This window comes from Vigna unguiculata, chromosome 8, assembly GCF_037176805.1.
Source record: "Vigna unguiculata cultivar grain cowpea cultivar isolate G323 ecotype 2 chromosome 8, ASM3717680v1, whole genome shotgun sequence".
Classification (NCBI taxonomy): Eukaryota; Viridiplantae; Streptophyta; class Magnoliopsida; order Fabales; family Fabaceae; genus Vigna; species Vigna unguiculata.
Window position 1 is genome coordinate 41927560 of NC_140799.1, and position 121896 is coordinate 42049455.

General features: G+C 34.4%; 20 protein-coding genes, 1 long non-coding RNA gene and 1 pseudogene across 32 annotated transcripts; 7 read left to right on the forward strand and 15 right to left on the reverse strand.

The window, feature by feature from the left end:
- Positions 1–976: 976 nt before the first annotated feature.
- Positions 977–8319, reverse strand: LOC114194437 (portal protein). 2 transcript variants are annotated; one of them, XM_028084636.2, is made up of 21 exons: positions 8127–8319; positions 7266–8020; positions 7079–7144; positions 6802–6942; positions 6594–6715; positions 6226–6390; positions 5947–6052; positions 5525–5630; positions 5323–5433; positions 4738–4901; positions 4489–4606; positions 3924–4148; positions 3597–3805; positions 3228–3395; positions 3040–3145; positions 2581–2718; positions 2288–2446; positions 1907–2113; positions 1622–1816; positions 1462–1533; positions 977–1365 (listed from the first exon to the last, which is right to left on the reverse strand). In XM_028084636.2, the coding sequence occupies exons 1-21, from the start codon at positions 8172–8174 to the stop codon at positions 1207–1209; spliced, it is 3540 nt and encodes a 1179-aa protein (XP_027940437.2). In that variant the 5' UTR covers positions 8175–8319; the 3' UTR covers positions 977–1206. The 2 variants fall into 2 exon arrangements, with proteins under 2 accessions (XP_027940437.2, XP_027940436.2); XM_028084635.2 differs by having other exon boundaries at positions 6802–6945.
- Positions 8320–10291: 1972 nt separating this feature from the next.
- Positions 10292–13063, forward strand: LOC114194438 (phenylalanine ammonia-lyase class 3). 2 transcript variants are annotated; one of them, XM_028084638.2, is made up of 3 exons: positions 10292–10467; positions 10550–10959; positions 11175–13063. In XM_028084638.2, the coding sequence occupies exons 2-3, from the start codon at positions 10574–10576 to the stop codon at positions 12916–12918; spliced, it is 2130 nt and encodes a 709-aa protein (XP_027940439.2). In that variant the 5' UTR covers positions 10292–10467; positions 10550–10573; the 3' UTR covers positions 12919–13063. The 2 variants fall into 2 exon arrangements, with proteins under 2 accessions (XP_027940439.2, XP_027940438.2); XM_028084637.2 differs by having other exon boundaries at positions 10292–10959.
- A 420-nt stretch (positions 13064–13483) lies between these two features.
- Positions 13484–17365, reverse strand: LOC114194439 (transmembrane 9 superfamily member 12-like). Of its 3 annotated transcripts, none has more exons than XM_028084639.2 (2): positions 17248–17365; positions 13484–15916 (listed from the first exon to the last, which is right to left on the reverse strand). In XM_028084639.2, exon 2 carries the CDS (start codon positions 15858–15860, stop codon positions 13875–13877), a length of 1986 nt encoding a protein of 661 aa, XP_027940440.1. In that variant the 5' UTR covers positions 15861–15916; positions 17248–17365; the 3' UTR covers positions 13484–13874. The 3 variants fall into 3 exon arrangements, with proteins under 3 accessions (XP_027940440.1, XP_027940442.1, XP_027940441.1); XM_028084641.2 differs by lacking the exon at positions 17248–17365 and adding an exon at positions 16272–16377; XM_028084640.2 differs by lacking the exon at positions 17248–17365 and adding an exon at positions 16169–16309.
- An 823-nt stretch (positions 17366–18188) lies between these two features.
- Positions 18189–19549, reverse strand: LHCA3 (PSI type III chlorophyll a/b-binding protein). Its single transcript, XM_028085731.2, has 3 exons — positions 19242–19549; positions 19088–19149; positions 18189–19004 (listed from the first exon to the last, which is right to left on the reverse strand). Exons 1-3 carry the CDS (start codon positions 19392–19394, stop codon positions 18389–18391), a joined length of 831 nt encoding a protein of 276 aa, XP_027941532.1. The 5' UTR covers positions 19395–19549; the 3' UTR covers positions 18189–18388.
- Positions 19550–21405: 1856 nt separating this feature from the next.
- Positions 21406–24229, reverse strand: LOC114193344 (Acyl-CoA N-acyltransferases (NAT) superfamily protein). Of its 2 annotated transcripts, none has more exons than XM_028083094.2 (4): positions 24098–24229; positions 23759–23913; positions 22019–22144; positions 21406–21815 (listed from the first exon to the last, which is right to left on the reverse strand). In XM_028083094.2, the coding sequence occupies exons 2-4, from the start codon at positions 23910–23912 to the stop codon at positions 21598–21600; spliced, it is 498 nt and encodes a 165-aa protein (XP_027938895.1). In that variant the 5' UTR covers position 23913; positions 24098–24229; the 3' UTR covers positions 21406–21597. The 2 variants fall into 2 exon arrangements, with proteins under 2 accessions (XP_027938895.1, XP_027938896.1); XM_028083095.2 differs by having other exon boundaries at positions 24051–24140.
- Positions 24230–26607: 2378 nt separating this feature from the next.
- LOC114194137 (oxygen-dependent coproporphyrinogen-III oxidase, chloroplastic) lies at positions 26608–31336 on the forward strand. The gene is made up of 8 exons (XM_028084211.2): positions 26608–27328; positions 27422–27497; positions 27969–28063; positions 28710–28793; positions 30376–30463; positions 30556–30680; positions 30773–30871; positions 30974–31336. The coding sequence occupies exons 1-8, from the start codon at positions 26792–26794 to the stop codon at positions 31040–31042; spliced, it is 1173 nt and encodes a 390-aa protein (XP_027940012.1). The 5' UTR covers positions 26608–26791; the 3' UTR covers positions 31043–31336.
- An 81-nt stretch (positions 31337–31417) lies between these two features.
- Positions 31418–33402, reverse strand: LOC114194135 (AAA-type ATPase family protein). The gene has a single exon (XM_028084210.2). It carries the CDS (start codon positions 33269–33271, stop codon positions 31577–31579), a length of 1695 nt encoding a protein of 564 aa, XP_027940011.2. The 5' UTR covers positions 33272–33402; the 3' UTR covers positions 31418–31576.
- A 919-nt stretch (positions 33403–34321) lies between these two features.
- LOC114193940 (Tetratricopeptide repeat (TPR)-like superfamily protein) lies at positions 34322–37127 on the forward strand. Its single transcript, XM_028083943.2, has one exon. It carries the CDS (start codon positions 34427–34429, stop codon positions 36839–36841), a length of 2415 nt encoding a protein of 804 aa, XP_027939744.2. The 5' UTR covers positions 34322–34426; the 3' UTR covers positions 36842–37127.
- A 696-nt stretch (positions 37128–37823) lies between these two features.
- LOC114193941 (anthocyanidin 3-O-glucosyltransferase 2-like) lies at positions 37824–39562 on the reverse strand. The gene has a single exon (XM_028083944.2). The coding sequence runs from the start codon at positions 39459–39461 to the stop codon at positions 38031–38033; it is 1431 nt and encodes a 476-aa protein (XP_027939745.2). The 5' UTR covers positions 39462–39562; the 3' UTR covers positions 37824–38030.
- Positions 39563–44198: 4636 nt separating this feature from the next.
- Positions 44199–45865, reverse strand: LOC114194400 (anthocyanidin 3-O-glucosyltransferase 2-like). Its single transcript, XM_085665294.1, has one exon. The coding sequence runs from the start codon at positions 45750–45752 to the stop codon at positions 44328–44330; it is 1425 nt and encodes a 474-aa protein (XP_085521420.1). The 5' UTR covers positions 45753–45865; the 3' UTR covers positions 44199–44327.
- A 962-nt stretch (positions 45866–46827) lies between these two features.
- On the reverse strand, positions 46828–48960 carry LOC114194404 (AP-1 complex subunit sigma-1). The gene is made up of 7 exons (XM_028084594.2): positions 48823–48960; positions 48244–48330; positions 47800–47891; positions 47590–47698; positions 47457–47492; positions 47212–47298; positions 46828–47111 (listed from the first exon to the last, which is right to left on the reverse strand). The coding sequence occupies exons 1-7, from the start codon at positions 48823–48825 to the stop codon at positions 47040–47042; spliced, it is 486 nt and encodes a 161-aa protein (XP_027940395.1). The 5' UTR covers positions 48826–48960; the 3' UTR covers positions 46828–47039.
- A 420-nt stretch (positions 48961–49380) lies between these two features.
- LOC114194401 (zinc transporter 3-like) lies at positions 49381–52338 on the reverse strand. The gene is made up of 3 exons (XM_028084591.2): positions 51602–52338; positions 50985–51134; positions 49381–49853 (listed from the first exon to the last, which is right to left on the reverse strand). The coding sequence occupies exons 1-3, from the start codon at positions 52217–52219 to the stop codon at positions 49548–49550; spliced, it is 1074 nt and encodes a 357-aa protein (XP_027940392.2). The 5' UTR covers positions 52220–52338; the 3' UTR covers positions 49381–49547.
- Positions 52339–57566: 5228 nt separating this feature from the next.
- LOC114194402 (choline-phosphate cytidylyltransferase 2-like) lies at positions 57567–61257 on the forward strand. The gene is made up of 8 exons (XM_028084592.2): positions 57567–57814; positions 58050–58163; positions 58255–58350; positions 58469–58511; positions 58615–58770; positions 58927–59007; positions 60456–60566; positions 60673–61257. Exons 1-8 carry the CDS (start codon positions 57678–57680, stop codon positions 60889–60891), a joined length of 957 nt encoding a protein of 318 aa, XP_027940393.2. The 5' UTR covers positions 57567–57677; the 3' UTR covers positions 60892–61257.
- A 966-nt stretch (positions 61258–62223) lies between these two features.
- On the reverse strand, positions 62224–63311 carry LOC114194403 (uncharacterized). Its single transcript, XM_028084593.2, has one exon. The coding sequence runs from the start codon at positions 63190–63192 to the stop codon at positions 62671–62673; it is 522 nt and encodes a 173-aa protein (XP_027940394.1). The 5' UTR covers positions 63193–63311; the 3' UTR covers positions 62224–62670.
- A 3116-nt stretch (positions 63312–66427) lies between these two features.
- LOC114193355 (uncharacterized) lies at positions 66428–73543 on the forward strand. Of its 4 annotated transcripts, none has more exons than XM_028083110.2 (8): positions 66428–66672; positions 67302–67766; positions 67897–68059; positions 68596–68890; positions 71627–71699; positions 72057–72147; positions 72661–72740; positions 72841–73540. In XM_028083110.2, exons 2-8 carry the CDS (start codon positions 67512–67514, stop codon positions 73102–73104), a joined length of 1221 nt encoding a protein of 406 aa, XP_027938911.1. In that variant the 5' UTR covers positions 66428–66672; positions 67302–67511; the 3' UTR covers positions 73105–73540. The 4 variants fall into 4 exon arrangements, with proteins under 4 accessions (XP_027938911.1, XP_027938910.1, XP_027938908.1 ...); XM_028083109.2 differs by having other exon boundaries at positions 66428–66663; positions 72841–73539; XM_028083107.2 differs by lacking the exon at positions 66428–66672 and adding an exon at positions 66722–66971 and having other exon boundaries at positions 67302–67745; positions 72841–73541.
- A 1340-nt stretch (positions 73544–74883) lies between these two features.
- Positions 74884–75862, forward strand: LOC114193363 (protein TIFY 5A-like). Its single transcript, XM_028083126.2, has 3 exons — positions 74884–75024; positions 75154–75241; positions 75560–75862. Exons 1-3 carry the CDS (start codon positions 74966–74968, stop codon positions 75731–75733), a joined length of 321 nt encoding a protein of 106 aa, XP_027938927.1. The 5' UTR covers positions 74884–74965; the 3' UTR covers positions 75734–75862.
- A 159-nt stretch (positions 75863–76021) lies between these two features.
- Positions 76022–78286, reverse strand: LOC114193362 (UDP-Glycosyltransferase superfamily protein). The gene is made up of 2 exons (XM_028083125.2): positions 77721–78286; positions 76022–77140 (listed from the first exon to the last, which is right to left on the reverse strand). The coding sequence occupies exons 1-2, from the start codon at positions 78211–78213 to the stop codon at positions 76212–76214; spliced, it is 1422 nt and encodes a 473-aa protein (XP_027938926.1). The 5' UTR covers positions 78214–78286; the 3' UTR covers positions 76022–76211.
- Positions 78287–83226: 4940 nt separating this feature from the next.
- BSK1 (BR-signaling kinase 1) lies at positions 83227–89909 on the reverse strand. Its single transcript, XM_028083987.2, has 7 exons — positions 89148–89909; positions 88824–89063; positions 88640–88725; positions 87759–87947; positions 84202–84366; positions 84005–84118; positions 83227–83906 (listed from the first exon to the last, which is right to left on the reverse strand). The coding sequence occupies exons 1-7, from the start codon at positions 89671–89673 to the stop codon at positions 83652–83654; spliced, it is 1575 nt and encodes a 524-aa protein (XP_027939788.1). The 5' UTR covers positions 89674–89909; the 3' UTR covers positions 83227–83651.
- Positions 89910–92370: 2461 nt separating this feature from the next.
- Positions 92371–94728, forward strand: LOC146884495 (uncharacterized). The gene is made up of 3 exons (XM_085666000.1): positions 92371–94071; positions 94160–94383; positions 94467–94728. The coding sequence occupies exons 1-3, from the start codon at positions 92371–92373 to the stop codon at positions 94726–94728; spliced, it is 2187 nt and encodes a 728-aa protein (XP_085522126.1).
- A 3131-nt stretch (positions 94729–97859) lies between these two features.
- LOC114193686 (uncharacterized) lies at positions 97860–102902 on the reverse strand (annotated as a pseudogene). Its single transcript, XR_014984187.1, has 4 exons — positions 101550–102902; positions 101273–101463; positions 100798–101021; positions 97860–99251 (listed from the first exon to the last, which is right to left on the reverse strand). The product of XR_014984187.1 is annotated as an uncharacterized LOC114193686 (transcript).
- An 8392-nt stretch (positions 102903–111294) lies between these two features.
- LOC114195632 (uncharacterized) lies at positions 111295–115085 on the reverse strand. 3 transcript variants are annotated; one of them, XR_014983942.1, is made up of 5 exons: positions 114877–115085; positions 114340–114624; positions 112969–113170; positions 112778–112854; positions 111295–111570 (listed from the first exon to the last, which is right to left on the reverse strand). It is a non-coding gene; the product is annotated as an uncharacterized LOC114195632 (long non-coding RNA). The 3 variants fall into 3 exon arrangements; XR_014983941.1 differs by having other exon boundaries at positions 114340–114621; positions 114877–115081; XR_003606517.2 differs by having other exon boundaries at positions 112969–113068; positions 114340–114621; positions 114877–115078.
- Positions 115086–115931: 846 nt separating this feature from the next.
- On the reverse strand, positions 115932–121627 carry LOC114193695 (protein ROOT HAIR SPECIFIC 17-like). Its single transcript, XM_028083586.2, has 10 exons — positions 121234–121627; positions 121046–121123; positions 120856–120946; positions 120640–120716; positions 120274–120362; positions 119957–120140; positions 117653–117834; positions 117336–117438; positions 116915–117246; positions 115932–116604 (listed from the first exon to the last, which is right to left on the reverse strand). The coding sequence occupies exons 1-10, from the start codon at positions 121504–121506 to the stop codon at positions 116154–116156; spliced, it is 1860 nt and encodes a 619-aa protein (XP_027939387.1). The 5' UTR covers positions 121507–121627; the 3' UTR covers positions 115932–116153.
- Between the last annotated feature and the right edge of the window lie 269 nt (positions 121628–121896).

The window sequence follows — 121896 nt, forward strand, 5'->3', positions numbered from 1 at the left end:
AAAATTAAAAAAATTAAAAAAAATAAAAAAAAAGGGAAGAGCCAGCCTGCCAGCCCGTCCTAAGATGGAACGGGTTGTAATATCCAACTCGTTTATTGGTGGTGGGCCTGTTCGGCTTGTCCCGTTTTGCCACCTCTAACTTTAAATTGCTGGTTAAAAAGCAAAGTGACATATATTACTCAATGTCTTGAAAAGTGAAGATGTTAAAAAGCATACCTTCAAGGAGTTTGAAGAGTTTTTATAAGAAAGAGGGTATCAAACATGAATTCACAACAATATCATGTACTTCACAGCAAATGGTTTTTGGTTTGATAAGCTCAATATAGATTAGTTCAATAAAGTCCAATTTCGATTGATAAGTTAGGTTAAATAATGATTTGGTTGATTACTATTGTGACCATTATGCATATGAGACTTTCAAAAGGTGAAAGATTGAAGACAAATTATTGAAATAAATAGGAGGTTCCGAGGACAATAAAAACTAAAGGAAACCCAAGAGGTTAGAAAACGATGATTATAAAAAAACTATGAAAAATAAGAAAAAGGAGATAACTCTAAATATTTTTGGTAGATCAGTATTAATACCTTTTCGTTAAGAGTTTCACACCATAAAAGATAGTTCCATCTCTTGTTATCTCTAAATCAAATAATATTATTATATTTAATGTTTTACTCCAAAGAAACACATAAAATATACTTTTGATGTAAGTTAACACACACAGAGAAAATAATACTGTTTATCTTATTAAAAACTAGACAAATTAACTCATTATTAACGACTAAACTAGTGGCAAAACGGCCAAATACAAAACAAAGAGGCTAAAATGTTCTAAATTTTGAAACAATCCTCGGATTAGTCTCCCAAGTCCAAATGCAAGATCAATGGATTTAAAGCTACCTTTAGTGAGATTATTCTTATTAAAAAAAATCACTTTGTGAGGATTTTCAATAAATAACTACCTTTATGGGATTTTACTTTTACTCCAGCTGTCTCATAGCCAGGTCAAATTGATGGCCAAATATCAGAGGTTGAAGACTGAACAAAAGAGTACATTATTACATTTTACATGCAAAAAGAATAAAATGAATGTAGAGTTCTGAAGCCTGACCTACATATATTACATTTACATGCAAAGAATAACCCCACCTCTCTCAACAATAGCAGGGAAATATGGGAATATATATTTATAACTAAGGCTACATAAATTATATGTAGAAGTAATTAGATGGATCGGTTGCGTTTGCCGTGTCTTTACAAAGAATAGACCGAGCTTCAATCACTGTGCGAGGAGGCTCAATATCTTTGTCTTGCAAAGCATTTCCTCGTAATCGTTGCATTTGAGAAGCAAAGGTATCATCTAGTATCTACGAAGTGAAACAGTCCACACGTCATACAATATACAATATTGCAATCGGCATCATTAGAAGACTGTGCCACATAATCTAATACTATTGACTTACCCCAAGAGCATAGGACGAGCCGTTGTACCATATCCTGTTTTCTTTCCTTCCTTCCAGAAATTTCAAAATAATCTAGCACAAAAATGAATCAAAATAAACGACATCGATGAAAATTCTGAACCAACAATGTAAAACATATATACGAGGTTTAGTTGGATACCTGTCCCATCCTATCCCACAATCCACGACATACTGCTATAAAAATCTGGCTGGTAAAGACCTCATGCAGGTTGGAGACGAAATCAATGAGTTGTGAATTCAACAACTGCATTCTTTCGCGGACTTCTGCTTCTCCATCGGTTTCTGTTGTTTCCTCAAGAATCTTTTTCAGTCTTGTGTTTCGATTAGCTTGCATCTGAACAATTCAATTGCATCAAATGTAAATAAACATTAGAGGCTTCCTTTGCAATAACTTTTAAATCTCAAGGAGTCTGAATGATCTTACATTGTTGACAAGATTCCCTATTATTGCTTGCAAATACGTTTTGTATTTGGTTCTCAGTAGAACAGTTATTCCATTCATTTGCTCCCCAAACAGTGTCTTCTTATCACCCATCACAGGTAGACAGGAGGCCCATGAATTTAGGATGTCTTCCACTCTACAATGTAGGACATCAAGAATCCTCTTGAGGGTATTCAAGAATATTCCTAACTGTGGATAAATCAAAATGTGAAAAAATATTTCAATATATAAACACATTATAGATAGACATCAGTCGTGCATGCTTTCTATTATGCCACCAAAGTTTGTTTGAGCTTAAAATTTTGAGTATTTAATCTTAGCGGATTTGGGATCTGGACAAAAGCAAGAATTCAAAAAACTTACTTGATTAGGAAGCAAATGAACTGTTGTTGATTGTCTTCTAGCTATCTTTTGAACTTGCAAGTGAAGTCTCTTTGGTATGCTATCCTTTAAAGGAGTTAAGGTATCGCTGTATTGTTTCTCGAGGGATTTCACAATTGCCCTTTCAATGTTTGCAACAGCCTTACAGAGAGAAAAAGAGCAAGGACCACAAACTCAAGGATTACTTGCATGCATGAGAACAGAGTAAAACGGTAGAAATAGATATCTTGAATGCTTATGGCTTAAAATAGAAATATATTTAGTTTAGAACTTACATTTTCCAAATAAAGTGAGTATTGAGGCCATCTATTGATTGCTACTTCATACTGGTTAAGGTTGTCTTTGATTTTCTCATACATTTCCTCAGCAAATGGGGAGGTGGAGTGATTTGTGGTTACTCCGGCCCATGGCACCTGTATCATTTGTTTGTATTGGGGAGGTTAACTCATGTACAAGATTTTGTTGTACATAAAACAACTTGTTAAGAAAAGTGAGCTTTTTTTAAAGCCTAACTCAACCCCACAAAACCGACTTGTATGGTCCGTTAGTAGGTGGAACGAAATGTTTAAGAAATCTCGCTAAGATAGACTTTTTAAACAATGGTTCTGATACCATGTTAAAAAGTGAAGTTTAAACCTAACTTAACCCCACAAAACCGACTTGTAAGGTAAGGTTTGAACCCAACATATCTCTAGTCGATGTAAGACTTCCAACACAACTGAAATGACAACTACCTTTTCTGCTTTACATAAATCTAGTAAACCAAGTTGCATATCCTGTATCCACACCATGATATAGTTGTGGAACAAATTTCTGGAGTCTACTCCTCCCTGCACGGGACTACAAAGTGAAGAGTATTGCATGTCAGAAAGTATATTTTAACTTTAGGGAATCTGAAGTATTGTATTTGCATGTTGCAAACCTTATATTCCATGACTCAAAATCCCGTTCAAAATCTGCAGTCGCCACTAGAAGCTCATTTACATGTGCCTGTGGACTCGATGGTGGCAATGCCGAAAGGAAAGCTCTCAGCCTTTTACACAACTCTGTGCTGTAAACTGCCGCTGTTATGTTTGTGAGGTCAATTGAACTGAAAATTGGAAAATAGATCTCAGACAATTCTACGAACCAAAATTAAAATGCTCTGACAAAATAGACATGGTAATATGCGTAATGCTCTCCTATATATAATATATAAATATAATCCCTCGTTGTAATTTTATGCACGAGGAATTGAAAAGCCACTTGTTAGGACAGTTAACATATGAAGCGAGCTGTTCCTGCCAAATACCTAGGAAATATATGCTGACCATGGGTCGTATGCTGATTGTGAATCTTTATGTCTGCCTGGATTTCATTTCTTATAGAAACACAAAGATTCTTCATCTTCAAGTAGGCCGTTGAGATGGTAACGGTATCCATTTGGTAACATTCAGAGGTGCTTGACACAAATTCATCAGTCTCCATCATGTGTTTTCTACACCTTTTTCTTGCTGCAGTCTGTTGACAGTAAACACTTCATTTAGACTCAAAAGGAAAAAAGAGTTTTAGCATTCAAGCTTGAAATTAAGTTGAACAGGGGCACAACATGTCACTTAATGGTGAAAATTTTAATTACCTGAAGATAGTTTCTTAGAATAGTTTGAGCATCTAGAGATAGTATATCATGAAGACTAGTGTAAACTTGAACGGCAGGATCCAAGGCTGGTGCTGCAGACTCAAATGCTGGACCAAAATGATCCGTTAAACCTGATGGCGAGTTTTCATCTAGCGACTTGTAATTCTCAAAAACAGTTGCTAGAAGACTTTCAATTTGAGTTTCACAGTCTGAAAGTATACTTCTCTGTGAGAAATAAATAGAGAAAATTGTTACACCATTATCCATTTCCAAAAATCAGGAACTGCAAATTTGGTTAGACAGAAAAAGCATTAGTTATAAAAAATAACAGATTTCTCAGAGTAAAAGAAATACAAGCAATTGCTCATTATACTTTTACGCATGTTTTCTGTTCATATAATTTTTCTTTTATGAAGTGCAAAGACACGTATAACAAGTATTAATGTGGTCTAAACTCTAAACAAATCCATTAACATAGCATATTAAACTAATGAGAAGCTGGAACAACAGAAGTACATGACTTGGGAAGTTACTGCTGTGGGAAAGAGATCAATATATGACTTACCTCCTGCCTGGTCAAACTCCTCTCACTTTTGGCCTTTATTAGGGGTTCAAGCAATTCTCTCACAAGCTCTAGGCAGTCCTTGGTTGGAGTTGCCACATTCATCACATGTAGTAGATATCTACAAGAAGAACACCGTAGGTAAGTGAGAAAAATGAATTAAGAAAATACACAAATCATATAGAAGCGTAAAGAATATTAAAAACCATTTTAGTCCACATTTTTTAGGGCACCCAAATGAAATTAAAATACCTCAGCTTGGCATATGAATTAGAAACTCCATAATAGTCTGCAAATGCATCTAACAACCATTTCCAGTGTCCATTTATACGCAAGTTTCGGGAGTGAAAATGTTGCGCACTCATGGCACCCTCCAATAATAAATCATAAGCTTGAGTTTCCACAACAGCCGCACTCTGCAGAAATGTAGAAACTGAGTAAATGAAAACACAAATCTATGCTCAGAATGGCACGCACAGCCAGAAATGACACATTGGTGTTTAGTGGTGAAGTCTAAGATAGAATAATAATTTAGTCATGATGAGCCTTTTCTTTAAATAAATAAAACAAATACTTGGTACAATCAAATTAGAATAGGTTTCTCTTTCAATAGCCGCAAATGATAAATTTGATTAAAGACAGTTGATAAGCATGATCCTCGTCATAATTAATCCAAGATAGAATCCAGTTATTAAAAATATTTCATCTACATGTTTTCTTCTTTGCCTTTATCCACAAATGGTAACTTGGAGGATGATCCTACGTCAACTAACTGGAAAATTTCTACTGAAAAAAAAAAAAAACATTTATGAAACTAAATTTTGGTAGAGATAGAACCTTAATATGAGTGTTCTCGTTGCTCGTCATTGTGCTGCCGATAGACAGCTGGATCTTGCCAACACATTCACGTTCATCATGATATACTGGCCACCACCTAATTCGGTCACTCTGCTCATTCAAGATAATTCATTATGTGAATGTGGAAGGTGCAGGGTCGAAAAGTAATATTTATTGGACGATGAAAGGGTAGAATTCATACAGGATTATCACTGAGGGATGAAATTGGAATTCTGGCTTCACCATGGACTGCCTTTTTGGAATCTTGGACTTCTACAATTAAAGCATCCCCTTGGCTCAATGGGAAACTGAAATTACAAAGCAGTTTGAGATTTATATGATTAATATTTCAACAATGGAAGAAATGAAGATGTGTGATTGTAATTTTTAGTTTCTCAAAGAATATACAGTGTAAATTGCCATCGGCTGTGTACCAGCAGAACTTAATGAATAGTGTATGATTTTCAACACTTAAGATTGTCTGCAACTATATCATGCTATAATGCATTTGGAAAACCTTCACTGACTTCAAAGTTTCACTATTTTCTAAGAGCCTGACAGCAGATCAATCAGAAGAGCATCTCCTAGTTCAAACATAAAATTAAAAAAAAAAATAAAACTTACAAATCATGGTAATCTCCACTTCCAGGGCGCAGAAGAATTGCAGAAGATGGCTCCGGTTCATTTTCTTCCGTTGTACTCTTAAGTTGGATCAAACAATGTAGTGGCTCTACAAGAATAAAACAGACATCTTTTATTCATTCATTGTGTAATCACAGGATAGGTGTTAATGAAGAAAAGAGATCTATAAATGTTTCAGTGAGATATTTCCCATATCAAAGTTAAATGGTTTCTAAACTATAAAATGAAAGAGTTCCAAATCCTTCCATCAGATGAACTAACCTTCTGATGCCAGTGAGAATGTGGCCGACTTCATAGAATTTATGCCAGTTTTCACAAGTGATGAAACATGCCGGACATATTCCACCCCAGCATGCATGTAGTGTGATCCCCTCTGTGACTTTGTGATCTTAAGTTTTTGTCTAGGTATAATGCGGAGTTTCCTCACTGCAATTTTCACATAGGATATCATATTACACTATTCTCAAGTCGTTTGAAGGAGATCCAATGTTAATAAACATGATTACAGAAAAGTAAGTATTAAAATATGTCTATTGAAAAACGTCATTTCATACAATAATTTACAATTAAAATCCTATTTAAGTTCATAGTATTTGAAGGATAAAAATCCGTTGAGATTGTAAGATTACCTTCCACTCTTATTTTCCCTACAACTTTCTTAATCTTCAGGGGAACTGTTTGTTCTGAGTTTCTTGTATTTCTTCTTTCAGTTAGCTTTACACCTCGAGGTTGCAACAAGAACTCGTGCAATCTAAGGAAACAGTGCACTTTAAGAAATGACGGAAAGCAATAAATGAAGCCAAAAGAAGTGCGCTTGTTAAACAATACGAAACCCACCCAAAGGCACTTCGGAGAGCCAGACACTCATCTTTTAAAAACTCTGGAGCCTCAGTGCAGCCTCTTGCCCATGCTTGTAGGCATAAACGTATACAGGCGTCATAAGTGATAAGGGTTTGCCAGGCATATTGACTATTGCAGCTGCTGAGATAACATACCATAAAAGAAAGAAGACACTAAAATGTGAATTTCAAAGCGACATTGTGAACTATATTAATTAAACTTAACTATATTAGCAAAGTATTAATGTTGATTCAAAGTCAAAGATTGGGGGCACCTGTTGCGGTAATATTGTAAATGAGGAGTCTGTCTTTCTAAGTCATCTGTAAAAGTATTATCCAGCCTGCAGAGTATAGTATCAAAAGTACACGACAACAGGTTAGGGAAGGATGATTCCGAACAGATAAAAATAGAGAAACATAAATTGAGATCGTTGCAGTGAGTGAAGGTAGAAATGACAACACCTTTCCCCAGGCTCAGTGGTTTTTGTAACAGTGTTGGGTTTTTGTTCAATGGAACTCTCACTCTTTGAGCCATCATAATCCACAGAGTCCCGTGATGGCCAAGATGAACGATCAGTTGGTTCATTCTTGACCGAGCTTTCTGAATCCCTCTCTACTGAAAAATCAGCATCAATGATGGGAGGAGCACTCGGAGTACCCAATCCGACGGCGTCATCAGGGCATTTCACATTGCGAGGGCGAACTTTCTTCTGAAACTGAACAGCGCCACCAACTGGAGTGAGCTTTCTTTGAACACATTTATTGAAACCCACTTCTCCATCCGTGAATCTTCTGACACTGCATGGAACCTGAATGGTTAGGTTTTGATTGGCCAAACCCGTCTTGAGAATTCCACAGCGCCCTTGCCCTTGGGGTTTAGATCCAAACAGTTGTTCCTCGTCGTAATTGTGCGGAATTGGCGAGTCGGAGTAATCAAGGTTGCTGGGGGCAGAGAGTTCTTCGTCGGAGAAGTCATCCTCCATGCTGACGTCGCTGTCGTTGTCGGCATGGTGATCGCCGTAGCCAAATGCGAGGTTGCGCGGCTGTAACAAAGCTGAGTGGAACTTCAATGGAGGCAGAACAGGGGAATTGAGAGCGTTGGCGGAACTCAAAATGGGAGATCTCGGGAATCGGTCGCTTGTGCTGATTTTCTCCGCCAGAGGAGAGCGTATCAGAGAAGGAGGAGGATCTTCAACCTCAAGCTTTGGTTTGGATCCCTGTAGAAAACATTGAAGTTGGAAAAAGGGTCAAAGAATCCCTAAAAAAAGTGACGAAAAAAGAAAGTGAAATAGTGCATCGCACAGAAGAAGAAAGAAGAGATACCTGGTTGATCCATTGGATTGCGCTCTCGTCCAAACCTTCGGTAAACATGGCGAATGTAAGAGAGAGAGAGAAAGAAAGAATGAATGAAAATGAAACAGAGGAAGAGAAAAACGAAAGGAGCGTGATTCAGTGACAGTGATGCAGTGAACGAGAGTGCAGTGTAGAACTAAAACAGGGGAACTCTCGTCCAACGGCTACTTTGAATTTTCAAACCTTTATTGCGTCATAGATCATTCTTTATATATTTGTATAAAAATTATAGCACGTTTCCCTAAATAAACGATTGGTTCCATGCTAAAAATACCATATATATATTTTTTAATTAATTCCAATAATATTTTAAAATAATAAAAAGTCCTTAATTAGTACAAACAAATGATAGTGCAGTTTTCTTAAGTGGTTTAATTAGTAAAAACAAATGATAGCGCAGTTTTCTTAAGTGGTTAATTGACTTAATGGAAATTTTACTGCCAATATAAAAATTCAAATTAAAAAAAAAGCCTCTTGCTGATTAATATATGCTTTTACACAAGTCAATTATTACATAACATTTAATAGTTTATGTATGAGTTCAAATGGATCAAAATCATCTTAAATATTTTGAAAGAAATAAATCATGTGTTTTGGTCAAACACAACTAAATTTATTGTTTATCTGATTGATAATTGGACTTTAATATTGAATCAATTAACTCAATCCATCTATTACATAATATACTTACTTTATTAATTAAATACATTGATAAAAAAAATCAAATACATTAAATTTAACTTTCTTTCTCTTCTCTTAACATATTTTAGAGAAGATTATTCCTTTTTCAACTACTTTATAACTTAATAATTTTACGCACCATTCACTAAATTCATTTAAAATCAACTTTTTATTTTATTTTATTTTATTTTTGTTTTTTAAAGGAAATTTTTTTTTTCAGAAAACGCACAAATTGTTGTGCAATATTTAACTCTGACGATAAATGCCATTAAAATAAAGTTTGAAACATAATTTGAATATCCAATCAAGATGTTTTCATGTCTTTTTACATATGCACATTTTTTTTTTCTAATTTAAGATTTGATGTAGTTTGCTTAAATGTACTATCAACTCAATATATATATATATATATATATATATATATATATATATATATATATATATATATATATATATATATATATTCAAGTGGTTATAAATTTGTAAAACACAATTACAAAATACATGCATTTATCAGAGTATATTAATATTTATTTTTAAGCCATAGTTAATTCTACGAGTTAAGATAAGCCACATTTAATTATATAAAATACAATAAATATTTTCTTTCCATTCGAATTATATAATGTATTTTTTGAAGTTAATAAACCTTTTGAGTTATATCGTAAGGAGGTACAAAAATTTTTCAGACAAATATTGTGGGAATTATCACCGTAATTTAATGTTACGTGTCTAATTTTGAGGATTAAATTTATATATTTTAGAGAGGAAAAAGTCAAATAGATAAACACATGTGTAATGAAACAAATTGTCTGCTTATGTAATACACCAATCACAAGACTCCGTTCTAAATTTTGTAACCATATTTTTTAATACTTTAAAATTTAAAGAAAAAAAACAAAAGGACGCTTTAAAAAAGCATCCTTGATGTGCTAATTTCTTTTTAAAATACAATTATTTATATATAAGTAACTTTCAAAGTTCATTAAAAACCTCTCATCTTTATGAAGAAAAGTTTAATCAATTGTTTACATATGTTTATTAAAATACAATTATTTATATATAAGCAATTTTCAAAGTTTATTAAAAACCTTTCATCTTCATAAAAAAAAGTTTAATCTGTTGTTTACATATGTTTTTATTTGAATTTCAAACTTATAAGTGAGATGTAAATAACGTTCAAACTCGTGGCTTAACTTGGCTTATTACGGATAGAATTAGATTAGATTAAAAAAAAAAACGTTTTTTAAATATTGATTAAACTAAATACAATTCACTTAATTTATAGATTAAACGTTATGTTTTTGTATAATAATACTTAATGAAATATGTTAATTATTTGAGATAACTCAATTTTAATTCAATGTATAACAAGTCAATTCGTATGAATTTCAATAACAACGTATCACAGATGATGACAAAGAAAAATGATCTAATCATTGTCGTTTTGTTTTTGTGCTTGAATTGTTGAAGCATTCAAACGTATTGCAGAATTGGTAACCTCTATTCATTTTCATTTTAGGGTTGTATGCTGCCAAAATGACTGGGTCATCTATAGTGACCAACACTTACGAATTTTGATGCATCAAAGTTCAAAGAGATACCTAACCACCTACCCCAGCACATAGAGGTATTCATTCACCAACCAAGCGCTGCCCTCTACTTAAAGCTTTGAAATTTCTATTCCATGTACAACTTTTGATCTCTCGCAGTGCTAGTTTCAGCAATTTGTAAACATGGCAACCGTTACTCCTCAAAAGGGTAGTATTAGTAGTAGTGAAAGTGACGCAGACCCTCTTAACTGGGGTGAGGCGGCGGAATCACTTAAGGGTAGCCACTTGGAGGAAGTGAAAAGGATGGCGGCGGAGTACCGGAGGGCAGTGATCCATGTGGGTGGAGAGGAGAAGCTCACTGTGTCAATGGTGGCTGCTGTTGCTCACCATTACTTGCAGGCTAAGGTTGACCTTTCAGAGTCTGCAAGGGAAGGGGTTGAAGCTAGCTGCAAGTGGATCATGGATAACATCGACAAAGGCACTCCCATTTATGGTGTTACCACTGGTTTTGGTGCTTCCTCCAACAGGAAAACTCAAGATGGCCTTGCTCTTCAGAAGGAAATGGTTAGGTGACGATCAAAAACTCTGCTTTGCTTCATTCTGAATGTATGTGTGTTAGAAAATCTGTAGCAATTATCCAACTTCCTAGTCAAAGTCAAAACACTGATTATTCTGAGTTTATCACTTTCACCTGATGAAAAAAATCAGACAAAGTTCCATTAGAATTATATAAAGTTCTTCTTTTGGTTTATGTATACATGGATTTACCCCTTTTCCTTCCCAGGTTTTTAAATTGCGCTATATTTGGCTACGAAACAGAGTTGTCTCATACACTGCCAAAATCAGCAACCAGAGCAGCAATGCTTGTGAGGGTTAATACCCTTCTTCAAGGGTATTCGGGTATTAGATTTGAAATCTTAGAAGCTATCACCAAACTCCTGAACAACAATGTCACCCCAATCTTACCCTTACGTGGTACACTTACTGCGTCTGGTGATCTAATTCCTCTGTCATATATTGTTGCATTGCTAACTGGTAGGCGAAACAGTAAAGCTGTTGGACCCTCTGGAGAGTCCCTCAGTGCTAAGGAAGCTTTCCATTTAGCAGGTTTAGAAAGTGGGTTCTTAGAGTTGAAGCCCAAGGAAGGTCTTGCTCTTGTAAATGGCACAGGCGTTGGGTCTGGTGTAGCTTCTGTGGTGCTTTTTGAGGCAAACATTTTAGCTTTGTTGGCAGAAGTTCTATCAGCAGTTTTTGCTGAAGTCATGCAGGGAAAGCCAGAGTTTACACATCACCTTATACATAAGCTGAAGTACCATCCTGGTCAAATTGAAGCTGCTGCTATTATGGAGCACATTCTAGATGGAAGCTCTTATGTCAAGAATGCTAAACTGCAACAGCCAGATCCATTGCAGAAGCCTAAAAAGGAACGTTATGCTCTTGTAACTTCTCCTCAATGGCTTGGTCCACAGATTGAAGTCATCCGATTTTCGACCAAATCAATTGAAAGGGAAATAAACTCGGTAAATGACAATCCCTTGATTGATGTCACAAGTGATAAAGCTCTGAATGGTGGTAATTTCCAAGGCACCCCAATTGGAGTTTCAATGGATAATGCACGTTTAGCTGTTGCTTCAATCGGCAAACTCATCTTTGCGCAATTTACTGAACTAGACAATGATTTGTATAGTAATGGGCTACCATCAAACCTGTCTGCTGGTAGAAATCCAAGTCTGGATTATGGTTTTAAGGCATCTGAAGTTGCCATGGCTGCTTATTGTTCTGAACTTCAATATCTGGCAAATCCAGTAACTAGCCATGTGCAAAGTACTGAGCAGCACAACCAAGATGTGAACTCCTTGGGCTTAATTTCGGCTCTGAAAACTGTCGATGCCATAGAGATATTAAAGCTTATGTCTTCAACTTATCTGGTTGCACTCTGCCAAGCTATTGACTTGAGGCATTTAGAGGAAATTTTCAAGAACACTGTCAAGAGTACTGTAAGCAGAGTTGCACTGAAAACATTAAGTACTGAAGACAAAGAAGAAATTAACCCATTTCGACTCACCGAGGAAGAGTTAGTTAAAGTGGTCGATAGAGAATATGTATTTTCCTACATTGATGATCCCTTAAATGTTCGGTACCCATTGATGCCAAAACTGAAGCAGGTACTTTATGAGCAAGCACACAGCAGTGTCATTAATGACAAGAATGTGAGTTTGTTGACTTTTGAGAAGATTGGAGCTTTTGAAGAAGAATTGAAGTCTCTCTTGCCAAAGGAAATTGAAAGTGCACGGGTGGCTTATGAGAACGGCAATCCAACAATTCCAAACAGAATCAAGGAGTGCAGGTCATATCCACTGTACAAATTTGTGAGGGAAGAGTTAGGGATAAGGTTGCTCACAGGCGAAAAAGCTCTCTCACCAGATGAAGAATTCGAAAAAGTATATACAGCCATGTGTCAAGCAAAGATAATTGACCCAATTCTGGAATGTCTAAGAGATTGGAACGGGGTTCCCATCCCAATATAATGTTCCACAAAAACTAGCCAGGGGGATTTTTCGTGATATGATTTACGCTTTTATTTTGAATAACTATTTGTGAGAAACTAATATGGACTTCTCTTATACGTTTTATCTATACGATTAAATGAAAAATAAATGTCATTACTTTTAATGTGTGACAAATTTATGTGATTATTAACATATAAAATAATTTTGCATGTATATTAAGATAAAGGCGTCGACATTAAAATAAGACTCAGTTATTTGTATAAAATCCATTGAACTTGTTTTGTCTTTAAGAGAATGTAGGCATACATCCAATTCTGTCCAAGAGTCACTAATGGACTAATGTAATGTTCAATGCATTTATAATTTATTTAATATTTTCCACATCCATCGGGAATATGTACGTATGTCCTCGACATCAAGAAGAGGAAATCTTCAAGAAATGTAAAATAGAAATCTTGATGTAATTTATAATACTAAGCTAGATATATAGATAACTAACCAAAAGCTATAGTCTATAGTTAATTAGAAAGTCCCTTTCGCATCCTTGAACACAAACAATTCGAACTACCAAATGCTGTAGAAATCTTGAAGACACCTAGAAGTATCCATTTAATTTTTCTTAATCAGTACTTGTTTGAATGAACAAGGAATGAGACCATCCGTGCAATTACATCTTTCTCAAGCAACTTTACCAAACTAAATCACATGAAACAAAATGATACCAAACACTAACTGAACAAGTAAACCACTTACGGGTGACAGGAAGAAAGGGGAACAAACAGTAGTTCGCATAGCAACATAAGATCGATTGAACACTATTTACTGCAATAATCAGCAAGACATCTGTTTCCCACTCACTATGTTGCAAAGAAATGAAACTACAAAAAAGAATTACACAAAAGTTATACCAATTAAGAAAAATCCCTCTTCCAGCATGCCTTTTGCTTGGTTGGTGAGAGATAGCGAAGCAAACTTCAATCTATCTTTACTGATGAGAACAAGTAGTGCACAAAGTAAAATGACATAAGGAAGCCAATGGTTCCAGTTGACAACATGATTGCAATTGCCATGAGCAGTGAATAGCCAAGATAAAGTATAGCCGAGACAGGTCCACTCAAACTCTGCAGGTCAAAAACCAAGTAGTTAATGGAGTACAAGAAGACATAAAGAGCAACAGAGCCTGAAGCAAAGAACGACTTCCACCACCACCGCCAATCTTCCACACAAAGATGCATATATGTGAGGACCACCGACACTTCAGCACAAACAATAACAAGCAGTAGAAGAACAACCAACAGGAAACCAAATACATAATAGAACCTCCCAAGCCAGATACTGGAAAGGATAAAGAAAAGCTCAATGAAAAGGGTTCCAAATGGAAGAGTTCCTGCACCAAGAACAAGAAGCCATGATGGATATTTGCGTGCAGGAATCTCCCTTGGAATCTGGTTAGTTCGCACAGGATAGTCAATTTGCTGAGCTTTTGTGCCCATAAATCCTCCAATGAGAGTAAGTGGCACTGAAATGCAGAACCAGAGAAAGAACAACTCAAAATACAGATAAATGGGAATAGCACCAGTACTTTTGCTGCCCCAGAGAAGAAAATTCAGTGTCGTGAGAATAATAAAAGCAATCCCAGGGAAAAAGCACGCAGATGACCAGGAAACTGATCTCCACCCTTCTGAAGTTCCCTTAAGGGTCCTCCACAGACGTACACTGACATATCCAGCAGCAATTCCCAAGAAGAGATATAAAATTATCATCCCTGTTAGGAGCATTCCCCTGGAAGCTGGTGACATGAAACCCAGGGCTGCAAAAACAATTGTCACAGCAGCCATTCCGAGAATCTGAACCCCATCCCCAACCATCACACAAAGAAGCTTTGAACCTTCAGGCTCTCTAAAAACATCACCCACAACAAGCTTCCATCCAGAAAGCTCTTCATTCATCTGTGCTTGTGCCTCTTTGTCCAACTCCTCATACCGTGTCAAGTCCCTTCTCACAGTTCTCAAAAAAATGACAAAGACAATACCAGCTAGGAAAAAAATCACCATGAGTGAATTTAGGATAGAGAACCAATGCACCCGGGAACCCTCCATCTTTAAATAAGCATCCCAACGCGATGGCCATCTTATATCACTTTTCACAAAGTCAACTTCATATGTAAATGCTACCCTCTCTTGCTCTTTAATTGGTTGGTACTTGTCTAGCTCAGCTGGGCAGTCTGAAGAAGAGATAATGTCATACATGTGGAGTTTGGTCATGACTTCAGGATCCCTCTTAATACTACAAGGGATAACCTGGAAGCCAACAATTTCATATCCAGATACCTTCTTCTTGTCAGCTTCAGAAATAACACCCATACCTTCCTCCCCAGTCCCAATGATTTCAACACCATTCCCTTCATATTCATGAACCAAGACTTTGAATTTGAGATGATTGATGATGTAATCTGCACTACCATCCGGTGCCGTGTACCCAACAGGGAACCCCGTCCACTGGATTTTAATCCCATTTTGATTGGCAAACCTCATAACAGGCAAATTGTCAAGGATCATATTTACTTGATACAGATCACGAGTCCTTTGTTTCAGTAGCTTTACCTCAACCTCGCTCAAGGGGGGCGTAGTGCAGAGGTAGATTGAATGATTAACATTCATGCTGAAAAGGTAGGGAGAGTTATCGATCTGATCTCCCCTGAGGAGCTCTCCAAGATTCTCAGCACTTTTCTTTATGCCACCAAGCGGCTTGCAGTAAGGGAGACTGTAGTAGCTGTAGGGAAGCTCAGTCTCAATAGAGGTCAATGAATTAACCTTCGCATATATGTGATCTCCAGTCGAGTAAGTGTGCATGTAGCTTCCCGGAAGATAAAATGCATCGCTAATTTGAAGAAAAAAATTGACAATGAAGAAAAGGCAAACACAGTAGATCACTGGTTTTCTCCTGGTTGGTACCTCCATTATCCACCAAATGTCAAAAAATTAACCCAACTCGGACGATGCATTCAACACGAAATCTACATCAGAATAAAACACTTACATGAGATGGCAGATATTTAAACAAGTACGAATAGAATGCAAGCACCCGACATGAACATTCAGAAATCAGATCTATAACATGTGAAGCGTGAGGAAAGGAAACAACAACGCAGATGAGCTTACGAACAAAAAATCAGATGACAAGAATAAACTATAACAGGAAACAACTCCAACGAAAAAGCTAACAAGTAATAACAACACGAGAAGAAAAAACACGAGGAATGCGTAACTAATCGATATGGGAGCAAGAACGAGGAAAAAAGACATCATCAGGAACACATTGCAAACTGAAATGCAGAGATCTGATTAGAGAGGAGAGAGCGTTGAGATTACCATGGATTCTGACAATGGAGATTAGATGCAAAATGGAGTAATTTATAACCGTCTATAATTATTATGGCATTTATATGTCTTTTTTTTTTAACTTTTGGATAACTATTAATATTACATTTACATATATATTTTTACAGTAGAAATAAAATGATCACGTATTCAAAATTTATTTTATTTTTTTAAAATTCATTATATACCCAAAGTAGGATGCATTCAAATTTAATACACCATGAAATCTATTTAAGGATATAATTGGAAATATGGACAACCGACCACGGTTCTGTTTCCATAAGTGAAAATTACGAGAATAGAAAAAACACTAACCGTCACAAAATGATTATTACTTTCTGTAATATTAGGCCCAGTCAGGCCCAACTTCACTCAACAATCCCGTTTTTAGTTATTCATGGACCCTTTAGTTGAGGCTTTTACTTTTTGCACTTCAACAATTTCTTCACGCACCCCCTAACAATTTTTAAAATGACCATTTTGTCATCTGAAAATGCAACTTTCAGATTATATATTCTGAAAATTTTCCACAATTTCCAAAATTTGGAAACATAATTTCCAGAATAAAATTTCAGGAATATAATTAACCTAACTTGGACGATGCATTCAACACGAAATCTACAACAGAATAAAACATTTTAACATGAGATGTCAGAAATTTAAACAAGCAAGAATAAAATGCAAGCACCCGACATGAACATTCCGAAATCAGATCTATTAAATGTGAAGCGTGAGGAAAGAAAACAACAACGCAGATGAACTTACAAACAGAAAATCAGATGAGAAGAATAAACTACAACACGAAACAACTCCAATAAAAAAGCTAACAAGTAACAATAACACGAGAAGAAAACACACGAAGAATGCGTAATATGGGAGCAAGAAAAAGCAAAAAAGGCATCATCAAGAACACATTGGAAAGTGAAATGCAGAGATCTGATTAGAGAGGAGAGAGCGTTGAAGTTACCATGGATTCTGACGATACAGATCTCAATGCTCAACACAACGCAACAGATGCAAATGGTGATTAGATGCAAATGGAGTAATATATAACTATCTATAATTATTATGGATATCCTATTTGCATTTATGTGTCTTTTCATTTTAACTTTTAGATAAATATTGATATTACATTTCCGTGTTTTTTTTTTTTTTTACTTTTGAACAGTAGAAATAAAATGATCGCGTGTTCAAATTTTATTTTATTTTTTTGTAAATTCATTAAAATTACGAGAAACGAGAATAGACAAAACACTAACCGTTTGCTCGCCAAAATGATTATTTCTTACTGTACGATTGGGCCTAGTCAGGCCCAACTTCGGCTCAAAATTCCCGTTTGAAGTTACTCTTGAACCCTTTAGTTAAGGTTTACTTTCTGCACCTCTACAATTTCTTTGCACACCTCTCAAATTTTTAAAATGACATCTTGCTATCCCGAAATGTGATTTCAGATTATACAAACTTTTCAGAATTTCCGAAATAACATTTTCGGAACAAAATTTCCAGAATAAAATTTCTGGAATATGATTTCCAAAACATAATTTGAGGAGTATATGAAATGTATTCTATAATAAATTTTCCAAAACATATTCTTTCCATGCAGCATTATTCAACACTTATTTTTCTTCATTTTGCAACAGCAAAGACGAGTCTTTTTCTCTTATTGGTAGAATGCAGATAATAATTATGCGAGTGAAGGAAGCAATGAATTTCTGGGCCTGCTTTAATAAACTTTGATTTTAACAACTAATCTTTTGTTATTGACATGAATAATTTTTTTTCATGACTAAATTGTTGTGATGTTAAAAGCGAAAGTACTTTCTTAACAAATTACACAACCAAATGTTGATAAAAAAGAGAGGGGAAGGTTGATCTAGCCAGAAAAAAGAGATATCAGAAGCTGTGAAGTGTTTGTAATTGTTTTACATGTCATTTCTTAGAAGTGGCACACCAAGGAACAAAATGTCCATGATGAAGATCATGATGATGATGATACAGTACCAAAGAGCAAAGAGAGGATATAGAAAAGTGATTGAGTTTTGGTAACTGCGTACAACAACAACACCAACAACCGAGACAGTAAAGAATATGTAACAACATATGATACATCAGTGGAACTTGAGACTGGTCAAGATGTTGTTGTGCACAGGGTCAGCAAGATGATCTAGGAGGTTCTGGTATGGACCAACACCTGTGACAGGAGCTTGAATAAAGTAACCCAAGATCGCCAACATAGCCAACCTTCCATTCTTCACCTCCTTCAGCTTCAAATCCTTCAACGATTTCTCATCCTTGCCGAAACCAAGAGGGTTGAACAAAGGTCCTCCGGGGTATGCTGGTTCACCAGAACCTCCGAGACCTTTTTCTAGTCCTAAGAAGTACTGCTTCCCCATAGACCCTGGTTTCGCCCAGTCTTGGAATCTTCTGTGTTCTGCAAAACCCATCAGTGCCATCTCCAACACGAACAGCGTGTACGAGTCTGCCCAGTAGTTGTATGTTCCTGCGGGTGGGAACACACCGGTTCTGAACCATGGCAGTGCTGTCTCCTCAGGGATCAGACCAGCCTTGCCCAGAATTTCAGGTGCTATGGCACCAACTGCGCCCAACATTGCAAAACGACCATTGATGATCTCACCATACGCTAGCCATTTCGGCTCGATGAACCCCCCTGTTCCTTCAGGGTCTGAAAGCCCAAGAGGGTCAAATCCATAGTCACCGGGAAGGCTGCAAAAAACCAAATCTTCTTCTAAATTCCACAACTTTATCAGTAGTTCGTTCAAAAATACGATTTTTTTTTTTTTTTTTACCTGCCATCCAAGTAAGAAAGACTTTGCTTTGATGCAAACCATAAAGGTCTGTCCGCTCCTTGCTGAACTCAAAAAGGAAGAAACTTTGTTAAGTAGAAGAAACTTCAGATGCAGATGAAGAGAAAAAAAGGAGTGAGAGAGGAAGAAAAGAAACCTTGACAGGGGGAGTAGAAGCTGCCTTAACAATGAAGGAGGCTTTTCGGGAGAAGGTAACCGGAGATTGGTGTGATCTTGGTCCGAGACTCTGTCTTGCAGCCTCTGCTGAGAGGACGAGAGATGAAGATGATAGCAGAGCTTGTGCAGGCATGGTGGTTGGTTACTACTACTCCTTTGTTGCGATTGCAATTTGTGCAGCAAAAGAGAGTAATGGAAGTGAAGGTTTATGTGTTTGAACCACTAAAAAGCCAAAGGGGTGGAAGATATGGAGGAAGGTGAACCACTACTACTTTGGCCCGCATGTACGACCAGTATCCAACTCATGGTGGATATTGCATGGCGCAATGCAGTGCAGTGAGGATGAGATTATGATCTTGTTCTCCAACCAAGTGTGTACACGTAATGTCATGAATCCGATAAGGGTTGGATATTATTTCCTGTTTCTTATTTTCTCTGGATAACGTCTTCCCAAATTTTCAAGGATGAATCTTTTCCACATGTCAGAATTTTAACATAGGTAACACCACAGGTCACAAAAATAAAACACCTAGGATGTGTAACATTAAAATGTCGAGATAACTGTTTGTTTCTTTCTTGCTGGTTCAAATTATTTCGATATATTGTATTTATATAATATAATAATTTATACAAATTTTTTTCTCTTTTCTCCCTTACTATGAAATTAATTATGACTTTTTGTATCTTTTTTTTTTATGTTTGTTCTATTATAGATTTAAAAAAAAAAACAATAAACTCATTTGATACACTAGAGACATAAAACTCTGTATCACCAGCAAGGCAGATTTTATTTTCAAAATAAAAAATATTATTATCATATTATATATGAATTTATATATTTTTACGTTAATATATTGGTACTTGACTCATGGTATAAATATATAAATCTCAAAAGTTTGAAAATTTGATATATTTAATAGTAAATTTTAGAAGCTGAGAAGATCAAATGAAAAAGCAATTAGACCAAGTTTTTTAAGGAAAACACGTTTTTTCACAATTTGGTTCAATTTTCATTTCTTATTAATATATAAATTGAACCAAATCATGTATTATATTTATTTTTCTTTTGTATTTCTATATAAAACATGATTATCTTAACCAAAATCACGACTCAGTTTGATAGTCACAATATATAATTTTACGTGTTGGATATTTTTTTGGTTGTATTTCGTTTTGTTTTGTGACTGGAATAGCAGATCAATGTGTCTCTTCATGACATCCATGACTAATTAACATTGGTTTATAATGCAAATGTAATGCACTTCTTATAAATAAAATGTTTGTTGTGTAATCATCATATGTGGTTTGGTTTAACTTCATTGAATATAGTTGATGCAAATGTCGTTTCCAGAAGTTAATCTTTGCTTAAAATTTAATCTTATTAATTATCACATTAAAATTTATTTAGAAATTCAATGGAATAAAAGTTGTGAAAATATAACGTAAATGCAAACGGACATTAATCTATATAAATTAATTAAGAGAAAAAAGCAGAGTATTAAAAAAACAACTCTAAAAATCTAACAATTCGATTGCATTGTTTGATTATTTTTAAAATATTACATTTTTTTTGTAAATATATAAAAATAAATGGCTTGTAACACTAACATTACACTTCTATTATGTATAGAAGGTTTTTGTTTTTACAAAAGACTTAATTTAATCATTTAAACATTATAAAAAATTAAACACATAGATAAACCTAGAAAAACAAAAATCAAGCACATAAACCAAACTATAAAAAAGTAAAGTTAAGTAACATGTTAAGCTTGGTTTGCTAATATTTTTAATTTATAGTTCAGGTTGCTAACACAACTTTACATTTCCTCTTAACAAATTTGAATACTTTTTGTGGGACATTCATTTAAACTATACACTATAAAACTAGACCTTTTTTCCACAACCAAAAACCCACAGTAAAAGATGATAATCCCGACCAAACAGGGCACATGACTCAGTTCAATGGTTATAAAATGCAACTAGGAGCTTAAGTATAAATTTAAATTAGGTTTACAGTGTATTGATGTGTTTTTTTAGTTAATTCTATGCGCCTCCGTTTTAGACTATTGTTTCTAGATATCCTTGTACACCGGATTGTAATTTAATAGTGTTTTTGACGAAAACGACAAGACTGGAGGGTGATGTGAGTAAACGGGATAAATAGCATAGATTGTACCTTAGCAAGAGATCTCCAAGTGCTTCTTTTTTTGAGCTAACTTTACTGTTTAAAATCTAGCATTGGACATGAAAAACTTTAGTGTAATACATTAATGGCAAAACCCATAAAACAATGCAACAATCTCTGATCACTTCCCCTCAAATAACTGGCTAAAATGTTATTTCTTCGCTGTGCTTGCAGCCGTGTACCTTGTGAGAACATAGCAATCTGGCGGTGTAATGTTTGTATAATAGTTCTGGATTGTTTCTGTAATTTCAAACCCAAATTTCTTATAGAAGTTTATGGCATCTTCATTGTTTGTCTGCACATGCAAGTACACCTCAGAAATGTTTTGCTTGGAGCAAAGATCAAGAGCATGATTCAACAACTTTGTCCCTGCATAAACCCCCAAAATCACATCACAAAAACTTGCATAGAGAACGTACATAAAATTAAAATGTTCCCAATATGAAGCTTGCACTTTATGACAAACCATTAATCTGTATTTTACTGAAACAAGTATCCACACCAAGTAGTCCTTGACAAAAAAGATCAAGTTAAGTAGATCACCAGGGGAAGATATTCAGTTTCTTTCTTACCAATACCAAGTCCACGGTAAGGTGCTAAAACGCCTAATGTCATGATGTAAACCCGAACTTGCCCCCCTCCTTCCTTCTTCTCCAGCCGGCACGCAATTGCTCCCACACATATATCACTATAGTATGCTGAAAGACAAAGGAAAAACAATCAATCTTTGGCAAGTTATAGATACATTCTACATGTCCTTTGTATTGTATACCCATCCCTTCTTTGGGTATCACCCATATCATCAAGCACAAACGAAAGAACAGAGATATCAAACAAGCTGGTCCGATTAAGGAAACCCTCTATAAATACAGAAAAAGGGAAAAAAAATCAATTTTCAAAGTGCTCTCTCCAAACCGTCAGCATATCCAATGTTGCCAAATGAAGATCCTAGCTCAGATCAGGGAGGGAGTAAAAATTATATATCCTAGGGTCGTAACATTAATCATGACATCCTACTAAAAATGCAAAATTATATTTACACATATACATGTGCACAGAAAATGACAGATAACAAAAGTAACCTAAATCACAAAATTCAACTAACTAAAATAGAAAATTCATAATCATGAGGTTACATACAACTCATAATAAGTTACACAAGTAATCCTTAATAGCAACCCATAACAGAGCATGGGCAGAAAAATAGAAACTTAAGAGATGTGAGGTACAAAGCTTGAACCTTTAAGGAAAAAGCTTTGAAGGCAGAAACTGAGATGACGGTCAATTGAGGCAAAACAAGGAAATAAAAGAGACCAGAGATAGAATAGAGAATTAGATTAAGGTTATTCGAGTGAGAGTACACATCGGAACAGGGAGGCAAGCCTTTGATCTAATTACTACAAAAGGAAAAACCAAGAGGTCTTATATGTTCAGATGTCCAAGTCAAAACTCTTGAAAAGGAGTTCCATTTGCCCGTTGTTATTGTATTTTTGAATCAACAAAGTTAGAAAGGCATGAAGGAAATTGCACAAGATAGACACTACGAATTCAGAATGTACAAGAAACTCGAATCAATCAAAGAAGTGACAACAGCAGAGCCTTATCTAATTAGGTGAGACAGCTACCTCAAACAGAATCATTCCAGTACGGTTGAAATGTAAATCAAAGGAAAATTGAATTAAACTAATACAAAAAGGTAAAAACCAAACTTTTGCTATTAATGCCAAGAGGGTATGGGTGGTTCAGTCAATAGATACTTTTTAAGATTAAAAAAAGTTATTGCCCAAAAATTAGTAAGTGTAAGCAATGGTTAATTTGCAACACCCAGAATAAAAAAAATCTTCAAATAGAGAAATGGCTAGTAATGGATTATAAGACCTATCCTACAGTGCAATTGGAATATTTAACTTTAATAAGTGAAGGAAGCTAAATTGCTAGAGTGAGCAGAAACTCAAGTACAGTAATAGCTTAAGGAAACCTCAAAGGGAATAGACAAGCCAAGATGACATTGTCAAATTCATGCTCCGGTATCAAACAAAAGGAAAAATCAATGAAGTACATCTTTTGGCAATCCACGAAGCTATTTTTGGAGGTAATAATTGAAACAAGAGTAAGTTTTTTTTCATTTACTTATTCATTCAAATGGGTTCCCCAGCAGGAAGCCTAACATGGTGAATATAAACCCGGTAGAGTAGCCTTTTCAGAAATACACAGGCGAGGAGTAAAAGAAATTAAGAAATATGTAACAGGTGGCAAGAATAAGATAGTGAAATAATGAGAAAAATGCAGGATGAGGTAACAGAGAAAAGAACCTAGTTTGGTGAATTCGCCGGAAGCGAGAGCATCGGCATAGTATTTGTCATTGTAACGAACGGGGAAAAGAGCGAGATTGAGCTTTTTGAGTTGCATAAGGTTCTTGTCCCTCACTCCATCAAGTGAGATAGAGACTTCACGCCCAGCTCCCATTCTACAGAAAGGAATACAAAAAATTGTATTTTGTTAGCAGAAACAGAGAAGGTGGCGTGGCAGGGAAGAGAATCTGCCACCCCAAACCAAAATCCAACTCCAATAGATAGAGAAATTAAAATCAAATGGGAAAACTACTATGGGTCGGAGAGAGAAAGAGAGAGGTGGCTCAGCCTCTGCCTCACCTCGGAAACGTTTGAATCTGAGAGTGAGGGGTGGCGTGGCGGTGGGCGAAAGAGAAAACCTAGAACCCGGGTTTCTTTTGACTTTTTACAATTTTATTTTTCTTTTTCTAGTAATTTAAATTAAGAAAATCCTGTTATATAATATTGTTTTACACTGAAAATTACAAATTTACAAGGAGAGACTGGAAGGTAGGTGAGAAAATTCTTTGAACTAGAAAAACACATGTATTTTCATTTTCATTGTGGAGAGAAAAAAAGGGGAAATTAAAATAAATATTAAGGATGGAAAATAACGAGTAGAAATATGCATTGTTAGATTAATAAGAAAAAAGTGGAAATAATTTATCCTTCCAATTATAATGAATAAAATAATAGTGGAAATAAATTATTTATCACATATTTTAACTTAATTTACAAACTTAATTTTAACCAGAATTTTCTTAATATTTAATTATTTATTATTTTAATCATATATGCATATATAAACTCACTCTTTTTTATTTCATGCTAACCTAGGATTCTTCTTGTGAGATAAGAAAGACTTTTCTTTCTATTCCATGTTTTGAACAATAAAAAAACTAATACTTTTTTTTAATGTTTTTGTCCATTTCATTTTCATGCAAATTAAGAGGCGAATTAAAATTGATTGTTTTGTGATTTTGTATTTAAATACTTCTCACTTTCAGTTTGTTGATGTTTAAAATATTTTTTACTACATTTTGTAATAATTATTTTTTTATATTGTGAAAAGTCATATAGTACTTTCCATTTTAATATTTTCAAATATATTTTATCATGATATTTGAGTTAACATCAAATAATAAATATGTTAAATGGGATAAATGATTCAAATATTATTATGAAATATGTTTTGAAATATAAAATAAATTTAACAAAATCTATTTAAAAGGATCAAAATCACACATTTTAAAAAATAAATGATTAAATTGATTATAATTTTTGAAAAATAACTAATTCTAAATTTTACTAAAATTCATGAGAAAAAAATATATTTAACTTTTTCTTTTTATATTGTCAAAAGCTATCTAATACTTTCCATTTTGAAGTGGAATGAAATACGTGCGAGAGGAAAAAAATAAATGTTTAATGACTCTTTCGGTATAGAATTTATAGCAATTGTTCATTTATTTGTACCTTCTTAGACTTAATATAGTGTTAAGCTCTCTTTTTTCCTTTTCTTCATCTACATTATTCTTTTTTTCGATTTTAAAAATAAATGATTAAATTGATTACACTTTTTTAAAAAATAACTAATTCTAAATTTTATTAAAACTCATGAGAAAAAAATATATTTAACTTTTTCTTTTTATATCGTCAAAAGTCATCTGGTACTTTCCATTTTGAAGTGGAATGAAATACTTGAGAGAGGGAAAAAATAAATGTTTAATGACTCTTTCGGTATAGAATTTACAGCAATTGTTCATTTATTTTTACCTTCATAGACTTAATGTAGTGTTAAACTCTCTTTTTTCCTTTTCTTCGTCTACATTATTCTTCTTTTCGGATTTTGTTTCCTTCGCTTATCTTTTTCTCTCCAAAAAAAGGATTTTTTTTTTCATTATTTTTGGGAAAATGTTTAATCCTTAAATTCCAGGAACTTTGTTTGTATTTCATTTTCGATTGTGCTTTTGAGTATATGAAATTATTTAATAGAAAAAGTGTTGTAAAGGGATTAACCAAACAAATGAACATTACGGGAAACCTTGTGTGTGTTTTCTTTTAATTATCTGTGTTGTGGTGTGATGTTTAATTTTGTTGGAAATAATTTAAATATAAGAAAAAATATTAATAGAATATGCAAAATTAAATATTATATAAAATGAAATACTTGGAATTTCATTATATTATAATTTTCATATATTATAAAATAAAAAATGAAAGAAAAATGGGAATGCATATTAAGAAAAAAGAAAAAGGCTTAAGAGATATAGGTTAGAACTTCTAACAATATTAAATCTCATTTAACATAAAAAAAATTACATTGAATCTTTTCAATAGATATTGGAACTACATTAAGTTTAAAAATGTTAAGAAAAATATTCAAATTTTATTACAAATACCAAAACCGAAGGAATAATTAAGTTTAAAACAAAGTAAGAAAATTGAAAAAAGAAGTCATAATTTAAACGTGATTATTCTAAAACTATACATTTTTAAATGTTGGCATCAAATTCATAATTTTATATCAAGTAATTCTAATTTTTAATAAATATTTTTATTAATTTGATATTAATAGTTTGCCCGTGAATAAAAAGTTGTTAGTTTTCCATCTGACTTTTATTTTTCAATTTTGCAAGTTGTTAGTGCTGAAATACCACAACAAGTATTGAATCGTAGTTTCGAAAACATTTTGAAAAATTTAAAAATAATATAAACCTTTGGTGGTAAATAAAAGGTATTTTTAATGTTAGTATTTTAGTACAACAACGTAAGTAAAATAAATGAAGAAGTTAGATCCAAACCAATGTGAGAGGCTGGTTGGATTTCCATGCTATCTGTGGGCGTGGAAAGGGCACTTAGAAATTCCATTGCAAAATTAAAAAATGGCAAAGTTGGAGTTATTTGATTGAAAGGGTTGGGTCGAGAAACGAAGACCTTATCACAACCCAAGTTCAGAACAGAACCCTCTCTGGTTAGTTTTCTGTGAATCAAATTGAAATCGGAGCCATAACAATGCCTTGTGCCAGCATTGTCTCAGCTCCCTCCTACGTCTTCCCCTTTCGTTCTTCCTCCGCTTCCACTTCTTCAATCTCTCCAACTGCGATTTCGCTCACTAAACGAGCTTGGAGGCCACGAATCGACACCGCAAGCTTCGGAAAATGCGTGGTCAGAGCCACCGTCTCGATAGAGAAGGAGACGCCGGAGGCCGAGCGTCCCGAAACGTTTCTCAGAGGAGTGGACGAGGCCCAATCTTCCACCTCCGTTCGGGCCCGGTTCGAGAAGATGATTAGGGAGGCCCAGGACACTGTGTGCAGTGCCCTTGAGGCCGCTGACGGTGGCGCCCAGTTCAAGGAGGATGTTTGGTCCAGGCCCGGTGGCGGCGGCGGCATTAGCAGGGTTCTTCAAGACGGCGCCGTTTGGGAGAAGGCTGGGGTTAATGTCTCTGTCGTTTATGGCGTTATGCCACCTGATGCTTATCGTGCTGCCAAGGGTGCTCCTACCGATCAGAAACCTGGTCCTGTGCCGTTCTTCGCTGCTGGAATCAGCTCCGTATGTTCCCGCATCTCTTTCCCATGCCTTAATTTTGTTATTTTTAAGTTTTTTTTTGGGTAATTAATCTTCCCTCGTTCTCTTTCTGTTCAGGTTTTACACCCAAAGAATCCGTTTGCTCCTACGCTACATTTCAATTATCGCTATTTTGAAACCGATGCTCCTAAAGGTAAACTACATTATGCTTTACTCTTTCCAAGCTGCTCTATGTATCAATCTAGCGGTATTGGTTTCATCACTTTCTAGTCATTGCAAATGTGATGTGATTTATAAGCTCTTTTTTATACTACTTCTTCCGTGATTTTCTTTTTCCTTGATGTTGTTTGGTCTTTTTTTTTTGTGTGCGTGTGTGCTTGGAACTGTGTAATCTTGTAATCCTTAATAGCAGTTAATCTTTATCTGATCTAATATTTAGCTATCTGGTCAGTATTTCCCCAGCTTGGTTACCCGAGGTCCCAGTTTGATTTTTTTTTTTAAATTTATTTGTTACAGCTGTTTATTCTCAAAATCTTAGGACGGTATTTTATTTTCTAATCAATATGAAAGCAAAGGGGTGTTAACGTGAGACCATAGAGTTGTTGAGTTGAACCCTTTGTTGAGTGTGCTGCTATTGTTGATAGTCATGCTGTTGCTTTTGCAGATGCTCCTGGTGCACCTAGACAATGGTGGTTTGGTGGGGGGACTGACCTGACACCAGCTTATATTTTTGAGGAGGATGTTAAGCACTTCCACTCAGTACGTTGCTTAACGCAAATATCAGTTGATATTGTTTTTATGATTTAGAACCTACAAGACTACAGTGGCGTTTTTTTTTTTGGAAACAAGATAGAAAAAAAAAAAATCACTTTCCTTTGGGTTAAAATGTTTACCATACCTTGATGTATTTTGGGGTGTCGGCTTAACAGATATGCCAAAGAATATAGTGATACCTAGCATGACCTTTTATAAAAATAAAAAACGTTACTATACCTTAATGGTTTTGGTACTTTTAGTGAGTACATTTATATATCTTTATAGTCGTGGGTAGGTTTTTTTAAGTTTAGTTTATGTAAGCTTGGTTATTTTAAAGTGACAGGCATTGAAATGTTGAACGCATAATGACTTTCTCTGTGTTTCCATAAAAGGGTTTCTGCAAATGCTTAAGGACTCTTCGGTCAGGGTCGCATAAAGTCTTTCAAACTTTCTATATTTCCTAGATTAAACCCTGAATTGTAAACATAAATTATCAATTTGATGTAATCTTGATTTTTGTTTTGAAAATTTTTTGTTAGGGAAACATTAAGCTGTAGCTGATCATTCAAGTGATTTTATTATATTTTATTGGATGCATTCTAGAGAAAGTGTTTCACTGAATGTACTTCTATCATACTTTTTTGTGTAGGTTCAAAAACGTGCCTGTGACAAGTTTGAGCCTACATTTTACCCTCGATTCAAGAAATGGTGTGATGATTACTTTTATATCAAGGTATAATTCTTCAACATTTTTCACACAGTGAAGATATTACTGTATTTTTTCAGTATAGCCTTTGGGCCTGTTTCATAAAAGCAAAACCTAACAATCACATGGACTTATGGTTAATTTTGATGAGTTTAATATATGACGACTTGGAGGGTATAATAATTAATAAGCAAGAAACCAATGGTGGTAAATGGGTAACGGACTAACAGTAATGACTGTGGTTGAGAATAAAATGACGGGAATGGAAGAAAATGTGATGCAGGGGGGTATCTAGAAGCCATGAATTTAAATGAAGTGGCTTGGCAATAGTTGGAGGTTTTCTGCATGTGGTTATTGTGTGAGAAATACAGCAAGTGGCAAACACAATTATCACCAAGTATTTCTTAGCATTAACTGAGATAAGTGATTTCTGAGCTACTGATTTTTTGTATGCAAAGTAACAGGTTCATTTGATTTGTAAACCTTAAATTGTGAAAATGAAGGTATGTGGGGTGAAATATGACCTCATTGACAACATTGGGTGGACAATCTTTTTTTTTTTTCATTATCTGTTTATGCTCTGTTTTGAGAAATGTCATTTCTTCTTACTATTCCTCCTAATACCATTTTAGGAAAAATATTAATGAAAAATATATGCATTTAAAGGCTTGTTTAACAGTCAGGCTTCCCAAAGGATACAAGCAAATTAAGTTCCTATATTGTCCTGTGTTTGGTGCATACTGGTAGATAATAATGTAAATTGTATGCAAATGACAAATTTACTATTGTGAAAAAGTATTGGTAGTCATATGGGAATGACATTAACAGCAGAAGTGGTGGTCGTAGTAGCAATTGTGACAATAATGGAAACAATGAAGGGAAGGATAGGAATGATGGCATCAAGGTCTGGTGATGCTACAGCGATGGAGGCAATATATCTTGTGGCAGTGAATATAATAGTTGCAAAAGTGGCAATGGTGTTTGTTACTTTAGCTGTAGTAAGAACAATGGTGATGGCGATGTAGTGAAGATTACCGTGTTGCGCAAAGATGGTATCAACAATAATGGTGGTAGTAGCAATGGTAGTGCTGCTAGTTACAACAATTGTAGTGGTAGTGGTCGTGAAACAAATGAGTTGTGGGTAAATAATGGCAAATTGTATCTGTCATATTGTGTTCATGACCTAAACCTTTTCCTTGTGGTAAACTTCCGGCAAGACTAACATGATAGGATAAGCTTATCCTATCCAATTGACTTACCAAACAATAGCATAACTTATTCTATATTCTTTGTCTTAAATACTAAACGTTGACAAAACAATTGATACTTTTCATGTTGCAAGGAAGAAGTAGGCGTAAGTTTAGAATTATACCTTTTGTTTCAGTCTCTTGTTTGTCAGTTATCATACACAGTGGTCCCATATTGTAGTGCACCAGTTGAGAAAAAGAAAATATAATGTCTAACTAGATGTTCCAAGGATGCCTTCTGCTATATTTGTAAAGGACTACAGTGGATTTATTTGACGTATATTTTTAATTGAACTTTGGTGCATGAGCATATGCTGCTGTTGGTTTGTTTTCATTGATTTTCCTTTTATTTCTCCACTCAGCATCGAGGTGAAAGAAGAGGGCTTGGAGGGATATTTTTTGATGATCTGAACGACTATGATCAGGAGATGCTACTTTCCTTTGCTACTGGTGACTGTTTGCATTATAAGTTTGATGTTTCACACTGGATAGAAATCTAATTGTCACTATCTCATGCTGCTTAAACAATTATTTTCTTGCAGAATGTGCAAATTCTGTTATTCCTGCTTATATACCTATCATAGAGAAAAGGAAGGATTTACCCTTCACAGAACATCAGAAAGCATGGCAACAATTGCGAAGGGGACGATATGTTGAATTCAATTTGGTACGCTTTTTAATCCAACTATAGGCTAAAGTGTACTTCTATACTCTTTTTTATCAGTATCAAATGTCTTATCTAACATTTTTCGGCGACAGGTATATGATAGGGGTACAACATTTGGACTGAAAACTGGGGGCAGGATAGAGAGTATTCTTGTATCTCTCCCACTGACAGCCCGGTGGGAATATGATCATGTATGATTTTGGAATCTTTATTTTAAACAAGTTGATATCAGATACCTCTAATTTTTAACTTACGAAATTGTTACTGAAACGGCGATGACATCTTGTATGCAGAAACCGGAAGAAGGAAGCGAAGAATGGAAACTCTTGGATGCGTGCATCAACCCCAAGGAATGGATCTAATTCCTCTGTTGACCCCCAATCTCAGCTTTTACTAATAATAAGAGAGGTTGTGTATATCGTCACAACTATTAGCATGTTGTAGGTGGATTGTAAATCACGTATTTCGCTTGAGTCATCCGTGTAAAGCTTGAAATGCAGGCAATTGTAATGTTTAGGCTGCATCTGTAGTGTACCCACTGTCAACCGTATTCCATAAGTACCTCCTCATACCAGATAACTTCAATGCCAGTGTACTACACCCCAGACTAGTAATTTAGTATGTTATGTTTACGGGTATAATGTTTTTTGCTGAAATATCTTTGTAATTGAATTTAAGTAAGCATTTAAAATTTCCGGTGTTCATTTGCTTTTAATTTACTCAGAACAATTATTCAATAAAACAATAAAACTCGTCAGAATGATATTTAACTGTGTCAAAATTTACATAATGCATTTCACCCCCATCATCGTTGATGTATTTCTCAGCAATGGTGAAAAAATATACATACGGCAAAACAAAAGATAAAAAATGACACATAACTCCTGATCTTTGATTTAATGCTCTGATCCATCATAAGGAATCCTGTCAGGCCAATCAAGAAACTTGTAGCCTTGAAGTGATGGTGGCAAGTAAGTCTGTGTGGAGGAAGGGTTGTCCGGAGGGTAGATGTATCCCTTCGCATACCCAATTTCCTTCATTAATTTGGTTGGAGCATTCCTCAAATGCAGAGGCACCCCCTCATTCTGTCCCGCAGATTCCCTCACTGCCTTCTGCGCGGCCCCTAAGGCTCGATACACTGCAACAGATTTAGGTGCCAAGGCCAAGTAAGCAACGCACTGTGCAAGAATTACATTGCATTCGGGCATTCCCAAGAAGTGGCAAGCTTGGTAGCAAGAAACAGCCTGATTAAGAGCTAATGGATCAGCTAAACCAACATCCTCACTTGCGAATCGTATGAGTCTGCGTGCAATGTAAAGAGGCTCTTCACCTCCCTCTAACATTCTTGCCAACCAATAAATACCTGCATTCGCATCGCTTCCCCTCATAGACTTGTGCAGCGCGCTGATCAGATTATAGTGCTCTTCCCCTGCTTTATCGTAAGCAAGATGCTTGCACTGAAGTGCTTCCCTTGCATCATCAACACTAACAACAGCAACCTTATAATCCTCGTTTGTATGAAGATCTTCCACCCCTTCTTCTTTTTGTTTACCATGTTGTACCCTCGCTGCTGCAGTAACAGCTGCAATCTCCAGAGCATTGAGGGCCACCCGAGCATCTCCATCGCAATTGTTGCTTATATAATCAACAGCATCCTCTTTAACATCAACTTGAACCCCCGCGCTTTGCACCAACCCTTTGTCAGCGTCACTGACAGCGCGGTTCAGAAGCAAGGCAAGGTGGTGGGGTTGGAGAGGGTTAAGGGTGAGGACACGGCAGCGAGACAAGAGAGGTGTAATCAAATGGAAAGAAGGGTTCTCAGTGGTGGCCCCAACGAATACAATGCTGCCATCTTCAATGACGGGTAAGAAAGAGTCCTGCTGGGACTTGTTGAACCGGTGAACCTCGTCCACGAAGAGAACGGTGGATTGGTTGGATTTAAGTCTGAGTTTTCGAGCCTCGTCAACGGCGTCCCTGACGTCCTTAACGCCACTAGTGACGGCGGATAAGGAGACAAACCGGTAACGTGTTGAGGTTGAAGATTTAACGATGGCTTTGGCGATAGTGGTCTTACCAGTACCAGGTGGACCCCACAGGAGGATGGAGGGGAGGCGGTTGCGTTGGATTGCGGAGCGAAGGAGGGAGTTGGCGGCGAGGAGATGGTCCTGCCCTACGACGTCGTCGAGGGTTCTGGGACGCAAACGCTCGTACAAGGGTTGGTGAATGTGAGTGTTGGCGTTTTTCTTCTCTGCGGTTTTCAAGAAGAAAGGGGGCCAGTTTTGTTGCGGTGGCGGTGGTTGTGGCTGTGGATGCTGCGCAGAATGTGTAGAAGGTCTGGGACGTTTGGAAGGTTCTTCGTCTTCTTCTTCTTCTATTTGTTCCTGTGATTGCGATTGTGGAGGTGTGGGGGATTGAGAAGAATGGAAGAAGCGATCAAGCTTGGGCTGGAATGTGGAGGTGTTGGCGGCGTTGGATTTGTGAGTGAGAATCCATTCGGTGGCTTTGACGGTGGATTTGCCGCCGGTGGCGGCCAGGGCTTGAGCGGCTAACTCATCGGGAAAGCCCATACTGAGGAGTTGTTGCATCTCCATGTTCTGGATTCAGATTATTGTGAGTCTCGATGAAGGTATTGAGTATAATTCTTTCTTTTCCTCGTTATTCCTCCACACCAACGCCTACTTCGTATATTCCAGAAGGAAACTATGCCTAACATGGTTTTCTTTTCTCGGACCCTTAGAATACAAATAGTTTCTTTTTTTTTCTTACATTTTCAAAAATTAGTAATTTTCATTTTTATTTTAAATTGAATTATAATTTTACTATTTTTAATATATCAGTTATATTTTTTTATGATTTAAATCGAGTTTCACTGTATTAAATTATTTGAATAAATCATGGTTCAATATTGACATATTCCGTTTTAAATATTTTTATAAAAAATATAATTTTAATATTAAATTATTAATTTAGTTGAATTCTAATAATTGAATACATCAATTCTTTTAAAATTGTTATACACATATTTTAACTATTTTGATGTACTCAGTACTGTTCCTATCTTTTAAAATAGGAAACATAGTTATTAAATCGACTAACTAGGCTACTGTAAAGGTGGTCTTATAATATTGACCAATTATGTATCAATTTGGTAAACTATTTGATCTAGAACCAGGGCTGGATATAAGAGAGCATTATTTTTCCCATAACTTTGTATAGAAAAGATATTTAGTATTTTCGTATATACATTTTTTGTACACTATTTATCTTTGTAAGTGAAAAACCTATCTCTACGTGTTTGAGTATTTGTTAGATGGATATTCACATTTTTGTAATTTACTAAATATACATGGGTGTCGTCCACTGATTTTTTTTATTTTACAGAGTATATAAATATTTAAATTTATTAGAATATTGTTAATCTATACCTTTTATGTTTTACTAGCTTTTAACTAAAAAAAACAATTTTAAAGCTCACGTTTAAGTAAAATTGCGTCATAAATATTAAAAAAGTGGAAAAAAAATCAGAAGCTTTTATGGGGCAGAGCAGAAAAAAATTAGAAAATTGAAAAAAAAACAAAAAAACATGGAGTTGGTTTAATTAGTTGTGGATTGTAATGGCCTAAAGTTGCTAACTTTATCCATTTTATTGTGATGTTGTGGATAGATGTAAGATATTTTAGTGGTAGGAAGAGGCTAATGGATGAAGAGGTAACAATGAGTGTGAAAACAAGAAGGAAATCAGGGTGATGGCTTCTCCCGTCGTTCCCGTTTCAGTTCCCGTTCCGGTCACCGATCCCGCGGTGGCTCGAAACCCAAACGGCGGCGTCACCATCCGCACTCGCCTAAGCCAGCTATGCCAACAAGGGCAGCCTCAGCTGGCTCGCCATCTTCTGGACAGCCTTCCACGCGCCTCCACCGCCGTGTGGAACACCGTGATCATCGGCTTCATCTGCAACAAGATGCCATTGGAAGCCCTGCAGCTTTACGCGGAGATGAAGTCGAGGCGGAACACGGCTTCCGATGGGTACACCTTCTCTTCCACCCTCAAGGCCTGCGCCCTTACCCAAAACCTCATGGCCGGTAAGGCCCTTCATTCCCATTTTCTTCGCTCCCAATCCAATTCCCGAGTCGTCTACAACTCCCTCTTGAACATGTACTCCGCATGCTTACCCCCTTTCTCCACCCAACCCCAACACGACTACGTCCTCAAACTGTTTGCTGTAATGCGCAAACGAAACGTCGTCGCTTGGAACACCTTGATTTCCTGGTTCGTCAAGACCCACAGGCACCTCCACGCTCTTCGCGCCTTCGCCACCCTCGTCAAAGCCTCTCTCACGCCAACCCCCGTCACTTTCGTCAATGTCTTCCCCGCCGTCACTCACCCAACCACCGCCCTTATGCTTTATGGCCTGCTTCTTAAACACGGGGCTGACTATGTCGATCATGTCTTTGCTGTTAGCTCCGCAATTGTTATGTTTGCTGACCTTGGCTGCTTAGAATATGCGAGGATGGTTTTCGATTGCTGTTCTAACAAAAATACTGAGGTCTGGAACTCCATGATTGGCGGTTATGTTCAAAATAACTGTCCCCTTCAGGGGATCGACGTGTTCGTTCGAGCTTTGGAGTCAGAGGAGGCTGTGTGCGATGACGTCACTTTCCTGTCGGTTATCTCTGCTGTTTCCCAGCTGCAGCAAATAAAATTGGCCCAGCAGATACATGCATTTGTTCTAAAAAGTTTGGCGGTTACTCCCACTATTGTTGTCAATGCAATCATTGTGATGTACTCCAGATGCAGTTCCGTGGATACTTCCTTTAAGGTTTTTGAAAAGATGTCTGAAAGGGATGCTGTATCGTGGAATACGATAATTTCTTCCTTTGCGCAGAATGGTTTGGACGAGGAAGCACTGATGCTTGTGTGTGAGATGCAGAAGCAGAGGTTTACCATCGATTCTGTCACTGTGACGGCGTTACTCTCTGCGGCTTCTAACATGAGGGACTCGTACATTGGAAGGCAAACGCATGCATATCTAATTCGCCATGGGATACAATTTGAGGGTATGGAGAGTTATCTGATTGACATGTATGCTAAATCTGGCTTGATTACGACTTCGGAGTTATTGTTTGAGCAGAATGGCCCAAGTGATAGAGATCTGGCCTCATGGAACGCTATGATTGCTGGTTATACTCAGAATGGGCTCAGTGACAAAGCTATTCTCATTCTTAGAGAGGCATTGGTGCGCAAGGTAATACCTAATGCAGTGACATTGGCTTCGATTCTCCCATCTTGTAGTTCCATGGGAAGCACGGACCTTGCTAGGCAACTTCATGGATTCTCCATACGTCTGTTGTTGGACCAAAATGTTTATGTGGGAACTGCTTTAGTGGACGCTTATTCAAAATCGGGTGCAATCAGTTATGCCGAAAATGTTTTTGTCAGAACACCGGAGAAGAATTCTGTCACGTACACCACAATGATAATGAGCTATGGTCAGCATGGAATGGGTAAGAGAGCCCTTGCCTTGTATGATTCCATGCTGAGATGCGGGATTAAGCCCGATGCAATTACTTTTATTGCCATCCTGTCTGCTTGCAATTACAGTGGTTTGGTTGAAGAAGGTCTTCACATATTTGAGTCGATGGATAAAGTACATAAAATCAAGCCCTCAACGGAACATTATTGTTGTGTTGCAGACATGTTAGGGAGGGTTGGGAGGGTGGTCGAAGCTTATGAGTTTGTTGAGAGACTGGGTGAGGACGGTGATGCAGTAGAAATCTGGGGATCTATTCTTGGAGCCTGCAAAAATCATGGGTACTTTGAACTGGGAAAAGTTATTGCAGAAAAGTTGCTTAATATGGAAAAGGAAAAAAGGATTGCTGGATATCATGTTCTGCTCTCAAATATCTATGCAGAGGAGGGAGAATGGGAAAATGTTGATCGAGTGAGAAATCATATGAAGGAAAAAGGTTTGCAAAAGGAAATTGCATGTAGCTGGGTTGAAATTGCTGGGTGTGTGAACTACTTTGTAGCTAGAGATGAGAAGCACCCTCTAAGCGGTGAGATATATTATATCTTGGACATATTGACTAGGGACATGATGGGTGTTGGTTATAAGCCAGGCTACAATTCAAACTTAAACAGGATCTTGGAATCAAGTGACTGAAATGAATAAATTATGCCAAACTTGAACAAAATTAGGTGCCGGTTAGGTTTGAGTATGACCAACGATACCTGCATAAGTTCATCCAGTGTGCACATGACTAGAGCTGTCATTGGTCATTCACTTGAAACAATTTTTCATTGATGAAAAACATATTCAATTCATGCACAGCACGGTTGTGCAGCTGAATAGTGACAATTTTGATTCTACTTTTTGCTCCTGAATCAAGAAATGCTGTGGTTTTTGTACTACTTCAATGGAGGTATAGTTCTTCGACTCAACCTTTTTTACATGATGTGGCATTTAAATGCAGCATTTGGCTGTGGTGTATCATCAGGGCCCAGTTGATTAAACTGAAACAGAATAATTGAAGACCGAATGAAGTGTTTTGTATGATAGTGGAGATGCTATCTCATGAACAAGTCCTTATGATACATTTATTCGAGATACTTGGGATAGTGGCAAAAGGTCAGGAGCATCTATGTTGAGGCAAACTGCAACTGTTGTTATTATTCAGTCTCACCCCTAGGCATTCCTTTCAATAGAGATAGGTGTTGTCTCAAATAGTTCGATTATATGTTGTAAGCATCGTAAATTGCACTGGTACGTATATATAGGAAGACATGTTTAGGATTTAACTGGTCATATTTGGCTTACAAAACTAGATCAACCAGTTTTCATGTACAAGGCAGTATATGATGGAAAAATATGTAAGAGACAGAAAAAAGAATTGGTGTAAGAAAATGAAAGAGTAAGTGAGTACAACTTTATATTTATTTTCTATTGGTACGCATAAAAACCTAATTATTCTTCTTACTCTGTATGATAGTGCTGATTACCTTTGTAGAATTTTTTTTTTTAGTATATAATACCCACATAAAATGTCATGAAAAAAGAAAGGATGGTGGTAATGAATTGTTATGAGGAAATAGTGAAAATATAGTCTTGAAATATTTGGTTCGCTAGAACAAAAACATTGAGAATATCCACTGCGAATATAAGCTTCATTCTAGATTTTAGGATTGTAATGGGAAATTGGAAAGAGTATCTTTATGGAGTTTACATCACTGCCTTAGTCTTACATATGCAACAGCTGATAAAAAGAAATTATAGCAACTTGATAACGAATACAAGCATTATAAGCATTATTATGCATGCAATATGTATGATCGATTAGATTAGAGTAAGATACCTAAACCTGATTCATAACGTAATCAACGAAACGTCCTAAAGAAGAGTGGGAACATCCACCTTCCAACAATGTCGTCCTACTCTTTTCACTCGCTTCCACCACTCTCTTCCTTCTCTCATCATCAATCTCCACCAAATTCCTTATTCCATTTCCTATCTTCTCCGCACTCAAAACACTGGGAGCTTCACCCATGAAGTCAACCCTGTAATCCAAAGAAATCTCCAAAGCAATCTCCAGCTCACGCACCAGTAAGAACGCGTTCGTCTGTTGTTCGGCGTAGAGCGGCCAGGTCGCAATGGGCACACCAAAATGTATGCTCTCAAGGGTAGAATTCCAGCCGCAGTGGGAAACAAACCCTCCGGTGGCTCGGTGGGCCAGTATTTGGGCCTGAGGGGCCCATCCGATCACCTTTCCAATCCCTGCCGTCCGATCTAAAAAGCCCGCAGGTAAAATCGGAGGCAATTCCGAGGGAGCGTAATCAGAGGGCGGGGTCATGAAAGTAGAGCCCTTCGGTGGAGGTTTCCGCAGGGACCACAGGAAGCGGGCCCCACTGTTTTCAAGAGCCCGTGCGATCTCCCTCACCTGATCCTCACCAAAAGAACCCATGCTCCCAAAGCACAGGAACAAAACGGAGGAAGGAGGTTGCTGGTCAAGCCAATCGAAGATGTCAGCGTTGTCAGCGTGAGCGTTGGCATGGGGCTTGGGCTTTGGGTTCAGAATGGGTCCCACTGCATAAACGGCCTGAGGCCCGTGAAAGAAGGATTGGGCCGCATGGGATTCTAGCTCCTCAAACGAATTTACTATGAAGCCATCAGCTTTCTTGAGGCCCCTCCCGAAGTTCATGAAAACTTCCTCCCACTCCTTCCTCAGCGTTACGGAAGGAAAATTCCGTGCTGGGATCGGCTTCGCGAAACTCGGGATGACCCACTCGGCGTCGAACTCAGTGAACTCGGCGTTCTCCTCTTCCTTGAGGGTGTGGAGATGAAGCATCAAACCAAGGAAAGCAAGACCGGAGGTGAAAAAGACGAGTGAAGGGACGTTGAACTCTTTGGCAACATCGATCATGGTGGTGAAGAACATGTCCACCACGAAGGCCGCGAGTGGGGGTGTAGGGCTGAGGTTGGAGATGGCTTCTCTGACGTGTGGCTTTTGAAGTTCGATTGTTTCGTTCATTAGAGTTGGTTGGGAGTTGGAGGGAGTTTCGGGGAGGTTGATGAGCTGAAAACGTTGGGAGTTAATAAGGGAATGAGTGTAAGCAGCGGTTGTGGTGTCGGATGGTAGTTTGATTACGAGGAGAGTGATGGAGATATGGTGGTGGCGCTCCAACAGAAGGTTCGCGAACTGAATGGCGGAGACGAGATGACCCGCTCCCAGACCAGGGATGAAGACGAGTCGTGCAGCTTTTTCCATGGTGGTGACTCGTTCACTCATCCACTCACTCGTAGTGGTGTGTGTGGAATTATTGAGATGGAAGTGATTGGAAGGACAAGGGAAACTGTTATGGGAAGAAACTTAAGGACAGTAGTGTTTTGTTTTCTAATGATTTTTTGGAAGAGTCAAAGTAACAACTGCCATGCTGGTCCCAAAATTCTACTACCAGTCCTTTTGTATGCTAATGGAATCAATTTTTTTTTTCTTCTTCTTGTTTTACTCTCAAATATTAATAAAATCCAAATAAAATATGACATTTAATAATAATAATTACACATAATAACATTTTTTATTTTTATAAAATGTCAAAAGTAAAAGTATTCCATTAATTGAGTAAACATTAAAAGAGAAGGAAGATTTATAGAATGAAAATTCCTTTGAAACAAAACTAAGAAGTAAAACAAAAGAGATTTTTTTTTTGGAGTTATCTAATAAATTAAAAGTATAAATATTAGAAAATAAAAAAAAAAACTAAATATCTATCTGATAATTAAATTTGATAAAAAAAAATTACCACAAAATAATTTTTTTAAAATGTATACCTAAGACTTCAAAAGAAATGTATATTTAAAATTGTAAATTTGATGAACTGGAAAAAGTAAAATAATTAAAAAAGAAAATAAAATTTTGTATCAGATTTTTTTAAAATAACATAAAATAAAGGAGAAATGGTAATAGTAAAAATAAATCTTTTAAATTGCGGAATATTTTAATTATCACGGAAACAAATACAATAAAGATATACGAACTCCTCCTTTCTTTTTTATTTTTTAGAATTTCTGGTCTGTTTAATTTATCAAAAGCTACGGTGCAGCGCAATTTCTCTCTCTATAATTTTTATTTTTATTTTCTCAATTTTTGTATTTCAAATTATGTAATGTAATATAAATTGTATTTTAAAATATACAATCTAAACTATATTTATATTTAAAATTATACAATTTAAAATATAATTTTTATTTTGTATTTTAAAATATATAATGCGGAATATTAAAACTTATATTCAAGATTGAAATTACGGAGATACGGCAAGAAATGACCCTTTTATTAATTAAACGTCTTTCAAATAAGAAGACCCATTCATGCAATCTTGCCTGAAAAAAAAAAACTATACGTATGAAATTGCCGACCTTAATAAAATTAGGACTGGACAAAACTAATTGAGTTGTACTAAACTGTAAAATAATTACCCTAAATTAAACTAAAATTACTGAACTACATATTAATTAATTGTGAAGTGAAAATAATAGCTGTTTTTGGGACTGAACTGCTTAGGAATGTGACATTTCTTATAGAAGAAGAATTATGCTTCAGAACGTGTTTATTAAAATTAAAATCGGTTAATTGGTATTTTCGTTTGTCTTTTTCCTCTATCTTATTACATAATTTGATTCGAATAATCTAATAAAAAAAGAAATATGATTTGAATTGGAAGGGCAAAGTCAAGAGCCAAACTTTGAGACAAATAAAAGAAGCTACTTGATTTTTCCAAATTCCAATGCCTTTTTTTCTTTGCTTTGAATTTTCAGTTACTTCCAAATTTCAGGGACAGTCTCAATTTTCTTTCTCTCTTTTCTTCTTATTGCATCTCCACACATTAAACGAAGGAAAATTACTTTTTATAAATTTTGATAATTTTTTTTACAAATTCAGTTTATTTTTAAGTGATTTTATATTTTTTCATTTTTTTATTTTCACTATTCTAAAATTATTTAAGAGATGATACCTTATATTATAAAAAAAATTATCAAAATTTAATAGTCAAAATATCATTATTTTTAAATAAATCAGTTTAATATGAAGTTTCTTCACTTAGATGAATGGCTAGCATAAGAGAGGCCACCTTCTTAGTTTCCATTTTTCTCATATGAATTTTCACACCAATTTAATAACATGATATATATATATATATATATATATATATATATATATATATATATATATATATATATATATTATGTATAAATAATGTATATTATTGAAAAATATTACTAAAAGTATTACTCAAAAAGTATAGCAATGTAAACAATAACTATTTTAAGAAAAAAAATATATTACTTTTTTATGTTAAAAATTATTACTAAAAGGTTGGCGTTTATAGATTTGTAAGTTCTTATGATGCTTATTATTAAGTATATATTAAATAATAATAATAATAATATATTCTACTCGTACAAACACTTTAAGACGACTGTGTAATCTATCGAAATATATGTTTTTTTAAGACGACTTAAACAGATAGGATATGTATTGTTGGTAATGTTTTCGTTCAAATTAGATTTTGTATTTATAAACTACTTGTCTAATTCTTCTCAAATTTTAGACAATAAATTTAGGGGATAACTTCCTACAACAAATGACTCTTTCCACTCAAGAGTCATCCTTATAAATATTGTATTAAAATATATTAATATTTTAATTTTGGTATTTTGAAGTATTATTCATGTCATGTTGGTTTTGTTGAGAGATGGATCATCTTCCTTGTCTTCAACATGACTTCTTAAATACAAAACTTGTTCATGTTCTATAGGATCTAATAGTTTCCTAACCAATTTCAAAATATAAAAGGTAGATTATTATTGCATAGTACAACCAATTAGTGTACTTTGGTTAAAAAGTAATTAAGTTCAATTAAAAAATAGTGGAGTTCGGTTCAGAATTCGTACAATTTGATTATAAAATAATATAGTTCAGTTCAAAAATAATGCAATTTGGTTCAAAAATAGTGCAATTAAAAAAAGGTTCAGTTCATATTACAGTGTAATTCAATTTGATTTGTTAGAATACAAAAAACAATTTACTTCAATTTAGTTTATCTAAACTATTTTTATTTCAATTTTGATGATTTCTTTTTTATTTCACTACAACTTTTAACACTGCACTGCAGTTTAGTTCATTTTGGTCGATCCTAGGTATTTATGTCAATTTTTATTGTACCATAGAAAACATAATTAAGGAGAGAAAATAAAAAATTCAACATAACATAAATAAAAACGAGGTTCCATGCCTCAAAATTCCAAATGCCAAATGTATTTTTTGCAATTTTATTTATTTATTTATTGATTTAAAAATTTAATATATTTTATTATAAAATTAAAGCGGTTTGTAATGCAAGTTATTTTTTTCATAGAAGTATAAAAATATTTTCTGTTGCGATAAAACTATGTTGACGAAGAAATCATTCTCGCGTTATCTAAAAAATTTGATTTCAAATGGGAATATTCACCACCTCTACCATGAAGCTTCATTCTAGATTTTAGGAGTGTGATGAGTAATTGGAAAGAGTATCTTTATGGAGTTTACATGAGTATTTGAGAGAGAGTGAATGAATGAGTTTAAGTAAATTTAAGAGTGAATTGTGTGTTGTTTTTTTAAAGGATTTAGAGTTGATTGTAAATAAATTTAGAAATAATTTTTATAAAAGTTTGTGAGAGAATTGATTGATGTGATGAATTAAAAATTATGTTTTAATAGAATTATTTGTGAGATTACCATTTTGCCCGTAATTTAATAAGTAGTATAAATTAATATTTGTATAAGTAAATTTATTTTCATAATTGTTTTTAACCACTAAAAAAAACAGTTTTCAAAACCAAGCCACCCAAGAAATCCTTTTCTTGTATATGGGGATTGAATCCCTCATCCTAAGTTCGATCCAAGATCGAATCCCTCAACAAATAGGATGGAATCCCTCGAGCCATGCCATGCATGTAAGAGAGAAGAGAGGATAAAATTGTCATTCAGTAGCTGAATCCACTTAAATCAGCACAGAAGTGGTGAGATTACAATCATCTTGCATCCTGCCAATCACCCATATGTCTTTCTCTTAAATTTTATCCAATGAACACAAAAAAACCTTCAGAATCCATCTCGCTTTGCCAATTTCCCTCAAATGAACACAATATTAGGCTGCTTGCAACAAATTACTATTAGAAGGGATCTGGCAAGATGAATTTACGAGTAGATAATGTGTTCGAATTTAGTAATTTCTATAGAAAAGAGACCGCTGATTTGTGGGATTAACATATTAATCCATCTCGCTGAAAAGAGGATATTTCAATGTAAAAAACATGATTTTACGCTATTGTCCCATTTTTGTTATTGGTTCTAAATGAATTTGCATAGGATTGGATTTAGTTCTAAAAATATTAGAACCGATCCTTCTTCATACGCTTAAGTATATAAAACAAAAAAAACTACATCACATCGTATAGAACAAAATATTCTTCGTAATTTTTATTTATTTATTACACCTATTAAATTTTTATTTAAAAACTATTCATCAACACTTTTTTAAAATTAATTTAAACTCATCAAATTTTAATTTTATATTATTTTTAATTATAAGAACAAATTTATAATTTTTATTTATTAAAACTTTTTTTTATCTATTATATCTATTAAATTACTAACAAACTTTCATAAATTTTAACTCAACATCTATTCATTTTCACCGCCAAATATCTTAAAAATAAAAAACAAAAAACTTTTACTCTCAAATTCATTTGATTCATCTACTAAGTCTCTGTTAAATGGGTAATGATATTTTGACTACTAAATTTTGATAATTTTCTCTTACAATATGAAGTGTCATTTTCTAAGTGATTTTCAAATATTAAGAATGAAAAAAAGATAAAATAAAAAACCACTTAAAAAATGACACCTCATGTGATAAGAGAAAGTTGTCAAAATTTAGTAGTCAAAATACCGATATCATTTTCCCTGCCTACTCTCGTATGAACAAAGACTTATATCTTACATTTGCAACAGCTGATAAACAAGAAATTATAGCAACTGGTAATGAATACAAGCATTATAAGCATAATTGTGTATGCAAAATATATATGATCGATCAGAGTAAGATACCTAAACCTGATTCATAATGTAATCAATGAAACGTCCTAAAGAAGAGTGGGAACATCCACCTTCCAACAATGTCTTCCTACTCTTTTCACTAGCTTCCACCACTCTCTTCCTTCTCTCATCATCAATCTCCACCAAATTCCTTATTCCATTTTCTATCTTCTCTGCACTCAAAACACCGGGAGCTTCACCCATGAAGTCAACCCTGTAATCCAAAGAAATCTCCAAAGAAATCTCCAGCTCACGCACCAGTAAGAACGCGTTCGTTTGTTGTTCGGCGTAGAGCGGCCAGGTCGCAATGGGCACACCAAAATGTATGCTCTCAAGGCTAGAATTCCAGCCACAGTGGGAAACAAACCCTCCGGTGGCTCGGTGGGCCAGTATTTGGGCCTGAGGGGCCCATCCGATCACCTTTCCAATCCCTGCCGTCCGATCTAAGAAGCCCGCGGGTAAAATCGAAGGCAATTCGGAGGGAGCGTAATCAGAGGGTGGGGTCATGAACTTCGGTGCAGGTTTGCGGAGGGACCACAGGAAGCGGGCCCCACTGTTTTCAAGAGCCCGTGCGATCTCCCTCACCTGATCCTCACCAAAAGAACCCATGCTCCCGAAGCACAGGAACACAACGGAGGAAGGAGGTTGCTGGTCAAGCCAATCGAAGATGTCAGCGTTGTCAGCGTGAGCGTTGGCATGGGGCTTGGGCTTTGGGTTCAGAATGGGTCCCACTGCATAAACGGGCTGAGGCCCGTGAAGGAAGGATTGGGCCGCATGGGGTTCTAGCTCCTCGAATGAATTTACTATGAAGCCATCAGCTTTCTTGAGGCCCCTCCGGTAGTTCACGAAAACTTCCTCCCACTCCTTTCTCAGCGCTATGGAAGGAAAAGTCCGAGTTGGGACTGGGTTCGCGAAACTAGGGATGACCCACTCGACGTCGGACTCGGTGTTGAACTCGGCGTTCTCCTCTTCCGTCAGGGTGTGGAGATGAAGCATCAAACCAAGGAAAGCAAGACCGGAGGTGAAAAAGACGAGTGAAGGGACGTGGAACTCTTTGGCGACATCGATCATGGCGGTGCAGAACATGTCCACCACAAAGGCCGCGAGTGGGGGCGTGGGGCTGAGGTTGGAGACGGCTTCTCTGACGTGCGGCTTTTGAAGTTGAAATATTTCTATCATCGGAGTTGGTGGGGAGGTGGAGGGAGTTTCGGGGAGGTTGATGAGCTGAAAACGTTGGGAGTTAATAAGGGAATGAGTGTAAGCATCGGTTGTGGTGTCGGATGGTAGTTTGATTACGAGGAGAGTGATGGAGATATGGTGGTGGCGCTCCAACAGAAGGTTCGCGAACTGAATGGTGGAGACGAGATGACCCACTCCCGGACCAGGGATGAAGACGAGTCGTGCAGCTTTCTCCATAGTGGTGACTCGTTCACTCATTCAGATGTAAGTGATTGGATTGGAAGGATAAGGGAAGATGTTATGGGAAGAAACTTAAGGACAGTATTGTTTTGTTTTCTGATGATATTTTGGAGTGAACGCAACAACTGCCATGCTGGTACGAAATTCTATTACTAGTTCTTTGCCTATGTAAATTGAATCAGTTCTTTTTTTCTTTTTTTTTCCTCTCAAATATTAATATAATCACAATGAAATATGACATTAAATGATAATTATAGATAATAAATAACATTTATTAATTTTTAAAATGTTAAAAAGTAAAAGCATTCCATTAATTTGATTAAATATTAAAAGACAAGGAAGAGTTATAGAATGGAAGTTCATTTTAAACAAGGAAAATTACCTTTTGACAAACAAAATTTTATCAGACTAAACAAAGTTTCTAAAAATAGAATTAAAGTTGATTAATTTTTTATTTTGTAATTAAAATAAAATAATATTTGTTTTCCTAAATAAGAAAGTTTGTCAAAACTTTGATAAAAATACTTTGTTAACATATCACAGTTCTTTAAACAAAATTAAGAATTTAAAGAAATGAGAAACTAACTTTTTTTAAGTTATCTAATAAATTAAAAGCATAAGTATTAGAAAATAAAAATGATTAAATATGAATCTGGTAAATAAATTGGAAAAAAATAAAATTTATTTTTTACAACACAAGAAAAAAATGTATAAACATTAAAAAAAATGTATAACGAAAACTTTAAAAGATTATGGTGCAGCGCAATTTCTCTCCGCACCTCCATAGTTTTAATTTTTATTTCTTCAAATTTTAGTATTTCAAATTATGTAATATAGATTATTTAAAATATATTTATATTTTAAATTATACCCTTTAAAATGTATTCTTTTATTTTATACTTTAAAATATTCAATGCGAAATATTAAAAATTATATTCAAGATTGTAAATTCCAAAATACAAACATATCAAGATAGAGATTGAAATTGCGGAGGTATGAGAAGAAATTACGCTTTTATAATGTTAAATGTCTTTCAAAATTCAATGTAATTCTTATAAGGGTATAATAAGAAGAGCCATTCACGCAAGCAATCTTGCCTGAAAAAAATGAACTTCATGTATGAAATTGCCAACCTTAGAATTCAGATAAAGAAGATCGTATCTTCCTATTAACACACTTGGTTTATGTCCCTTTCTATTGCACAAAAAAAACACAGAATCAAGGAGAGGAAAACAAACATTCAACATAACAGAAATAAAAACGGGGCTCCATGCCCCAAAATGCCAAATGGAAAATGGGATTTCCTCACTTAGTGGCTTGGGCAATTATATTACTTATTGAACTGGCTTCCTCCTTGGCAGTCTCCACCAATGAATCCTGAAACCCAATTTCATATATATAAAATTGCATCAGACAGAACTCTCGAGGAAGAAACTGCGGAACCAAGTATTTCTGAACCAGAAAGAACATTGCATACCTGTGCAGCTATTAACCGTGCAATAGTTTTCTTGCTTGACTCCTGAAGCTCACCGGCAATTAGAAGTTCATCAAGTATATAATAGGCCTTCCATGATAAAACAAAATCAACAACATATGTCAGAAGAGAAATTAGTTGACCCCAAGAAAATAAGCCAGTTGATATGATCAATTATTAATGCCCATTATTGGAAAAATAATTCATAATGACTTTGGGTATAAATCATGATACGCGGACAAACAAACCTTGTGGAAATTGAATATCAAGTCCAGTTCACAGACCTGCAAATGGTGAAGCGACCATTAATCCTTATATCCTTCCTAGAAAGAATGAAACTATTTTCATAGGTTCCAAAAGTCAGCTTTGAACAGAACTCACACTGCCAAAATACCGATCAAGAATCTCTACAAAATGATGAATTATTTCAAGGACTTCTAATTCGTTGTCCTCTTCATCAATACACATGCAGAAATAAAGACTAGCATACCTGCAGCAGATATTTGTTAGAAAATAGCAAGACAGAAGAGTGTATTGCAAATGAGTAAGTAGTGGTATATGACAAACGGCCATATACACTTGTTAAATTACCTTTTATAAACAATTTTATGTCCCCGCCATTCTACAAAATTACAGAGCTTGGGAGCACGTGTAAGAACCACGCCACTGATCTCACGGATAGCCTTAAAAAATAAATTAGATGTAAAAATGGTGTATCGAGGATGATTCAAGTGGGACACAGACACAGTAAGCAATGATGCACAGGTCCATCAGTGTACTTGCAATACAAAGCTTACAAGTTAAAGAATAATAAGTAGAAGTCAGTCATGAAAATAACAAATACCAAAGGGAACGAGGGGAGCTTGGGAAAATTTCAAGAACTAAATAACTAAGTACATGTTTGCATTTCAGTTAAGAAAACTTTTCTTTTACTCTCAAAAGTTCAATTTCTTCATTCTTCAATTTGCACAGTTGAATTGGCAAAAGTACTTCACTAGTTTTTATCCAAACACAGTAATTAGGGTGTGAGCTTACCTTATTTCTTTCCTTCTGCGAGTAAGGAGAATACCATTTTGTGAGCCTGACCTTCCCTTGACGACTAATGAGTAGCACAAAGTGTATCTACACTTAAGAAGAGGAGGGATAAAGTACGTTGAAATTGGAAATACATAGAGAAAGAATGTGATAGTAAAAGAACAAAAATGGCGCCTGCAAGGTGTAGATCATAAAAACATGGATGAAAAGACGAGTTATTAAGAGTATCCTAATCGCAATGGGGAAAAAGGTCCAATTATCCCAACAATCTAAAACATCGACAAAAGAGGACAAAAAGAACAACCTTCAAGATTGAGTGCCAAAACACGAAAGAGCGTTGGTCTTGAATTGAAACCATGAATCATCATCATCAAGTCCAGATTTTATGGATTTTGCGGCAAGAAAAGTGATTTGTGGGGTGATTGGGTTGGCTTATTGACATGGATAGTTATAATTGTGCTATGATGCAAAATCTAAGAATTGAATCTAGAAAGTAGGAACAAGAAAAAAAATGTCTGAATAGGAATGAGAAAACTGGATCGGAGATATAGCGTACGTAGAATTTGGAAGAAACTTTACCATTTCCCTCGATTCGCTCGCGCCTTCCGCTGCTAGGATCACGCTCCCTTCTCCTTCTCCTTCTCCTTCTCCCAAACCTTCGATTTTTGCCTTAATGTCATTTCCTAAATAAATCAAAATTTTATACTTTCCGTTTATTTTTCCTCTTTCTTTTCGAGTTCTGTTTTTCTGTTTCCACCCCCTACCATTACTACGCGCTACATCATGGGCTCGGCCCATTAAATGAATGAGTTTCATTTTATTGTGGTTAACCTTTATATTTAATTTTATATGATTATTTATCAAAAAATTATTAAATTTGAGGTTAATTTAAGATTATTTTTGGTCTCACACTAATCAATTAATTATTTTTAAAACAAATTCCTATTTTAAAAAATATGAATATATTGTATTCAGTCTAATTTGTTATATAATTGTATAATTTAAGTTTTTTAAAATTTTGTCAGTGTAATATGATTGACGAAGATGAGACAGGATAATAACTATTTTGAATATTTATTTATTTATATACTTAAAAATAATCAACTTAAATTCAGGAATTTATCAAAAGACAAAATAAATCCGAAAAGTTAAGAAACACTTAAAACAAATTACTGTATATGGCAAGAAAATATTGACATGAGAATTAGTGTGTTGTAAAATATGAACACAATCCTTACTATTACAAGAAGAGATTAATGGATGTGATATAGAAGTGGGAAGAAAGGTATATAGAAGAGTGGGCTTTAGGCCCATTTTGCTAGAAGTGACATGCAGCCAGCCCCAATAAGCAAAGACGCGTTAACTCCAATCTGAAGCCTGCTACTTGCTTGGATCTTTGGATTCATTAAATCGGGCGCAAGAAGGTCCACCAGTGACATGTATATTAAGATACCTGCTGATGCTGCATTAAGAATACCTTCCACAATCAGAGCCCTCGAACTCTCTTCATCGTAGCTACCACTGATTATCATACCAATTGCAATCCCCACAGGTGTCGTCAGCGAAAAGAATAATGCCATAACTATAACTGCTCTTCTCTTGAATTTTGCCTGAAAACAAACATCATTATGAGTGATTGAAACAAGAGAAAAATATCACTTAAATTTGTATCAGTATAATTGAGATGTAAAAATTTACGGTAATATCTAATATGAAACAAAATTCTGCCGACACAGTTCTCTGGATGACTCCAATGACAACCTAGTCATGTTACTTTGAATGTTCGGATTCAGTAGAATCTTTACGCAGTGGTGTCACCATATCTATACGCTGGCTAATGCACACCACAAGTCAACTATTTTTGGTGTCTGGTACGTTTTTATTCAAGCCAAGCGATTTGCATCCAATACCATCATCACGTGTCTATGCAGATAAAGCATTGAAAATGAAAGACATTAATTGCTTGCTTCCTAGTACACACTTGTTTCAGTATTGTTTTTGAAAAATTACTGATATAATGGATGTGTTTCTAAGCAGTTAAATCCATTTTCGGTGTTAATCTACTGAGTTTTACTGTCATATATTACTACTGTTTAAGAATGCATGTAGTGAATGAAAGATGAAATGGCTATACGTACAAACACAAACTAAGTCAGGTTTTGTTCCTAAAACAGCAAACGTGTACTTTTAGTTTCTGTATTTTTCTTTTGCTAAAATTATAACACCTATTATAGTTTTGTGCCGATAATTAATGTAATTTTTAATTTTCAAGTTTGAGACTTAAATTCATCGATATAAAATAAATGAACGTTAAATAGTTTTCACGTGTAAAATTAAAAAAAAAATAATATAACCCATTTTTACGCAGCTGACAACGAAAAAAAGTTGAGAAAAACATGCATGGTTCAGACGGAGACACGCGGTATTACTCGTCCATCAACATTGACTTTTCGTCGGAAGTTTTGAAATATTCGAAATAATATATACCCACAATAATTTTTTAACTTTTAATTTACAAGAATCTTTTAAGTTCAAAAACCTATTATTAGGACATTTTTTAAAAGAAGAAAATGTTAAACTCGATATACATATTGAGCTTATGTGCTTTGGTGCTTTATATTAATTTCGAATCTGCATGATTAAGACATGGAAAGAATTCAGTCCCGAAAAACATTAAGAAGGATGAATCTGAAAGGGATTCCAAATGAGTGAGGAAAAGAATAAACGAAATTGCAATATACCTGTGAGATGGAACCACCGAGCCCCATGCCCTCAAAAAATTGGTGGAAAGTTAAAGCTGCAATAAGAGGCCTTATCGTTTTAGGACTTTCAGATGCACCCAGAGAGATCCCTATTATCACAGAATGCACCACAATCCCCAACTCCAGCACCTGCAATGCGATATTTAAACATCAAAACCATAATTATAATACACACACAAAAAAATGGTACAACGTATATAACAGCCAAAGGTGCTCGCTCATATCACTCAGGAAAAGATTCTCGGTAACGTGATGTAAAACAACGATAATTTTTTTTTTTTTTAGTGTCAATGTTATTTTATATTTCTTTCCACATGACAACTTAATTAGCCTACGTCTTTTTATAAAAAATAAAAAATAAAAGGCAATATTATATATTGTATTTGATTTGATAAAAAGAAAAAAAAAAAGGAAATTAACCTTTTGAAAGGTGATTGGACATGCCAAGAATAATAATTAAGGAGAGATAAGGGATTGAAGTAAAAATCGGGTGGCAGATAGTAGGAGAACCCACTTGTTATTTTGATAATGATGTGACGACAAAATATATTGCATTATTGTTATACTGAGAAATAGCACGAAAACTGAATAATGACCTGAGAAATAATACGATGGCGAAGGAGGTTCGTGGAAGGAGAAGACATGGAAGCATGAGAATGCTCATGATGAGTTGTTGCATGGCGATTATGTTCTTCGTCGGCAACTCGATCCATGGCGCTTAGCGTGGATTTTTTAAAATATGCAGTCGCGAGAGAATCAACCATAAGCGTTCCAATGGCGGCCACCATTGCAACAAATCCTGCGAACGGAAAATCGTGCCAGGGATGTTGACAGAGACTCGGAGGTGACAGCTTCTCAAAAGCATCTGGCAAGACATGAATGAAACCGGTTGATAATATGACCCCAGCCGCGAAGGCCTTCACCATGAAGAAGAAGTCCTTCTCCGGATGCAAGGCGGGGAAAATTTTGCTGAGCATTGGAAGCGTGACGCCGATTGCACTTGCGACCAGAATCGAAACAAGAGCTCCGATTTTGTACTTCTTGGCCAAATCCTTGTCAACCTTTTCTCCACCTTCGTCTTCGTCGCTTTTGCATTTACACTGATCGCCATCGCCGTCGCCATCAACCAGACACGGAAGAAGAAGAAGAGTGAGAAGCAGAAAGAGGAAGATCCACGTGATGTCACGTGTACAATGCGGGTGAGTTTTGCTCATTTTTGTGGAGGGAATAAAGAGAGAGAAGGGTTTAACAGAAATTTGTTGGAAGGAAAAAGGAAACCCTATCTCTACAAAAATGCTGGATGGCTATGAATGAGTGAATGAAGAATTACTCCAATAATGTTTTATATACTTAAACTTAGGGCACTTTTTATTTTTATTTTTATTTGTAGGAGACTTTTAAATAGTCTCTCTCAAAGTCAATTCCCATGTCCACACGCGATGACATAAAGCATGTTTTAGAAAACGAAATTGAAGTTACACTCAAGAAAATAAAAATATGGATTCATGTTTTATTTTACTTTAAGACAACACTGTTAAATCTGTGAAATATTGTTGCTATAACATCACTCTGTATCAGTTATCCATCACCACTCAAACGCCCCTAAAGAACCAAATATTATAAACATACAGAAAAAAAAAAGTTGTTTTTTCTTAATATTTTTTTGTTTATTTCAATCATACTTTTAGATTAAATTTTAATAATATTTAAGGGAAAATATCAATAATTACAATGAATTATTTTTTACAAATTTAAAATATAAGTTGCACGTTGAAAATATTTTATTTTATTATGAAATTTAATTATAAAATAGTTTACATATTGAAAAATGATCATATAAATTTAATTTAGTGATACAAAAATAAATACGTATCTTGGACATTCATAAGCAAAAAATCTTTGTCGGGACTAAAATTTATAATAAATAAATATTTTTAAATATATAATTTTTATATCGCAAGTAATTTACAATAGTATACATGCTTGTTTCTAATTATCAACATTTTTTTAAAATTAAGATTCAATTTATAAATAATTATCATTACATGAAAATTACATATTATCTATAGTCAATACCTATTAGTAATAACAAAAATTTGTCGATAAATCATGTTTATCAACACACTACCACATGTATGAATTTATCGATAAACTTTACCGATCGAAAGATACAAACGTTCATCGATAACTATTTATAGTCACAAAAATTGTTGGTAAATATTCATCAATAATATAAGTGATTAGGTATCATTTTCCTCTTATTTTTCCTTTATTTCATCATCTTTTTTGTTTTCGTGATCGATCATTGTGTCACCATCTTACTCCAAATAATTTTCATCATTTAGGATCTCATCCTCCTCGTATCTTTACACCACCACAATCATAGTTATTGACGTCCTCCATGTGCGTGTCACCGACGATCATCGGTGCCACCTCTGCATCACCCTCAGTCACTATTGTCACCTCCAGCTAGGGATGGCAACGGGGCGGGGCGGGGACGGGTTTCACTATCCCATACCCATCCCCGCATAAAAAATTCATCCCCATCCCCATACCCAAACCCAACGGGTATCAAACTTTTTTCCCATCCCCATCCCCACCGGGTAACGGGTATAATCTCGTACCCATACCCGTACCCATGTTCTAACTACTTCAATATTAATTTTTATAAAAGAAAAAAAATTACGGTAAAGAAAACATAATATTATGAAATATTCAATATTATGAGGATTTTCTTCGATGCCAAATACATTAAAATAAATTATAATTGTTTATATTTTATATTAGAATACCAAATAAAATTTCATGTGAACCAAAACATTTATTAAATTTGCAAACTACAACATTAATGAACTTAGTTGATAAAATTAAAAAATATTTCAAAAAAGTATAAAAGGAAAACAAATATTCAAATTAAAATATATTTTAAATGTTTGTTTACTTCAATTTTTTAAATTCTAATGAATCTCTTTTTTATACACTAATAAAAGTTATAATATATCACTTGATCAAAATGACACAAAGAACAAATATTCAAATTAAAATATATTTTAAATATTTGTTTACTTCAATTTTTTAAATTATAATGAATCTCTTTTTTATACACTAATAAAAAGTTATAATACATCACTTGATCAAAATAACACAAAAAACAAATAATAAAATTTTGACATAGATTTTGTATCTTTTGAACTTCAATATATGTTGCATAGTGACAAAAAAATATTCATAGAAATTACATTAAATTTTTATATTGTAGTAAATAAAAGTTATTTATACAATTAAAGTAAAAAAAATTACAGTATGATTAATAGTGAGTTATAAAATAACAAATAATTAGATAGAATATATCGAAATATTTTATTCTACATGATGAAAATAAACAATAAATAAAAATATTAAAAAACTAACAAATATGTGTTTTAGAAATAATTTGAGAGACTATCGAAAGAAATCGCACAAAGGAAATCAAATGTATAATTAAGGTATGATAAAATGAAAAAAACCTTAGAGAACTAATTATTAAATTATGTTTGAAGTGGTTAAAAATAAATAGAAATATCATTAGTGACCAAAAAATTTATCATTAAATTACAAATAAATTAGTAATTAAATTGGTCACTAAATCAAGTACCGATTCGATCATTGAATCAGTCACTAATTTAGACAATAAATCAACTACTACCACCAATGACGAAAAATAGTGACTGATATGAGTTACTGACTAAATCAGTCACCATTTCATTTTTTCTTGTAGTGAATTATCATATACTATTCCTAAATATCATTATATATATATATATATATATATATATATATATATATAATTTTAACCACTTCAAACAGAATTTAAAGTGAAACAATTACATTATGATATATTATTCTACATGATGAAAATAAAAACAATAAATAAAAATATTAAAAAACTAACAAATGTGTGTTTTAGAAATAATTTGAGAGACTATCGAAAAAAATCACACAAAGGAAATCAAATGTATATCTAAAGTATGATAAGACGAAAAATATCTCAGAGAACTAAGAAAACTTTTCAAATATCAACATATATACTTAATGGTTGAAAAATAACGAAAATTACTTTAATGAAACAAAAGAGTTCTTCAAATTAAACAAAAATTAATAATAATAATAATAATAAGTAAAGAATTTTTTTTATATTACCTTAAATTGAGAGTATAAACATTCTCATGTGAAAGGAAAATTTATAATAAATAAAAATATTAAAAAATAATATAAATATTCAAATGTAAGGCATAATTTTTTTTATTAACATACATTATTTTAACATAATTACATAAAGGTTATGATAAGATAAAAAATATATTGGAGATGAGAATGAGTTTAATGACAAATGAAATAATTAAAAGAAATAAAAAATAGAATATATATATATATATATAATATATATATATATATATATATATATATGGGTTACTTGATTAATTGTGAATATTTTGATAATTTAAACGAGAATGAAGATATGGCGGGGACGGGTATTATGGCGGGTATATGTATATCCCCATACCCATCCCCATACCCAACTGAAAAAGTCGGAGATTCCCCATACCCATACCCATACCCAGTCAATGCGGGGATTCCCCGTCAAAACGGGGACGGGTTCGGGCAATACCCACGGGGACGGGTTTATTTGCCATCTCTACCTCCAGCCTCTGTGTGTGTGTCATCCAAAGTGTTGATAGATTTATATATCGATATAGAATGAGATGTTGATAATGAGAATTGTTTATCGACGAACATTTGCAACCACTTGGACCATTGGTAATTATGATGGTAAATTATTGACAAAGATATTCATTGATAATAATAATTGTAATTTATTGACGAACCTTTTTTACGAAACGTGTTTTGAAATGTTAGATAAATTTAATAAAATTTAGTTAAAATAATTAAATTCATACATTTCTAAAGTTTGACACTAAATTAGACCAAAGTTTCAAAGATAAACTAGTTTCATTTGTTCACTACAAGTTAACAGACAAAAACATATTTAATCCTTAAAAATACAATGTGAAAAAATATTTTTAAATTCTAATATTCATGATTTAATTTGTAATTATCTATATTGAGGTAAACTAGTATTTAACATTTTTACTTCAATTCCACGATGAAAAATTAATAAGGTTTAATGAAGTTTTAAGTTGATCCTAAATTTGAATATTTTTTATTTTTTTATTTATTAAATATTTAAAATTTTATATCGAATTTTTATTTCATTTATAGTTTATTTGTCTTCATATGTTGAAAAGATGAGATTGTATAGTTAGTATAAAATATACTATAATTAATATAAAATAAAAAATTATTTTTTCTTCCTATTATTAACAAATATATGAAATAATAAAGTTTTATAGTTGTCATTCAGAATGGAATTTTACTGTTTTAGAAGGGCTTTGATATATATATATATATATATATATATATATATATATATATATATATATATATATATATATATATATATATAGTGAAATAGTAGATATTAAATTTTAATATATATTATACACTTGATACTCCAAAATTTTATATACATTAATGTTTTCACTTAAACATGTATTTATGTTTCAAGATCCTACTTACATAAAACGACAAAGTTTTAATCAGTATAGTCAATGACGTGGAAGTAATTTGAAACCATATGATAACCTCATTATATGTTTTCAAATAAGATAATAAAAATTTGGAATAAATATATTTGTAGTGTGTACAGTTTGACATATTAAAGTTTTGTTATTATATAAAATTTTGATATATTTTAGTTTTTAAATTTAAATATTAATGAATATAAGATTTTTAATTTAATTATTTGAATTTTTTGTTAAGTGTCAAACATGTTTTAGGTTGTTGTTTGAATTATTTAAATGATTTGAAATGTTAATTTAAGATGTGTTTTGACACTAAAAAAATATAATTTAATTAGATTAAAAATAGTATTTTTATTTATTTTTAAATTTGAAAAGCAAAATGAATTAAAATTTAAAACAAATACAAAATTCTAATTTTTTGTATTTTATCCTAAAAATTATTCATCAATTTACATTAAGAACGATGTGATTTGATATTAACAAGATAAACTTGTATTTCTTGAGAATGAATAAAACAAGTCACATAATTCCATCAGTAAAAAATTAAAGGTTGGAAAATATAAAAATTTTAAATATTTATTATAAAATCAATTGAAATTATTTAAATTTTCGAAAAGTCTAAAGTTTAGTTATTTTATGCACGAATGTGAATACAGAGTTATTTTATATTATTAACTTATTAAAAACTATCATTATTGCGGTCTTAAAATCAGACCTTAAAGTTAAGATTTAGAAAACTTATGACTGTTAAATTATCATGTATAAAAATTAAATGATAATGTATATGTAAATTATTTCTTTTCTACCATTAAACATTACAAAAAATAATTTGAGAGGGAAAGAAGTGGTGAGTGATTAATGTTTACAAAACAAAACAACCATTTAGTCCTCGTGATTAGGAAAGAAGAACACTGGAGTCTTTAATAAAAGAAAAAGGAAAAAAAAAAAAAGAAAAAAGGATTTCGGGGAAAATAGTGAAGAAAGAAAATACGCACACGGCGTTTGCGAAATTAGGAAGGAAAAGAGGGGCGGAGCAGAGGAGACAAGGCGAATGGCAGATCACAGCGAACAGTCGAATTCGAAAACGACGTCGCCTCCGGAGGACTGTCCCGTTCGAGTCTACGCCGACGGAATCTACGATCTCTTCCACTTTGGCCACGCTCGCTCCCTCGAGCAAGCCAAAAAATCGTATGCATCATTTCCTCTTATTCATTCCTTTGCATTTCCTACTTCAATCTTAATCACCCTCTTTCGTCCTTTCCCTCCGAGATCTGATTAATCAAAAACACGATTTTGCATTTTATGTCAATCCATTAATAACGATTAATCAGCAAATTAATTGAAGATTGGTAAAAGAAGAAACAAGGAAGAGTTTCCCTACTGTTTCCTTCACAGACACTTTTTGCTTACTCTCGAATTTTAGGTTTCCGAATACATACTTATTGGTCGGGTGTTGCAACGATGAGGTCACCCACAAATACAAAGGCAAGACTGTTATGACAGAGGCGGAACGATACGAATCCCTGCGCCACTGCAAGTATGATATTTTGTTAACAGGGCCTTGTTGCTTCAGCTCTTTTAATTTGACTTTGAATTTGAATTTCGATTTGGTTTCATTTCGAGAGCAGATGGGTGGACGAAGTTATTCCTGATGCCCCTTGGGTTATTAATCAAGAGTTTCTTGACAAGCACAACATTGACTATGTGGCTCATGATTCTCTTCCGTAAGATTAATATTTCAGCATTAACATGTGAATCTGGTAACTTGGATCCATTCATTTCATTGCATATGTATGCATAATGTGATCATCCTTTTTGCATTTCTCAACCCATTGTCCACAGTTATGCTGATGCCAGTGGTGCTGCCAATGATGTTTATGAATTTGTATGTATGACAAAATGTTTTTTTTTTTTTTTAATTATTATTATTATTTCCTGGTCAATTTCCCTTTTCGCTTGTACTATAAGCCGTGAATTTTTGTGTGTAGGTTAAATCTGTTGGGAGGTTTAAGGAAACAAAACGGACTGAAGGAATATCCACGTCAGATGTTATAATGAGGATTGTCAAAGATTATAACCAATATGTGTTGCGGAACTTGGATCGTGGCTACTCAAGAAATGAGCTTGGCGTGAGCTATGTGAAGGCATGATTTGGCATAAATCTCTTTGATATATTCTACTTAAAAATTTAACAGGATACCCCTTTCAGCGAATTTTTGTCCTTATACTGATGTTACTCTTTCTGTTCCTTTGGCGAATACTCTTGTCTCTTGTGGTTTTCATTGCTTTGTCTTAAATAGGAAAAGCGACTTAGGGTGAATAGAAGGTTGAAAACATTGCAAGAGAAAGTGAAAGAACATCAAGAAAAAGTTGGGGAAAAGGTATGTATTGCTATCAGATATCATTTGGTTAATCAAATCAAACTAATATCTGTGTTGGGAAAAAATTATTCGAATTATATGGGTGAAAGTGTTGTAGGATGAAAATGCATGTATATTGTAATGTAATGTAATCATCATTGAAGTAGGAGCTGAGAACGTCACGTAAAGTTACTTGAAAATTTCTTATTTATTCTCGGTTGTGATTCAAATTGGTATGGGACGCTGGACATCTGCTATAGGTTATTTGGATTCAATGGTTTATTTTTTCACAGTTTTGCTGAAGTATTGTATCCGAGGATTTTGGGTGCTTTGTCAAGGAGTAAAACATGATTAAGGAGTAAAATCAACAAAAAAAAATTAGTAATCCTATCTGAATTGACTTGGGTTATCTTGTTTACTCATTCTTTGGAATCATGCAGTATGATTTAATTCAGAAACATATACTCCTAGTATTACCAAATTAATTGAATATACCTTTCCAAATATTGCAGTCCTCTTGTTGTGATACATTTCCTCATATGTCTTTGTTTCCATATCTTCTGTATGTTTTTATTATTAGATATTGTGGCTTCATCACCTCCTGGTTTTTGTTGATGTTTGGTTGCTATTTTAATTGGAGAAGGGGGCCATGGGGGTGGGGAGGCAGGGATGGCAAGCCTTTGAGCACATGCTAAGTTTATATATTTTTATTTTTTTCTGAATATAGCTTTAACTTGTTGCTCTCAATTACCAACTTTTTTTGTCAAACCTTCACAAACGGTTATCCTAAACCACTGTTTGACACTTTCACCGGTAATTAGTGCTTGTATGATTTATTACCATGAAACTAATATCAGTCAGTTGCTTGATTGATTTGGCATAATTCTCTATTTTAAGCTATACTTCTAATTCCAAATGTTACTTGTTTCACCTTTTTTCCATGACTTTACTAAGCTCATCTTAATATTTGGACAACATTATGATTCTTGTGTGCGCATTGAAAATACTAGAGTGAAAAACTATGTACTGGCTTTAAACGTAGTTGTCTTGTATAAGAAAACAGTGAATTGATACTATTTTAATATTTTTGCATCTCTCTCTTACTCTGTGTCTGCTTCTATTTATTATAGTATTTTTTTTTTCAAAAGGAAAAATATCATTAACACCTTAAATGTCAAGGCTAAAATCGAGTATTAGGAAGCATCCTTATCAAATTATTGATCTTGCTGAATGTATATCTGGTCTGAATGATTTGGAAAATTATGTCGGATCGGTCATAGTAATATTTCCTCAAGAAAGGAGCATGTGAAAGCCTACGTTTTTTCTATAGTAAGGCAATACTTGTCCTGCGGACATAAGCATTCTCCTTTCAACATTTATATATGCATAATAGTATCCTACGTTAAAAATCATCTGTTTTTTGTTAATTACGGTAAAGAAAGATGTTTATATTTGTGTGGTTTATCCAGATCCAAATTGTTGCAAAGACTGCTGGTATGCATAGGAATGAGTGGGTGGAAAATGCTGATCGTTGGGTTGCTGGGTTTCTGGAAATGTTTGAAGAAGGTTGCCACAAGATGGTGAGCTAATTTATGTGAAAAAGCTATGTAATTCTTCCTTCTGGTCTACGTAAACTACATGTTTACTTCATCGCGTCTTTTCTTATCACTTGGTTCTACAAAACAGGGAACAGCAATTAGGGATCGTATTCAAGAGAGGTTAAGACGTCAGCAGTCAAGTGATGGCACGCTTCGTCTTGAAAATGGCAAGGACGACAAGGATGATGACGAAGAGGAGTATTATTATGATGAGGAGGACGACAGTGATGACGAATTTTTCGAAGAATATTATGATGATGATGAGCTTAATCCCCAAAATAATGGAAAAGATGAGAACAAAAAGTAGGTATACTTGGATGGATTGTTTGGTTCTCGGCAGAATGTCAATAGCAACTATCCATGCAGTATCTGTACCATCATATGCATTACATCTTGGATAGGAGATTTGGAGTTGCACAAGGGAACTTTCATTTAGCTAGTGTGGTAAAAAATTTTGCGTGTTGAATGCTGGTATACGTGAAAGTGTTGTTTGTGCATATGCTTATTTTAGATGGGAAAAAATACCCTGACCTTTTTATTCACGTAATTTTGGATTGTACATTTTGATTTTCTTGTCACTCGCTTTCTTCCTTAATTATGACTTGAGAGACAGAGACTACTTGTATGTATTATCAAGATTCTGCCCATTTACTTTAGAAAGTGTTGGTAGTAATTCATTCGGCTTACTGTACAATATTAACAATTTAAGGGAGTAAATTTCGTAGGCTTGGCATAAAATGCAATAGCTTCCACAAAAGTTGAAGAGTATGCTATAAAAATTGAATGGATTGTTTGGTACACCACATCGTATGAATTTAAACGCAATTGATATTGTGTTTAAATTAATCTCATTCGTTGACTGATATAAACTAACATGCTTTTTCAAAACATATCAAAATTATTATCGTAGTGCTCAAACAGTGGTATTCTTTTGTTGAATATATAGAAAAATGTGGATACTTATAGGCGGGAATTAAGATACTCACCTACCCGGATCTAGCTAGTGAATTCGTTAAGGCTTGTGGGCTCACAGGTTCTGATTTTATCATAGAATTTTGAAGCGTAACAGTTCAGAGACCAATTCCTATTCAAGGGATTATTAATCTTTCTCCTCCAATATTCTTCCATGCATATTGAATGGAAGTGATCTGAACTTAAAATTCGCTTTAGAAATATTGAAACTCCAATCATAAAGTTGACAGTTGCAGTGCAAGCCGAGTAATTTATCATTTGTTTTATGATAATGTAATTTCTTAAAGTAATAAGAAGAAGGATGTTTTCATATTTTACGTTACCAAAGCCTATGGAGACAAGGAATGCTATGCATATGTAATATAATTTAATGTTAGCTTTACGAAAAAGAGAATGTAAAAAAGTATATGTAGTAAATAGAGGTTTAATATATAGTTGAAACTCCATTCACCCACCTCACTCAACATCAATGATTTCTCTCTACGTATCATCGCCACTTGTGTAAATTAATCTCTTTTATCCCTCACTAAATATAGGTTGCTTAGTGTCCAATAATTATTGTTGTAAGATAAGTAATGTGATAAAAAATAATGAATTGACATAAATTAATACAAAATTGAAAGCATGAATAAGGTTGTGTTAGAGAGATAGAGAGAGAGAGAGAGAAAGGCATAATAAGGAAGCAAGTCAACATACGTAAGAGAGTGTTGGTTGGCAGGCTGTGACAAAGTGACCATATCCAAAACAATTAAACTAAATATTGTGGGACTAAGACTCCCCAAAAAAGAAGCTCCCAATTAACTAAAAATACATAAAAAAAAAAAAAACAAATACAGAGATTTAAACAAAAAGAAACAAACCCTGAAGGAGATATAGAAGAACAGCATGATCATCTTCATCATCGAAATAATAATAATAATAATAAACAAAAAAAAGAAAGAAAAAAAAAGAAGATAGATGGATTATTTGTGGTGCCTACAGCAGAGAAAGAAACGTAAAATTCCATTTCACATTGACACAGATGGAGAGGGTTGGTCAACAAGTTAGCACCTAATTATCCAAAGTTCTGTTCTGCTTTGCAAATGTCGCTCTCAGTCTGAGTGGGAAGAAACTTCTAACCTTCATTCCTATTGGGCAAGAAACGCCTCGCGTGCTCCATCAAAACGCCACCTCCATCATTTGCCGCCGTTGATGCCGTTGCGTTGCTCAGTCTCTGAAACAAACCGTTCTCTCCTCCTTCTGCGTATGCTGTTGGGTAGTGTTGATAAAGCTGTTGCTGCTGCTGCTGCTGAAGAGAGTGAGAAGGGGCCAACATAAGCCCATTAGGGTTGACAGGGAGCGGACGTGTCGGCCCAAACAGATCAGGCGAAGAAGGAGCGCCGGTGAACCGTTGCACCATGGCCCGGAAGTTGGTGGTGTCCGTGTTCAGAAGAGTCGTCGGAGTTCGCCTCGAGGCCCGGTAACGCCGCCTGATGGGCTTCGACACTCGGCCCTCTGGGCTCAACTGGGCCGGCGCCACGGTGGTTGTGACGGCTGTTGCCTCGGAAACGGACGACGGGAGCAGCTCTTGACCGCCGGAGAATTGGGCTTGTTGATAGAAATGGAGCCATTGATCGTTAGGAATAGGACCGGACATGGTAACATGAGTTATCGAAGGAGGGAAACACAATTTGGTTTTTGGTTTTTGGTTTGGTTGGTTTGGTTTGGTTTGGTGAGGAAGGAAGAAAAGTTTGCAATGGTGGGCTATTTATGGTGGTTTCAATTTTCAATGTCCTTCTTAGTCATCATCCTCATACTTACCAACTCAACGGAACATCCTCGCCCTTCATTTAGGAGCCACGTGTTCGTGTCTCCCACAAGGAACAACTATTAACAAAAATATAACCTTTTTTTTTTTCTCAAAAACAAGGTTGCATGGTTTGAGTAGTGCAATGAAGTGAACAATGTTACGATGATGTGATTGATGTAATGAAATTAGTGAGTTTTAAATTGAATTTGTGAAAATGTGTGTTGCAAAATTTGAGGTTGTGTGTGTCGTGAGTCATGCGTGTGTGGTGGTGGAGTTTGATGCAATGCATGATTTTGATTTTGAGGATGCATCGAGGAAGGAGCAACTGCGTTGGGTTGAAATGTGAATATTGAGTGAGTGAATGATTTGAGTGTTGTGGGTGACTTGGACTCTTCCATTGAATTGAATTAAATTAAATTAAATTGAGTTTAGTGAGTTCAAATTCCAATCCAACTTTTGTACAAAAATGAAACTCCCTACTACCTTCCTCTCTTCTTTCTTTTTCCCACATGTTCACTACTACTTTCCACCACCTTTCTCATCGATTAAATATATTTTCTTTTTATTCTCATATTTCTTTTACTCACTTCTCTCTCCATTATCGACCAAACTATCACTATTCATCGCATCAAATCGAATTCATGTTGTAAATCAGTCATCTTAGCGAAACTAATTTTAATTAATTAACTATATTACGTAAATGGATATCAAGCCTCTTTGATTTAAAAATACTAATATATTATATATAAATAGTGCAAATCTCACTTTATAAACAAGTTTAGTATGAATGAATTAGATTTATAATTCAATTTTTATCATAATTTAGTATTTTATTTTTTTACAAATTGTTTAAATTTTTCATTTTCTTTAGTTTAAATTTAAATATGTTATTATTAAAAAATATTAGATCTTTATTTTATATTCTATTTTATTGTATTTCTTCTTCTTTTTTATCGTTTGAGCATCATTTTTAACTCTTTAACTCGATTGATATGTTTTGATTTTAAAGCAAACGAAGTATATAAAAATGCAGTGCAATTTTGAATTTTTTCATGAACTTATAGACCTTGGTTTTTTATGTAACCAAAACATATTCAACTATATGTTTTGGCTGCTAAGAAATTGAAGTTTATAAATTCACAAAAATTTAAAAATTTTTTTTTGTCCTATTTATTATATGTTATCATAGAGGTATAGGTATAGGTTTCGATTTTTATAGAATCAATGTCTATACATCCTATATGTTTCAGTTGCTAAGAAACCGAAACCTATAAATTTACAAAATTTTAAAATTTTTATTTTTTTTAATTATTTTATTTTAGCGTAGAGGTATAAACTTAGATTACTACATAACCGAGATCTATATATCATATATACTTTGATTGTTGCAAAATTAAAACCCTTAAATTTGCAAAAACTCTACAATGGATGTAACACCATACTATGAATCAAATGAGTTACAACTAAAATGTAATTTGTTAACTTCTAAAAGATACATATTCAACACGTTGATAAGGTATAAACACTTAATAGTATAAAAAAAAAAAAATCAAGACAACCTTTTGGACTTGTTATAACATCTAATAGTGTTAAAATCTCCATCCATTACTCTGTCTTTAATATTTCAATTTATGTAACTTAAAAATTGGTTTAAAATGAAAAAGTGCAATAAAGGTTTCTAAAGAATCATTCCAATTTGACACTGAACTTATTTCAACCAACTTCATAAACCAATCTACATAACAAATTTTCAACCCCGCTTTCATATAAATAATTTTTCCAACATAAAAAAATAACAAGTCTCACATATATTAGTTTTCTAATAATATTTTTGATTTGTACAAATACCTTAATTACCTATCATGTTAAACTCTAATCAAATTCATAAAAACCTGTTACGCTGCACTAACATAAATATTAATTACCTATTACTTACAGTCACCTCCTTATAAGCTCATTATAAATTTCATAAAAAAGATCGAGGGACAAATTTGTAAAATTAAGAAAATAGGGGAACAGAAATACAATTAATTTTTTTTTTATTTGGATTGACCATCAGACAAAGTTTGTAATATACGATAAATTTGTCAACAAAATTAATAATACTTATTTAAAAGATGCTATGATGGAGTGATAATATCAAAATCTTAACTCTAAATATTCATGAAAACATTTAACCAATATTGCATTTTCTTTATATTGAGTTAATATTTATTCAAGTAAGAATAAAATGAAGAGTTACGGTCTTAGTGTAAGTAATAACACGTTTTTGATACAAAGGTTAATTTGATAATTTACTTTATAATTAATTAGAAATCATCATTAATACTTTTCTATCATTCATACGTGACTTTAATATTTTAAAGTTATAATAAACATACCGTTCTCCTAATATCTGTAATACTTAAAAAGTAATGGATTGACAATTGACAAAAATGTCAACTTAATTAATAATAACTACTTACAAAAATGTTACGAATTTTTTTATTGCAATTCATGAAAATGTAAGGATTAATAATAACTACTTACAAAAATAGTAAGGATTATAATATCAAAATTTTAACGCTAAAAATTCATGAAAATGAAAATGTAACCAATTTTTCAATTTTTTATTGGGTTAATATTTATTCAAGTAATAATAAGATGAAGAGTTAGATTATCTAATTTAAAGTACGACAACTAATTGTTAAGCACGTTTTGTTTTAATATAAAGTTTGATTTGATAATTTCATTTATAATTAATTATAAATCATCATTAATATTTTTTTTGTCAATCAACTCATTACATATATGACTACACACGCTATTTTAAACTGAACTTTAATATTTTAAACTTATAATAAGCATTCTCATAATATATGCAATATTAGAAGCAATACTTATCTTTATTTAAAACAAACAAATATAAATGAAAATTTATATGAAGAAGTATTACAAACTTTTACCAAATGTTAACTATTATATCTCGTTTAAGATAAAAATTTGTATACAAATAAATAATACAGACATTAACCTCTATAAATATTTCTTACACAAAATTAACGTCAAATACACATTTGATTTTTGATAAAAGTTGTTGAGACGAAGATGAGTTCATCCATGGAACAAAAATGAAGATAGGTGGCGTTTCATTATTTACGTATATTTATTGAGTCTGTGACATGAAAAAAGATGGAAAAAATTGAAAGAGGCGTGTGAGGACTCCAAGAAAAGTGTGAGCAAAGTGCAGAGGAAGGAAAGAGAAAAAACGTAAAATGGAGAATCGTGGGAGAAGTGGAAGGATCATAAAGTTGGCATGTCACGAGTTGCAGTTGGCGGGTAATAATCGTGAGTTAACAACTCCAAAAAAGTGAATAATCTTTAGTTTGGTTAATTAATTAATTATCTGAATCAAAGGAACCCTAACCCCTGTTCCGATCGGTATCATCATTGTCACCTCCTTTTCCTTCCATTATTATAATGCTAATCATAATTAAATCAAAATATAACACACATTATGGCATTTGGGCATTTGATGCGGAGACTGTAACACTTTTGCCAAAGCGTTTCTCTGGATGGAAAAGAAAGGTGACGGTGCTGATGCTGAGCCTCAATTTGACGCTGATTTTGTGCCAGATCCTTCCCAGGTTACTCTAAATATATATATTTGTTTTTTCACAGAAGAAACCCAGGTTTGGGTTTGATCTAAGTGATCGTAATGCGATTACTAACTTAATTGTGCGTTTTATTTTTCATTTCAGATCCTTTTTTATGTATGAGTCTAGGTGTCACAGTGCACAATAATCTGTTTATTTTTTTTTTTTTTTCAATTGATTAGCATTAGATTACCACCAATGTTTTAGCAATTTAGTATGAACTGGATAGGATAAAGTAATAATTAATTATAATACCATGCATCGTAAAAGGAACATAAACAGGTTCAGCTCTGAATTTAGTTTGATGGCATGGCATTGTAGAGTTGTACTGGAAATGAAAAGGGTGACAGGGCCTCCAAGATATCTCAGTCCAGAAGACCCAATCTATCCTCACTGCAAATACCAGCGTGGTCACTAGATATAGCATTATCTACTTTTGCAAAAACCGATGGTCCTTCAGTTTCACGATCAAGTCCTGGTTCTACTAGAGGACTTCCTCCAAGGCCAAATTCAGCCAAAGTCAGGTCTTCAATGAGAACTTTACTTCCTCAGAAGAGCGTCAAGGCAAATACTTGTTCCCAGGATATTGAAAAGACAGGTCTAATAGTTCCTAAAAGTCCTTTATCAGATGCTCCTTATGATAAATCTTCCATTCATTTGTCTCTTAAAAATAAGGTCATCTCCCCTGCAACAAAAGGTGCACACTCATTGCCAGTTACTCCATTTGGAACTTCAGCTTCAGAGAACGCAGATGGAAGACATCTTGTATGTGATTCTGGTTCAAGTGTATGTTTCCACTGTTCATTATTGTCTCAAGACCAAAACAAACTACTTTTACACTGTACTTACTATTTTACCCTTTGTAAGTGAAAAATCACATGTGTTGCTTACTATATGCCTTTTTCTTGTTGTATAGAAAATGGGTGATCAACCTCATATTACCCGATCATTTTCAGTCCCAGTTAAAAGCAGAGCCTCTAATTTAAGGGTTACAGATTCCAGGGGCTTGATTCGTGTAATTTCAGCAAGGCAAACTGTTCGTAGAAAATCAAGTGATGGTGGTTTGGTTCCAGAGATTGGTAATTCCACGCAATATATATGGAATTTACTAAGTTTTCTTATAAATGTCTCTTTTTTCAAACTTCTTGATCAACATTATGCGAAATTTGAGATGTTCTGTCATTTTGACAAGCAACAAGTATTTGATATTGAGTTGAGCCCTAAACCATAAATTGAATGAAGTTAGCAACATTAATATACAGGAAAGGAAATGGAGATTTCCTGGATATATATAATCCAAAAACCCTTTCATTTTATTGCAGTGGACTCTCCAAATTAAAGAAAGAAACAATAATCCTGATGAAGTTTATAATGATGTTAACTTTTAATTTTGATTTTAGGATTTAGTTTATAGATTGGATTGTCTTTTTCTGTGAGTTAGGTTACTTGATATTTAAATAGCAACAGGTTAATAAGGCAGTGGAATTTTTCTTACCATGATTAAATTTTTTTAATCAAGTTTCTATTCTCATTGTTCTCTAGGTATTGTTAACCATATGCTTAAATCTGTCATTGTCCTCCGTTGTGTCTTTTCACTCGGTTCTTTCCTTTTCAGCCATTGAAGATGCCACCGAGGATATTCCAGAAGAACAAGCAGTTTGTAGGATATGTTTGGTGGAGCTCGGGGAAGGAGGGAATACACTTAAGTTGGAATGCAGTTGTAGAGGTGATCTTGCACTTGCTCACCAGGAATGTGCACTGAAGTGGTTTAGTATAAAGGGAAACAGGACCTGTGATGTCTGCAAGCGGGAAGTCCAAAACCTCCCGGTAACACTGTTGAAAATTTGCGATCGTCAAACTTCTTCTAGGCATACATCAAATGTGCCACCACGAGAAGTAACGTATTACAGGTATGATTAATTATGTCTGTTTTTGTCATTTGTGTGTTCAATTAGCACTTAAACTGACGTAGAAGAGACCTAAAGTGTTATTGTCATGTTTATCTGATAGGTCATGTGTTCCAGACTTTGACATCTATTAGAATATACAAGTCTTGAATTGGTTTATCTATGATATTAGGGCCGCTGGGCTGATTATAAGACTATATAAAGTTGTAAATCTTAACTATTTTGGGTTGTTATACTGAAACGCTGCAGCTTGAGTTTACTTGCACACATATGAGTAGGTTGCAGTAAGATATCACTTGTTATTGTTTGACATCCTCTTTTCGTTTTAAGGAAAAGAAAGAATACAAAGGAAAGGATTACAAAGAACAATGCTAACCAACTTACCTCAAGAACTCTTGAGGGAGGTTAATTGAGTTCTTTTAAAAAAGGTTTAGTGCTAAACCTTTGATGTCAAAATATTCAATTTCCAAAAAATAGATGTATAAAGTAAGTCCAAAGTCCTTCATACAATATAACAAAATAAAGCATAAACATAGAAATAAGGAGTCTGGTCAACTATGTCTACATTCGGTCCTTTCTAGTGCATCATCCATCTCCTCTCTAATGGCTTGAGTCCAATGTTCACTTTTCACGACTTCTTGGACTGATGTATGAATTTCTATGGCATCAATGACGATAATAAAGCAACTATGTATATTAGAGAGACTGTCAATGCAAACATATTGAGAAATTCGATATTTAACAAACAATTTTTCCCCTTTCATCTTTAACAAACACTTATCTCTTCATTGTTACCATGAGGGCTCTCACTTGTGAGTCAGACAACTCTTCTTGCTCTAGAGTCAAAGTGGGTTTGATTTTTTTTGCCTAAGAATTTGTCTTCTTCCTCACTGTGGGTTGGTTTGATCCCACTTATGGTGACCTCGTCATAGTTTTGAGCATTCTGCAAATATAGATGGGGTAATGATAGGAAGGGAAACTCCTCTGCTTCAAGTGATTTCCCTTCCTGAAGCGTAGCGTTGACATAAAAGATTTTATTTCATAAAAGATGACATCTATGGTCATAAAAACACGACGACTCTCGAGATGATAACATTTGTACCTTTTTTTATTAGGGGATAATTAATAAAAACACATTCAAGAGCTCTAGGGTCTAATTTACAGTGATTAGGATCATGAGAGTGCACAAAAATATAACATCCAAAGACACGACAGGTAGACTTGACACTAGGCAAGTAGAAGGGAAACAAACTCAATAGGACTAACGTTATTTAAGATGAGTGGGTAACTGTTGACAAGGTTTGTGGTCGTTAACAGAACTTTTCCCCAGTGGGTTTTGGGAATAGACATTTGGAAAAGAATGACTCTAGCTACTTCTAGAAAATTATGATTCTTCCTTTCCATAAATCGGTTTTGTTGTGGAGTGTTACATGTTAATTCATGAACAATACCATTATGAGATAAAAAATTGGAGAATTCATGATTCACATACTCAATATCATCATTAGACCTAATTCTTTTGATGTTTTTTCCAAATTGATTTCGGACAAGATGGAAAAATTAACAAAATATTTGAAAGACCTCAAATTTGCTTTTCATAATATATGTCCATGTGACACAAGTACTATCATCAATATAAGTAACAAACTATCTTGCACCAGAAATAAATTCTAAAACAGGTCACCAAACATCAAACTGAATAAAGTCAAATGGGAAATTACTCTTTTTACTAGAGATGGCGTTAGATACACGGTGATGCTTTGACTGTTAACAAATATCATATTTAAAAGACTCAACAAACTCTTTAGTGGATAAATGACGGAACAAAAGTTTTATAAGGTTGAAGGAGGGATGCCCAAGTCTTTTATGATGCATATTTGGGAACTTGCCAGTTTAATGTTTGAGTTGACAGTTCAATCTTTTGCTTAGCTTTTTCTTTTGTCTTTGCTTTGTGGCTTCTTGTGAGAGTGCTTCAAGTGCTGGTTTTGTCTTCATCAATGTTCACTAGCTGATAATTATTTTTTTAGTTCTGATTCTTCAGCTTACGAGGTTATATCTATATTTACAAATAGATCTCTTCCTTTCACTTAAACAAAGAAAATAACAGAGCTGTCCAATCCCTTTTTGTGTCCATCTAAGAAACTCCTGGGAAGAATCTATGTGCTGAGCTCTAATGAGATGCCATCAGAACAGTCATGTTGTACATCAAGTCGAATTATATTTCCTTGAATATCCATGCATCTGTTCTCTCCTTCCTAAGACACAGATAACAATTTACAAGACATTGCAGCAAAACTTTATCCTTTGCTCATGCCAAAATTTTAAAGTTAATCTAGAGATTCTGCTCCAAGCTATGGGGGAGAATCCGGCCCATCAAACAAACTGAAAAGCCTACTCCGTATGCTCTTGGCTGATGTGCTGTATAAGAAACATACGCAGTTGATTCTGAATTTGAACAACGTACCATATATGTCGCTTTGAATTTATGTTTTTATTTTTGGTAAACAAAGTACTTTCTCAAGAGAAGAAGGTAGATCAAAACCTAAAGGATAAGAAATCCTCAAAAACTAAAGCAAATAAGAAAAAAACTAAGGACATGGTACATGTAATCTAACACTTCAATGTAAGATATTCATCCTAAAGTGACATAAATATCACCTTGTTAGGTCTACAAAAATATCACCAGTGAATTTCTTCTTTTCTGATTGTAATGGATTCTGGCTATTTCACGCATGACAGGATCTGGCAGGATGTACCAGTACTTGTCTTGGTCAGCATGCTTGCATACTTTTGTTTTCTAGAGCAACTACTGGTATGCTTTTCTTTGTACCTGCAATGAAGTTTATGGTGACTGGTAGTTTGTAGGACCAAATTTAAACAAATGGGTTGTTTTGCATTTTATTATTTTGTTCAACTTACTCATTAATTATTGCCTAGAATTCATTTTTGTACCTGAGTGTGTTATGGGAAGTAAAGGTAGATATTGTTTCTTTGCCTATTTATTACTTACTACTACTAATAAGAAGTCCATACTTATAATACTTTTTGTGCGAGAGCACTTGGAAATAATTCTGTTTATACTTCATTTATTTATTCTAGTTTTGTCTTCCTTTGTTAACATTTTAACGTGTGAAATGTATTCCTGACCCAATGGTTTCTAGTTTACCAGGTTTCAGATTTGGGCCCTCGTGCTCTTGCCATTTCATTACCTTTTGCCTGTGTTTTAGGTCTCCTTTCATCTATGATTGCGTCAACTATGGGTAAAGTTGTTTTCTTCTGTGTAGCATTTCAAAGTCATTTTGTGTTAAATTTTCTTAGTTTTCCCTTTTGCTTTAATTTTTATGCTGGTTTTTATTTTTATTATTTATGAAGCATGAAATGAATTGTACTAATATAACTCTCAAATATATCAAAGAAGGTTAGAGAAATGTTAGCAATACAATCCTCAACACTCTTTTCAATATATTCCTTCTATTGGATGATGATATTCATGTGTGCCTCATCTCCTACTTAACGAATCCCATTTATTATTCCCTAAGACTTGCGTGGATTTTAATAAATAATAGAAAGAGTGTTGAATAGAATTACCAATAGTGTGTTGCTAGAATCAGATAGTAGGTTATTATGGCATTGCAGGCTATGTTTTTTCTTTTTTTTAAGTGAGCGAGTTATGGTTATTCTGGAGTTGCTTTAATCCCTTTGCTGTAGACCATATGATACGGAGTTATTATGTTCTCATTAACACGAGTGATGATGATGATGTTGTTGTGCAGTGAACAGGAGTTTCATTTGGGCTTATGCCTGCTTCCAGTTTGCACTTCTTATCCTCTTAGCTCATTTATTTTATACTATTGTAAGATGATATAGTTCCTACCCTGAGTTCATGAAGATATTTGGGACTCGTTGGGAGTAAATAAATAAATTTTGACATGCATCTTTTTACTCTTTTGTAGCTCAATTTAAATGGAGTTCTCTCGATTCTCCTTTCCTCATTCACTGGGTTTGGCATTGCAATCAGTGCGAACTCTCTGGTTATGGAATGTATTGGATGGAGAAATATTTGGAGGATTCAATCCTCTATCCAGAATGTTAACATGACAGAGCAGCAGCGTCGAGAGCATGTACATCATCAGAGACAGCAAAATCAAATAGAACATCAACCACAAAGACGATCATCAACGACGGTAGAACCGCCGCAACATCATGGAAATAGTTGATCCAACTAGCTCAAGGCAGAGACACGGATTCAATAACTTTTTCTCGGGAAAAAGTCAGTGAATCCGTTTCCCCTCAAGACAGTCTTCCACAACTGACAAGTACTACAAAGAATTTTGTTCTTTTTTAACTTAATGTTTTACACTGCAATCAAACATCAGGATTTCCACTTGAAGGTGTGAACCAAGATCATAGTTAAAGGGGACTTTCGTATGATATGTTCTTCCCTTTCACCTCACAGACACTTATATTGTAATTCAACCAATTTGATGAAACACCCTTCAGTGCTAATTCGCAAGTTTAGGAAAAGTTACTCGCAAAATAAAGGCAACAAAAGAAAGTTGTTAGTGTCGCGAGGTTTCTTAGAGTGCATGAATTTCATGTAAGCAGATCCGGTTGAGAAATTAACCATTCATGAAATCACACTACAACAAAATTATGCATAGCCTTCACAAACATTGCGCATTCTAATGTAAAGGCAAGCCCCAAATATCCATTTAAAGAAAGGAAAAAACAGAGTAGTTTATGAACTGCTAATTAATGTACCGCAATAAAAGGAATTACACAAACACGAAACTAAGGACTTGTTTAAAAAAAGGAATAATTTTTATTTATGCCACCATGTTTTGCGGGAGGCCTTAGTCTCTACATATACTTTTCTTGAAATTTAGTAATTAATGATAAAATCATAGCCTATTATAAAACAATTATATATATAAATTGTCTTTATAAAAAATCTAATATATTTATTTCATTGATTCATATGTGCAAGTGACAATTAAATAAATTAACAATTAAAAATACAATTTTTTTCTAATAAAAATATATCTCGATTTGAATCCAATAAACCACACAAGCAATCCATTAAATCAAACCGTGGAAGATGTATTTGAAAAAAATGATTTTGGACTGAAATTAACGAGGTTAAACCGAACCTATTTATCCCAATTCAGGCCTACATGCTACAAATATCCACAGACTCAAAATACAAAATATCTTTGGATATTAGGCCGACACAGTGGAGCACATGATTCTTATTTCACTCTTTCTAATCAAGTAGAACAACCATCCACGACTTCATAACACTCACTCACACGTGGAACGTGAACACTTAGACCCTGTTCACATGACTCCAGCAAAATATCTACTCTTCCATGAGGTAACAAACTACGCATCTACTCAAAATTCACATAATAAAATACATAAATGTCGAGAAATGGAGACGAAGAATGTGATAGAAAACACTACAAGAAGGTTTAAAAACAACATAAACATAAGTCTTAGATTGTGTGCGTTTTTGTTGGGTATGAAGTTAAAACACACAAAAACAACAACAGGGTCTAGTATGCTGAGATTAAAAATGAGTATAATGACTAATTTACAACTACGTATTTTTCAGTATTTATCCTCTGCAAAATAAAAAGGGAAATGGTTAAAAGATGTCATTTTCAAATTAATTGTATCACGCGATAGAAATCAGAGGGAGGACGTACAAAGACACATATAATGCAGAAAGAGGGAGTTACACAGAGAGAGTAAAACCAAGTAAAGTCGACCAAGTGACCTAATTTCCAATTTGGGGAAGAATGCACCTTGGAAGAGCAAACAATGGTAGCTGTCATGTTATAGAACTCACATGAAATTGCAGATTCATAACACCTATATCCTACCTAATATCTCTAACCATATTCAATAGTTTTGCCATGTGTAACTCATTTCCCACACATTCTTATTTTTTTCAACTCAAATTCATTCTTTCCCTTTTACATCTATATATTTGTGTAACCTTCAAATCTCTGTCTCTTCCTGTCCTTTTTTTTACTCTTCCAATATACTTCCATTTTTCACTTTTCCAGTTAATATATGAAGAGAAACTGCTATCTCGATCTTCGTCTTCATTCTTCTTCTTCTCATACTTCAATGCAAGCAACCTCCACTCTTTCTTTTCAACATTTTCGCTCATATACTGTTACTTTTTTTTTTATATCAACCAAATCGTCTTCTTCATTCCTTATTCACTGATTTCCTTCCTTTCTGCAATATATTTGTAGGAATGGGAAGTTCAACATCCACAGTATTAAACTTGCAGCTATTCTTCACAATCAACGCCACTGCATTTTTGACACTACAGAACTTCAGGTAATTTCTCTAATTATAGTAGATACTAAAATACTAAATAACTTAGATTGTAAGTAAAAATGTTATGTTTCATTAATTACATCATAACGGTTTTTGTAATCGTGTATCCATTCAGCATTAACTAATTAAAATTAATCAAAATTTCCTATTTGAATAATATATTTATTTAACAGAGTTGTTCTTTCTTGAAATGTGTTTTTTGTTCTCTTTCCCTTATATTAGAAGAAGGAATACAAAAGTTAGAAAATAAAAGGAGTGTGCTTTATCTTTTCTCTAAATCTGGAGAATAATCCAATGGACATAAATATATGCATGCAGGCAAGGGCGATTATATGGTTGGCAAGTCGAGAAATGGTGAAAACCAGAAGCTTGTGTTCTGAAGCATTATTAGTACATATTCCGCCACACCTCTCCATCAAGAAATCACTTCACAATTTCCTGCAGAGGAGAAAGAAACGAAGAAGTTCTCAAAGGAACAATGACAAAAATTAGTCATATATTTATATGAATGAATGAATCCCTGTCCCTTCTTTGTATCTGCTCTGGATACTAATATTTCTTCAATGAAAAAGGTCTCTTTCAACCCACCATCATATATATATATACATATACCTATTCATACATGACAGTTTTATTTTCTTTACTGAAACATGTTAATGAAGTTTTGCGTGCCTGAGAAAAATACTCATGAATATAAAAGCCACCACTCACCTAGCAGCAGCACAAGTTCAACTAAGTGTAGCGAAATCAAAAACTTTGTAATATCTTACAACACACACAAAAGGGGAAATCACTACTGTTATTATACTTCCACTAAAAATATACATAGATTGAAGTGGTTGTTATTCCTTCTGAAGAGTAGAGAACATTATCGATAGTTTCAGAACTCTTCACCTCAACTCAAGAGTAATCATTATTCTATCTGGGAATTTCAGTCCAATGTATAGTTATAGCACATTTTTTTTAAAGATCAATAACAGGGAATGTTTATTTCACTTGCATCTTGAGTAGTTGTAGTTGTTGAAGATGCCCTCTTGAGATCTTCCAGGAAGGTTTTGAACATGGAAGCTCCTGTGTTATTGTTACCAGCCATGATTCTTTGATTCAGTATTCTTAACCGTTCTTCCATCTCCTTATCTTCTACGACCCTAACAATTCCTTCTTCAACATCGTTTGCCTCCACCCCGTTGAGTTTTAAGCCAACCTTCCAAACCTCAACAACAAACGCACAGTTCACAAACTGGTCCCCTGCGACAGGGTAGCACAACAATTTCTTCTGGAACTGCAAAGCCTCCAATATGGAATTCCAGCCACAGTGTGTGATGTAACAAGCCACAGACTCATGCTGCAAAATCTGTTTCTGCGGCGCCCAACTAACCACTCTGCCTCTGTCTTCCTTCTCAACCCTTTCCAAGAACCCATTTGGCAAACCTTGGCGCCAACTCGACCTCAACACCCAGATAAATGGCCTCCCTGAACCCTCAAGCGCCACCGCCAGATTTCTCAGCTTGGCTTCCCCAATCGGACTCACCCAACTCCCGAACGAGATGTATATAACCGAATTCCTCTTCTGCTTTGCCACCCACTTCAAGCAGCTCATATCTTCCTCCCAAAAGCTCACGCCTTTCGTTATCCCGTTCCTGCAGATAGGGCCTATCGGCAACACGCGAGGGCACCCTTCTGAACTCAACTTCCTGTTTGCCGCTTCGAGTTTGCTTTCATCGGGAAAGGAATTCACCAGCAGCCATTTCAGAGCACTTGACCTCTCCAGGGTTCTTTTCCAAAACCTAAATCTCCCTTTCCTTGCTGCTTCTGTTCCGACGAGCCACGGTAGATCCTCCGTTGAAATCACCGGCAGCTCAGGGTGGAGGCTGAATTTTCCCTCGCGTTGCGGGAGTCCTGCAGAAGAAAGAAACACAGGGCGATATTGAATTCAATCATCGACAGATAATTTTCCTTTTCCTAATTAATATCCTTCGTAAATCAAAATTCTTTATAAGACTGCATAGGAATTCTACAGTATCCGACAGTATTTCCTGTTAGCGCTTTTCGTGTCATTATCAGCACGCGCGCGTCACTTAAACCTCGGACTCCTAATCATAAACAAGTGGAAAATGTTGAGTGTGAATCTCACATTTTGGACGGAAAGACTAAATTTTTTATGTATATATTAATCTGAAACAAAAACAAGATGTAGGGACAAAAGGCGGCAAAGTGTATTTTTAAAGCAGATAAATCCTAGAATTTTGGATTTATTTTTCTAGGGCTTTATTATGATTAAAGTTTGAATATTTAGAGCATGTTATCGTGTAGAGAGTTCCTTTCTCATGAGTAAAAGTACAACTATATCGGTTTAATGTAATTTTTTCATACATAAAATTTAGTTATATAGTGATTAATAGAAGATATATAAAATTGTTGCGCGAAGTGTTACAGAATATATATAGCATAGAAAGATGGAGGAAAGTGAAGGGAAGACCGGTGTGAGAAAGGAGACGACGGTTGAGCATGAGAGGAATGGAAGCGATGAAGAGGTATGAAGCCAACATGGCGGGCCAGAACCCAGCAACGGGGATGCCACGTTTATGGGCCGATTCTATGGCCCAAGAGGCCAAGAGGTCAACCACGACGCACGCCACCTCACCACCCTCTCCACGCACCTTCTCTATCAGCCCTTCCAACTCACTCGGCATCATCTTCTCCATGGCCGATTCGATCGCAAAGAAATCTGGGCTTCCCTCCTCCTGGCCCATTCCATCACCCAGGCCCACCCACTTGAGCCCATCCTCCTCCTCCTCCTCCTTCTCACCGTGAATCTTGCGGTGGAAAGAGTGGGGAAGGACAATGAGAGGGTAAAATCCTTGGGCCAGGAAAGCCCGGGCTAGGTTTTGCATGGGAGTGACATGTCCCTGTGCGGGATACGGAACCAGAATCACTATTTCCTTCTTCAATTCTTTCTTCATCTTCTTCATATTCTCCCTTCCAACCAACCAGACCTATTTATATTCTTTTTCGACTACAACATGTGCCTCTAAAACTCCATTTCCTCTCTCTCTCACTCACTCTCACTCTCTCTCTCTCACACACACATTGCATAACCATTATTAATACCTGACTCTGCTTTTTAAAATATTCACGGTATTTTCTTGCTGCACTCTTGACGGAAAAAATATTACCCAATCATTAACGACTTTCTTTAAGTATTATTTTGGATCCACATATTAGGGTTGTAGTAACCGACATATCTAAAACAACACATGTTAATTGTGTATAAGCGAAGGGAAATGATGGAAGCTATACTATAAGATATACACTTTACTTCACATTCTTATCATCTCTTTCTTACAGTTACTGACTTACACTGACCATTACAAGTTTAATTTTGGAATGTTCCAGCGAGAGAGAGAGAAGAAACGTGAATGATAAAGAAATGATGAAAGTGAATGTTAGTGATGTTTATTTAAGTTGTGCGAAAGTTTATGATGAGATGAAAATGAGAAGAGTTCACATGATGTTAGCGTGGCGCCTACAACGAGGAACAACTAGATAACGTAGGTTAGGCATGAATCCAATTTTGCATTTACTATTGCGACCCGTCTTTTGTATTTTGGGTTCATTTCAAGTAAAATTTGTAAAAATATATTTGTTAGAATTTTATTTTTTTACAAAATGGAATCAAATTGAGAGTGGAGGATGACACTAAAGGTGAAGTCGTCCTTCACCCCATCGATTCTTTTTTTAGAAGAAGAAACCGTACTGGAAAGCCGGTTTTTATTTTTATGAAAAGTGAAGTCGTATTCTGATGACTTCACTTTTCGGTTTATTTGTTATTTTCTAATTTTAACGTTTGAAGTTTTAGATTTTTATTTTACTTCATGGGTGTATATTTAATGGCATCTAGCTTTTTATTTATGATATTTATAAAAAATATAATAAACATTAAATGAAAATGTTTGACAAGTAGGCTGGTTTTAATGTATATAAAATACAAATCAGAGAATGTCAAGATGACGTTAATGTGCATTTAAAGGAAATCGCTGTTAATAAGACGACTTAAAATTTTCATTTAAGAGGAACCTAAAATAAAAATTTAAAACTTCAATGTTAGAAAAAATATGAGTGAATTCGTCGTGTACGAGAACGACTTCACTTTTATATAAATAGAAACCGGCTTTTCAGAGTGCAATTTTACTTTTTGAAAAAGAAAAAAAATAACTGGTTGGATAGAGAACGACTTCATCTTTAATGTCATTTTTCACCCTAACGACCTGATCCTATTTTTACAAATTTTACTTAAAATCGACTCCAAAATACGAAAAATCCACTAGGACCATTCATATCAAAATACATCACTCGCCATACCCGCTCCTTCCATTTTATTATATTATAATTAAAATACTAATTCAAATTTTTACGTTGATAACAAGAGATAAGTTAAATTTAAAAAATATACGTAAAGAGAATATATTAAAAGTCTTCCACCAACCAAAAATAAAGTCTTTATAGCAAAGTTAAATTACTAATATGATTTAGGCAAATAATTAAGCATTATACCCACGTTCACATGATTACGTAGGATACAGTGATATCATTAGATAAAAGTAAGATTAATATTTATTTTATCTTATGTGCGGTATGTACTGATTATGATAAAGACTAACAAAATATTTACAAAGGTCATAACTATATATAATAACCAAATTGTAACAACTCTGCAAAAAGAAGATCATTCTGAGTTCTCGCTACACGAATATTAATTAGACTCTACAGTATTAAACTGGAAAAGATTTAATAAAAAGAGCACATTATACACTTATATATATATATATATATATATATATATATATATATATATATATATATATATATATATATATATATATATATATATAGCACTAATGGAGAGGCACTAACTAATAAATTAAAAATTATTAAGGTGATGAAATCTCAATAGTTTTAACAATGTTATTGAAAACTTACATAAATTACCGATTTTCATAGACTGACTAAATTAAATAGATTCGTTCATTCTTGTAAACAAATCTTGCAAATTATGAGATTTGAGATACAATAAACAAGAAGATTAATGTTATAATTAAGAAAAAGATGGAGATAAAAAATGAATTTTAAAAATTGAAATCAAAATTGTATTATAAAGTTCTTAAATTTTAGCAATAAGTTGTTGGAGACCAAACTAAGTGGGTGTGAAGTCAAAGAAGGTCCACTATTTAACATGTGTGATTAATCTTGTGGCTTTAAAAAGCATGATTATAATTGGGATGGAATAAAAGGAAATGTGAGAGAAAAAAAAGGATCATGTATCGAGGAAATTGTATTATTAAGTTCTAAAATTTTATCAACAAGTTGGAGACCAAACTGAGTGGATGGGAATTCAAAACTAAAACTGGAGGAGGTCCACCATTTAACATGATTTTATTGATGTTGGGAATTCGAACTTAAATATAATTCCAAGTTAAATAGAAAAGAAAAAGTTAAACAAAACAGTAGATATAAATTTATTTTGGGTTAAATATGATTTTCTACCTCAAGCTTAAGTGAATTTTGAAATTAATCTATTTTTAAAACTTTATATCAATTTAGTCTTTCATCTCTAGAAATGCATAAATTTAGTCTTTCTTACCAAATTTTGTTAAGTTTATTATTTGATATTTTAAACACATTTTATGATAATATTTGCGTTAACATTAAAGCGAAAATGTGTCAAACGGTATAAACAATTCAAATATTATCATGAAATATGCTTGAAACATCATATCAACTTAACAAAATTTGATTAAAATGACTAAAAATTCACGCATTTTTAAAGATGAAAGATTAAATTAGTCAAAAAATTTGAAGATGGACTAATTCTAAATTTCACTGTGAAATTGAAGGAAGAAAAAACATATTTAACCATTTATTTTTTCTAAGATTTTAATATTGAAAATAACATCAATTTTTATGAGTTGAAGTGAAATCACATTTATGTAATTTTTTTCTAATAAATCTCTTTAGAAAAAATAAAAAAATCTCATGACTTAATGAAAATGTTTGTAAAAAAATATGTATGGAGTAAGAGATGAAAGGTGATGCAGTGAAAAAGAGTGAAGTTGAGAAGGACGTGGAAAGTGAATGGTATGATGAAGAAAAGAGTGTGACGTTGAAATGTTGGTCACAACTCACGACACTGCACTTTCGTAGGCATAGGCATATGCAGCATTGCAGAGGTACAAAAGTTGGGATGTTCCTTAAAAAATAGGAACAAGACAAGGCATGAAAAAGATGATGAAATGCCTCAAACAACAACACACTCTCAAATTATTTATTTATTTATTTATTTATGAGATGGTGGAGCTATTGCTACTGTACCTGCCATGCTTCCTAGTGGAATTTTGGTTCATTGCTCACTTCAATTCAAACCATATCCACACACACAAACACATGCATAGCATATTAATTTGCGAATTCGAAATTCGGAAATAATAAGAATTGCACGTGTTTGTCGTGCAATTAATCAATTGGAACATCCATCCACCCACTCTTCATTTCAACAATCATTCCATCATCCACTAAAACAGTAAGCATGTTCGGCTTTTGTTTCCTGTAACTAATAATTACTAACTGCACCTCCATCATTCCCAAACAACTTTTTTTAAAATCAGTTTTTTTTTTTTCCTACTTTATTTATCTTTATTCTTCTTCCTTTGCAGCTGCAATGGTGCACTATGATCTGAAAAGTTTATGATATTCTCAAAAACTAATTTAATCTTGTCTCGTCAAGTTTATCCTGAAATGCATTTTACGAGTTTCAAAAAATTCACTCTGGAAATCGCGTTCTAAAAATCCTATTGTGAAAAATTCATTCTAGAAATTCTTTACAAGTTTTTCTGGAAAATTTCTGGAGGAGGTAATATAAAAATGCTCATTTTGAAAATTATGGGAGTGCATTCATGTTTTTATTTAGACCCATCACTGCTGGAAGAAAAATGCATTTCCTTAATTTCGTACACCTCTAGTATCTTTAAAATGATCATTTTATCCTTGATCAAAGTAAATTTTAGATTATCTATTTTCTATTTTGAAAGTTTTTCAGAGTAAGTTTTTTGGGATAAGATTTCCAAAAAAAAAAAAAAGTTTTCTGGAATGAATTTTTCAAAATAAACTTTCTTGAACAAGCTTTCTATAATACAAGAATTGCATTTTGGAAGAACCTTTTTCTCGTCTACAACGACGGAGATGATGGCGGCGGAGACAACAACACAGTAGTGTGGTGCAGTAGTAGTTTTTTTCCTGAATGAATTTTTCAAATTACAAAATCACGTTCTTGAAAGAGCTTCTAGGATAAGTCTTTTTTCACAACATGTTCTCCTCTGCACCAATGATGGTGAAGCCACATAAATGACGTTAGCAGTGATGTAATGCAGTGAGGGAGGTATTTTATTTATTTTTTATTAGAACGGAGTGTAATTAGTAATAAAGGGTGTGCAGGAAGCAAAATCAGTTTATGTTTCCTCCGTCCATTATTTGTACAAGTTGTGTAATTATCTTTTATATTCTTAGTTTTTTTTTTTGTTTGTAGTTGGGTTGTTTAGGGTTTTTAATTCGGTCCGTATCGAAAAGATGGCACCACTCAGCTGCCAATCATCACCGGATATGTGTGGTTCAGAAAACAATTGAGGAATTAAGAGAACATCAAATTAAATAAAAAGAAAGTAATTAAAACAGTGATTATAAAAAATAATGTTATCTTCCAAAATAGAAGGACGAATAAATGAAGTATCGGAGTTTTGGAATATCTGTAGTTTTTGTTATAAACTGCAACTATTAATGAGTACATTACACTAAACCTTAAGGAGAGAAACTAAAAGTCATGAAAAAAAAATTATAGTTCACAGTTGTATAAACCGGAGAAAATTATTATAAATATCTGTAAAGATGAAAATTAAACGGTTGATTAAAAATGGTGTGAGGATTTACCAATCATGGAAATTTAAACAGAAAGTATGACTTCCAACAACTAATATTAGGAGTAGTAGAGAGATAGCATATGTATTACAATTACTCCGTCATGTAGATTATGCAGACATAACATAATATTATGAACACCGAGGCCTTGACCAGTGAAGAGTTAGAATAACCTCAATAAACACTTGGTTGACGGTAACCCAGTAGGCATCAAACAATCAATTTCATTAACAATGGAAAAATTACCGGTATTCCTTCCCAATTCTGAGTGCATAAGCACAGTTTTCAAGTTCTCACCGATTCCTATAAGATGGTGAAATAAAGTGCGTGTGCCATGCCATCTACTCCACCACTGTTGTATTTCTCTGACACATCTTAAACTCATTCATCAAATGTTAGTTTTGCTTCCCAGCTCAACCTTTATACAGAACTTAGCACCCTCAAATTACGATCCTCTCGCTCCTCTTTGTCTCTTCTCTTCCAATGCAGCTGCTTCATTTAACATATCAGCCGCATCCTTGTGCATGTCCAGCTTCGCAAGAGCAACTGATTGCATGTAGAAAGCCGTTGGCCAGTCTGGATAAACGCACTGTGCTTGCATTGCGTCACGTAGTGCTGGATCTGGTTGATCACATAACAGATAGCATAGACTGCGTCTTGCAAAAACAGTTGGGGAGACCATCGTTCCCACATCAATGAACTGCACCAGAACAACAACGCAGAAGTAACTAAAAAAATTAGCATTCACGTAGCTTAGCTACAATCATTTGCAGATGTCAAACAAGTGCTATATTGCACCTGGGAATAGTTATCAATAGCTGTCTTGAAGTCTTTGTCACGGAATGCATAGTCTCCACGCTTCCTTGCCTCCAGCATATCTCTCATCTGTTGAGTCCACTCTTGGAACGACAGCTGACCCAATCCAAATTCAAAACCTTATGGCATATGTTTTAACCAAAAGTAGTAAATTTAAAACTACTGAACCCATCGGTTACCTCATTAGTTCCTTCATCATCTCTGTAGTGTGTCGCGACCAAGATCTGATGTATTGCAGTAAGGTCCATTCTTGAACAAGCCTCTCCCATTGCTGAAAGAGGACGTTGTGGGGTTGATGGAGCTTCCTCGTGCTTTGGAATTCCAAGCATGATGTGAGAACGAACCTGAAGCACGTAATATTAATAATCAACTACAATTATTGCTGCTTATTTCCTTCCATATAACTACATTGCCGTTTAACACGGATATATTTCCATATCAAGTGAGAGATGTTGGCATTGCTACACCTCACCATGCACCTTCAATCCCTTTTCTACTTTTGTACGCTGATAAATACATGATAAGCGGGAAAGACAATAAAACAGTTGCATGCACGTCAAATAATAAATACTATGTGTGGAAGAACTTTGTTTAGTCACGCTCAGCATTGCATAGAATTACCTTGGCTTGGGCACTAGTTTTGTTATTCTTGAACACATTCTTGCATGACATGCATGAATGCAAAGTTAAAATTTATGGATAGATATCTAAATTTTGTGATTGCTATATGTTCAAAATCTTCAGTGTATAGGCATGAAGATCATACATACTATGTACTGGTTGAGAATTTTCCAGCTGCAAGTACATCCAACCCTAAAAGAAGCATCGGGCTCATTGAAGTCCAATGGCAACCAAAGAAAATTTTGTACCGGTCATAATGTCATTCAACTGGATAAATGACATAAGCTCAAACCTTGGAATCATGCAAGTCTAACAACTGGGTCATCCATTAGGTAGGACTCATGTACTAGATTGTCCTATACATAAAATGATTGAATAATATGAATTATAATTTGTTTCTTAGCGTTGAAACCACCTTAATTGTGATTGATTGATTACCCTTGGCTTGCCCTTTGGCCTATTTGGGGTTGTCTTAATTTTAGCCTTGAACGTATGTATTTAGTTTCCTGTCACCTACAGTTATAATTTATAAATCTCGTATAATCGTTTCCTAACAAGATGATTTTGGGGATTCCATTAGGCAATAAACCCAAATTTTAAGATGGATCAATCTATCCTAAATTTCTTACTTAGTCACCTGTATTTCTACACAGTCTAGATATTTATTTCTAGGCAAGAGGGAGGTTTTTATTCTAAGACGGTAATTTGACTCGCTGTTAGGCCACCTACATTGCCATGCTCTTAAGCCACAGCTTTGAGTGTGAGGATTTATGAGTTACCTTAATTGCAATCTCGAGTCTATTATCAATTCCTTATTGGACCAACTGTCTTGTCCATGGTCTAAATATATGTTCTTAGATGTGGAGGGATTTTGTTATTAGATAATGAGCATGTGGTGTCGAGATTCCACATAAATATGGCTAAAGTAGTGTTTATAAGGCTTGGATAGTTTTCTAAAAGCCAACTCCGTAGGATTAAAGTTTTCTAAAATAGTACTTAAGTTTATCCTATATTCATTTTTGGGTCACCTACACAGCCTTGGGCATGAAAAGAGTGTTAGAAAGCCACCTTAACTGAAATCACTCACTCACTCCAAATCCACCTTAAATGCAACTTCTTCTGGTATTTCCTTAATTGCAGTACTAAGCAATGTGTTTAGTCCAACATTACCTAAAGATATTACCTAAATAGGCCTCACAAAGTTCAAGCAAAATTCACACTTCACAAGTCATTATTGTATGATTGAGTTAGGCTTTAATCCTAAATTTTAAGAAAATATCAAAACTTATCATAGATTCATTTTGGACCACTTGTATTTATCTACACTCTATATGTCAAATTTTAGGCTTGAGAGAACGTAGTTATTGAATAAGGGACGAAAGGAGTGTATTAAGATCTCAAATCAACTAGTGATAAGGCTTGTGTAATCCTTATAAGGCTTTGATAGTTCTCACTTTACAAGTTAGTTTTTGAATTTGACTTTAAGATTGACCAGGAGCTTAAGTCCAAATTAAGGTAAAAGAGTTTATCCAATATGATTGAGTATGTTGGATAGCCTGCAGCCGCAACATGGTGATGACGAGCTGGGTTTCACATGGTGGCTCATGGCAGCCACGTTGGGCATTGCATAGTGACAGTCCAAAGCGAATCGTGTGCACTGGTTAGTGTAAAGAAGAAGCATTGAGCCATCCCGATGGTGTTTCTTTTCAAAAAAAGGGTTGAACCACACAGCTCAACCCAAACTCAAACAACTACATCAGTAAGAAGATTGGTTCAGTAAACTCTTCTTAAGGTTCTTAGGCCATCTAACTTCACTAGACCATCTAGTAGAGAAGTGCATCTTCAACAAATGTGGTGGATAATCTCAGTGGATGTGGATCATCTAGTCTCTTGGCTTCTTCTGAGATTAGTATTGCCCAGAGCAGTTGCCTAATTGACGTTTCAACTCAACAGTGGGGGAGCACAATTCATGTGTCTTCTCCACATATTTTAGCGCATTTTACAAAAACTAATTAGTATTTCCTAGAGCAATTGCCTAAGTGACACTTCAACTCAGAAGTGGGAAGCACTATTCAAGTGTCTTCTCCACATATTTAGGCACCTTTTACAAAAGTTAGTTATGGTGGTTACATACTATAGATAGGAACCTAGTTGATACTTAACTATGAGTTGTGAGTTAAATTGAAAAAACAGAAAACTATGAGAGTTGAGCAAGAGTTCACTCAGAGAAAGTTCGTTTGTAATCTTTGAGATAGTGAATTTTGTCGTGGATGTAGATTAAAGTTCATTAATACTTCAATCAAAGAACTAGGTAGAGATAAAAAGCTTTGACTGATCTCTTTATGAGATAGATGTATGCAATGTGCAGGTTTCTTCAAGGTCATATTGTGTGTATTTCTAGATAACATCATATCAGAAAAATTACCAAAATTTCTTTTATCATTTAAAACTAACAAACTAATAGTAATACATTAAAGATTTATTTTTTGGGAGGAGACCTCACTAAAGGTGACCAGTTAGGTTCTTGCGCAGAGATTAGTCATCACTGAAGGTGATGGATACTCCGTAACAATATCATAGTATGAAATAGATATAGAATAACTCTTAAACAAGGACCAAACCAACAAAGATGACTAACTCTTTCCTAACTGAACTTCTTAATCAGCTAGAACAATAGACCAATCACTTTGGCAGTTTGAGAACTTGACTTATCAAACATCTATAAACTATCTTATACACAACCCTTACCATATTATATCATCTCAAGAAAGAGAAGTTTAGGGCCTAAAGAAATCCTAATCAGATTCAAAATGAACATTTGTAAATCACACAGTCTAATATTTGGATTGCCATGTTTAATGTAATTTGAGGACGGTGAGCTAAGTTACACCAACCAAGTAGATTTCATTATGCGGTGAGTAATTAAAGAAAGAAATATTAAATATCACGAGCAGAGAACTTAAATATTAGACATTTAGGAACTTCGACATCCAACATGAAGCCTAATTCATGTGAACGATGGAATATTTGGTAGGGCTGTTGAAGCAATAAAGTTTCAATCCCAGTATTCAGTAAAAAATATGCTTTGTTATCAAGTTAAAGAAGGAATATGTACATCGGGTTTTGTGTGCAATGGGGCAAGTGTTGTGACCAAATCTTTTGTATCAGGCCGCTCCCTCGGTTCATATTGCAAGCATTTGGAGGCAAGATTAACAACCACTGTCGCTTCTTCAGTTGAAAACTTTCCCTCCAAATGTGAATCCATTAAGAGCATAATGTTCTTCCCCTGTATCATATCAAGTGCCTGCAAACAAAATCCGATAACTCCATATGGCACCAATGAAAAAAACTAATTGAACAAGTCAGCATCCATAACTGATGTTAAAGTCATGTACCTATAATAGCATCTGCAACTTCCATTTTTAGCTATTAATCAAAGAAAATGATTGCCATACCTTGAGTTGTCATGAGTAAATGTTCACGGTTTATTTATTGTACTATATTATGATATCATTTATAAGGTAATATAACAAGCACTTGCAAACACAATAACAGCCAAGATCCGCAGGGAAAACACTGGAACAAAGAATTACATGTTTAAGATTAAAATGCCACAATTAAAAACATAGAAGCATTTAAAGCTTTTAATGATATGTGGGAATATGAGACAATTAATTCATCAACTGGTGGTGAAAAGGGCAAGTTGATTCAGGGAAGGGAGGTTTCATTTGTAGATTTAATGATTTGTCCATCCTATGTTTGGTAGTTAAGCAGGCAAATGAAAGATATATCCAAATTAAACAACATGTCTAAAAATAGAGCAATGAATTGGTTAAAGTTAATCCTGCTTGCGAAGCTATTTTGATAGGGTAAGAAATACTCCCGAGAGAAGTAGCAGTTGACATTACTTATGCAGAAGGTGAGAGTTTGATAGAGTTAAAAAAATGTGCAAAGTAGTAAGGCGAAGAGAAAGGTAAAAGGATAGAAGGCAGTTACATGACTGGGAGGAATGTGTTTGCCACTGAGGAGGTCTAGAAGGACAGTTCCAAAGCTGTAAATGACACTTTCAGGGGTGACCCTTCCTGTAATAATAGAACACAAAAGGAATAATTTGAACATAGAGAAACGTAATTGGTGAGAGTTACAAAAGTAAATAAATAGCGAGAAGGCGGTTAGTTACCGTTTCTTAAATACTCAGGAGGTGTATAAGCAAGATTGGTGCTATAACTCTTGCCATCCCTGCTGTTCTTCATAAAACCGAAACAAGAGAGACGAGGATCACCTTCTTGGTCGAAGAGAACACGGTAAGCATTCAAGTCGTGGTACAGGGGACGCCCCTCTGAACTGCAATAATGCAAAGCCTGTGCGATGTACAGAGCCACCCGCAAGCGCATGGCCCACTCAATAGTCTGAGTTTCCCCTGAAGGAAGGAAGAAGGAAGTAAGACACAAGAGAGAAGTTAAAAAGGAAGAGATATAATGGAAGAAGAAGAAGAAGATGATACAGTGGAAGAGATGCTTGGCGAGAGTGTCATTGGGCATGTACTCCGCAACGAGGAGCCTCTCATCGCCGTCGCAGCAGTAACCGATTAAATTAGCGAGCCGTGGGTGGCGCAACTTGCCGACGCCGGAAGCCTCTTCGACGAACTGCTTGGGATCCGGCCACGCAGCCTTGCTGAACTTCTTGACCGCAATCCAACGGCTCTGGTTCTGGAGGCGACCCTTGTAGACGAGGTTAGGCGCCTTCTCGCCACTCTCCGAGACGATATACTCCGAGCTGAAATTGTTGGTGGCCGCCTTGAGCTCCGGCAGCGAGAACTCGGCGAAGGAGAAATCGACACCGTCTTTGTCCCCATCTCCCTCCCCCTCTCCGGCAGAACTCCTCCGGTGGGTTCCGTAGGCCTGGTCTTTCTCCTTCTCCTTTTCCCTTTCCCTTTCCTTCTCCTTTTCCTTTTCCCTTTCCTTTTCCCTCTCCGGGTGAGTCTCTCTCTCCCCCACTCTCAGCAGCATCGACGATTGGCAGCAACCCATCTTCACTCTCTCTCTCTCTCTCTTCACCAATTATCACCGATCATCAGATCTCGACTCTGCGTTCCTCTGATTTCCCCTTTCCGCAATTTTTTTTAGTTCCTTCCTTCTCTGTTTCTATTCTATTCTATCCAACCTTTCATTCGCATCCCTTCCCTTCTCTTCCACCACTGTTGCTTAATTACTAATCACTGTTTACTTATTACAACTCAATCCTCCACTGCACCCTCTCTCTGCTTCACTCCTTATTATTCTATTCTAATTTCTATATTTCTATATTTCTATTTATCCAACCTTTCACCTTTCACCTTTCACCTTTCTTTCTCTCTTTAACCACTGCTTCCTCGCACCAACCCAATCAATGCTTTTCGCTTCATTTATTTATCTTCTTTTTATAAACACTCCCTCCGTTTACCCACGCTTTTTAACTATCCTCACTTACACTTTCCCACTAATCCTCCCTCAATTTTTCTTTATCACAATAATTACTTCGCATTAAACCTAGGAGTTTCAAGGGAGTCAACGTAGAGAACCTTCTTCGCAAATTCCATTACTTAACTTCCTCAAAGCTGCATTTAAACGCTTCTCTATTATTCTGGCAACCACGGATCACGTGCTGCCTTTCACTACCCTTTTGTAGGGAAACACTGAGATGCATGTTCTAACCAAGTCAAGTTTTTTCCTTTTCTTCACTTCTTTTATTGGGTTGGTGTTACTGCCATTACTCTTCCACAACACAAGAAAAAAAGACAACTCTTGCAAATAGATATTTGTTTTCCACAAGCACAAAAACTATCCTAACTCACTTCAAACTCCTTGGTGCTTCATGGGTAAAAGCATTAGCATAATTACTTACAATTTTTTTTGTCGTGTCCGTTTCTTACGGTTATTAGACAAGCATAATCCTAGGACTCAATCACTAATTCTCGTACACTTCACCCCAACTTTTTGTACGTTTCACTTGGAGTGCAGCGTACAACACGAACCGTAAAACTTAGACACAATTACATCTTTATAATAATAATAAAAAAAATAAAGATAGAGTTATACAATATATATTACATGAAAACAATGTTTATCCTTATTTAGAAAAGAATGTAACTTCATACTATGTACGATTAATTATTGTAGATATAATTATAGCAATTTTCCTGTCGAAATTTAATAATAAGCAATGTCATTTTGGGCTAATTGTGATCTGCTACCTTTTGCTTAAAGACAGTTCAATTTTGTTTAGAAAGTGTATAAAGGACAAAAAAAGTAATAATCTTTGGCGTAAGCATTAAGCACCCACTCTGTGATATGAGAAAAAACCGAATGTTAGCTGCTAAAGGGTAAATAATGCAATTAAATGATACAAATTTTAGAGAGAAAATATTATTACCGTGTGTGAATAATGGGTGTAAAAGGTAAAAACAAGAACATCATGTCAAAATAATTCAGTTGTGTAGGGTGGCACGTAGATTGCAGTAGTCACAGTCCTATTTCTTGAAAACACCTCTGCACCTTCTCATTATGGGTCTACAAAATGCAATGTATTAATGGTGTGTTTCTTTAGATTTGTTTTGGAATCAAAAAAGGTGCGCAAAATATGAATGAGAATAAAGTTTTACTATATTGAATGGAAAAGATAAAATTGAAAGGATGAAAAAAAAACTCTCCAAAAATAAAAAGAAAATTGCAGAGAAGTGAGAAAAAAACTGTGGAACCTACCAAAAAATAAATAACATAATTTTAAGGTTTAATTAATCGGAAGGTACCCAGTTTGGTACCAGAGTGTCAAATTGGTACCCGCTTTTAAAAAAGTATCAATTGCGTACCCAAATACGTTTAAGTGCATCAATTGGGTCCAATAATTTAGACGCCGTTACTGTGGTTAACGTTGACTGATTTAAGTTGGTCTGAGAAGCAATAAAATAATATGTGGCCATCAGAGAATTAGTGACGTGGATATTGTTGGTGGGAGAAGTAATTTAACGTTATGGTGAAAATTAAGTGTAGAAGGCAAATAATTAAAAACGAATTTTGGTAAAGTTACTGGTGTTGTTCGAAGAAGAAAAGAGGGGAGAAGACGAGACCAGCGAATCGATTCGCGCTTGCTTTCACTGGCAATCAGTACATGATCGGAAGCATCCTTGACAGCGACGTGGGTTTAGCAGTGGAAGAAAGGTATGTGTTCCTGCCATTCAGTAGATGAACCACTGGCGCAGGCATTCACTGCCATTTAGGGTTTTTGGTTTTGTCTGACATTGTGGTAATTTTTGGGGTTTTGTTCAATGTATTGATTGTTTTGTGTGCTTTTATTGTTGTGTTGTTGTTATTTGAATTGCGGTGCCGGTGTTGGTCCCCCACTTTCAGATTTCTTTATTCATTTGGTCCCCCATTACATGTGACGGTGACGGTGACGGTGACGGTGTTGCGTTTACTGTGTGGTCCCCCTTTGTTCATTTTGTCGCTGTCTTTGTGTGTTGGATGGTATGGTTTGTAATTTCTTTTTGATTGTTTGGGCATTTTCATATGTGACAGGGATATATAGATAGGAATATAGTACTTCATATGGAAGAAAATTTCGAAGTTATTTTTCACCATGGGGGAAGGTTTGTTAACGATGGGTCACTGAAATACGTTGGAGAGAGTAATATTTTGTCATGTGACCCAGACAGATGGAGTTACTTTGAGATTATGTCCATTTTGAGGGAAATGGGATACGTCAATGTGAAAGAATTGTGGTATTCAGTAGGTGGAGGTGTTGTATTGGATGGAAGGCTGGAATTACTGAGCGATGATAGAGGTGCATGTCACATGGTGAACATCGCCACACTAAATGGTCAAGTGCACCTATATGTGGTGCACTTCGTCTGTGAGCCTGTAGTAGTACATATGATAGAGGGTGGGACTGAGACAGAAGTTCGTGTGGATGGTGCAGTTGAGGGTGAGGTTGATGTGGAAACTCGGGGTGATGAAGAACCTGCTGTGGTGGGTGGGGTTGAGGTGGAAGGTGCAGTTGAGGTGGAAGCTGCAGGTGAAGGTGAGGGTGATATGGAGGCTGCAGTTGATGTAGAACATGTTGGGGTGGAAGTTGGTGAAGCTCCTGCAGATAAGGGTGAGGGTGAAGTGGAGGTTGAGCATGATGACCAAGCTGCTGAAGTGGGTGGTGCAACTGAGAATGAGGGTGAGGTGGAGGTTGAGCATGATGAAGAACCTGCTGAAGTGGGTGATGCAACTGAGAATGAGGGTGAAGTGGAGGTTGAGCATGATGAAGAACATGCTGTGGAGAGTGAAGAAACAGACTATGAGGGTGATGATGATTATGAAGTGAGGAGTTGGACTGATTCTGAAGAGGAAGTAATGGGTGAGGATGAGTTATTTGATGTTAGAATTGAAACCGAGGAATTGGAGGATGATTTGTTTGATGTTACTATTGAAGGAGGAAGTGACCCAAAGGGTGAAAATGTGTTTGACAGGGGGTTGTCTGATAAGGAATGGGAGTCCGAGACTTTAGATAGTTGTGGAAATAGTGATGCAAGTGATGATGATAGAGATAGGTATGGTAACTTTGGGATATTCTCCATGCCCAAAAGTATGGAAGACTATAATTGGGAAGTTGGGACGTACTTTATTGATAAGGAAGAATTCACTGACGCTATTAGAACTTATGGTGTCCAAAGTGGGAGAAAGTTAAAAATTTTTAGAAATGACAAAAGGAGAATTTGTGTGAAGTGTTTGGGTGCCAAGGGTAAATGCAAGTGGTATGCATATTGTGCTTATAAAGCACCACAAAGTACATGGCAGTTAAGGAGAATTATCGACAATCACACATGTAGTAGGGAATTCAATGTGCGTTTGATGACTTCAAAGTGGTTATGTGGAAGGCTGGAAAAATCACTCAAAGAGAACCCAAATATGAAGTTGACTGATTTGAAAAACAAAATTGGGAGAAAATGGAACATTGGTGTTTCAAGATCAATGGCCTTTAGGGCTAAGAGTATGGCATACAAGAACATTGATGGGTCATTCCAAGAACAATATAAACGTGTTTATGACTATGCACATGAGTTGTTAAGGTCAAATCCAGGTTCCACTGTCAAAGTCCATGTTGATGAGAATGAGGGCAACCCAATTTTCAAACGACTATATGTATGCCTCAGGGCTTGTAAAGATAGCTTCTTCTGTTGTAGGCCTATTATTGGTGTAGATGGCTGTTTTTTGAAGGGAAGATATGGGGGAGAACTGTTAACAGCTGTGGGTAGAGATGGAAATGACCAAATGCTTCCATTGGCATACGCTGTGGTAGAAGTAGAGAACAAGGAAACATGGACATGGTTTCTTGATTTGATGATAGAAGACCTAGGAGGAGCTGAAATTTGTTCTAAGATCACTTTCATGTCAGACCAACAAAAAGTAAGTAACTATATCCATGTGGTATTTGATGTTTAATTGTGATTCCTTAATATTTGACCAATCAATTGTTATGCTCTAAAAATTACAGGGACTGCTTCCAGCATTGCAAGAACTGTTGCCTGGTGTGGATCAAAGATTTTGTGTACGTCATATATATGCCAACTTCCGCAAAAAATTCCCTGGAAAAAATCTGAAGAGACTACTCTGGAAAGCAGCATATGCCACACACCCACAAGCATGGGAGGCTGTGATGAGGGAGATTAAAGAGTTGAATGTTGATGCTTTTAAGCATCTCATACAGATTCCCCCAAGGCATGTTTTTAAATATTTTTTTATATTTACTGTTTTGGATTTAAACTGATTTCAAATTAAAATGGTTTATTCCCTGCAATCAGATTCTGGTCCAGGTCCAGATTTACAACAAGACCTGCGTCTGACACTGTTGTGAACAACATGTCTGAGGGTTTCAATAGCACTATAGTAGATTCCAGGAGTAAACCCATCATAACCATGATGGAAGAAATTCGAATGTATCTGATGCAGAGATGGGCTTCCAATAGAAAGAAGGTAAATGCATTTCATGGTTCTATTTGCCCAAAAATTCAAGACAGATTGGACAAGGAAGCACAAAAGACCAAATATTGGTTACCAAGGTAAATGTATTTGATGCACCTAATTGTAATAATGTTTCATTAAATATGAATGTCTTCTGGCTGTTTTTTAATTATATCTTGTATTCAATGCAGCTGGTCTGGACAACAACTATTTGAGGTCAGCCATACTGCTATGATTGGGGAGAAATATGTGGTGGATTTAGATAAACAGGACTGTAGCTGAAGAAACACAAGCAAATCAGCCAACTCAGGCAACTGATATCAGTTGTGGTCAACAAATTCAGATTACTGCATCTGAACCAGTTATGCCAGCAGCAACAAATCAACCAACCCAAAATCCTTCATGCCAACAGAGTGAAGTGCCTCAAGCAACCCAAAATTCTGCATGCGAACAGACTCAAGTGCCTCAACCAACAACAACAACCACATTCAGAGAAAAACTATCATTTAGGAGGGGACCAATCACGGAGCCATGAAGAAATTATGGAACACCTGTTTTATTTTGGAAAATCAATATGTAGTGGCTTTTTTTTGACAAATTCAGTGTTGTTATCTTACAATGTAGTACTGTTATTTTGGAAACAGCTTGCTTTTGTGCTGTTATTTGCATATTCAGGTCTTTTGAAGAACAGTATTATGTACTGAAATGGCATTATGAACCACTTTAATATTATTTGCTTTCTCATCTCCAGATTATCTTCATTATCAAATGATGTTAAATGCAAATAAATAGAACACAGTCAGTTCACTCAAACTTGTAATTGGTTCATTAAGAATTCATTACAACATTACACCACTGATACTAACAGTTCAGCAACTCTTTTCAACTAACTTACAAACTAAAATTACATTAACGAAAAGCAAAAACACTATTATTACACTTAAAATTTTAACCCATCTATCAGAAATCGCAATTGCTTTTTCCAGAGTGTAAATCTTTCTCCTTTGTCTCCCAATGGTAGCATCTTTTTCATCTCCATTATCTTCATTCAGCCATTTGAAGTAATTGCACCCTTTAAATACCTCATTCCCACCACTCCGCTGTTTGCAAGAACAAAGAATCAAACATTAATCAAAAACAGAGAACATCAAAAACATTAATAAAGATTCAATCAAAATTAAATTAAAATCAAACATCTACTCCGACCTTATATTTAGGACACCCCCAAAATTGTTTGCCGGCATTCCTGACTGTTTTAGCGACTCTCAACACAGCGTTCTCCCCACAAAAGCAAAGAGGACATTCACCCAACACCCTATACGAACCACCAGTGGAGGACACACTTTGCTTCTGCGAACCCCACGAAGAGCACGAACAGCCTTCACTGCGAGACATTGCAGATTCACCAAAAATTACGTCTTCCAATCAAGAACGAAGACCAAAATGATTGAGGAAAGAATAGAAGAGGAAGAACTGCAGAGGAAGAACTGCAGACGAAGAACCCCACCACAATGATAGCGAAAACCCAATTCTACAATTAGGGCACAACACAATCTGATTTTTAAATATACCACCACGTCACTGTACAATTATTTTTTCAGCCACAACTGCTCTTTAAATTGACACGTATCCATTCACAAATGCCACATCATCTCATTTTTAACGCCGTTTCTCACAATTTAACGGTATGGACCCAATTGACACACTTAAATGTATTTGGGTACCCAATTGATACTTTTTTAAAAGCGGGTACCAATTTGACATTCTGGTACCAAACTGGGTACCTTCCGATTAATTAAACCTAATTTTAAATAAAAAATCTTCCTCATCAATGAAAAGTCACTGCTCAACATTATGATCTATTTGAGAAAGAAGCTTTATATATCAATCTCACAATCTCGAGAAGAATAAAATTATCCTTAATTTCTATAACTCAAAAAGACATAATAAGAAGCTGATAAAAACTAAATTTAATATGTGGATAATTTTATCTAAACTAAAAAAGAAACACAAAAACGACCGAAATTATTAAGACAACAAAAGTAGGTTAACTTTGATTATTAAAGAATGAATCTAGCATGTTTGAGGGAAGGTTTGTTTTGTTAGAGGAAAAAAATGTAATGCACTTCTAAGAGGGTGTAGCATCCATTCTTACCCTTTGTAAAAGATTCAAGATATTTTATGGCAATGAATGCTATTTTATTTTCGTGAAAAAAAAAATCTAACTATTTGTTTAAATTATGTGAAATCAATGTGATATACATAATTAACGTGAGGGAATTTGAATTTCTAAATAATTTTAACATCAATTCAGAAGCATCTTGAAAAAAGAAAAAAAACATATAGAAAAAACAATAGTGATAGTACATTAAATCTCTAGGCTTAAACTGTGATAGTACATTTAAACTTTTAATCGAGAATTATGAGGTGGTTAATCCTAATTGCACGACCAAAATTACACATAGACACGTACTTGTTTGATCAAGAACATTGATAAGCACTACTGAAAAATTATGATATTAGAACTTGATATAAGAACGGTTACTGTGGAACTGATATGATATGAAAATATAAATCGATTGTAGAAAAATAATGAAAAATTCAATCTTTAATTGCTATGCATCATAATGTTGAGATGATAAAGTTCCCAAATGGCTTCATGTAATAACAAGTAAAAATTAAATATTTTAGTTCAATTTCATCATGATAACACTAACATTCAACGGTCACTCTTAAAAAGAGAAATAAAATATAAAAAATAAGATTGGGATATTTTTCTTCTTCTGCATATTCTTCAAATAATATTAAAAAAAGAAAAAAAATATAGGTACACATTTCTTTTAATAAATAAAAGCTAATAAGTAACTAAATAACAATTATTTTATTTTTAGTCATAACTTTAGGTCAATTTTGTATACAATTAATTTCAACTCAATTTTCTTTGCCAGAGAAACTCTGAAAGTAATATATTCAGTTCTGCGGATATTAAATCGTAAAAAATAGACTTAGAAGCAACAAATTCCACAAATTGCCACTTTCGTAAACTAAATTGTGAGTTTAGTTAATAAATTAATTCAACTGGACCCACTTTTTAATATAATCGTGATGAATCAGTTATCGTAAACAAATTTGGCCACGAAAGAGCCCCATGAACGGTGTTTTCTTTTCGCTCTTTGAAATCTGAACAAATCTCCGGAATTTATTTGAGTTGAAGAACGAACATGAATCTCAAATGGGCTACAAAGATATTTTATTCTAAAATGCTTTTTGTTAAGCCTGCTAATAGGTAATCTGTACAATAATTTAAGTTGAAAATGAATATTTTTACGAAATGAACATAATTTTTTTACAGGAACCAATAAACACCCATGCATTCAGTGACATGCGTCACTCCAGCTGACAGAGAGGTAGCTACGTTCATCACGCGAACGAGGCTTGTTCCAATTGCGTATCAGTAAAATTCCCCGATTGTACAGCTTCTTCACTTTGAGCACCTTTCTATACCATTCATGACTTGCAGGGGTTGTTATATTATATACCTCAAACTCCCTCCTTCATCTAACCATATATTTCTGCTATTTTCTAATGTAGAAAGAAAGAACATTCAACTTTAGACGTTCAAATTTGTGGGCTCCCCTGATTTTTGGTAGCTCAAACTTGTATGGCTGGCTGGCTTTACAGCACCGAGTACCCAAAAAAACGCAACTCTGCGCCACACACCTCAAATTTCTCTTTCTGTTGTATCCAAGCATTAAAGCACCAATGCAACTCTCAGCATCATAGAGAGAAGTCAAGCCCAATTCCTCTTCCCAAGGCTCTGCTGTAAAGAAGAGTTAGTAGAAGGAGACCAGCATGTCTCTATTCTCGGAAAATGGCAAAGATATGATTCCAACTATTCACGATTTCGGGCGGCACTTTCTTCTTCACTACGTTGTAGTAACTCCTCATAAGCTCTCACTGATTCGTCAGTAAATCTCTCCATGGCCTCAAAAATGCGCTGCAAACTAGCTTGTAGGCTACTGCTTTTGTCACTCTGATAAATGATGTTCTCAGAAACTGAGAGACCTTTACCTTCCCCAGACAGCAGAAGCACCTTTCGCTCTAACGCTTGAATTTGCTTCTGTAGCTTCTGGTCATCTCTATCTATATTTCTCACCTTTCTCTCGAGATCCTTGTTCTGGTTCATCTGCCTATGCATTTCTAGCTTATCTTGTTCCCATATCTGAAGCACACTCATCGTAAATACATGCATGGAATCAACAACTTCCTTCTCAGATATTCTATCCAAAGCTTGGGACCACTGATTGCATATTACAAATATTTGCGGAGCCCCAATCCTACCAGGGGAAAAGGGGACTATGCCATCAGGTGTTTCTTCAGGTTCGTACAGGAGACATTTCAGCAGCCAATTATTCAATGCTCTAACATAACCCTTCTGGGCACTTATCCAGCCAGAAAATTGGAAAGTCCAATTGATGAGCTCTTGTTCAAGTTGCTTGGTTGCTTGAAGATGACTATCACCACTCTTTATCCTGGATCCCACGGAACCCAGAATTCTGGCTTCTCTAATAGCTTCACACTGATTATGATGGCATTCAAGCATGGACTTCCACATTCTAGTCAACCTGAAAATAAGAGTGTCATATTGCACCATACAAACACGAAAAATTAGCACAGGCATCCTAGAAATCCTCAGACGATAATTACATCACTATGAGAAAAGGCAAAATGTTTATCCCATACATACTATGCATGAACGGATGTCTCACATGCATGTCTTATTGCAAAAAACAAGTAAAAATATTAGCTACTTCAAAAGAAAAAAAAAGAGAGCATTAGTTAAAGATACAAAAACTTAAAAAGAGAAAAAAAGGGGCATGGGCGACAATATCACAACTTGTGTGCAACCAAGAAGTGGATGGAGCAATAAATGACACCTAATACTGAATTCAAGTGCTCAATCCACTAGAACAAGGATAGACAGGGTATGCATATTTCAAGGTTTACAGGTTCCTACTGTAGATTGTGGAGTAATAATTTTTCAGAAAAGCTATTGGGGGGTTGCATCATTTCCATGTAAAGGGGTTATTCCACTGGACGACAGCAAAAGCACAAAATGATCTAATAATAGGTCAGATGAGCCACTAAATTATAAAGATTATACGGTTGGAATTTATAAGTATGCACAAGAATAAATAGCAAGATTTATAAAAATTATCAGCAAAGGTCTTAGAAGATGAACCGATATTTAAGCTATCAACAGATTGCAGGTGGCCTGGTTGAATTTCCTCAGGATATTCAATTCACCATGGCTATCAAAGAATTCTGAGGAACCATGCATACATTTCAATCCATTTCATACGGGTTAAAATACAGAGGGTTTGATGCCGATGGAATGGAACCTCAATAAATATTTCGTGAATGCCTTACGGCACATAACATATACAAAACGCTTAAAGTGGAAAGTGCCACTGAACAAGCCTGGAAATACACGATTATTCACTATACAATGAGAACAAATCCTAAACTCCTACCCCTTTAGACATGGTCGCCGTGCTTTTACTTTGACTACAGAATACTGACACTACCAGCTGACTGGTCTTCCCGTTTGCAAGATAATAAAAGATCAAATTTTGTACAGAGAACAGATAAGTTGACCCCTAAAGTTTTTTCAAATATTTTCAAAAAATGCTTATAGCGAAATAAAGGTAACGCGTCAATTGGATGGTTTTGATAAGAGTGCTCTGGGGTCGGTTCGGATTTCATTGATCTATCTATGATCTATGGAAATGTATTGACAAAGTCCATTCCATCCATGACCCATTTAATTAGAATCATTCAACCCATCCATTTAAAAAGATGCTATGTTTAAAAAGAATGGTTTACAATTGAAATTTGCAAGATTGTTATGGGCGGATCACCTAGTGGTGGATAGGCAGTAGGGAGAAGACATTGACTTTCAAACCTAATAGGAAGAAACACTTGATCCATTTTCAATAACTTGATAATCCAATGGATTGCTGAACACGGGGAGATAGAAGGCTTAGATTGGATTATAGATATGGGATTGTTTTGCCACCCACGCATAACATGTAGCCCACCATCATGAACAGAGTGACATTTTGTACAGAGAACAAATAACAAGAACGATAACTTTTTAACATCACATACCCTTGGATCAATTCCTTCAGCTGTGGCCACAGTTCTTCATCCCTTATCTTATTTATAGTCATAGAAATCTTATCCACAACCTGAATTGCCATTCTTATTTTTGTGGACAGGCTCCTAATCAACGTCCGAGTCGCATCAACTTTATGAAAATCAGCACCCCTATCATCCATACGCTTCAGCTTGCGACACTTCCTATCATGGATGACCCGCATCTTTTCCTCAGCCTGCAAACAACCGAACGTTGGAAAAGCTTTGTGGAAACACGTAAACACTGGTTAACATTGTTGGGATTAGTCCTCAATTGATTTTTCTCAAATTCTTAGAATGGATTATACTAGAGAAGCGAAGCGAATGCAAACCTCCTTAACATTGAAAATTTTCAAAACGGGAAAAAAAATTAGATGGTTTGGAAGTGAAACTAAAACCAAGGGAACGAGATTGGCGACTAACGAAACAAGACTGAAGACTGGCATACCTTAACTTCATTATAGAGTTTCTTCTCCCAAAGTAGGAGCTTATGCAGTGTCGAGGAAAGATTGCGTGCTCCAGTTGTTAGATCAGCATCAAGATCCACGTTAGAGGCGGATTCGGCATCTTTAGAAGTAGAGGGTTGGGAGGAAATTAGAGACAGGGAGGGAGAAACAACTTGTAACATCTTGGAAGAAGCTGGAATAACAAGAGTTGCGAAATGTGAATGGTGTGAGAGAACAGAGAGAAATGGAAAGAGCAAAAGTAATCCAGACTCGACTCACCTTGATAGGCGGCGTGCTTTCGATTGTGGGGAAGCTTCCCCACCTCGAGGATCTTGGCGATTAGGGCACCGGAATCAGAAGCCCTCTGAAAGAGATCCTGAATCTCTTTGGCGACCTCGAGGGGATTCCGGGAGCCAGGGCGGCGGCTCCGGAATGCGGCGTGGTCCTTGGGCTTGTTGTTGGCATCATTATCGGCATCAACGACTTTCTTATCGACGACGTGAACTTCGTACTCCACCTCATCTTCATCTTCCTCTTCATCATCGTCCTCGTCGTGGAGGTGGTTGTGGTGGGGGTTCGGGGGTTCAGGCTTGGGGTCGACGAGCTTCTGATCCCCGTGAACCTGCTTGACGACTTCGTGGTGGTAATCCTCGTCTTCCAAATCGGGGATCCCCTCCTCCTCCCGGAGCTCCCTGGAGTCGCGGCTGGGAGTGGGGGTGTAATGAGGTTGGGGATAGTACTTGTCGTCAGAGTTATCGAAGAAGTTGAGGAAGTCCCAGGTGGAGGCGCGGGGAGGGGAGGGGGGGAGGGGGAGGGGGCTTGGAGTTGGGGGTTCGCTGGGGTTGGGGCTGGGAGGATCCGGCGAAGGGAGGGGCAGAATAGGGATCGTAGGTGTAGGGGTAAGAGGGGTAAGAGGAAGGGTAAGAGGAAGGGTAAGGGTAAAAGGAGGAAGAGGACTCTCCGAGGTAGCCAGTTTCAGGACTGAGGGGTCTCTGCTCGTAGACAATTGAAGGTGCGGCCTTGTTCTTCATGTAATTGATGTGAAGGTGGTGATCCGGTGGGTGGGAATTGTCGTAGAAAGCGGGGAGACGAATGGGGGAGGATTGAGGGGAGTGGTGGAGAGAGGCGAGATCATCGGAGTCGGAGTGGAAGTGGAGGTGGGAGCCGCCGGAGTCGGAGTGGGTGGGGGAGGCGTGCTTGGAGAGCTGGTGGGTTTTGTGGGGGGGAGAGGGAGAGGAGGAGGGGGGGGAGGGAGACGGCGGCGGCGGCCTCTGTGTATCGTGGTGGACGAAGGAGTGTAGGGAGTGACCAATTGCCTTGAGGGAGTTGATGTAAGCGATGTGGGCTGCGGCGAGGGCGTAGCGCTGGTGGATTGCTTCGTCGAGAAAAACGCAGCGTTCACGGCAGAGAGCCACCGCCGGGAGATCGTCCAGCTTGGAGCTGGCACATCCCATGGTGGGTGGGTGGTTCCTTTTAGGGTTTGGAAATTGCAGAGAAAGGAAGTGTTATGGTAACGATGGAGAAGAGGTAGGAGATAGGAGAAGAAGGAGGTGTAGTGGTAGTAACAGAGTGAAGTGCCCCACCAAAACAAAACAATGAGTTAATGAATGAGGGAATCTTTTGCCAGCAAGGACTTCCTCGTCCGTTTCTATCATATTTCTACTCTCTTTTCAGTTTCTCTCTATTCACCCTACTTTTTCTCTTCAGAGTTAAGTAGCAAAAATCAAAACCACAAACATCAAATACTTTGACCTTTGACCACCAAATAATAAACAATACCTAATTCTTCTTTTTTGTAATTACCAAATAAATACACCTTCGTCTTTGGATTATCACACTTACAACTCCTTTTCTTCCTTCTTCATTCTTTCACTCCAACACGTCCTTTCCGTTCCAAATTACCATCTTCTCCCTCCTCTTCTTTTGTTCCAATTTTACACAAATTTACATTTCCAATATACACTCAATTTCAAAAAATAATAATTTTAAATTAGGTTTAATTACTCCAATTTTACTTGTTTATTTTTAAATGTGTCAGTATAATATTCGTGACTAAAGATATGTTAATCAAATTTTAAATTTTTTGAATAAGTGTCTCAGTTAAATCTATTTTAGAAAAAAATTAATAACATTATTAATTTTATTTATAACTTTTTGTATATTATTTTAAATATTAATATTATTGTTAATGATATTAATAATTTTATTTAAATCGATATAATTAACACATCTTTCTAAAAATCAAATTTAATTAATATTTTTTAAAAACTAATATTAAACTGACATATTTAATTAAAATCCACTGATCATACATTTAAATTAATAAAAGTATTTAAAATATTTTAATAAATAAAAGTAAAGTAAAAAGTGTGTCTTTTCGAACTAATAATAAAAAGGTAGAATATTTAAAATCATTTGTTTACTCTTCATTATTATGTAAAATCCACAAACTCCTTTTATTTTGAAGCGAAAAAATGAAATCCGGTTGAATCATTCTGTTTGTAATTACTATGGAATGAAGTGAATGCGTGTGGGTCTTTCACAAAAAGTGTGCGATGGGTTAAATATTATAATTTGTTAACTTTTTAAATTCATTTTCCATAAGTTGGACTTCGTATGGACACATGACGGAACAGAAATGGGGTAGTGTGTATAATTCGTGAGAAAAAAATTTACAAAATTTATTATATTTTAATTTTTGGCTCGGTTAAACTTTTTTTAAAAGGACAGAATGAATTAGTCTGTATAACTTTAAAAATTATTATGTTTTAATTTTTCTCGGTTAAACTTTTATATTTTTTTATTTCTTTACTGTATATTTAAATATTGATTAATCGTTATAATATGTTAATAATAGAGATAATAATATAATTTTTTATTTATAACTTATTTGGTGTGAATTTATGTTTACTTAATTTGTTTTAAATATATTATTAATGATAACTTCATAAAAACAACAAAGACATAAAGCATGAATAGAGAATGATCTTTGACATTTAAAAAGTCTTTACATCCATTTGATATTATCATTGATTACTTTTCATCCTTTTTTAATTTTTTACAAATACAAATAAAAAAACTTTATTTTACCTTTATAAATTTTGTATCAAATAATTTCTTTTCAACATAAAAAAATAATTTATGCAATATTAATTTGTTTTTTCTCTTAATTTTATTTGTGTGCGATAAGTTACCAAAATTAGTGACGAGCCTTCATGAGCCAGCTTGCATCGTCACTTTTAATAAATTCTTATTACTTAGTCCTTGAAAATTACACTTATTTTTAATTACACTCTTACAATATATTTCGTTACTTTGACTATGTTATTAAAATATTTTTTTCATTTTTAACGTTAAATTGGTCGTAATTGATAATAAAGAGATAAAATAAAACTAAAAATGTCATAACTTTAAGATTATTAAATATTTTTTAGAGGTTTAAAAATAAATATATGTTATGAATTAATGATTGTCCATTGATTTGATACAGTTACTCATATGATTTCATATGATTGATACTCATATGATTCATTACTCTTTATGTAAATATTTGTATTAACTTGGTTGATTTGTTTCCTTTATGGATTACATGTTGTATCTATAAATAGGACTCTTCCTATCAATAAGAATATACAGATGAGTTGCTCCCTATTCTCTCATTCTATAGTCTCTCTTGTTTCTTCTCTTCTCTATTATCTGTCGTCATTCTCTATGTTATTCGCTTTATTTCATAACACGTTATCAGCACGATGTTCCAACCAACTGAGGACTAGTGAAAGCTTTTTCTCTCTAATGACAGGGATCTGCGTGTCTCAATCCAGGCTATTTCTAATCCTTTTTCAATTTATAATTTTACCTTATATTCTTCCTCTTGTGATAAGAATTGTTTGACCTTATCAATTTTCATCTCCGTCTTATTATTTATTTTTATTATGACGATGATTATTATTAATATTATTATTTTATGTGTTAGTTCTAAACACGCGAAACATTGCAAAATTTGGATTTGTGACCCTTGATATTACAAGTAAGAATTTCTTATATTGGATTTTAAATGTTGAAATATATTTAGATGCAATGAATATTGGGATACAATTAAATATAAAAATAAAGCATATAAGCAACATGACAAAAATATTGTGAAAAGAGATTTCACAAATATTGTGAATTTATTTCATACCTATGTATGGCTGGTTGGACAAAGCAATAAAGCTTTTGATGAAAAATCATGAGATCCGCCTAATCTGCTCCATTCCCAGAAGTGAATGCAGCAATCAATATTATGAATTTATTTCATGCCTTTGTATGGCTGAACAAAGCAATGAGCTTTTGATAAAAAATCATGAAATCTGTCCAAATTGGTTCTGCTCCATTCCCAGAAGTGAATGCAACAACATTTTATTTATATTTTCATGATCGATCATGATCTTGATTTTGGACATGGTTATAAAGAAAATTTCAAAGATACATTTTGTCACCAGAAGTGGCACGATAATGTGAAAAAAGGAAAAGGAAAATGTGAAAATATTGACAAAAAGATGAAGGTATATATTATCATTACGATGGTAAAGGCCATTTGAGTTGTACTTATTGTACACCAGAGCATCTTACAAATAATGAGAATAACATAGAAACACACTTTGCTTATGAAGATGGTGATTCTGATTATGGCCATATGGATGCTACTCATCTTGATCACCTAATTGATTATGAGAGTGTTGAAAAAAAAAATCTCATATTGATATTTACGTTTATATGAAAAACGAATGTTTTGCACTAGTACCAAAAGATATGTGTCTTATTGATTGTGCAACAACTTATACAATTCTCAAGAGTAATAAATTTTTCTCTTGTTTGATAATGTGAGACATCGATGTTAGTATTATTTATAGTACTACAAATATATTTGAAGACTCTAGAAGAGCTATTATACTTCTACCAAGAAGTTGAATAGAAACTTATTAAGTTTCAATGATATTTGTCTAAATGGATATTATATTGAGACAAACAATGAAAAAGATATGAAATATCTTTATATCTCTATGATTGAGTTGAAAAAGAAAGTGTATTGGAGAAATTATCAACATTCTCTTATAGTTTGTACTACAAGTTTATTAGTACAATTTAAATGCATGTCATGGTAAACTAGAAGTTTACAAATCAAAATGATTGCCTTGTTTGACATGATTAGTTATTATGATGCGAAAAAAAAAGGGTTGAAAAACTCATGTGAACACGTTTGAAGCGTGGTAGACCTATTGGTTCCAAAGATAAAAACTCTTGAATGAGAAAGAGGGCTAATATGCAAAATAACCTAATCGAAAAGGTTGAAATCCCAAAAGATTCATTTGACATAATTAATGGTTCGGTTCCAGAAGAATCTCAGGTACCTGAAATGGTTGAAAATGATGAGATCTCAATAAATTATGTCATGAATCATATAATATGGAACCAAAATGAAGTTAACATTGACGAAACTTTTACTTATAACATAGCGATGAATGCTATGAATGACAATGAGGATCAATAAGCAATGATCAACAAAAGATTGTCGGCAAAGAAAAGATTGGCCAAAATGAAAATATGCAAAGAAGCATAATTATATTTGTTTGCTAAACGAAAGGTTTTTGGACGTATAGTTCACACTCCTGAAGTTGTGAAACCCATTGGGTACATATGGATTTTTGCGCAAAAATCAAATTAAAAATGATGAAATTGTTAGATACAAAGCATAATTGGTTGCTCAAGGTTGTTCACAAAACCTTGTATTGATTAGTGAAAAAAAAACATTTTCACTAGTATTGGATGCAACAACATTGCAATATTCGATTAATCTAGTTGCACAACAAGGTTTGCATTTACATCTAATGAATGATGTTACAACCTATTCATACGGTTCTTTTGAGAATCATATTTATATGAAAATCCCTGAAGGATTTTATTTGCCCAACCAGACAAATTCTAAAGAGGGTTATTCAATAAAATTGAACATGCTCTTTTATTGATTAAAGAGATCAAGATGTGTGTGGCATAACCGTCTTTTTGAATACTTATTAAAAGAAGGATATAAAAATGATCCTATTTGTTCTTGTATTTATATGAAAAGATCCAAATAATGAATTTGCCATAATTATTGTTTATGTAGATGACATAAACATCGTTGGAACTCCTAATAAGCTCACAAAGGCAATTGATTGCTCAAAGAAATCATTTGAGAAGAATTATCTTTGAAGGGCAAAGTCTTATTTGAAATTAGAAATTGAGTATTTAAATAAAGGTGTTTTTATACGTCAAGAAGCTTATATAATTAAGGTGCTTAAAATGTTCTAAATGGACAAGTCATGTCCATTATGCACTTCAATAGTTGTGAGGTCGTTAAATGTTGATAAAGACTCTTCTTAGACCTCAAGAAAATGATGAAGATCTTCTTGGTCTAGAAGCACCATATCTTAGTGTCATAGAAACACTAATGTATCTTGCTAATTATACTCAATCTAATATTGCATTTGCTGTAAATTTGTTAAGCAATATATAGTTCTTCAACTACAAGAAGAAAATGGTTTGGAGTAAAATATATACTTCGTTACTTTAAGGGTACTACGAATATGAGCTTATTCCATCCAAATGATTCAGATTCAGACCAATGGGTTATGGATATGCATGTTATTTTACATATTCTTACAATGTCACAATGGTTGATCACACACAAGATGTTTGTTCACATGTGGTAGCACAATGGTTTCATGAAGGTATATGAAACAAACCATAGTAGCAATATCGTCTAATCATATTATGAGGAAAGTTGTGAATGTTTGGTTAAGGTTTATTATTCAACATGTGCAAGAAACTTGTGGCTATCCCCAACAAAGATGACCATATATGAAGACAATAGTGTATTGAAAGGATGATAAAGATATCCAAAAGATTCATTTATGTAAAAATTTGGCAGGTTTATTTATAAAGTCTTTGCCAAGAAGAACTTTTGAGCAATTAGTCCACAAGATTGGACTTCGTCATCTTAATGATGTAAGTTTACATGAGGGGGAGAAATAGAAGATGTAAAGAACATTATTATATAGAATGATGTACTCTTTTTCCTTCACTAGGTTTTTATCCCAAAGGGTTTTTCCTAGTAAGGTTTTAACGAGGCACATTCTTTTATCAATGGACACTCAAGGGGAAGTGTTATGAATTAATGATTGTCCATTGATTTGATACAGTTACTCATATGATTTCATATGATTGATACTCATATGATTCATTACTCTTTATGTAAATATTTGTATTAACTTGGTTGATTTGTTTCCTTTATGGATTACATGTTGTATCTATAAATAGGACTCTTCCTATCAATAAGAATATACAGATGAGTTGCTCCCTATTCTCTCATTCTATAGTCTCTCTTGTTTCTTCTCTTCTCTATTATCTGTCGTCATTCTCTATGTTATTCGCTTTATTTCATAACAATATAATCGTATTGACAGTTTATTATGTATATAAGTGAAGATCAAATACCAAATTACGTACTCAAAAAGACAATTATTCATTCATCATCTCACACGTGGTTATTGATTTGTTGAAATTAAAAAAAAAAACACATCTAGGGCACGATCTACCCAATTTTAGCGTTAATTTAAAAAGGAAACAGAATGGACCAATGTTTCTTTGTAATAGAGTTTTTAATTAGGGTTCCGTATATTATGTAACTACTTGCTGAACCGTCCTACAAAGATATTAATATTGCACCAAGCTACACTCAACTTCCAAAATTAGTTCCTTCAGGACAAAAACTCTACCAAATAAACCCAAAACTTTCTCCACTACTCATTTGAATCATTCATAAGTTACTTAGAAAAAGACACCTATTGCTATTGCAATTAACTTCTATTAAAGGCTATTTAAGCATTTCTTTGTCGTGGGTTGTGGTTGGGTTCTGTGTAAACTTTATAATTTCTTAAAAAAAATTTAAAAAATTATGTGCTCTATATGTTTCTGTCATTGCATAAATTATTAATATAACTTAAAAAAAATAAAAGAATAAATAATAATAATAATAATAATTTAACTTCGTAAAAATGATTAATTAGAAATATAAAATAATAACAGTTTATTCTAGAATCGTCGTCAATGAAGAAAAAGAATACAACTTAATAGAATTGTCATCGTATATCCTATTTTAACAAATATTAAATAATTTCGTTCACGCTTCTTTAGTTTTCAAAGATTTTTGTTTTTCTATTGTTGTTAATGCTACTTTCGCGACATCTGTCATCATTATGAATTAAATTTATATTTATTTAATTATCTGAATTATTATTTAGCATTTAAAATAATATATATTTTAAACTTTTCTAAAGTTTAATTATACAAAAGAAATTGTGTTATGAATATCTTTATGAAATCTAACATACCGTAGATTTACGATTTTACCGTGTAATTTGAAAAAAGAAAAAAAAAAACATAAGGCGGTTGTAGCAGAAACTATGGATGAAAGTGGTGCCAATAAATTTGTATTTAAACGTTATTAGTTTATTAGGATAACGTGCAACACACAACATCATCACAATTAACGACAATTAAAAAACCATTGTCAAAAACCTTTTTAATGTTTTCTATTATTTTTTCATTGTATCTTCAAAATATATTAATAGTCATTTTTATCCTGCGCCGCCATTTACCCATTCTTATAACATATATTTTATCGTAAAAAAGTAATACAAATATTTCATATTCTAAAAGTAACTGAAAACATACTATATAGTTCAGAATATATTTAAATAAATTAGTGGATATTTTTTTAAAATGTATAATTAGTTGTGAAGAATTTTAGGGAATTTTGTGATGGAGAGAAAATATAGAAAGTGAGAAATAAAAAATGAAAAAGTTGAAAGTGGGAGCATTATATTGATTGCGGTTGGGTGGTAACGTAACGCGATTTGAAAGTTGGTGGTCCAAACAGAGTCCTTGTTTCACAATCACGTTTCTAAATTTTACACGTACATGCATGTTTTTGTTTAATTCACATGGAAAATATAATAGACTATAATGTATTTTTGCTATGCTACCCTTAATAATAATCAATATTCCCAAATCCAATCATTTATTTTATAATTATTGAGTTGTTGATTCAACGCCTTTTCCACTCAAATCCCTGTTTGGCTCATTATTGCCACCGCTCCCCTTTTTGTTTTCTCAAATTTTCATTATTCCCCATCAAAAGTGACAGCATTAGTACCTTTGTGTTTATTAGTTTTCTTTTTTTTGAATCTTATTCAGAAATTTATTAGAAAACAATAATTTTATACAAGAGTAAAATTTTAAATGGATTCGTATTATAAAAATTATTAACAACTACTTACACAAGAGAAAATAAAAAATATATATAATGAATTAAAAACGTATCTTTACGTTTTCATACAGGTAACGTGGAAGTATATATTAAGAAATAGCTAAACTAGTATACATAACTTTTATAAATACCACTTAATTATTTGATTATTAAATAATCAAACTATAAAAAAAATTAAATTACCTATTTCATCTTATAAAAAATAATATCTTTCTAGAAAACTTTTTTCTCTTTTTCAACACTCTTTAAACATTTTTTATTTACAAATACTAAAGAACGGATTAAGTGATTTTTTTTTGAGAAAAATCAAAGTAATTTTAGTTAATTTTCACGTGTTAACGAAGAACTTCAATTTTTTTGAAAAAAAATATAAAAAAAATCAGTTAAAAATTAAGTAAAGTTACATTACTTTTATTGGAAAAAATTTATTGAATCCGTTTTTCAAATAATATATTCTTAAAACACATCAATTTTATCTGAGCAAATTGTGATCAAAGAAAACTATATATATATATATATATATATATATATATATATATATATATATATATATATATAATAACAAGTCGTTGAAACGCGATAAATTCTAAAAAAAAGTCTATAAACTATTAACATGTTGAACGTGTGACATCCCATTTTTTTATAGATTAATCTACGAAATAAAGCATCACAAAATTTTGATAACGAGAACCCATCAGATAAACATGAAACACATGAGAGGTAACTATTACAGTCATCCCAAAAGTACTTCGAAAGGAAGAATAACTAGGCATGAAACCATGCCACAACCAAAGGAAGACTAACAGAATTCAACAGTTTCGCCAAAGGAAGTTGCCACCGGCAACCATTACAAAAGGCCCTATGGCCATGAATCTGCCCCTAAGGTCATCACGACAGAAAACTAGATCGCACCACTGCGTTCCCCGGATCCATCTCGAGCATCCCTCTCATCTGCTCCCACCAAAAGGTGATCATCGCAAAAGAGAAAACATAACAGGACATAAACAGAAATGCAAGGGTAAGCTAGTGTAACTTGAAACTTATCATATTGTAAAAGAATAAGTGCATAAACATTCACAGGCATACAACACAGAGACATATAAGTCATGTTATGGCAAACAAGCAAGACACCATGACTCAATTATCCGGATACATATACTAAGATCGGATTCACTGGACGCTTGCACTTGTGGTGGCCTCTACTGCTCTGCAGAGCCATTGCCAATGGGTTTCACCCTACCACACACAAGGTTAGCCTTTAAGCGTCTAAGGCCATTATCCTGCCAAAGACTAGGGTCTCCCGCTACTCTCACCACTTGGGTCAATTTGCTCTACTTGAGACTCACTGACCCCTCAGAGTTTCGGGATGCGGTCCTTACTTGAATCCTTATCTTAATATATACACTACACGCAACCATAAAGTCTCCCCACGAGACTCATGGAATTACGCCTATTTCACACCAATCTCATGTTTCATATCACATAACCACCACTTGTTACCTCAACATTAATTTCTTATGCTCATTATCAACCATCCAAACACAACTTCATGCATTACTCATGCTACCATACAGATTTTTGTGCATACAACTCATACAATTCATGAAATCACACCATAATCTTGCATGTTCGAGATAAATAGCCATACACTAATCCAAACATTCAAACATCCTCGTGCACATTATATTTAGAAACAATAATTTAAACGGTACATGCAACAAATCACTCAACAGCCAAGGAAACATAGCACCCTCTCGCGAACTCGCTCAGGCGAGACGCTGGCCTTCACTGACACAGCGGACTCTCGCCCAGGCGAGACGCGCTACAGTGGAGGCTTCACGAATTCTCGCTCAGGCGAGGCCTTCTCGCCTGAGCGAGACTATGCGTCGCTCAAAACGGGATGGGTCGCCTAGGCGAGTTCTCGTGGCAGTGAGCACTCTGATACTCTCGCCTAGGCGAGACGAGCTCGCTTGGGCGAGAATAACAGATCTCACCACTGTCAGCACACAAGCAGCGGCGAGAATGGCTCAGATCATCGCCCAAGTACACATGCAACTCAATTTCATTCAACAAAAGCACACTATGCATGCATATAAACATAAAAACGACCAAAAACAGCCAAGAATAATTTAAGACCGATGAATCTAGCTTCCCTTACCTTCGTTTGAGCACCAAAACAACCATACCCTAACTATGTAGCACAACAGCTCCAAGAACTAAGACAGTGAGCTGAAACTGGAAAAAGAGGACAAAATGAAGTTAAGAGTCTTAACTCTAACTTGACCCACGCGTTTTAAACAGAGTAAAAGGGGAGAAGGAACGAATCCTGAGCTCTAAAGGTTAGCTTACCTGAAAAAAGGGGAGAGTTTTGCTAGCTCAAAGACGTGAGGATGGAGAGCCCTAGCAGAGAACTTGGCTTGAGATGAAGAGAGGGAACAAAAGCTTGTTTCTGAAAATGGAACAGAGATGAAGGGATTAGGGGCTGGCATGGTTATTGGGTCCCCTTGTTGGGCCGACCTTAGGCCCACGAAGGCTAGGCCCCAAAACTCAACTGAAAAGGAAAAAGGGACTTACAGAACGAGCCTAGTAAAAATAACCAATTAAACATTTATTTATTTCTAATTTGGTTGCATGTTTGAATTTTAAAGATTAAATTGATTAGTAGTAATAAATCCACTATTAATATTTGTTGACATTTGGAAACTAATTTATTTGATAATAATTAGAGCTAACTAAATCACAAAAGAAAGACAAAAATAATGATTTTATATATTCATACATTTTTTCTTTATCTTTATGAAATTGATTTTTTTAAAATATTAGAAGAATTATTTAAAATCTGATTTTATATTTATATATTTATATTCTGATATATAAAATTGAAATTATTTTAAGAATATCATTATTTTTTAAATTTATACTCATTTAAAAAAAATTAGGAAGACCAAATTTATTTATAACAATATAAAAAGGGGATTCTCCTTTTTATGTCCACATTTCAAAATACAAGTTTACACTTTAAATGTAATAATTTATTAAATTTTTAAAAATTAACCATTACTTTTACAAGTTTTTTATAAAATCGACTATCTCTCCTTTTTTTTTTCTTTATTTATCAATAGTTATTTTTTCATCTGTTCTGATATACTTCACTTTATTTTTAATAAATATAATTTTAGTTTATATATTAACTTAATAATATTACAATATTATCATCTACTAATATTATAATTTTAGTTTATACACTAACTTAATAACATTTTAGTTTAAAAAATGCATATAATGTAATTTTATTTGAATTTATTTTATCTGAATCTATACTTTAAACAATTTAATTTTAAAAAATCACAATTATCTGTGGATACTTGTAAGTATAAAAATAATCTGAAAATATCTTTCAGTGATAGTAGAAAGGACGAATACTAATTTTTTTTTTTTTGAGATATCAATAACAAATCTAAAAGAAAAACTATAAGAATATGAAAAAAATCCTGAGATAACTTAAGTGTAAGCGTATAAGTATTTTAAGAAATTGAAATATGTAATAGCAATCTTATATTATATCCACCGGCGCACTATTTTTTGAGGACCATATTTTGTCGACAGAAAAAAGAAAAAAAGAAGTGAAAAAAGCGAGGGAGAATATGCAATGCAAGCTTTTAGGGTTTAAAGTAATAAGAAATGAGAGATGACAGAGGATCTTCTTTTCTTTCCACTCACCTCATCTTCATCATAATGTTGTTGTTATAGGAATGTGCCAAAGTTGGATCAGATACACTCTTCCACTTCCACGCTTCCAAATTAATTGCAAATCAATACACACATTTTTCCTATGCTTGCTTCTCAATGAATGAGTGGGTCACATCGCACACGCACCTTTCTGATTTGCCTTTTCACCTCTTCCTTGTAAACCTGTTTATTTATCTCTGCTACAACCACATCTGCACCTGACAACTGATTCTTGCGGCATCTGTCAGTTCATACGATTCTCCCCACTCTTTTCTGCTAAAAAAAAAAATACTACAGTTAGACTCTTCAATTTTTTTTTTAATTCATCTGTTACAGTGTCGAATCGAAATCTTGAAAGACTACTTTAAATATATTGATGGAGTATATAGTTGGAATAATTAGGTAAAAAAAGCTGTCCAAAAAGTAACTATTTCTGTAAAACCAGATAAAGTAAAGACTACTAAATGATATATGAATGCAGAGTAGTATAGTGTAGTATATCGATGCACGAGGCAGACACAGCATTACCTGGGAAAAGCGTGAGCCAAATTATTGGAGTTAAGAGCTGAATCCAATTATTATGAACATCGTGTTTTTCATTTTCAGTTGTTGGTTGGTTGGGGTAAGAGAGAAGAGAGGAGAAAACAGATCCAATGATGGTAATATGTATGTATGCATATGTATTATATAGGTTTGTTGAGAATACTCGATTAGATTGTGATTGGGCATAGGCCCAACCCAAACCCAGACCCAAAAGAGAGTGAGTTGAATATAGTCTATCATGGGGGGACAGAGAGGCAAAAGAGTGCAGGTTAACTTTTTGAGAAATCACGTGCACAGCACATGTGATGCTTCATTTTCTTTTCTTTTTGGTCTCTTTATCTCACCTTCAATCCAATATGATTAAGAATTGCTGACTCATTTAATTATAAAAGGCTGCTCTGCTTTCTCTCTTTTTTTTTTTTTTCTTCTACCAACTCACACTATTTGTTGAAACTTTTTCTATAAATTAAAAATCATATTTTGTTACTTAATGATTAAAAAACAAGGGAATTCGTAAATAAACGATCGAGTTCACTCCCGTGTTATCGAAAGTCATCAAAACTTGACGGGAGCATTCCACTTTCATTATCTTGAATTAAATATTTTAACCAAATTATTAAATAATTTTTTATTTTTATAAAAATGATTTTTCTTTACAAAAACCAACCGATTTTATTGTTTTACAGTTATTGAGTTAATAGACATTCTATTCTTGCTTTTAATTGTCTTTAATATTTCAAACATTTTTTATTTACCTTCTCTCCATTTATTTTATTTTCATCTTTTTATATCATTCAGCGAAAAAATAAATAATTCTATAAATTGATGTTTTTTGTATTTTCTATTAGACGCCTTCCCACTTTTGTCCCCTTTTATAGAATCAAGATGGTGTATTTCACATATTACTTTTGTGATTTGTTTTACACCTATATCACTGACATTCTTTTCCAGAGAAATGTATATATTCTTCTATGATTTGTTTGTTTTATCACTAACATCAAGTAGGGACAAATGTACATCTAAACAAAAGAAGGCCTTCGTGAGTTTCAGTTCAGAAGCTTCAAACTCAAAAATAGTCTATACAATAGCTACAGTTTACATTTTTGAAGTGGTTCGATACCTGAATATGTACTAAACATTAATTTTCCAATTCCTTCCATGGAAAAAATGTCTCAAGTTATGTGTGGAAGCATACCACAGTCACTGAAAAATCAGGGACAAGGTGCTGCATAACAGAGTTAGAGATGGAATTTAATCTTTGTCTAATCAGAGAAGAATGCTTGCAATTCAGATTGGCCCGTGCTCATTAGAAGAGGAATTGAATCAAGTTTAATTGCATTCAGCCTATTCCGTTTCTTACAGTGCAAACAATCTCCCTCGGACCACTCCAGCTCTTCCTCTGTAAACTGCTCTTCAGCCCAGTTTTTTCTATTCCTGATTTCGTAGTTATCAAGTGTTTGATTTCGGGGATAGGAAATGCCCCCAGTTTTTACCCCCGACTCAGATGATGAGTTTTGACATATGCAAGATGATGGATTTTCGTGAAACTCACCACTGCCAGGTCTTAATTCATTTGGTTCTCCCATAAAGCCTACCTGGAAAGTTCGAACTCGAGAGGCAAATTCCTCCCAGGTCATATTATTTTTCTTCATGAATAACTTGTTCAACTTCTTTGCATTTGGGCGGATGGTGGGTTTATGACCAAAGTATCTCCTGCACCAGAGAAGATGAGTATGCGTAGGTGAAAAACTTACTTTATCAGCATCAAGAAATGACGAAATATCATAGTTGCTTTGGATGGTCAATTGCTGTTGCTCTTCAATCCCGAGATACTTTAGGCCATACACAAGTGGAAGATAGTAGCCATGTATATGGGCTTAGCTGAGATGATTGTTAAATTGAGGTTGCAGTTCAATTTTTTCAAATTTAAAATGCTTCACTTGTACCAAGTAATTTTCCTACTTCCAGAGTTACAGCTAGTGTTACAAAAAATTTTAACCACAGCATTAAACAAGTAACTTACCTTCTTCCAGCTAAAATTTTTGCCATGTTACCGTTGTTGTTTGTAACAAAAACGTCACTGTCGTCACAAACTACGAAATCTAGTGCAGCCATGCGAGAAGAAAATGACACAAATTGTGCCAACTCCTCTTTGGTAGCTATGGTCTCCTTTGAATGGAAGTTGGGAAAAAGAGCCTTGAGGGGAGCTAACGTTTTCTCACCTCCATATATTTCACCAGATGCCACGTACAAGTGAACGTCACTTCCAAAACCAAGTGCTCTTAGCATAAGACCAACTTCCTCTGGGGTGAGTGGACATCTTCCATGTCTTCGAACTTTTTCAGGATTGCTTGCCTATTGTTCATTCACAGATATGTCAATTTTCATATATGCTAAATAAAAGATGTGTGGAGCTGATTTATCAGATGCTATTAAAACCTTACGTGTAAATTTTTCCACCGTTTCCTAATTTCACCAAGTTCTTTTTTTTCTTTTTCTCCCCCGCCATAATAGCAACCAGAGAATGCAAGCATATCTGATTCAAACCTGTAATAAAACAAAAGTTTATGACACTGAACTGTGATGAGCAAAATTAATACTGTCGGACGTCTCAAGTACAAAACGTGACTTAATTTTTACAAGAATATGTGATCACAAATTCTGACTGCAATATGTGTTCCATGTTGCCCATATAATTTCAGTACTAAATGCACAGGAAAGAAACTGGGAATAAAGCTCGGCCAAAACTAATAATTTTTACCTCAAATGTAGAGCAATGAAATGCTTGCTTTTCATTTTCATCCGCTCAACCAACAAATGACCCATCTCCTGAATGGAATCCGTAAATTTGAGAGCATGGTAATTAACCCTGCACCTAAGCTTTTGTAGATCTTCATCCAACCTATTAGCAAGTCTATAGTCAAACTTAGTTAGCCGAACAGCCTGCGTGTATCCACAATTTAAATGTCATTCATGGAATCAAGGACAACACCATAGCGTACGCATTAATTAATTGAAAATTAGTAATTGCCATAGTGATAGCTTTGGAAAAAGAATTAAAAAAAATTTCAAACACTTTTCACTAATTTTCCTTAAAAAAACACTAGTCACTAATTAAGATGATTTATTTATGCATTTCATGGGAAATAAAGAATAAATGGTACATAATCTTTTCAGGAGTATCACAATTAAATGATTTATTTATGCATTTCATGATAAATAAAGAATAAATGGTACATAATCTTTTCAGGAGTATCACAATTAAGATGATTTATTTATGCATTTCATGGGAAATAATGAATAAATAGTACATAATCTTTTCAGGAGTATCACAATCAATTTGCATTGTTGTTTTCTTGTATAAATTTTTCTAAAGAGAACCGTCACTGAGTCTAGGAAAACCTTTTAATCTCACGAAAGACTTAACATTTTGACCTTTACCTTTTAAGATTTATTTATTTTTTTATAAATTTAAGGTAGAAAGTAAGACTTTCAAATTATAGTTGTTTGATATTTTACTCCAGTAGTGCATTCATGCATTTTAATATGTAATAAATAAATAAAATTAAAAAATACCCTAAATTATTTTTTAATTTATGTCCTTATTATATAATAATAATAATAATAATAATAATAATAATAATAATGACTCAACTTCTCATATTAAAAATAATTAAACAAGTTAGATTAGAGATTATGTTAACTAATTCCTAGAAATAAAAATTAGAATTACTTTTTAAATAATACAAACATCTTTAGCGTAGGATCTTTACTTGAGATCTTAAATACAACATCTCATTTTTATAAGATCTTCCGCTAAAGAAACATTGAAGAAATCCTATAAAAAAACTATCAATGTCTCAAAAAGTTTATTCCCTCGTGCCAACAAAAATTAATATAAGATCTCAAGGCAGTAGGATATACTATTACATAGAACCAATAAAAAAGTAATATAAGATCTCAAAATAAAACATTGCATTAAATATTAGAATAAACTTTGCATTTGTTTATTCGTTACACATATGAATTCTCCTAAGAAATCTTGGATAAATTTCAATTTGAATAATCAATGCTCTATCAATTCTTCATTTATTTTCTTATTCCCTATTGGTATGTTCAATCAAATATTTCTTTTATAATTATACTCACATTAACTTTGTCAAATTTCATACGTATTTTCAAGTAGTTACATTTATATATTCCTTCATAACAATATCCCTTACAAGCCTTTCAGTACACTCTCTCTTCAAAAGTAATATATCATTCTCAACATTTATCCTTTTAAAGTCGTACTATAATTTTTAATAAACTACTTTTATAATATTATTTTATTTAGTGAAAACTAATATCATTTTTATATTTGTAATGAAATATTTTCTCTCGAATATTTTTGAATTCGTATGTTTTTGTACGAATTTAAAAATAATCTGTTCAATGTCCTTTTTAGTATAATTTACTATTTTTGTTCCATGGTAAAAGCCACGCAACATTTATTGAAACAGTCCGCGCGTATAAAGAAGTTATTTAAAAATATATTTATTTTCATCTCTATGATTTTTTTTCTTCAAAAAAGTCAATTCATTTCTAATATTACATATACAGCCAACCAAACATGCACCAGTGAATAACGAAAAATTTTAATTGAGGCTTAATCACTCAACCTCATAATAGAATTACTTTGTCCAGGAAATTTTATTGACGAAAAACTCAAGATTTGAGATTTTAAGAGAAAAAGTTCCCAAAACCAGCAATTTGAAAAATTTATTCTATTGAATGCGTATATGAAGTTATAAATTTAACGAAATCATGTTCTATAAATGAAGCATATAAATAACCTATAGAACAAAAACAAAAGAGCATACAACATCCTTCCAACATTAGATGACTAGCTAGTTATGCTCAAAACAGGGAAGGAAAAACGATGACAAGACAATACAAAAATGGTGGATGAGAGATGTTAGAACTACAAATACAATCATTGATAATTATACTTTGACCAAATAATAATTGGAGAAAGGCATGTAAATAATTTTGATGAAGAGTAACTGAAGATGTTAAGACTTACCCGCTTCCTGACCAGCTTGGGTAAAACCCGATCCTTGTAGCACTTTGGGGTGCATTTCCTTGGAACACGCAGCGTATATGGAGCCACGAATTTCCCTTCCAAATTCGGAAGGTGTTTCACAACGCTCACGTCATTCAGCAGAAATGTTATGAACCAGTCTGTATCAAACAGTTCAGAAAAGTTGCTGCAAAAATAGTACTTAGTCCATTGCAAATTCAGAGGTGAAAAGACGATTAACTTTGCTTCAATTAAAAATACTACCACATACGATATGAAGAGATGAGTGAGAGCAGTGCGAGTGTAACGCAAAGACAGACCTGGTGTCTTTCCAGAAAGATGCATGATCCAACTCTGGAACGACAAGTGTAGCATTCAAAATATATGCAGCCACGACAGCATCAATTATCTGCAGCAACAAGCAGCATCTGAACCTCATCAAGTGGCTCGACTCAGTATATCCTTAAATCACTGGTCAAACTGGGTAACCCAGACAAAACCCGTATATGAAACCATTCATGGTCAAGCAATACTGTTGGTTGCATGCAGAAAGAAATGAATCAAATGCGTTTTTCTCTCCTTGAATTTTTATTAAACTAAGAAAAGTACATACGAGGTGATATATATTAAAAGCCATTTCCACATACAATATTGTACTCTAGCTGTTAGTGGCTGAAGGAGCCTACCCCTGTTCTCTGTTGATTTAAACCTCCACTGGTAGCAATTAACAAATATCTATCTGGATGAGTTTTTACATTGGCCTCTGCAAGTGCAAGAAATAAGTATTTCCGTAGTCAAATTGCACATTAAAACACGAATGAACAAGTGGACAACAGTTTTGTTTAACTTAAAGTCCAAAATTAAATTCATAAATTGGTTGCGTTGATCGGGATTGGCTTTACTTGCGAAATTGTCACCAGCGCTACTGCAACCATAGAAAAGGCGTGACTGCGTCGAACTCCATAAATCATGTTTGCAACTTCCTCCACTCGCCTTCCAAGTCAAAACAACACAAAAAATAAAAAATAAAAAAAAAATCAGAGTAAAATGAAAACAGAAAATGGAGTTTACGTTGTTTCATATATAGCTTACCGGAACCCCAAACACGGAATCCCGATGCGTTTCCAAGAGTGATCTAACTTGGGCATTAAGGTGAGTGTGAGGCGGAGTCTAAGGCGCACCACCATGAAGCGCAACAGAGAAAAGGATGATTGATTTCAAGTTAGAGAAAGAAGAAAAGTAGAGAAGAGTGAAATAGAATAGAACGGTTTTGCACTTACCGGGGAGGGAATGAAGAGAGAGAATAGGGCGAAGAGGAGAAGAAGGGAAGCGGAGATGGCGGAGATGAGAGTGCGGTGGAGGAGGCGGCGTCGAAGAACACTCGCAATGAGGAGTCCGATTATTCTGGATTTGTCTGTGCGCGTGGTGAGATGCGTTTTTCTTTCCATTACACCCAAATCCACCAACTCAATGCGTTGCTGGTATTTGTTGGCCGGAGGAGGAGGAGGAAGAAGGGTGTTCGCCGGAACGACGCCGTTTCTCCCGTTTTCCATTTCGTGACTTTTTCTTCTGTTTTCTGAGAAAACAGAAAGAAGAAGTTAGAGAGAAGAGGACCTCTGAACAAAAAACAAGGCAACAAGGCAACCGCATGTAAAACGCCAAGGTGTGGTTTGGATGATACATCAGGAGCCGTTGATTCCTCTCACTTCTAAGTCCAAACTAATCAAATTTCAATTTTGATTTCGTGCATGCCAAGTTTGTTAGATGCTTCACTCACTCTAACTAATCAACCCACCTAAATTACGAATTCAGAGATTCGGTAAATTAAAACTGTTATTACTAATTGAAGTTCGGTTCTAATTCAAATTTTTTATAAATTTGTTACTTATATACTAATTATTTTATTTATTTTTATGTAATATAAAATTAAGTGACCTTAAAAT

Bases quoted from the DNA above. Each gene is read 5' to 3' on its own strand.
- LOC114194437 (XM_028084635.2), bottom strand. From the start codon at position 8,174: ATGTTTACCGAAGGTTTGGACGAGAGCGCAATCCAATGGATCAACCAG. The intron at 3,396-3,596 runs GTATTTGGCAGG...TCCAATTTTCAG, and splicing joins GGTCAGCATATATTTCCTAG to TTCAATTGACCTCACAAACA. The intron at 1,366-1,461 runs GTAAGTCAATAG...TTCACTTCGTAG, and splicing joins GCTCGTCCTATGCTCTTGGG to ATACTAGATGATACCTTTGC.
- LOC114194438 (XM_028084637.2), top strand. From the start codon at position 10,574: ATGGCAACCGTTACTCCTCAAAAGGGTAGTATTAGTAGTAGTGAAAGT. The intron at 10,960-11,174 runs GTGACGATCAAA...TTTCCTTCCCAG, and splicing joins CTTCAGAAGGAAATGGTTAG to GTTTTTAAATTGCGCTATAT.
- LOC114194439 (XM_028084639.2), bottom strand. From the start codon at position 15,860: ATGGAGGTACCAACCAGGAGAAAACCAGTGATCTACTGTGTTTGCCTT.
- LHCA3 (XM_028085731.2), bottom strand. From the start codon at position 19,394: ATGCCTGCACAAGCTCTGCTATCATCTTCATCTCTCGTCCTCTCAGCA. The intron at 19,150-19,241 runs GTTTCTTTTCTT...TTTTGAGTTCAG, and splicing joins CTTCTACTCCCCCTGTCAAG to CAAGGAGCGGACAGACCTTT. The intron at 19,005-19,087 runs GTAAAAAAAAAA...GGTTTTTTGCAG, and splicing joins CTTTCTTACTTGGATGGCAG to CCTTCCCGGTGACTATGGAT.
- LOC114193344 (XM_028083094.2), bottom strand. From the start codon at position 23,912: ATGGGAGCTGGGCGTGAAGTCTCTATCTCACTTGATGGAGTGAGGGAC. The intron at 22,145-23,758 runs GTTCTTTTCTCT...TTTGTCTTTCAG, and splicing joins CGGCGAATTCACCAAACTAG to CATACTATAGTGATATATGT. The intron at 21,816-22,018 runs GTAAGAAAGAAA...GGGTTTATGCAG, and splicing joins TTACCGTGGACTTGGTATTG to GGACAAAGTTGTTGAATCAT.
- LOC114194137 (XM_028084211.2), top strand. From the start codon at position 26,792: ATGCCTTGTGCCAGCATTGTCTCAGCTCCCTCCTACGTCTTCCCCTTT. The intron at 28,064-28,709 runs GTACGTTGCTTA...TTTTTTGTGTAG, and splicing joins ATGTTAAGCACTTCCACTCA to GTTCAAAAACGTGCCTGTGA. The intron at 30,464-30,555 runs GTGACTGTTTGC...ATTTTCTTGCAG, and splicing joins GCTACTTTCCTTTGCTACTG to AATGTGCAAATTCTGTTATT.
- LOC114194135 (XM_028084210.2), bottom strand. From the start codon at position 33,271: ATGGAGATGCAACAACTCCTCAGTATGGGCTTTCCCGATGAGTTAGCC.
- LOC114193940 (XM_028083943.2), top strand. From the start codon at position 34,427: ATGGCTTCTCCCGTCGTTCCCGTTTCAGTTCCCGTTCCGGTCACCGAT.
- LOC114193941 (XM_028083944.2), bottom strand. From the start codon at position 39,461: ATGAGTGAACGAGTCACCACCATGGAAAAAGCTGCACGACTCGTCTTC.
- LOC114194400 (XM_085665294.1), bottom strand. From the start codon at position 45,752: ATGAGTGAACGAGTCACCACTATGGAGAAAGCTGCACGACTCGTCTTC.
- LOC114194404 (XM_028084594.2), bottom strand. The intron at 47,892-48,243 runs GTAAGCTCACAC...TTATTTTTTAAG, and splicing joins CGCAGAAGGAAAGAAATAAG to GCTATCCGTGAGATCAGTGG. The intron at 47,699-47,799 runs GTAATTTAACAA...TATCTGCTGCAG, and splicing joins CATAAAATTGTTTATAAAAG to GTATGCTAGTCTTTATTTCT.
- LOC114194401 (XM_028084591.2), bottom strand. From the start codon at position 52,219: ATGAGCAAAACTCACCCGCATTGTACACGTGACATCACGTGGATCTTC. The intron at 51,135-51,601 runs GTCATTATTCAG...ATCGCATTGCAG, and splicing joins GCCATCGTATTATTTCTCAG to GTGCTGGAGTTGGGGATTGT. The intron at 49,854-50,984 runs GTATATTGCAAT...GTTTGTTTTCAG, and splicing joins TCGGTGGTTCCATCTCACAG to GCAAAATTCAAGAGAAGAGC.
- LOC114194402 (XM_028084592.2), top strand. From the start codon at position 57,678: ATGGCAGATCACAGCGAACAGTCGAATTCGAAAACGACGTCGCCTCCG. The intron at 57,815-58,049 runs GTATGCATCATT...CTCGAATTTTAG, and splicing joins CTCGAGCAAGCCAAAAAATC to GTTTCCGAATACATACTTAT. The intron at 58,164-58,254 runs GTATGATATTTT...TTTCGAGAGCAG, and splicing joins GAATCCCTGCGCCACTGCAA to ATGGGTGGACGAAGTTATTC.
- LOC114194403 (XM_028084593.2), bottom strand. From the start codon at position 63,192: ATGTCCGGTCCTATTCCTAACGATCAATGGCTCCATTTCTATCAACAA.
- LOC114193355 (XM_028083106.2), top strand. From the start codon at position 66,900: ATGGAAAAGAAAGGTGACGGTGCTGATGCTGAGCCTCAATTTGACGCT. The intron at 66,972-67,301 runs GTTACTCTAAAT...ATGGCATTGTAG, and splicing joins TTGTGCCAGATCCTTCCCAG to AGTTGTACTGGAAATGAAAA. The intron at 67,767-67,896 runs GTATGTTTCCAC...CTTGTTGTATAG, and splicing joins TATGTGATTCTGGTTCAAGT to AAAATGGGTGATCAACCTCA.
- LOC114193363 (XM_028083126.2), top strand. From the start codon at position 74,966: ATGAAGAGAAACTGCTATCTCGATCTTCGTCTTCATTCTTCTTCTTCT. The intron at 75,025-75,153 runs GCAAGCAACCTC...ATATATTTGTAG, and splicing joins TCTTCTTCTCATACTTCAAT to GAATGGGAAGTTCAACATCC. The intron at 75,242-75,559 runs GTAATTTCTCTA...ATATGCATGCAG, and splicing joins TTGACACTACAGAACTTCAG to GCAAGGGCGATTATATGGTT.
- LOC114193362 (XM_028083125.2), bottom strand. From the start codon at position 78,213: ATGAAGAAGATGAAGAAAGAATTGAAGAAGGAAATAGTGATTCTGGTT. The intron at 77,141-77,720 runs GTCTTCCCTTCA...TTTCTTCTGCAG, and splicing joins TCGTCTCCTTTCTCACACCG to GACTCCCGCAACGCGAGGGA.
- BSK1 (XM_028083987.2), bottom strand. From the start codon at position 89,673: ATGGGTTGCTGCCAATCGTCGATGCTGCTGAGAGTGGGGGAGAGAGAG. The intron at 88,726-88,823 runs GTAACTAACCGC...CTATTATTACAG, and splicing joins TCCTGAGTATTTAAGAAACG to GAAGGGTCACCCCTGAAAGT. The intron at 84,367-87,758 runs GTACATATTCCT...TACGTGCTTCAG, and splicing joins CATTGCACACAAAACCCGAT to GTTCGTTCTCACATCATGCT.
- LOC146884495 (XM_085666000.1), top strand. From the start codon at position 92,371: ATGGGATACGTCAATGTGAAAGAATTGTGGTATTCAGTAGGTGGAGGT. The intron at 94,072-94,159 runs GTAAGTAACTAT...TAAAAATTACAG, and splicing joins TCATGTCAGACCAACAAAAA to GGACTGCTTCCAGCATTGCA. The intron at 94,384-94,466 runs GCATGTTTTTAA...CCCTGCAATCAG, and splicing joins CTCATACAGATTCCCCCAAG to ATTCTGGTCCAGGTCCAGAT.
- LOC114193695 (XM_028083586.2), bottom strand. From the start codon at position 121,506: ATGGAAAACGGGAGAAACGGCGTCGTTCCGGCGAACACCCTTCTTCCT. The intron at 120,947-121,045 runs GTAAGCTATATA...TTGACTTGGAAG, and splicing joins ATTCCGTGTTTGGGGTTCCG to GCGAGTGGAGGAAGTTGCAA. The intron at 117,835-119,956 runs GTAAGTCTTAAC...GGATACACGCAG, and splicing joins CCAAGCTGGTCAGGAAGCGG to GCTGTTCGGCTAACTAAGTT.